Here is a 144179-nt window from a genome sequence, read left to right as displayed (position 1 = left end):
GCTGAAGTGAGGGCCTAGCAGGTAGTAGACATTCAGTAAGTATTTTTTAAATAAATAATTTAAAATATCAATAATGCCACTGTTGAGAGAAGGAATTTACTGGCAGGAACATGATAATGCAGATGTCTTCACAGCTGTGAGGCTGCCTAAGCAGTCTCCAAATTAACATCAGAGTAATACTGGGTATTGTGAGGATGGGGGGTCACTTTTCATACACGCTTAGCATCTGACAACTTGAAATGACACACTACAGTGTGTGGCAGTGGTGTTGTACCAAGCTTGGAGTTTGGGTTCTAAAAGTCAACACATAGGGCAAAAATCATATCAATAAAAAATTACCATTAAAAATCTCTTAAATCACCCATGTAGTACAGATTACTTGGTTTTATGTATTCTGTGCCATCTCACAGTAAGTTCAACACAACCAGTTTTCCCCCAGAGTTGGAACAGATGGCCATGGCTCTTTCTTTGGTTGAGCACCAGATGAAGTAGTTGGCTTGAACTGAAGGGCCATATTGTTGGGGGGGAAAATTGCATATATAGGTATCTATTCATCTGCATTATTTTCTTTTGTTGAATGTGTAGCTGACTACAAGCAACTTAAATACTTGTGTACGTAACTCCATTGTACTATTTGGTCCTCAGTGTTGTCAGATGCTCTTCACTGTTTATCAGGAAGACAGGGGTAAAGGAGGTGGAAAATAACCCGTTGGGGGCACCACAATAGCTGGCATAACCAATAGGAGAATGTTAACCATAATGATTTTCCAAATTAAAAAAAAAAGCCTTCTATCTAAATTGCATACATGCTCTAAATCCCTACAAAAAAATAATACAGAGCATGTGTGGGGTGCCTGCTATGTTCTGGGTACTAGGTTCTTTATGTATATTGTCTCATTGTACTGCCTCATAGTAACTCTTTGAAGAAGGTATTACAAGCCCTGAGACCCTGTTGTGATTCTTCACAAGAGCCAGGCAGGCACACAGGCTTGGCCCATTGCCTGAAAGAACACATTTAGCTGTAGCCAGTGATGGAGACACTCCCAGCCCAGGGCATGATATAAACATTCCTGTCCTTTTCTCTTGGGTTGTCTTTTCGTCCACACCAGGTCTGTCTTGCAGGGTTGCTTGGAAATCTCTTCCCCACTCCACAAATGTACCTGGGTATTATCTGCAAAAAAAAAGAGAGAGTCGGTCAACTTGTTTCAAGAGTTCTGCATTATGATGCTCAGTTTATTAGTAGCATTGGAAAATTTTAAATTCCACTTTGACGGGAACTTATGAGTTACGTAAAAACCAACTCATTTAAGGGGTGGAAGGAATCATATTCACTGCCTTTGTTTTTCTTTTGAACCTATTCTCTGCTTAGTGTCCTATTTTCTACGTTAGATAAATTCTTTGCTTCAACCCGCTCTCAGTGAAAAGACTACTAATACAGCACCATCACTTCAGACGAGCAGCATTGGAATATTCCACCTTGGTTATTTTTTACATCTCCTCATACGTTTTTTCCTGAGCTCCTTTAGGCATCACAGTTTCTTCCACATCTTCCCAAAACATATTTAATATTGATCATAAGCATGGGCTGTGTTGTCAATATGCCTAAACTTTCTATCATTTTCCCTTCCTTTCTTTTCTATTCCCTTTTCTTCAGGAACCTGGCTTCATCCTACCACCAGCCATTGTGTTCAAACTGGGGAAAAAGAACTCTACTTGGCCACACTGGTGAAGATGGAAAAGGTGCTGGGGAAGGAGGCAGAGATGTGGTGATCCTACATCTCACATTTACAGATTGTGACAGTGGTTCTTGGGGACTTTAAGTAGATTTTCCCATGTTACCCACCTAGAAAGTAGCAGTGTTGGGAGTTGAACCTAGGTCAGCAAGGCTCCAAAACCCCTAGTTTCCATTACACCACACTGCTTACCACAAGCAGCAAAATCCCATTAAATGCAGGTTTGGGGCAACAATGATGAGAAGATTTGCATGAACAAACAGAATCATACATGATTAATAGTTCTGGTAATGTGACCTTGGAAAGAGGGGCCAGACTAAGTGAAGGACTTTCCTGAGATCACCAATAGCATGGATGACCAGTGTTTACTCTGTGCATGGGACCATGCTGGATATTTTGAAGAAGACACAGGGCATCTTATAAGAGACAGGCTAGTTGAAGGGAAAATCTATGACTTGTAATATCCAGGGTACCTCCTGGATACAGAGAGCACACTCAAACTGTACAATTAAGAAGAGTTTAAGGGAAAAGAAGCAGACTCACAGATACAGAGAGAAAACTACTGGTTACCAGTGGGGAGAGGGAAGGAGGGAGGGGCAATATAGGGGTAGGGGAGTAAGAGGTAAAACTATTATGAATAAAATAAGGTACAAGGATATATTATATAACACAGGGAATATAGCCAATATTTTACAATAACTATAAATGGAGTATAACCTTTAAAAATAGTGACTCACTCTACTGTACACCTGTAACATATAGCATTGTACATCAACTATACTTGAATAAAATTTTTTAATAAAAAAAGAGTTTAAGGGTCTAATCTACTTATAAAGTGTGGGTGAAGTTTAGGGAACTGGCACCAGCAATAGTGGGATTCTGTTACCCACCCCCACACATGCAGGGGCAAGGGGAAGGGGCAGAGCATAGCTGTGTGAGGAGGAAGGGACACTCGCCTCTCCCAGGAGCTGTGATCTTCAGTACAGAAAAGCAGCCAAGCTGTGGTGACCCATGAGGGAGGGAGCAACAGTCATAAATATCTCAACCTCACTCTTTCTACTCTTCAATCTTTTGGTGATGCTTCCCATTAGCTAATCCCAGCCAGAAGCTAGAGGGCCAGCATTGATTCCATCCGTAAAGCCAGGCAACTAAAATTGTCAGCAAAGAGATGTTACAGACCCATGTCGACATCTTCCACTCTGAAAATATGGAGCCCTATATCAGCATGAAGAAATTATAGAAGATGGACCTTCACCCCTAAACCCATAGAAGTGGAATGATGTCTGACAAATGGGGATTTGTAAGCATCTCTTTTGCCCCTTTCCTGTTGGTCTATTTCTGTTCCCCTTAAGCCTTAGTCATAAAAGTGAGATTACTAAGGAACATTTAACCTAACTCCTGATTTTTGCTTTACTGAATGTACACAACACCTTGCCTAAACTGTTGATTCTTTTCCCAGATTAAAAGGAGTATGAATGAAGAATTAAGCAGTTAAAGAATGACTGACTCTCTATCGCCAGATGCCCCGATAGCAAATTTGCAGGGAGACCATGTGGGTAAGAGAACATCCAATTGCAGGTAGCATCCAAGAGGAGACAGCATCCAAGAGGAGATCAGGAGAAGTCAGCAGGTCTGCACACAATGGAAAAATGACGAAGAATCTGACCTCCTACCTTAATGATTAACTGAGATTGTTTCCCCTTTTTCCCTTTAAAAATGTCATGGCTGAGCAGAACCTTCCCAGTTGGTCTCTGGACAAGAGTCCACCTTCTCCCCAGATTGCCAGCTTTTCTGAATCAAGTACCTTTCCTTTCTACAGACACTTGCCCCTCAGTTATTGGCTTTTGAGCTGCAAGCAACCAAACCCGAATTCAGCAACAGTTTCAAGTAAGAACAGTTCAAATTAAATACTGAAATAGACTGCCTTCCTGGTTCACCCAAAGCGAGGAGCAAGTTTAGCTTAAGCTTTCAATTGCATCGCATAAGCAATGTGTTTGCTCAATCCTCTGTCCACTGCATAACTTTATTTCACTCATTCAGAGTTTTTCTCCATTATTTTTTATATCTTCCTTCCATTTTTGCTCTTTCCTTTCCTCCAGTAAAAAGGGCTGCTTGGTTTGTGCCTTCATCGGCAGACACTTGGAAATAATGCACCATGGCAGCTTTGCAAGGATTTTTCTCTTTCCTCCATCCAGAAAGAAAAAAACAAAAGGGTAAGGATGGCTTGAGAGATTAGATCAGAATGTTGTTTTATTGCAGCTGTTTCTGGATTGCAGGAGTCACCAGAGGGAAACAATGTGCTCAGGGACTGAAGGAAATGGTTTGGCTCCAATCTGTCCTGAGTCATCTGGGGAGGAATTTCTCATTGTTTGAGACGTTAATACTCAACAAAGATTTTGCTTCTCTCTGCAGAGAGTGTGTGTCGGGGGAAAGGCATGGGAACTTGACATGTGATGGGAGCAAAAGGAGGCAAATGCAAAAAAATAACTGAACTTTGGTCAGGGCACAAACCATTTACTCTCTGGGCTCTGGTTTAGATGTGAAGCTCAAGAAAGATCCACCATCTATTTCTAAGAGCCGGAGGGCTGGTGAGTCAATGAGATCTCCATTTTCACCCAGCAGGCAAAATAAAGATGGAGTTAATTTAGGCAGGTGGATCTAGTTGATGAATGAATGAGTGATACAAGTCCAGGGGAAGATTTTCAAGTGATATTTATGTGGGAGGCTCATTTTGGCTTCTCATCAAGTATGAAAGGCTAAATTTATTTGCTTGAGTGTTGCTGGCTCTGTAGGTATGTAGGACAAATAAATCCATCTTCACCTTTGCCCTCATATATATGTGTTATTGGTACTATTTGAAGAAGGCTCTGTGTTTTCCTCCCTGGTACTATCCCTGCTATAGATCCTGTAATCTTTATGGAAGGAGCCTGTAAAACACTCTGCAGTTTGGCAAAGATAAGGCTAGGTGGGCTGTGGAGACCTATCCAACTCCTATTCCAGCTTCTCTTGGTAGATGTTTCAATTTACTTTTGGGCTCACATATTTTCCCCTTATTGATTTTTTTTTTTCAGGAAGTTAGCGCTATGCATTGAATTGTGTCCCCCTAATAAATATTGAAGTCCTAACCCCAGGTACCTATGAATGTGACCTTATTTGGAAATAGGATCATTGCAGACAATCAAGTTAAGATGAGGTCATTAGGGCGGGCCCTAATGTAATATGACTTGTGTCCTTAGAAAAAGGACAAATTTGGACACAGAGACAGACTTGCATAAAGTGAAGACAATGTGGAGATGCAGGGAGAAGGCAGCCATCTACAAGCCAAGGAACGCCTGAGGCTACAAGAAGCTAAGACAAAGAAAGGAATAGATTCTCCCTCACAGCCCCAACCCTGCCAATGCCTTGATTTCAGACTTGTGGCCTCCAAAACCGTGAGACAATAAATCTGTGTTGTTTAAGTCACCCAGTTTGTGGCTTTGTTTGGGCAGCCCCAGGAAACTAATACAGTTACATATGATGAAATCTTCTGGTTCAGTCCTTCAATTTCTTCAGTGAAGACTGAAGTGTAAAATGTAAAATGGCTTAGACAGTCACAAAGTCAGTTGGGGATAGAGCTCTAAATTCCCAGATCATCCTTCTAACCATTGATATAACTGGTCTGATTTGGATAAATCACAGCAACTGGCTTCTATTGTTAGCTCAAGAGGATGGAGAAATGACATCCCTATCTTCCGTTTTTTCTTTTAATTTCTTTTATTTTTGGCTGTGTTGGGTCTTCGTTGCTGCACGTGGGCTTTCTCTAATTGCAGCGAGCAGGGGCTACTCTTCGTTGTGGTGTACAGGCTTCTTATTGCAGTGGCTTCTCTTGTTGTAGAGCATGGGCTCTAGGTGCGTGGGCTTCAGTAGTTGTGGCGCATGGGCTCAGTAGTTGTGGCTCGTGGGCTCTAGAGCACAGGCTCAGTAGTTGTGGCACCTGGGCTTAGTTGCTCCATGGCATGTGGGATCTTCCTGGACCAGGGCTCAAACCCATGTCCCCTGCATTGGCAGGCAGATTCTTAATCACTGCGCCACCAGGGAAGTCCCCATCTTCTAATATATATGCTACTAGACTTTAACAGTTTGAAACAAGACTTTGACATTATTAACGTGGAGTTGGAATGCTTATTCTGTGTCAGTGTCAATGAATTTGTCTCAATGTCAATGAAGTCCACTTAATGCTCACTGGTTTATCTTTTGAAAACCTACAGAAACTTGAAGAAGATTGCTAGTGGGTTATGTATCTAAATTACACTTTATACATGAAAAGAGGTAACTACCTGGGGCACCTCTTGGGAAGGTCAAGGGCACTTTCTCCTACATCTGGTGGCTTCTCTTATAAGAATCTAAAGTTCTGGTGAAGTTGCTGGAGCTCCTGAGCCAGGGAAAGTTGTGAATGGTGAGGAACAGAATTAGGAAGGAACTCAGCCTTCCTGGCTCAGTTCTCTTCAGCTTCTCCTAGGACCCAACATCCTTCCTGGTGCTGCCCTTCTAGGATGGTGGGGGATGGGAGGGTCCACTAATCTCTCCACACCTGATTCCTTTTCGGTCCTTATGCAGAGCTCTCAGCAGCCAGTCCCAAGATCCCATCTGACAAGGAGGGAGTCAACACTTTTGATTTCTTGCTCTATGGATGCTAGCACAGCCCATGTCTCACACATCTTCCCTAGGCTTCTCTGCATACTCCTCCCAAGTATCTGCTCCACGTCAGAGAGGTGGTTAGTAACTGGATTGGAATTGGGAGAGAAAGGTATCACCCTTCATGCCATCATCATCTGGATTTGGTGAATCAGATGTAGAGATTTGGTGTAGAACCCCTACATACTCAAATATTCAATTTAAGTATAAGACTTTGGGCCCAGGGCTTCGCTGGTGGTGCAGTGGTTAAGAATCCACCTGCCAGGGCTTCCCTGGTGGCACAGTGGTTGAGAGTCCGCCTGCCGATGCAGAGGACACGGGTTCATGCCCCGGTCCGGGAAGATCCCACGTGCTGCGGAGCAACTAAGTCCATGCGCCACAACTACTGAGCCTGAGCTCTAGAGCCTGTGAGCCACAACTACTGAGCCCATGAGCCACAAGTACTGAAGCCTGTGTGCCTAGAGCTGGTGCTCTGCAACAGGAGAAGCCACTGCAATGAGAAGTCCGCGCACCGCAATGAAGAGTAGCCCCTGCTCGCCGAAACTAGAGAAAGCCCACACGCAGCAACGAAGACCCAACACAGCCAAAAATAAATAAATTAATTAATTTAAAAAATAAATAAATTTAAAAAAAAAGACTTTGGGCCCAAAGGACATGGACTCACAACATAATAACTGAAAAAAACAACTTCTTAGAGAATATTGGCATTTGTTTGCCTGCAGGAAAGTTTTGATTTGTAGCTTGAGAAATGGAGAGGAATTTTGGTGAAGGGGGAGCCAGAAAAGAAGGAAAGAGCTGTCTCATCACTATCTGATCCAGTTTGAATCCCTACAGTTAAGAGGAGAAGGGCAAAATGTGGACCCAGCTGCCTAAGAGAGACTGTGTGAGCTTCTGGCAACACACGTATCTTCTCCAGGAAGGGCTGCATTACCACTTCCAAGGGCCGTTAGGTACTTGTGCTTTCCTGGGCCCCTTCCTCAATGAAAAACATTAGAAATTATATTTTATAACTGTATTGATATACACATGAATATTAAATATTAAAACATTTTTTTGGACCCCAAAGTTTAGTTTTTTCTTCTGGTTTTAAAAGAATTTATTTCATAGGGCCCTAAAAGTATTGTGGGCCCTAGGTACTGTGCTTGTTGTGCCTAACAGATGAAGCCAAGGCTTTAGAGCCCTGGAACAAAGTGTGGCACAGAGTTAGGAAGGAGGCCCTTCTTCCAGCTTCTGCATGAAATTCTCATCCACTCTGATATCATCATAATAAGAGGCATTGGGAAGACCCCAAGATAGCATCCACAGCACTGATTTGGCTTTCTCATGATGCGTGGTGGCATAGACAAGGCTACTTCAAGTGGTTCTGAGGTCAACGTACATGAATAAGTGGGAGCTAAAGCAGGAGAGGACAATCAGGATGGACAAGTCATGATGACTCTGGTGACAATTTTTATACTTTGAGACATTAATCAGGGCATTTTTGTCTTGCAAGTCCTTACACCTTTTATTCCTCCCTGATGTTAACTAGCATTTATTGCCAAAGAGGACAAATGATAGTAGAGGGTTTCATAAACCAATACTTTCCCATTATTATTATTATCTTTTGGCTGCACCACATGGCATGCAGGATCTTAGTTCCCCGATCAGGGATCAAACCCGTGCCCGCAGCAGTGGAAGCTCGGAGTCCTAACCACTGGACTGCCAGGGAATTCCCTCCCCCCAGTATATTTAAGAAGATTTAAAATTTACTTACAGTAAAATTTATCCTATACTGTGTGGTTCTGTGAATTTTGACCAAAGTATATCGTCATGTAAGTAACCACCATCACAGTCAAGTTCCATCACCCCCCAAATTCCTCCGTACCTCTTTATAGTCAGCTGTTTCCTCCACTCCAGCCCCAGGCAACTGCTGATCGGGTACCTGTCCTTATAGGTACCTTTGCAAGAATGTCATATCAATGGAATCATATTGTACGTAGCCTTTTGACTCTTCTTTCACTTAGCATAAAGCATCTGAGTTTCACCCACATTGTTGTATGTATCAGTAGTTTGTTCCTACAATTTTGGTACCAATTCCAATGTGTATATTTTTTTAACACACCACTGAGCAATTTTCTGCCACCAGCTGGGTGTCCTACAGATCAGCTCAATTCTGTCACTATCCACCCAGGCATACGATCAGATCCCACAGGTTAAGGGCTCAGTCTCACAAGACTGCCCCCCACTTCAGATACCAGTTGCAAGTCCAGGTTTTTACCTATGCTTCTGACTGACTGGCTAAAAATCAGAGGTTCTCACACCCCCCCTCTGTGGGTTCAATGAGTTTGCAAGAGTGGCGCATAGAACTCAGGGAAACATTTTACTCACTAGATTATCAGTTTGTTATAAAAGGGTATAATTCAGGAACAACCAGATGGAAGAGATGCATAGAGCAAGGTATGTGAGAAGGGGCAAGGAGCTTCTATGCTCTCTGAGCAAGACACTCTCCTCTGATCTGCACATGTTCATCAACACAGAAGCTCTCTGCACCCTGTTTTTTGGGGGGTTTATGGAAGCTTCATTACATAAGCGTGCTTGATTAATTTTTTTTTTTTTTTTTTGGTCTGCACTGGGTTTTCACTTCACTGCGGTACGTGGTCTTCTCTGTTGTGGTGTGTGGCCTTAGTTGTCCCTCAAACCTGCGTCCCCTGCATTGGAAGGCAGATTCTTAACCACTGGACCCCAAGGGACTTCCCCTTGATTGATTAAATTTTTGGCCATTGGTGATAGAATTCAATCTCTAGCCCTTCTCTCCTCCCTGGAGGAGAGGGTGGGCTGGGGAGGTCTGAAAGTTCCAACTGTCTAATCACATGGTTGACTCCACTGGTAACCAGCTCCCAACCTTTGGTGAGTCCAAAAGTCACCTCACTAACATAACAGAAGATAACTTTATCACTCTCATTATAGGAAATTCCAAGGGTTTTAGGAGCTCTGTGTCAGGAACTGGACAAGGCCTAATACATACTTCTTATTGCAAATCACAATACCACAGTTCCTTTTTTTATTCCTGAGGAATATTGCGTTGTAGAGATGTACCAGTTTATTTATCTATTGTGAAAATTAATAAAGGGAAACCTCGCAAAAATGTTGTCAGGAGGCCAGAAAGGGAAGTGCTCATGTACTTACCACTTGAGGTTGGTGCACATCCCAACAGTAAGAGATGTACTTTACATCTCCAGCAGGAAGTGACACTGCTTTACTGCTGCCAGCAGGAAGAAGAAAGATTTCCTCCTTGCCTGGAAACAGCTCAGCCAATGAGAGACTGTCACAACTCAACCAATGAAAAGTCACTATACTTCAACCTCCCAGTTTCCTCCAATGAACTTTTTGTTTAAAACAGCTCCTCCCAACTTCCCCTTCTCCTCTATAAAAGAGTTTCCTCTCTTTTGTTTTTCTGGGATTGCATTTCGTTCACCATAGTTGCATGTCCCAAATTGCAATTCTTTGCTATTCCCAAATAAAAGTGTTTTGCTAGTAAAATAACTGGCTGTTTTATTGTTTTAGGGTAGCATCATTTACCTGCTGAGGGACATTTTGGATTTTTTCAGTATTTGGTGAACGTGAATAAAGCCACTGTAAATATTTGTGTACAGCTTTGTATGTGTGAATGTAGATTCTTATTCCACAGGGTAAATACTTAGGAGTAGAATTGTGGGTCATGTGGTAAATATACGTTCAACTTTATAGGAAACTGATAAAACTGTTTTCCAAAGTGACGGTATTAATTTGCATTCCCACCAGCAAAATATGGGAGTTCTAGCTGCTCCACATGCTTGTTAACACTTGATTCTCTCCTAGTTCTGAGTACTTATTATTAAGCCACTCTAGTGTGTATATTACAGTTTTAGTTTGCATTTCCCCAATGACTAATCATGTTGAGCACCTTACTATGTGCTCAACATACCTTCTTTGGTGAAGTTTCTGTTCAGATCTCTTGCTCTATTTTTTAATTTGGTAAGCTGCTACATTTTATTCTTAAGAGTCTGGGCTTTTGAGCATCAAAAGCCTGAGTCCCATTCCAGCACAACACTTTGACAGCGATTGGAGAGGAATTCTTCTTCAGCCAGAGTCAGCACTACTTTTTACCACTACTCCTCAAATGACCAAGCAAATATTCATAGGCAAATTATTGTAGATAAAATAAATATTTTTTATTCCAAATGACAGAGAATCTGATAGCAAATCTATCAGACAAACCCAGAGATCCCATCCCACCCTAGAATGGTGGAAAGATCTGTACCTGCAGTGTAATTCTGACATTGACTACCTGGAATTAGGATAAATTTCATAGGTTGAAGTCACAGTCCTCCATAAAACTCCTCCCACTTCAGTTATCAGCCACAAACTCTGGGGATCCCAGGATACCTGCTGTTCTCACTAACTAGCTACAAATTTGGGAGATCCCACTACCTCCCTCAGATTTGATAATTCACTAGAACAACTCACAGAACTCAGGAAAGCACAATACTTATGAATACAATCTTGTTATAGAGCATAAAAGTCAGGATTAGCCAAGTGAAGAAACACGTAGAGTGGATCTGCGAGAGTCCCAAAGGAAAAGCTTCTATATCCTCAGGGTGCATCACCCTCTCGGCACGCTGGTGTGTATCACCAACCAGGAAGCTCACTGAGCTTCAGAGTTTTTTATTGAAGTTGATTACATAGGCACAATTGATGGAATTATTGGCCACACGATTGAGCTCAGTCTCCAGACCCCTCCCACCCTTTCCCAGTAGGTCAGGCTGATATCACACGGCTCAAAGCCCCAACCCTTTTATCACTGGGTTGGTCTTTCTCTTGTGAACAGTCCCCTTCCTGAGTCACTTGATTAGCATAAACTCAGGTGTGCTCCAAAGGCCCCTTATGAATAACAAGGACACTCTATCACTCAGGAAATTCAGAGGATTTAGAGTCTTCCTTCTAGGAATCAGGGACAAAGACCGGTCAAATTCTACATCATACACCACTACTTAACAGATGTGTTGTGAGACTAATGCATTTAAAACCATGTGGTATATAATAGGCACTTGATAAGTAGTAATTACTAGTTGTTATTATGTTATAGCTTATATTATAAACTATTAAGAAAATGTCTTTGTATAATTCCTGTAGAGTACCGCATGTAAGAGGACACCTGACAAAGCATCTTGATGATGATGGGATTACTCCCTTTTTACTAAAGTTGTTAGGTTCTTTTGGAATTGGCAACAGGTTCTATTTGCAAAATAAAGACCTGCTAGCAAATCTTTTAGTTGTGAGGGAGAGGTGATTAAATGGAAAGAAGACAATTTTATTGTTGATTATGCTGACATTAAGATACATTTTAATTTAAAAATTTTAATACACAGGATTCAAAGAGGGTTGAAATATAAGTGTTCTTTCTCACCAGTGGCCTTTTGTACTATCTTTTGAAGATGTCTCCAAAAGCTGTTGCCTCATTTGCTTGCAAAATCTCCTACCCGAGCATATCATAGTTTCAGTGAATTTATATCCCAGGCTGGATTCTTCATTGAGGAAGCCTATGATCACATTGTTAGAATTTTTAATGTTAGCTACATCACTAGCGATATTTAATGATGTGGGAACTATTATCTCTAATATAGTACTACACACCTAGATGATATAATTTTTCTTTTTGGACGACTTGAATTTTATATTTATTTATTTATTTATTTATTAATTTTATACAGCAGGTTCTTATTAGTCATCAATTTTATACACATCACTATATACATGTCAATCCCAATCGCCGAATTCATCACACCACCACCCCCACCACCCTGCCGCTTTCCCAGCTTGGTGTCCATACGTTTGTTCTCTACATCTCTGTCTCAATTTCTGTTCTGCAAACTGGTTCATCTGTACCATTTTTTCTAGGTTCCACATATATGCATTAACATACGATATTTGTTTTTCTCTTTCTGACTTACTTCACTCTGTATGACAGTCTCTAGATCCATCCACATCTCTACAAATGACCCAGTTTTGTCCCTTTTTATGGCTGAGTAATATTCCATTGTATATATGTACCACATCTTCTTTATCCATTCGTCTGTCAATGGGCATTTAGGTTGCTTCCATGACCTGGCTATTGTAAATAGTGCTGCAATGAACATTGGAGTGCATGTGTCTTTTTGAATTATGGTTTTCTCTGGGTATATGCACAGTAGTGGGATTGCTGGGTCATATGGTAATTCTATTTTTAGTTTTTTAAGGAACCTCCATACTGTTCTCCATAGTGGCTGTACCAATTTACATTCCCAACAACAGTGCAAGAGGGTTCCCTTTTCTCCACATCCTCTCCAGAATTTGTTTGTAGATTTTCTGATGATGCCCATTCTAACTGGTGTCAGGTGATACCTCATTGTAGTTTTGATTTGCATTCCTCTAATAATTAGTGATGTTGAGCAGCTTTTCATGTGCTTCATGGCCATCTGTATGTCTTCTTTGGAGAAATGTCTATTTAGGTCTTCTGCTCATTTTTGGATTGGGTTGTTTGTTTTTTTAATATTGAGCTGCATGAGCTGTTTATATATTTTGGAGATTAATCCTTTGTCCATTGATTCGTTTGCAAATATTTTCTTCCATTCTGAGGGTTGTCTTTTCGTCCTGTTTATGGTTTCCTTTGCTGTGCAAAAGCTTTGACGTTTCATTAGGTCCCATTTGTTTATTTTTGTTTTTATTTCCATTACTCTAGGAGGTGGATCAAAAAAGATCTTGCTGTGATTTATGTCAAAGAGTGTTCTTCCTATGTCTTCCTCTAAGAGTTTTATAGTGTCCGGTCTTTTACATTTAGTTCTCTAATCCATTTTGACTTTATTTTTGTGTATGGTGTTAGGGAGTGTTTTAATTTCATTCTTTTACGTGTAGCAGTCCAATTTTCCCAGGACCACTTATTGAAGAGACTGTCTTTTCTCCATTGTATATCCTTGCCTCCTTTGTCATAAATTAGTTGACCATAGGTGCATGGGTTTATCTCTGGGCTTTCTATCTTGTTCCATTGATCTATGTTTCTGTTTTTGTGACAGTACCATATTGTCTCAATTATTGTAGTATAGTCTGAAGTCAGGGAGTCTGATTCCTCCAACTCTGGTTTTTCCCTCAAGACTGCTTTGGCTATTCGGGGTCTTTTGTGTCTCCATACAAATTTTAAGATTTTTTGTTCTAGTTCTGTAAAAGCTGCCATTGGTAATTTGACAGGGATTGCATTGAATCTATAGATTGCTTTGGGTAGTATAGTCATTTTCACAATATTGATTCCTCCAATCCAAGAACATGGTAGGTATATCTCAGCATCGGTTTGTATCATCTTTAATTTCTTTCATCAGTGTCTTATACTTTTCTCCATACAGGTCTTTTGTCTCCCTAGGTATGTTTATTCCTAGGTATTTTATTCTTTTTGTTGCAATGGTAAATGGGAGTGTTCCCTTAATTTCTCTTTCAGATTTTTCTTCATTAGTGTATAGGAATGGAAGAGATTTCTGTGCATTAATTTTGCACCCTGCAACTTTACCAAATTCATTGATTAGCTCTGGTAGTTTTCTGGTGGCTTCTTTAGGATTCTCTATGTATAGTATCATGTCATCTGCAAACAGTAACAGTTTTACTTCTTCTTTTCCAATTTGTATTCCTTTTATTTCTTTTTCTTCTCTGATTGCTGTGGCTAGGACTTCCAAAACTATGTTGAATAATAGTGGCGAGAGTGGACATCCTTGTCTTTTTCCTGATCTTAGAGGAAATGCTCTCAGTTTTTCACCATTGAGAATGATGTTTGCTGTGGGTTTGTCATATACGGCCTTTATTATGTTGAGGTAGGTTACCTCTGTGCCCACATTCTGGAGAGTTTTTATCATAAATGGGTGTTGAATTTTGTCAAAAGCTTTTTCTGCATCTATTGAGATGATCATATAGTTTTTATTCTTCAATTTGTTAATATGGTGTATCATATTGATTAATTTGCATATACTGAAGAATCCTTGCATCCCTGGGATAAATCCCACTTGATCATGGTGTATGATCCTTTTAATGTGTTGTTGGATTCTGTTCGCTAGTATTTTGTTGAGGATTTTTGCATCTATATTCATCAGTGATATTGGTCTGTAATTTTCTTCTTTTGTAGTATCTTTGTCTGGTTTTGGTATCAGGGTTATGGTGACCTCATAGAATGAGTTTGGGAGTGTTCCTTCTGCCGCAATTTTTTGGAATAGTTTGAGAAGGATGGGTGTTAGATCTTCTCTAAACGTTTCATAGAATTCACCTGTGAAGCCATCTGGTCCTGGACTTCTGTTTGTTGGAAGATTTTTAATCACAGTATCAATTTCATTACTTGTGGTGGGTCTGTTCATATTATCTGTTTCTTCCTGGTTCAGTCTTGGGAGGTTATACCTTCCTAAGAATTTGTCCATTTCTTCCAGGTTATCCATTTTTATTGGCATACAGTTGCTTGTAGTAATCTCTTAAGATGCTTTGTATTTCTGCGATGTCTGTTGTAACCTCTCCTTTTTCATTTCTAATATTATTGATTTGAGTCCTCTCCCTCTTTTTCTTGATGAGTCTGGCTAATGGCTTATCAATTTTGTTTATCTTCTCAAAGAATCAGCTTTTAGTTTTATTGATCTTTGCTATTGTTTTCTTTGTTTCTATTTCATTTATTTCTGCTCTGATCTTTATGATTTCTTTCCTTCTGCTAACTTTGGGTTTGGTTTGTCCTTCTTTCTCTAGTTCCTTTAGGTGCAAAGTTAGGTTGTTTATTTGAGATTTTTCTTGTTTCTTGAGATAGGCTTGTATAGCTATAAACTTCCCTCATAGAACTGCTTTTGCTGCATCCCATAGGTTTTGGATCATTGTGTTTTCATTGTCATTTGTCTCTAGGTATTTTTTGATTTCCTCTTTGATTTCTTCAGTGATGTCTTGTTTATTTAGTACCGTATTGTTTAGCTTCCATCTGTTTGTGTTTTTTACATTTTTTTCCCTGCATTCATGTCTAATCTCACAGCATTGTGGTCAGAAAAGATGCTTGATATGCTTTCAATTTTCTTCAATTTACTGAGGCTTGATTTGTGACCCAAGATGTGATCTATCCTGGAGAAAGTTCTGTGCACACTTGAGAAGACAGTGTAATCTGCTGTTTATGGATGGAATGTCCTATAAATATCAATTAAATCTATCTGGTCTATTATGTCATTTAAAGCTTCTGTTTCCTTATTTATTTTCATTTTGGATGATCTGTCCATTGGTGTAAGTGAGGTGTTAAAATCCTCCACTATTATTGTTTTTCTGTCTATTTCCTCTTTTATAGCTGTTAGCACTTGCCTTATGTATTGAGGTGCTCCTATGTTGGGTGCATATATATTTATAATTGTTATATCTTCTTCATGGATTGATCACCTGATCATTATGTAGTGTCCTTCCTTGTCTCTTGTAACATTCTTTATTTTAAAGTCTATTTTATCTGATACGAGTATTGCTACTCCAGCTTTCTTTTGATTTCCAGTTGCATGGAATATCTTTTTCCATCTCCTCGCTTTCAGTCTGAATGTGTCCCTAAGACTGAAGTGGGTCTCTTGTAGACAGCATATATATGGGTCTTATTTTTGTATCCATTCAGCAAGCCTGTGTCTTTTGGATGGGACATTTAATCCATTCACGTTTAGGGTAATTATCGATGTGTGTGTTCCTATGACCATTTTGTTAATTGTTTTGGGTTTGCTTTTGTAGGTCCTTTTCTTCTCTTGTGTTTCCCACTTAGAGAAGTTCCTTTAGCATTTGTTGTAGAGCTGGTTTGGTGGTGCTGAATTCTCTTAGCTTTTGTTTGTGTGTAAAGCTTTTGATTTCTCCATTGAATCTGGATGAGATCCTTGCTGGGTAGAGTAATCTTGGTTGTAGTTTCTTCCCTTTCAACTCTTTAAGTATATCATGCCACTCCCTTCAGGCTTGTAGAGTTTCTGCTGAGAAATCAGCTGTTAACCTTATGGGAGTTCCCTTGTACGTTATTTGTTGTTTTTCCCTTGCTGCTTTTAATAATTTTTCTTTGTCTTTAATTTTTGCCAATTTGATTACTACGTGTCTCGGCGTGTTTCTCTTTGGGTTTATCCTGTATGGGACTCGCTACACTTCCTGGACTTGGGTGGCTATTTCCTTTCCCATGTTAGGGTAGTTTTTGACTATAATCTCTTCAAGTATTTTCTCTGGTCCTTTCTCTCTCTCCTCCTTCTGGGACCCCTATAATGCAAATGTTGTTGTATTTAATGTTGTCCAAGAGGTCTCTTAGGCTGTCTTCATTTTTTTTCATCCTTTTTTCTTTATTCTGTTCTGCAGCAGTGAATTCCACCATTCTGTCTTCCAGGTCACTTATCCGTTCTTCTGCCTCAGTTATTCTGCTATTGATTCATTCTAGTGTAGTTTTCATTTCAGTTATTTTATTGTTCATCTCTGTTTGTTCTTTAATTCTTCTAGGTCTTTGTTAAACATTTCTTACATCTTCTTGGTCTTTGCCTCCATTCTTTTTCTGAGGTCCTGGATCATCTTCACTATCCTTATTCTGAATTCTTTTTCTGGAAGGTTGCCTATCTCCACTTCATTTAATTGTTTTTCTGGGGGTTTTTCTTGTTCCTTCATCTGGTACATAACCCTCTGCCTTTTCATCTTGTCTCTCTCTCTGTGAATGTGGTTTTTGTTCCACAGGCTGCAGGATTGTAGCTCTTCTTGCTTCTGCTGTCTGCCCTCTGGTGGATGAGGCTATCTAAGAGGCTTGTGCAAGTTTCCTGATGGGAGGGACTGGTGGTGGGTAGAGCTGACTGTTGCTCTGGTGGGCAGATCTCAGTAAAACTTTCATCTGCTTGACTGCTGATGGGTGGGGCTGGGTTCCCTTCCTCTTGGTTGTTTGGCGTGAGGCAATCCAACACTGGGGCCTACCTGGGCTCTTTGGTGGGGCTAATGGCGGACTCTGGGAGGGCTCATGCCAAGGAGTACTTCTCACAACTTCTGCTGCCAGTGTCCTTGTCCCCAAGGTGAGCCACAGCCACCACCCACCTCTGCAGGAGACCCTCCAACACTACCAGGTAGGTCTGGTTCAGTCTTTCCTGGGGTCACTGTTCCTTCCCCTGGGTCCCGATGCACACTCTACTTTGTGTGTGTCCTCCAAAAGTGGAGTCTCTGTTTCCCCCAGTTCTGTCAAAGTCTTGCAATCAAATCCCAGTAGGCTTCAAAGTCTAATTCTCTAGGAATTCCTCCTCCCATTGCCGGTCCCCTAGGTTGAGAAGCCTGACGTGGGGCTCAGAACCTTCACTCCCGTGGGTGAACTTCTGTGGCATAAGTGTTCTCCAGTCTGTGAGTCACCCACCCAGCAGTTATGGGACTTGATTTTACTGTGATTGTGCCCCTCCTACCATCTCACTGTGGCTTCTCCTTTGTCCTTGGACGTGGGGTATCCTTTCTTGTGAGTTCCAGTGTCCTCTTGTCAATGATTGTCCAGCAGCTAGTTGTGATCCTGGTGCTCTCGCAAAAGCGAGTGAGAGCATGTCCTACTTTGCCATCTTGGTTCCAATCTGAGATGATGTAATTTTACCAGAGTTATTCCAATACAGGATAAAAATAATTAGAAGGAAGTGTTCCAAAATGCTGTGGGTGATTGTATTAGTTAGGATGGTGGAATTAAGGATCATTTATTATCTTTTCCTGAGCTCCTGGCTTGAAGAAAGTCCTAATTCAAGAGGAGTTGGTCTATAAGGGAAGGGGTGAGGTAAACCTCAGCCTGTGCCAACTACATGGAGCCAAAGGAATACAGATATGGCCACAGATGGGCAGACCTATGGATGGGGGCCAAGAAGGAAGATTCCTCTAAAAGGTGAAGAAATAAGGACTCCCAGAGTGAAGATTTTTGTATAATTATGACATTCACCAGACAAAAATAAAGAAGGACAGAATGAGGAGAAAGATTGAAGATAATAAGAGAATGCCAATGAGCAGCTCATCAGAACATGGAGAGGACATGTTCAGATCAAGAATTGGTCTGCTTAGGACAATAAAGACGCAGATGTAGAGAATGGATTTGAGGACATGGGGTGGGGGAAGGGTAAGCTGGGACGAAGTGAAAGAGTAGCATTGACATATATACACTACCAAATGTAAAATAGATAGCTAGTGAGAAGCAGCCACATAGCACAGGGAGATCAGCTCGGTGCTTTGTGACCACCTAGAGGGGTGGGATTGGGAGGGTGGGAGGGAGGCGCAAGAGGGAGGGGATATGGGGATATATGTATACACATAGCTGATTCACTTTGTTATATAGCAGAAGCTAACACAACATTGTAAAGCAATTGTACGCCAATAGAGATGTTAAAAAAAAAAGAATTGGTCTGATTAATGCAAAAGTTATTTTCACTTTACTTAATGGGCTTGCTAGACAAGCTGACTCTTACATTTGCTATTTTCCTAATCTTTTTAAAGAGCATTTCCATTTTCTTTCAGACTCTGATGGAAAATCAGCTTCAGTTGCATTCTGTCACATGAACTAGCTTCAGTGAGCTCTATTAAGTTGGCTTCATAAATCAGCTTCTCCGATCCTTCATCATTTATTCTGCTCTCTCCTGGGTTCTCTCCCACTTGTCTCTTTCTGGCAAGGAGTTATCCATGGTGAGCACAGTGTCCTTGATCACAGCACCAAGTGTATGATACTTTCTCACTCCTATCATCCCTCGGTCCTTTCTTTTCATTCCTCCTCTCCTAGGTCTTCGCTTTAGTGGATGTGTTTTAGATACTACTTTGTTCTCAACTCTACTTCCAGACAGGACTCTGGGCCAAATCTTATCTAGATACTTCTTGTGGGTGTCTCTGTCTTTGCCTACAAACTTGGCAAGCTTCTTCAGGCAGGAGTGACATATGGTGCATTCCTAAAATAAATTCCTACAGAAAGTGTCATGAAATTGGGGCTCTCAAAGCATCCGGGGGCTGGAATTAAGTGTCAATGGTGAGAAAACTGTTAGGCAGGGCTCAAGACCAAACTTAGACAAAATTGTGAAGCTGGCAGAACTTATCTTCAGACCTACCGCCCCCTCTCCGTTCAGCCCTGACCACCCTCCTCCAAGTTTTCAAAGCCCACACACTATTCCTGCATGTTCTGGTCCCCATTCCCAGGCTTGCCCAAACTGGACAGCCAGTAAGATTCTGGGTCTAATTTTCTATGCCTATGCTTATTCAAATTTACATTTAATTAGCTCTCAATCAATAATAAAAGAGCAAAAATATTGGAACAGATACTTCACTAAAGAAGATATAGGAGGGCTTCCCTGGTGGCACAGTGGTTGAGAGTCCGCCTGCCGATGCAGGGGACACGGGTTCGTTCCCCGGTCCAGGAAGATCCCACATGCCGTGGAGCGGCTGGGCCCGTGAGCCATGGCCGCTGAGCCTGCGCGTCTGGAGCCTGTGCTCCGCAACAGGAGAGGCCACAACAGTGAGAGGCCCGCGTACCGCAAAAAAAAAAAAAAAAAAAAAAAAAAAAAAGGAAGATACAGGAACGACAAGTACATGGAAAGATGATAAACATCATTAGCCATTAGGGAGATGCAAATTAAACCCACAATGAGATACCACCATATATTCACTAGGATGGTGAATAATAAATTGCTATCCAAAATTAAATTGTTTTAAAATTAAAAATTTTTTAATTAAAATGACTGATCATACCAAGTATTGGTAAGAATGTAAAGCAGCTGGTAATTCCATACACTGCTGGTGGGATGCAAAATGGTACAGCCAGTTTGGAAAATAGTGTGGACAGTTTTTTAAAAAGGTCAATATACACGGACTATATGACCCAGCCATTTCACTTCTATTTAGTTACCCAAGAGAAACAAAAGCATGTGTCCACACAAGCACTTGGACACAAGTGTTCATAGCAGCTTAATTTGGAATTGCCTCAAATTGTAAATGATCTGTATTGGTCTACTCAGGCTGCTGTATCAAAATGCCACAGACTGCATGACTTAAACAACAGAAGTTCATTTTCTCACAATTCTGGAGGCCAGAAAGTCCACAGTCAAGATTCCAGCAGGGTTCCGGTTCTGTTGAGGGCTCTCTTCCCTGTTTGCAGATGGCTGCTTTGTCCTTTCCTCTGATTATGCGTGGAGAGAGAGAGAGAGCTTTCTGGTGTTTCTTCTTCTAAGAACACTAATTGAATGGCATCAGAGCCCCACCCTTATGACTTAGTTTACCTTAATTACCTCTTCAAGACCCTATTTCCAAATACAGTAACATTGGAGGTTAGTGCTTCAATTTTGGCGGGACATACTTCAGTACACAGCACAGCCCAAATGTCCATCAACAGGGGAATAAACAAATAATTATGGTGTAGCCATATAATGGTATACTACCCATCAATGAAAAGAAATAAACTATTGTTTTACTCAATACTGTGGATAAAACTTAAAATAATCATGCAGAGTGAAAGAAGCCAGGCAAAAAAAGAATGTATACTAGGTCTTCCTATTTGCATTTAGAAATGCAAAGTCATCATTAGCAACAGAAAGTGGATTACTGATGGCCTGGGGATGGGTAAAGCGGAGAGGGACAGGAGGAAGGGATGATAAAGCGGCATGAGAAAATTTATGGGCTTGGTGAGTATGTTCATTATCTTGATTGTGTCCATGGTTTCCTAGGTAATGGTTTCATTACCATATTGTCTACTTTAAATATATGCAGTTTACTGTATCAATTATATCTCAATGAAGGCTGTAAAACTTTTAGATTTCATTAGCCCTCACTTGGACAAGTTTAATCCATTTGTAGCAAGGTTGGCCTCTCTTAGGTATCTTGTACAGAGCCGTTTCTGGCTCCTTCCTCACTCTTTCATCTCCTTGCCTGAGCCAGGAATTTCTTGTGTTCTGCCAAATACTGAGAGGCCTGCCTATGAAGAAAAACAATAATCAGATCTAGCAAAGTATTTTCTTCTAAAACATATTGTGAAATCTGAAGACAATTAGTTTGCTCTGTATTAACTTGTCTTTGAAGAAGCGATGGGCCATGTCTGGGGATGCGAGGCTATCACCTGAGAAATCATGTGATGATGTGATTATGAATGTATGATGTCTGCTCTGTGTACCTGGGTGTTGACGGCAGCAATAACCACTAACGTGTCTACTCAATGATTGCTGGTCTGCAACTTCATTTATAGTTTCAGCATATATCTGTGATGATATCCCAGGAGTTCAGGCATCATCCAGGGGCTAAAGCTAAGTCCCCAAGTTCTCAAGCTCCAACGTAGAAGATGTTTCTTGCAACCATCCCCATAGGTAGCAGGGCCTTGTGGATGCTGGTTGGGTCCCAGCTGTGACAATAAGAGCCAATGCGTGTAGCCTGGTAAAAATGAGGCCTAGCTACCTCTCATTGTGAAAAGCGTGGCCATAATACTTTGCAGCTCCTGTCCTCAGAAGGTGGAGTCTATTTCCCCACTTCTCGAATTTGGACTGGTCTTGTGACTTGCTTCTTGACCAAGGAGATGTTGGAAAAGTGACACTGTACAAGTTCCAGAACCTAGGCCTAAGGGCTCTTACAGTTCCACCTTAGCCCTCTTGGCATGCTTTAGCCTGCAGCAGACAATTGAATGACATCAACTGGAGAGGAGCAGCTACCATCAAGACCCTGGTCCTGTAAGTGAGGTCATCTGAGATCATCCTGCTTTAGTCAACCCACCAGATGACTGCAAACTCATGAGAGACCCCAGGCACGACTGGGAGAACTGCCCTCGTAAGCCCAGTCCCAATGCAGAATCATGAGCAAAAGATGGTTATTGCTGTAAGTGGCTCAGTTTGGGGGTGATAGGTTATTTGTTGTGCAGTCACGGGTAACTGCGATGCTTATCTAAGGACCCTTTGTGAAATCTAAGGCAGTTCCCAGGAAGCTCCTTAGAACCAGTTTCTAGGGTTTTCACTGCCTTGCCTCACAATAGCAGGCAAGTCACTTACCATCTGCACTTCAATTATTTTGCTATTCAGATGGGAACAGCGGCGTGTATTGCAGAGGGTGTGTTGTAAAAAGTTATTCTTGTGAGATGTTTCTATATGCAGTTGTGGGAGAGTGAAAAGTTTAGCTACATATTTAGAAAGTGGGTCTATTTTGATGGTGTTGGCTAATAAGTTTTCTTTGTTGAGGCTGTTCTTAAATAGACTTAATGTCAGCCTGTTCTGGTTTTACTAGCAGACAGTCTTCAGATTACTGATTACTGTCTCTTCCCTCTCGTTTAGCACTGCTCCCCTCCCCACGCCCTTCCTGTCACCTTTGGGGCAGGAGACCTGGGGATGTTGCAGCCTTGTACAGCTTTTGTCCTTTACCTTTAGGAAAGCTTTTTATCTTATTTCTATCTTTTGCTCCTAGCACTGTGCCCTGCATATAATAGGTGCTCAATATATGTTGAACGATGACACTATTAAACTGCCAATGCTTGGATAGAAGGGCCTAAGGAAGGTAAAAGTTTAGTTATTTCATTAGAGAGAGAAGCTGCCTATTCAAAGAGGCACATGCTAAAGTCTAGGATGGGTACTACAAAGGACCTTGGGGCAAATCCTATTTTGCAAGAATTGTCTGAGTTGTCCCTTTAATTATGCAAAGATAGAGCCAGTGGTGGCCCATTGTCCTGGAGGAAGGAAGCAAATATGGCAAGCTTTGTGGCTAGGGTTTGGTCTGATGCCTTGTGTGTGGTTGACTGTTGGGAAGAGGTTGGAGAAATGTGCATCAGGGGCCAAGGAGTCTACCTGAATGAAAGGGATTTAATACTCAGACTACATCTCTTTACAGTTTAATATTATTCAACACTTCCGATGCCTGAGATGGTCCCAGCTAAGGTCAGCAGGCAGGATGTGACACCAAGGCTCCCCAAAGGGTAAATTAAATCAATGGCAAGGGTGAGCCTAGAATGGCCATTTGGGCTCAACACTAGTACTGAGATTATCAGATTAGAAAGGCTGTTGTGGGCAGAATGTGTCTAAGGCTGGAAACCCTTCCTGACCTAGTCACCTAGTACTTTGAGTGAGCTTTGGAATCAGTAACTGTGTGCATGTGTGAAACACACAGATGAAACTTCAGGAGCCCAGGTTTTTAGAGGTGAGGAAAGACCGTTATAACAACCAGGGGCTAAAACTCTGACCTAGTGTAACAGTGTGAGGAAGGACAAGTTCTTTCTCTATTCCTTACACTGACAACAATTTTATCTCTGATTAAGAGTGTGGGGTGTACATAAAACTCCTAGAAGAGAACATAGGCAAAAAATTCTCTGACATGGATCATACCAACGTTTTCTCAGGTCAGTCTCCCAAGGCAACAGAAATAAAAGCAAAAATAAACAAATGGGACCTAATCAAATTTACAAGCTTTTGCACAGCAAACCATAAACAAAACGAAAAGACAACCTATGGAAAGGGAGAAAATATTTGCAAACAATGAGATCAACAAGGGCTTAAATTCCTAAATATACAAATAGCTCATACAACTCAACAACAAAAAACCAAACAACCCAATAGAAAAATAGGCAGAAGAACTAAATAGATGTTTCTCCAAAGAAGACATACAGACTGCCAACAGGCACATGAAAAGATGCTCAACATTGCTAATTACTAGAGAAATGCAGATCAAAACTACAGAGATACCACATCACCCCTGTCATCATTAACAAGTCTACGAATAACAAATGCTGGTGAGGGTGTGGAGAAAAGGGAATCCTCTTATACTGTTGATGGGAATGTACATTGGTATAGCCACTATGGAAAACAGTGTGGCAAAAGATACATGCACCCTTATGTTCATAGCAGCACTATTCACAATAGCCAAGACATGAAAGCAACCTAAATGGCCATCAACAGGTGAGTGGATAAAGAAGATGTGGTATCTATCTATCTATCTATATCTAGATATATTACTCAGTCATAAAAAAAGAATGAAATAATGCCATTTGCAGCAACATGGATGGAGCTAGAAATTATCATACTAAGTGAAGTAAGTCAGAAAGAGAAAGGCAAATACCATATGATATCACTTATATGTGGAATCTAAAATATGACACAAATGAACTTATCTATGAAACAGAAACAGACTTGTGCACATAGAGAACAGACTTGTGGTTTCAGGGGTTGGGGGAGGATGGAGTGGGAGTTTGGGATTAGCAGATGCAAACTAGTATAAATAGAATGGATAAACAACAAAGTCCTACTGTATAGCACAGGGAACTATATTCAATATCCTATAATAAACTATAATGGAAAAGAATATGAAAAAGAATGTATATATATGTATAACTGAATCACTTTGCTGTATAGCAGAAATTAGCACAACATTATAATCAACTATACTTCAATGAAAAAAACGAGTGTGGTTGGTAGAACTGAAGCACCTGGGTGCAAATCTCAATTCTACCAATTACTACCTTACAGTGTTGTTAAAAGGATTAAATAAGAGCTACGTGTTACTTGCTAATAGCAATACTTCATATGGAGTGAAAGATCAGTAAATGTTGGCTGTGTCCTTTCACAGGTGTAGGCAAGGATCACAGGGCTGAGCAAAATGTCCTTTTTTTCAACTGTGGTTCCATGGGCAGCAATGGCAGATTCTCTGGCTCTCCCTCTGAGAGGCACTCGGAACAAGTAAGGACTGGTGCTTCGTCATGACCATCAACAGTGTGTTCCAGTGCCCGTGGTACTGATTTCAGAGGATTGTCATGTCCTGGTGCAAGCTATAACACTGTGTCTCTGGCCGCCTATCCTACACTACGAGCAACTTTAGGTGTCTGTCAGCCTCAAGGAGGCTCTCTTTGTCCCAGCTTCAAGGTGAGCACAGAGGTATGTGCAGGATTTCGACTATCACCAAAGGTAGCCCCAGGCAAGAAAGAAGCCCAGTTTCATGTGGCAACACTGAATCCAAGCTGTCTGATAAGACATTGAATAGAAATGTGACCTAGCTTTGTATACCTTAGCTGGAGTGAAATGTCTCATCCTAAGCACCGCAGTGGTTCTTAAAGTGTGGTCCTGGGCCAGCAGCATCCCATGACCTGGGCACTGGTTAGAAATGCACGGCTTCAAGCCCCATCCCAGACTCCCTGAGTCAGAAACTCAGGGGGTAGGTCCCAGCAATCTCTGTTTAACAAGCTCTTGGGATGATTCTGGTGCTTATGAAAGAGTTGGAGAACCAGTGCTCTCTAACATCCCTGAAAAATGATTGCTTGTCTGACCTCTGCTTGACCTCTTGTGATGGAGAACTCACCGCCTCTGAGCATCCGCTTAAACACGTCTTGCCCAAATCAAATTCCTTGTCATTTTTCTTTCATTGGTTCTAATTCTACCATTCACTTTGGGGAGTGAAAAAAAATAATAACCGAGTACCAGGTAACTTTGTTTACATTGTATTTAGTTAAGAGTTGAGTGTACATTAAATTGTGCAATTGAATTCTATATCCGTACTGACAATTTGCATAAAGTATGGTCTTGAATACTAGTGGAGGCACATACTTCAGGGTTTTTGTATACAGATCCTCTGTCAGGTATTTATCGCCCAATAGAATATTTATATATATACAGATTAAGGAAATTCTTATATTTAAAGAAAGTGAGTTGTAGTGTGAGAGGAGGCATGAAATAGTGGAAAAACTCCGACCTAGTGGCGAAAGGACATGAATTCTGGTCCTGGATCTGCTGTTGGTTAGCTCCATGTTATCGAGTGTGCAAACTACCTGCTCTGCACCTTAGTTTCCTCATTTGTAAAATGAGGGGCTTGGATTTGTGGTTTATTTGGGGGGATTCTATGAGTCTTACTTTGGGAGGCAACCTTTGTGAGATAAGAAATGCATTTTCATGAGGCATATGTGTTGACTGGAAAGATTATATTAAGACAATTTATGACAAAAATCACACACCTGTTTCTCTAAGCATCACTTACATCCTGCTTTGGAATCTGGATCCTGGTTCTTTTTGCTCTGGAAATTAGCGATAGGTGGCTTGACAGAAGAGAGAACAGGTGCGGGAGGAGCTAACAGGGGCTTTGGAGAAATGAAAGACTTGCTTTCCTGAAATAAGCTTCAGCCTTCAGCCAAATTACTTGTGTAGATTTCCAACAATAATAATAAAAAAACCTCATGATAAATACAGGCTCAGTAAAGGGTCTTAAAAATAGGATCGGGGCTTGGGCTGTAGGCTTGGGTAGGGAACCTGAAGCAACTTTCCTCTTTCTTCTACTTTCCTTCTCTTTTCTTCATTCATCCATGAGCACTGATCTGAAAAGGAGACAGTTCAGGACTCTTAGATTATAAGTAACTGATTGGCCGATTTAGTTCAGAAGATATTTATTTTTTGAGTGACGGATACTGGAGTGGCTACAGCTTTAAAGGAACAACTGAGTCCAGGGAGTGGGCTGCCCTGCTCTCAGCAGGGCACCGGGGGAATCTGTTTTATGGGGTGCTGCTATGAGATGACTCTCTGTATTTGTCTCAACTCAAAATCCAGATTCCCCAGGAAGAGATTCTGATTGCCCACTTAGGTCCTGTGTCCACACCGTGATCAGGGGAGGAGTCCTGTGATGAACAGCTTCACCAAAAGACCATGGAATGGGGTAGGGCAGCTCCCCAAAAGTATGTGTGTATGTTGTGGGGGGGGGGTAAGAGTAGGGTCTAGTGGCTGCTACCAGAAGGGGAGGGGTGATGCGCAGACAAATGTCATGGTGTCCAAGGCTCCAGAGCCTCTCAGGAATAACTGCAAGTGACGGCACCATCAGGTGCCACCAAAGGGCTCCCAGGGCACAACTGGGGAATTTCAGGAGCTCTGAGAGCTGGCTGGCCTGAAGGCTGACACCCAGTGCCTGGTTTATATCATAGAAGATACAGCCAACTTCTCTTCTACTTCTTATGAATCTTGTAAAGAGCTGGCATTCAATAATATTCATTGACTAATTGACTGACTGAATGAGTGAATGGCACAGCTCTTACATGGGCTAGGGAGGGACTTCTGTCCTACATTAGCCTGAATTGAATTTGTTTAGAAACTGCTTAATGACACATCTTTTAGTCGCAAGGGATTGAAGGCCATCAGAGCTGTTTAGCAAAAGACGGTCCTTACTGGGATGCCATTTCTGGCAGCCAGGGACAGACCTGAACTAAGGCCTGAATGCCAGGTAGACTCTGCCCCTTGTCTTGTCTCTTCTCTAAATCTGCTTCACTCTTCCATTCAGATGTGGCAGTTTGGCATTCTTTAATTTTTCAGTCCTCCTTGTCAGAAAATAGCTGTCTGTGCCTCCAGGATTTGTATCTTCTCTAATCAAGAGGCCAGGGTGACTGAATCTGAGTTACCTTCATTCCCACTCCAAACCTAGAGCAGGGAGGCTATGTGGCCCAGCTTGCGCCAGGGGTCTGCGTCTGGCTCAATCAACCAAAATGGCCAAAGTGGCGCTTGGAGGGGGGGGCGTCACCATTATGATGTGGATTTGGGTATAGGAGCAGTTCTTAGAAAAGGAGAGATCTGAGCACACAACGCATCTGGTGTCTCCTACAGAAGACAAATAACATATTTGCTTACATTCGCAGTGCTTTAAGAATACTTGAGGGCTTCCCTGGTGGCACAGTGGTTGAGAGTCCGCCTGCCGACACAGGGGATACGGGTTCGTGACCCAGTCTGGGAGGATCCCACATGCCGCGGAGCGGCTGGGACCATGAGCCATGGCCACTGAGCCTGCACGTCCGGAGCCTGTGCTCTGCAACGGGAGAGGCCACAATAGTGAGAGGCCCGCATACCGCAAAAAAAAAAAAAAAAAAAAGAATACTTGACTCCTACATGACAGGAGGCTTTCAGGGACACCTACAAGCTGGGGTTGATGGTCCCCAAACTGGGTGAGATCTTCCAGTTCTACTATTTACCAAATGACCTGGGCAAGTCATGTCACCAGGGCTGTGTGAAGGCTAAATGAGAAAATGTAGGGAAAGTCTTCATGACGGTAGATCATTATATAACCACTCTTACCTCTCTCCATTCAAAGTAGGACAACCAGGAATGTGCCAGGCAAAGATGAAGGCCAAGTCTCTTTCCTCAAAGATCTGATGGTCAAGGGAGGGGAGGAGATGGCAATGCAAAGTGGCGAGGGCTCTGAGTGCGGGTCAGTCCTGTGTGACCCAGAGAGCAAACCTCCTGTGTGTCTTCAGGATGGTCAGGGAAGTGTTCCCAGAGTGTGGAGCTTTGGAGCTAGGTCTTCAAGGGTAGGTAGGAGTCCACTAGGCAGAGGAAGTTATGTTTGCAGGAAGTAGAGAAGGATGATTTTGAAGAGATGGAATTACAAAAGGGCCTGAGGCTGATATCACTACTGTCAGCGTCATAGTATTTATGCTGTATAGGCCACACTTGGCCATCTGATTTCAGGGGTCCCAACCAGAAGGCTCTTTGAAATCACAGGCTCTTAAGATTCCTTTTCCCCAGCTTGCTGGTGGCGTCCGTTCCTCTGTTCATCTCCGTTTCTTCAGAGCTAGGAGAGATCTTGAGGGCGATCTGGTGCCATCCTCTGCTCCAAGGTAGGAATGGGTTGGTGTTATGGACGATGCGAATGTGCATGAGAGATGCTCCAGTCAGTAACTGGGGACGTAGAACCCAGAGCCGACTCTCCTAGAGCTTTTGTTCTCTATTGAGATGCTTCTCTTCTTGGGTCCCTTTTAAGTTTCAAATCTTCATTTCAGGTAATAGTTGAGGTATTATTTATTTATACTTCAAATTTCAAGTCCTTCCTTGGTAGCAGTTTATAAAAAAGGAGAGAAGCTGAGTCAGGGAAGAAACAAACAGAATGGGAGGGCTGAAGGCTTCACCAACAAGAAGATAAATGTCCTCGGCTGTTAGTGGGTTCAGCATCTGTAGCAAGCCTACCCAGTGGAAAGGCTCCTTATCCAAACCACAGGCCTTGGGAACTCTGAGACCCAGGAGCGCTATTTTCATCGTCAATGAGTGGAAGGAACCCGGGTGTAGAATGTTAAGGGTTGGAGGGTTTATCAGAATCAGTTGTTATTATTTTATTTCCTTCTTTCCTTTCCTTCTCACTTCCCGTATTAGTGACCTGGTGTCACAGCCCCAGAAGAGAGCAACACAGGGATGGAGGATGAGGCACGTGAGAGAGGGGAATGTGGAGCAGATGGCATCTGTAGACCCAGCTGTAGCTCACGAGGGAGGAGGGCAGGGCAGAGAGTGGGTCACTGTTGGAGCAGCTGGAGTGACAGGGGACAAGTGGGCTGCCTGCGGTTATTAATAGGCACTCGGACATATAGTTACGATCAGTGGCTTTACTTAGGGGGAGAACAGTCACACCCGGCCACATCCGCGCCCCGCACCAAAGACACCTGAAGTGTGCAAAGTGCCTGTTCTGAACCCAGCTCGCCCAGGATAGGAAGCAGGCTGCCTCTGGTGGGAGTAGGGAGATCGGAGCTCGCTCAAGCTGTATGTTGTGGTTCTGCCTCTCTCTGTAAAAAGAAGGAAGGATGGAAAGAAGGAAAGAGTGGGGGGAAGAAGAAAGGAAGGAAGGAAGGGAGGGAGGGGAAGGAAGGATCAAGAGAGAGAAACACCAGGTTGCTCAGATTAAAACCCAAGCTCAGGCCAAGCCCCCATAGGTTTCTATTCTCCCACACCTAGCCTCACGTCTGAGTGGGGAAATTGTCCCATTTACCCATGAGAAATTCTACTTATGACATGCTGGAGGCCCAGAAGAGGAGCAAGGGAATCTAAATGCCAGGAGGCAAGGAATAAGCGCAGACTGCCAGCCCTGACCCGGGAGGGTGGGTGAGGCCTGCGATGGGGATGGTGACGGGGCGTGGGATGGAGTCCAAATCTCAGACTTCCTCTGCGCTCTCCTTGGCCCCAAACAGACACCTTCAGTCCATCCTCCACGCCTGGAGACACCCTCTGGACCAGGGATTCTCTGCGTCTCAAGTGGAGGGGTTTGGCCCGGCACTGGGCTGGGAGGGCTGAGAGCCTGCATAGCCTTTGAGTTTGAAGGGTGGGTGGGGCTGCCCCAGGTGTCACTGCTTGGCTGTCACAGCTTGGCTTGGGGACCGGTTAGCATAAGGGGGCGGGAGTCAATCTGCCTCGCCCAGTCTGGATCTAAAAGCCTTCCCATATCGGAACCTGAAAGTCTTCCTGTGCATAAAAGGGTGGATCTTGGATTCTGCCCCAACTCACACCACTGCTGTAACTTAATGGCTCTGGGCCCCAGTTTATATACAAAGGGGTTATTTAAAAGTACCCAGCACATAGTTTTTTGGTGAAGATGAAATGTGAAAGGCATGAGAAGTGCTGGACACCAGCCTGACACACTGAGGTGTCCGAGAAAGGTTACTTTTGCTGTTACTCTCCTCCAATCTCAGTGTGTTCTTTCACAAAGCCAGCGGACACCAGAAGACTTGGTGAGAAAGTTAACACAAAAACCAACCCTCTGGAGGAAATGGATTCCAACTAGGAAAAGTTTGGGGATCGAAGGCTGTTACCCGTGACTGGGTCTAGGGCTTCTGCTACTTATTACTGAGTTATCACATTAAATAGCTTCCCTGAGCCTCAGTTTCCTTATTAGCAAAGTTGGTTAAAAGGAATGCCTGCTTTATAGGAATTTTTTTGGGGGGGCCCAAAGAGGTAATATAATCCCATCTGCCTTTATTGAGGGTTCACTAGACTGCAGGCACAGTTCTTAGAGCTGCCCATGCATTACCTCAATCCTTAAAACCACTTCAGATTGTGGGCGTTTACATACATCCAAACTTATCAAATTTAAAAGATTAAGTATGTGCAGTTCTTTGTATATCAATTATACTGCAGTAAAGCTATAGAAAAGCACTTTAGGCGGTAGGTACGATTTTTTAAATCCCCATTGTGCAGATGAAGAAACAGGTTTAACAGACACGTTAAGTAAATTGTCCTAGAACACACAGCCAGTCATAACAGAACTGGGATTCAAACACAGACAGTCTGGTTCTAGAAGCTATACTCCTAGTCAGTGCACCTATATGTAAAAGTGTTTTGGGAACTGAAAATGCTGTTTCCATGTTGGTTGTTGTTACAAGCGGTGGCCTCGTTGGTAGGTCAGCGGCATTGTCCTTGGACGCCAAATGAGGGCATGTGAATCGACTCCTAACCTATTGCCTGGTACTCAATAAGCTCTCAGTCACTCTGCCATCCCTTGCTGTTGTCCCCAAGAGACGACAAGACGCAAAAGAAAGAATGTCAATTCCATCGCGTATAAAGCTATGGGAGGGTGGAGTAGGGGGTGGGTTAAGGGCAAGTAATAAAATAATAAAGAGACAGATCACACTGCTGCAAGCAATGGCACCTTACCTGGGCATCAACACAATCCAAAGAAACAAAGAAGGGAAGTCTTCAAATCGGCATCGAGCCACCTTTAGTTCAACAGGAAGCACAAGATCATTTCCCTGACGTTCCACTGGCCTGACAGGCCGCCCTCTGGGGCTCCCACTGGCCCACGCGGGGCTCCATTCTGTAACCCAGAAAACATGCAAACGTCATCCCACAGACCTGACCAGTGTCGCGAGACTCATGTCACGTCTGTGAGCAAAAGGTGAACAGCCTTCAACTCTGCAAGGCAGAGCCGTTTAAAAAGTTTCTTTGGATAAGTCAGACATAGAAAGACACATACTGTATGATATCACTTATATGTGTAATCTAAAAAACACAACAAATGGGACTTTCCTGGTGGTGCAGTGGTTAAGAATCCGCCTGCCAGTGCAGGGGGCATGGGTTCGAGCCCTGGTCCGGGAAGATCCCACATGCCGCGGAGCAACTAAACCCGTGCGCCACACTACTGAGCCTGCGCTCTAGAGCCCGTGCTCACCGCAGCTAACGAGACTGTGTGCTGCAACTACTGAAGCCCGGGCGCCTAGAGCCCGTGCTCCACAGCAAGAGAAGCCACCGCAATGAGAAGCCTGTGCACCGCAACGAAGAGTAGCCCCCACTCGCCGCAACCAGGGAAAGCCCTCACGCAGCAACGAAGACCCAACGCAGCCCCCACAAAAATAAAAACAAAGAGTAAATAAAAAATACAACAAACTAGTGAATAAAACAAAAAAGAAGCAGACTCACAGATATAGAGAACAAACTAGTGGTTACCAGTGGCGGTAGGAGGGGGAATCTAGGGGTGGGGGAAAAAGGGGTTATTATGAGATTATATGAAATCATGTGTGTGAAACTTTTGAAAAGTGTAAAGCACTATAGAATTTAAAGAACCTTTCATTCAGTGAAAATAAAAAACAAATTTTGGGGGGTAGAAATCTGGAAAACTCCATGCTAAAATAGGAAGTATTTTACCATTTGGGCTTGAATGTTTTCTATGGTGCCCTTAGTCACTTTATGGAGTTCATGCTTTCTGGACTGGACTCTTACTACTTAACAGCTCTTGGCTGAACTCCAGACCTACATAATCAGCTGCCCACCCGACGTCTCCACTTGGGGGTGGGGCGGTGATCTCACACTGAGCATGCCTAGCAGTGAGCTGCTGAGATGCTCTCTGTTTTCCATTAATGGCAAGGCTACGCTTTCAGTTGCTCAGGCCATAAACCTTGGTGTCATCCTTGACCCCTCTTTCTTCCCCATCTCTTCCAATCCACCAGCAAAGCTAGCTGCTCTACCCTCAAAATATAGTTTACAATTCTGACCACCCTTCACCACACTCCTGGTCACCCCCGTCGCCTAACCTGCTGTTATCTGTTGCCAGGATTATTGAAGAGCCTCCCCATCTCATGCCCCTGCCCTTGTTTCTACAGCCTATTGTGAACCTAGTGGCCTGAGTGTTCCTGTTAAAGTTGGACCACGCAACTCCCCTGCTGAACACTCTTCAATGGCTCCCATCTCATTCAAAGTGTCAACTTAAAAACACACAACATAAGAGTTGTTGAGTTTCAGTTTTATTCAGGGACTTACTAAGGACTGTAGCCCAGGAGACAGCCACTGAGCTCTGAGGAACTGCTCCAAATTAGGGAGTCAGTTTACATACAAATTTTGGGGGCTAGGGAACACATGCAGTCAAGCATGCATCTTGGTAGAAGAGTGTTACTGGTCACAAAGAACAGACATCTCAAGTTAATGACTTTAGTGCTTTTCTATGTATGGAAGATGCAAGAATCTGGGGTCATTGAAATTCTTCCTGAGACATGTGTCTACTATCTAGCGGCCCATTTATCCTGAGCACAGAGTGCCTCATCTTGTTTCGCCTTCTGAATTCCTCTCAGGGCACACTGTGAGTGGGAGACCCCAGTGGGTTGCGACTTCACCCTGGTAGAACTGGGTGATGAGTAATGCTTTTTGTTCTTCTTTGTTCACAAAAGTAAAAGCCAAAGTCCTCCTTTGACTGGAAAGTACCCCATGATCTGGCACCCCGTTACCTCTCCTACTTCTTGCTACCCTGGAACTCTCATACCCATTAGGTTGGTCTCCTTGCTCTTTTCTTCAATACACAGGTACGATCCTGCCTCAGGGCCTTTGCACTGTTGTTTCCTCTGCCTAAATGCTCTTCCCCCATATCTGTATGGTTGGCTTCCTCAATTTCTTCAGATCTTTATTTCAAAAGTCACCTTGCTAAGGACTTCTCTGGCCACTCTGAAATATAACCTCTTCTAACATTACATCTTCCACTCTCTCCCTCCACTGCCTTTTTTCCCTTCTTAACACTGATCCCTCTGTAATATTATATTGTGTATTTTACTTGCTTATTCTATTTGTCTGTCTCTCCTATTAGAAGATGTGATTTATGAAGGGCCTTTTGTCTATTTTTGTTCACTATTGTATCTCTAGTGCCTTGAATAGTGCCTGTCACATAGTAGACACATGCGTAAATGTTTGGTGAGTAAATGAATGAATGGAATAAAAAACAAGGGACACAGAATTAGCTGTGGACCCTTTAGCAAGTAATTTGTCCTCTCTAGACTTGGGCTTCCTTGGATGTAAAATTGAGTTATTGCATTAGATGGTGCTAAGTTTCTCCGCAAATGACATGCAGCTAGTCTCTGAGCGAACTCGAAGAACTAGAAGTAATTGTGTGGCAAGAAAGGGCCAGAAGAGGGTCTGAAGATTTGGGTTCAAGCCCCAGTGATATCCATGGTCTAGGTTTTGGTTTCCACAACAATTGAAGAGGCTCCACCCAGTGATCACGAAGGTTACTTTCAGCACTTAAAGTGTAAAACTAGGGACTTCCCTGGTGGCACAGTGGTTAAGAATCCGCCTGCCAATGCAGGAGACACAGGTTCAAGCCCTGGTCTGGGAAGATCCCACATACCATGGAGCAACTAAGCCCGAGCGCCACAACTACTGAGCCTGCGCTCTAGAGCCCTCAAGCCACAACTACTGAGCCCGCGTGCCACAACTACTGAGCCCGTGTGCCACAACTACTGAAGCCCGTGTGCCTGGAGCCCATGCTCTGCAACAAGAGAAGCCACCACAATGAGAAGCCTGTGCACCGCAGCGAAGAGTAGCCCCGGCTCGCTGCAACTAGAGAAAGCCCATGCGCAGCAACAAAGACGCAACGCAGCCAAAAATTAAAAATAAATAAAGTTACTTAAAAAAGAAGTGTAAAACTAGAAAAAAATGTCATTAAAAAAGAGAGAAATATGGCCGCCATACTCCTCAATACCACACGGTGGCGAGGTTGTCCACCATGGTCTCTAAGAGGGCATTGCTGTGCCACATCTGTAACTACACAGCTCCTGCTCTCATAAAATCTATTTTTCACGAACAACTGTGAGAGTTGCTCATTCATCAGATCTTACTGGTTTATTTAAATAAGAAATAACAAAAATCTTTAAATTGATTTATTTTTTCTGATAAGGAGGCATTAATCTCAAAAGCGAGACAGTGAGCTGAAGTTTCAGTTAAGTCTTGGTCACCAACATGATTTAAAGACGGAGATTTGAAAAGCTGAAGAATAAAAGAAGTCTATGCCTGTGTTAGGTGAGTAAGACCACAGCTAAGCTAAATTACTGAATAGTTCTAAAAGTACCTAGCCACATGTCTGTCTGCATATAACTAAGAATGTTCCCTCCAGGAGGTGGAAAAGATAGGCAAGCAATGGACTGTTTATATTCCAGGAATTTTTGTTTGCTTGGAAGAGTCATTAAAGACTCTGAAAAATAAAAATGATTGTAAACAGTGATGGCATTCGCAGTGTGCCCTCAATTCATAGGAGTCATTATCAATATTGTTATTAATATTATTATTATTGTAATCCTCGGGGTCTATCTTTTTTACCTCCTCTACCATCTCTCTAACTCGCAATAATGCTTTCAGCTTGAAATCTATTTCATTATTACCAAAAAAAAAAAAAAAAGATTTTGTGGTTCTTTATTCTAATAGTATTGCATGGTTATTTTAGCTATATGGAAAATAAAAGTAAAACGAAGGCAATGCAAATTACCCATACTCCGCCACTCAGCTCAGAAATAACTAATAATGAGATTTTGGGTACTACACTTGATGCACACAGACGCACGCATGCACCCACACACATTTGTCATCGTATTGTATGAAGGATTTTTTCACTACTTTTTCATTTGTTATACTATGCACATTTCCACATCCTTAAAATTTTTCATAATGATCATTAATAATAACATACTTTTCTGATTAGAAAATCTGTACATTTTAATGGTAGAAAATACTGAATAGTACAGGACAAAGAAAAAATATCACTCCTAGACTGGAGATAATCATCTAGACTGGAGATAATTATTCACATTGTTAAAAAAAATAAATTTATTTATTAATTTATTTATTTTTGGCTGAGTTGGGTCTTTGTTGCTGCGCGCAGGTTTTGTCTAGTTGCGGCAAGCGGGGGCTACTCTTCTTTGCAGTGCACGGGCTTCTCATTGCTGTGGCTTCTCTTGTTGTGGAGCACGGGCTCTAGGTGCGTGGGGTTTAGTAGTTGTGGCGTGTGGGCTCAGCAGCTGTGGCTCACGGGCTCTAGAGCACAGGCTCAGTAGTTGTGGAGCACAGGCTTAGTGGCTATGCGGTATGTGGGGATCTTCTCTTGTGGAGCACGGGTTCTAGGCATGCGGGCTTCAGTAGTTGTGGCTCACGGGCTCTAGAGCGCAGGCTCGGTAGTTGTGGTGCATGGGCTTAGTTGCTCCGTGGCATGTGGGATCTTCCTGGACCAGGGCTTGAACCCGTGTCCCCTGCATTGGCAGGTGTATTCTTAACCACTGCACCACCAGGGAAGCCCAGTTTACATTTTGATATATTTCTTTCAATAATATTAATGTAAATATACATTCCATAAAATAAGAAATATATTACATATACAGTTTTTTCTTGATTTATCCAATTTACTTTAAATTTTTTTTAAGATTACAACAGATAGTTTTCTATCTTTCTTTCCTTTCCACTTTATGTGATCATTTTCCCAGTCATTTCATGTTCTTCAAAAACCCCAATTGTACAGATAATCTTCCCTTTAATTCTCTTTTGATTGGACCTATTTGGGGTCCCTGATTAAAAGGCTTAAATGAAATTCTTGCAGACCCAGCATGGTCGTAAGAGGTGTAATTTCATAGAGAGCCATCCCACGGGGCTAGCTCTGCAACCAGGCTGAAAGAAGCAGAAATTACATTTGATCTTTATTCCTTGATTAAAAGACTCTGATCATTGTTAAAATGCAACTTGGTCTCCAGAGACGAGACATTCTAAACAGTTGCCATCGGACTTTCCTGGCGGTCTGGTGGTTAAGACTTCGCCTTCCAATGCAGGGGGTGTGGGTTCGAGGCCTGGTTGGGGAGCTAAGATCCCACATGCCTCGTGACCAAAAAACCAAAACACAAAACTGAAGCAATATTGTAACAAATTCAATAAAGACTTTAAAAATGGTCCGTATCAAAAAAAAATCTTAAAAAGAGAAATAAACAAAGAGCTGCCATGGTACAGTTGTTTTCTGAACTGAGGTTTTTGTAGGAGATGCAAGGGAGAAGAAAGGAGGGAAGATTTCTTACCATTTTGTTGTTTCAAGCCCCATTAACTCTCAGAAGACAGGAATTAAAATACTATCGATTGTGATAAGAACATTTACAATTTATTGAGCACCTATTATGTATTAGGTACTGCAGGGAGTCCTCCTGACTTCATCTAATCCTCAAAACAGTCTCATTCTAGGGCTTCCCGGGTGGCGCAGTGGTTGAGAGTCCGCCTGCCGATGCAGGGCACACGGGTTCGTGCCCCGGTCCGGGAAGATCCCACATGCTGCGGAGCGGCTAGGCCTGTGAGCCATGGCTGCTGAGCCTGCGCGTTCGGAGCCTGTGCTCCGCAACGGGAGAGGCCACAACAGTGAGAGGCTCGCGTACCGCAAAAAACCCCCCCAAAAAAACCCAAACCAAACAGCCTCAGTCTATAACAAATGAAATGGAGACTCAGAGGAATGAAGTGCCTTGTCCACAGTGACAATGACAGTGACATTGACAATGATTTGGTCCCGAATGTTTGGCTCCAACTTCTGTCCTATCAGCCCTACCACACATTGTCCCCAAACATTTACTGAATGTCATATTACTGCAAATGGGGTTTATGAATCAGGAACTAGGGCTCCTCTCCTGAAATGGTGTACTGTGAGAGGTGAGAGGGGTGGGCTGACTCTTGGAAAAGCTGAACATCTGCCTGAGGGATTTTAGCACCAAAGTACTTATTTAAAATACTTCCCAGAAGACCTGAGGAGAGAGTGATATTCATTTACCAAATCATGCTTTAGGCTCAAATAATAACAATAACTGCTACTACTTGACAGACTCTGTGCTAAGCACATAATATACATCCTGTCATTTAATCATTCTAGGAGCCCAGTGAGATAGTTATTATCCCCAATTTCCAGATGAGGGAGCTAGGGGGACCAGGGGATTAACTTGCGTAATTGCAAACAGTGAGTATGGATTCCGATTCAGTTAAAAGCCAAGGCCCCAAACTTTAATCATCAGTCTATGATGCCTGTTGGTTTTTTCTCCCTCCCTCTCCCTCCTTCTTTCTCCCTTTTCTTTCTTTCTTTTTTTTTTTTTAAGGGAAAAATCCTGGTTTAACTCTCAGTCAAGAAGCCTCTGCAGGGCTTCCCTGGTGGCGCAGTGGTTGAGAGTCCGCCTGCCGATGCAGGGGACACAGGTTCGTGCCCCGGTCCCGGAAGATTCCACATGCCGCAGAGTGGCTGGGCCCGTGAGCCATGGCCGCTGAGCCTGCGCGTCTGGAGCCTGTGCTCCGCAACCGGAGAGGCCCGCGTACCGCAAAAAAAAAGAAAAAAGAAAAAAGAAGCCTCTGCAGTTTCCTGGGGTGCAATTAACTAATTACTTCCCTTAAGTGCTTCTGAGTGTGATGGGTAGAAGAAAGAAGAAAATAAATACGTTTAATATCTAGTGGGTGCTCGGCAGCATGCTAAGAGCTCTTGTAGGACTTGTCTCATTTAATCCTACAAACCTCTATAAAAATAAGGTTCTATTTTTACATCTCTTTAAAAATAAGGAAACTGAGGTTCAAACAGGTACCCTGCCCCAAGTCACATGGATTTCAAAGGACAGAGCCAGGAGAAAGCATGATCTTCTGACATAAGTCCATTGGCAAGCCACATCACCAATTGCTATTATTTTCTCCCTGCCTTATGCTATACCTTTCAGTGTGGTAGAGAAAATGATTCTTTTTGGGGTGACATTTGTCACCTCTTGCTTAATAGTTGTGAAATCTTGGTAATTCTACTTGCCTTTCAAAGTCTTTTGCAATCTGCCCTTTTTTTATTTAGTAAAGTTTATTTTCCATCACTCCCTTTTTGCTCTCTTACCTCTTCTCAAGCTGATATTTCTGTGATTTCTATCCACTGCATTAATTTCCATTTCCACGCTTCCTATTCTCCACTAATCAAGCTGTATACACCTTTGGATGCCCGACTTAAGCACCTCCTCATCCATTCCTCATCTATTCTTATCCTCAGAGATGGTAACATTTGATCACCTCCCAGCCCTACTCAAAAGCTTTCAGGGCTAAACTTTTATCTGCTAAACCAAACACAGACTTTTTTTTCTCAGCCTGGTATTCAAGTCAGTCATTCAGTCACAAATATGTACTGAGAAACAATTATGTGCCAGGAGCCCTCTAGGTGCTGGGATAACTGTGGAGAACCAGAGGGTTTCTGCCCTCATGGTGAACAAGCTAGACATTAAATAATTACAAATAGTCAATTAAATATTTACTTGTCTGAAACAAGTAATTACAAGGCCCTCGACAAATCTGGTCTCAACTTATCTTTTCAGAGTTCTTTCTCATCCTTTTACTGTAATCCCTGGGCTTACTCAGGCTTCCCCACCTCTGTGGTGGGTCCATGTTCACCCTCCAATCCTGAATGCAGGTTCCTCCCTGTTCCCCTACATCCACCTCCAGGACTGGCTTTAGTTCTGCCTCTTCCATGAAACCTGGCTAGACAACTTCTGCTAGACAGCTTTAGCCTGAAGGATATTCCCTCATTTGAATTCCTAGCACTTATCCATTCAACAAATATTTACTGAATGACTTCTTGAAATGTTTGATGAATGACACTTCATGAAAGATTTAACTTATGTGGGTAATTAGACTTTTCCTACTGAGAGGGATCAAGGATTTTTTTTTCTTCTTTTCTGGGTGGGGAAGAAGTAGAGATCAAAACTGTATAGTAAAACATACAAAATTATCAATAAGCAAAGTGACAATAAAAATTGCCCAATTACTCATAATCCTACCACTTGAAAGAGATCACCACTGACAATTTTTCTCTATATCTTTTTAGTGTTTTTTTTTTTTTTTTTCTGTTTGTTTCTCTCCATGTGTCTACATCATTCTGGAAAATTCCTCCAAATTAAATTTTTATCAAGAAAACCTTTCTTCTTATGGTCTTTTGTAAAACATGAAATACCTCTACCCCCTCCTTACTTGATCTCTTCTGCTTGGGAGTGCCATAGTTTTATTCTGAACAAAATTTAGGGAGTTTACTCAAAGACTCATCCATATCTTTTCCAGTTCACTGATCCTATGCACAATAAGAATCTGAACACTCTTTTAGGGCATTTACTCAGAAATTCTTTCTCAAGACCTACTGCAGTTGACCTTTGGTATGGCACTCTACCCTAACTTCTTCAAGGCCTGAAATGGGTGGGACACATGAGTGTAGCCATACTCATGTACAAACCACAGAATGTCAGGCCTACAACATCATAGGAGATCTTCCAGTCCACCCCCTCACTTTGAGGTTGAGCAGTCGGTTGAGTACTTGCCCAAGATCTTGCAGCTGGTGGCAGCAAAGCTGGAGATGCCAGCCCTGGCTTTCTTTCCAAATTGTCCCACTGTCTTCAGTGTGTCTAACAATTACCCCCAAGCTATAATTAGACAAAAAACACTCAGTGGATGCCAAATAAATCGGATCTATTCCTACCATGGAAGGGGAAAAGTTTAGTAGAGATCAGGCTAGATCTCTCAGCATGGGCTTGTTTTGAAATGTCAGAGAACCATCTCACTGGAAATCTATATTGCCGTGAAACGATTAAAGCACAGAAGAAATATTAGGGGCCATCTCTTTCTTCTTTCCTTTCTTTCTTTCTTTCATGTTTGAGAAGTGGAGGACAACGAAAGGATGTAGAAAAGTCAGCCTTGCTCATGAACTGCAGTATCGTTTTGATATATATTCAGCTTTGGTTCTTAATCTGATTTCTGTTAAGGTCACTGTGATCCAAAGTGCAATTCCCCCCAGGTAAAAAAATTCCATGATTTGTAGAGAAACTGAGCCTCTTCAGAGAGACCAAGCCCACATCACCGACAGCTTTCCCACCCTCAGTTTGCGCTCCAGTAAAGTGGTCTTTCGTCTGAATTCTAAAAATCAACGGTATTGGAATATCTTCTTACAGGAACCTAGGAAAGGGCGAGCTGTATGCAGTCTTCACAGAGGCGAGAACTGTAGTTTTAAGAGTTCTAAAGAACATTCCAGTGGGCCTGAAGGTCTTACTAGATGAAAGGTTACGTAAGGAGTCGGGGTGCAATTCAGTCGGACTGGAGTGGAAGCTGATCCACCTGGTAGGACTAGGGCAGAGGCAGCTCCGAGAGAAGGGAAAATCCAAAGGTAAGAAGGCGCTGGAGAAGAAAGAGCTCTCCCGGGGCCCGCAACCCAGCTCGCTTCTCCTCTGCTCACTCTCAAAATCTCACTTTAGGATGAAGAACACAGATGCTGCCCAGTGGAATTCCTACCTCTTAGCGGCAAACAAAGGGAACGGTCTCCTTCACCCTTTTTGGTCTGAATGAGGGCTCGGCTTTACCTTTGAGTATCCACCCATCCTTCCTCAGGCACCCAATGAGGCCGCAGCCTCTTCCTGACGGGCGGTGTTGAACTCTCCCAGGAAACGGACAGGTACCTCGGACCAATGGTTGGAGATGCGGGGGTCCAATGGGAGAGAGAAATGGGTCAACCTGGGGTTTGAGAATGAGAGAGCCCGCACGTTGGGGCGGGAGGAGGGGGGGAGGGCGACGTAGGCGCAGGGGGTGGAGAGGGGCGGGGCGGGCGGCTGGCGGGGCAGCCCCAACCGCGGCTGGAGGAACCTGCGGACCGGTCAGCGGCGGCCAATGGGAAGGCAGGATGGTGCGGGGGCGGGCCCGGGCGCCGTGAAGCCCCGCCTCCTAGGGTCCGCAGGGCTGGGGCGGAGCCAGGTCCGCGTCAGGTGGTCCCGGGCGTGCGGACGGCGCAGGGGGCGGGGCGCGGCGCCGAGCGGTGAGCGGCGGCCGGCTGGCGGCACCGGGCACCAGCTGCGCGAGCAGGTACCCGCGGCGGAGGTGGCCAGGCCGCCCCAGGGGGCGAGCGCGAAGGCGGGGGCTCCGGCCCGCCGCGCCCCCATGCTGCGGTGAGCACTACGCGCTCCGCGCACTTGTAGCCGCGCTGAGCCAGCCCCAGCCCCAGCCCTAGCGAGCCGACTCTCCCCGCCCCGCCAGCCCGGCCCCTACCTGCGGCCGCCGTCGGGGGAGGGGGGTCCCCCCAGCTCTGCGGAGCCGCATGAACAATAGGCGGCGGCGGCTCCTGCGGGCGGCAGCAGCCCCGCACCCTATGGATCGGCCGCTCCATGGAGCCCTCCAGAGCGCTTCTCGGCTGCCTGGCGAGCGCCGCCGCTGCAGCCCCGCCGGGGGAGGATGGAGCGGGGGCCGGGGCCGAGGAGGAGGAGGAAGAGGAGGAGGAGGCGGCGGCGGCAGTCCCCAGGGAGCTGGGCTCCGACGCGCCGCTGCCCTACTGGACGGCCGTGTTCGAGTACGAGGCGGCGGGCGAGGACGAGCTGACCCTGCGGCTGGGCGACGTGGTAGAGGTGCTGTCCAAGGACTCGCAGGTGTCCGGCGACGAGGGCTGGTGGACCGGGCAGCTGAACCAGCGGGTGGGCATCTTCCCCAGCAACTACGTGACCCCGCGCAGCGCCTTCTCCAGCCGCTGCCAGCCCAGAGGCGAAGACCCCAGTTGCTACCCGCCCATTCAGTGTAAGGCGAAGGCGGGGCCCGGGAGCCCGGCGGGGAGCGGGGTGGGGGGTATGATGGATGCCTTGGGGTGGTCGCAGGGGGAGGGGAGCCCTCCTCGAGGGTTAAGCTTGGGTGGGCAATGATTGACCTGGGGGTGTGTGTGTGTGCGCGGGCTCGGGCTGCAGGGGCTTTGGCGGGTGCAATCAGTAAGATAGACATGCCGCAGGCCTCGCCTGGAACCTCGGGCGCTTGGGCTTCTTCACCTTCACGCGACCGCCTCAGCAGCAGCTCCTGATCCCACATCTTGAAGCCCCAGCAGGAGAATCTTCCTGTCTCCAACCTCCCCACCCCCCCAGTCTGGAAGGATTTTAGGCAAGCTGGTGGTTTCTGTCATAACATTAGTTCCCAAATCAGGGACCTTCCCGACCTCTTCTACCGCCTGTCCCCGCCCCTGAAAGGCATTTGCTTTAAAGGAGACGGGGGTGTCTCCCGCAGGGCTGGGCTGGCTCACAAGTCCCGGAAGCCTATGTGAACTCAAGGCTGAAGTATCTTTGAAATACGGTGTTGACTTCTTGGATCCTAATCTTGTATTTAAAAAGTGGTCCCTTAAGGAGTCTCAGCAAATAATGTGCTATAAGGGGGTGTGTGTGTGTGTGTGTGTGTGTGTGTGTGTGTCTGTCTGTCTGTCTGTAGGGGCAGGTGATGAGTGGAGAAATGATTAGCAAGGGAAAAGTATGTCATTCCCCCATGAGAGATCAGGAGCACAAGATATAGTGGCTAAGTCCCAGGGCCTTGACACCCAGACAATATATCTTCTCCTTTCTTCTCACCCTAGATCCTCGCCTATATTTGGTATTTGCCAAATCTCAGGGGAACCGTGCCCAGGGGTCCCTCCCAGGGCCTTTCTTCTAGGGTCCTGTTTTCACCAGTTTCCCAGGAGCTCCCCTTTTCCACACCCTGAAATGAAATTTTCTTTGTTTTTCAAAGGAGTTAAATTGCCATTAGAATCCTTTAATCAGTGATGCTAGGTGGTTTTAGAAGAAAGATGTAAGTATCTTCCGGTGCAGTTTACACTATTTTGTATTTGAGGGTTTCCGTAATTTCTTTCCTGTTAAAAAAAGTATTGTTAATTCACTTATATCATTGTTTATTCCATATTTTGTATACTTTGTCTCTTAGCTCATTTAAAAAAGTCATTACCAAGGGCCAACTTTAAACATTTAATTTTAAAATTTTATTTGTAACAGTTATTTTTCTGGTCCTGTAACTTATTTTCACCTGAACAATTATATCTTAAGATGTTTATTAAATACCATTTATTAATATCAAAATCATAACCTCTTGTTTTTCTCCTGTCCTTTTTTTATTGGTGCTTTGACTATCAAATTGATGTTCAAATGTTTAATTTCCTTTGTTTCTCTCTCCCTCTTATTCAGTTTAAAACTTCCTCCTTCTACAGTTAATCTTTATAATACCTGCAGGTGACAAATTACTTTAAGTTGTTCCTAGGTGTTACACCTTTTTGCCTTAGTGCTGGAAAGATCAAGGCTAAGGGTCCTAGCAGATAATGTCTCAAATAGTGTTGAAGATGAACTTGATCACATACCGGAAGAGATGTAGGCCTGGCATGTTACAAAACAATGTAGTTTTAAACGTGTCAGATTTTGAGGGTCTTTGTGGGTGAGGTTTGGTGATTTTTTTTTTTTTTTTTTCAGAGACAGCTAATATCAGAGTAGAAGAGCTCTGTGAGGTTCATGAACGGGAGCTGAGTTTCTTTAATATCTTGTGCTCGCTGCTGTGAGAGCAGTCAGGAGCGAATGTGACTTAGGTGGGAAGAACCCATGCACAGAAAGCCAGGCAGGTCTACACTGTGCCACTTTAGAAGCTTCTTCTCCATTGGGTGCCCAGGACTTCACCCAGACTGTAACAAAAGTTACCTTGGAGAGAGTAGATTCTGATATCTAAAACTCAGATGATGAGAAAGTAGGAAGTACCTTGTACTTATTGAAAGAATTGACTTGAACAACAGCATTTGAAGGTCTTGGTAAGTTATTTTATTTAGCCACACTAAATTCTGATCTTGACTGGAATTAATTTTTGATAATTCAGAAAATTTAATTCTAGTCAAAAACCAATTAGAGTGCCTAGTGAAAGAGAGATACTGTGTTAAATACCAGGGGATAAGGAAATGAGAAGATGAGGAGGTACTTAGAAGTCACACGTGAGGGAAATTGGTGATGTAAATATATAATTTCAGTGCAGTGCTTTGCTCAAGGAAATCTTGAGCAAATCTTGGTGATCTGATAAAGGGCCTCTGGTCTGTATGCTGTGTCCACTGGTTCATTTCGTGTCACTCAGAAAATAAAGGTGATTGTTGACCTGGTCTCCAGAGACTTAGAATGAAATTGAGCCTCTGACAACTTTTCCCCAGTTACTTTTTTCCAACTTCCTCTCTGGGACATGAATTTTGATATTAGATTGTGAACAGAAGGCACAAAGTGAAGTAATAATGTTCAGTTTTACTTTCAAATACTGCTTTTCAAAGTGAAACTTCTGTTTCAAACTTTAATCAAAACGGAAGAGGGGGAAATTACTAAATCTTGTGACAAAGAAAGCATATAAGAGTGATATTATAAATCATCTAACGTTTATAGAGCGCTTTTATCCTCTCCAATGTAGGTATTAGAGTTTAGCTCTCCACGGGGCTGACAAATATAAATAACCCAGGAGCTTGCTCATCTTCTTTATTTTAGTGAAAGATGGAAAATGTAAAGTTCCAAATGTATCATCTTCAGAGATATATAACCCTAGGTATTACAAAAAAGCTTCTCTTACAGGAGAGTTGTGTCAGTTTTCAAGCAGGGCATAAATTAAGGATATTACTAATTTACATTTCTTTTTCTTGCCTTCACTAGCAATATAAGGATGTATTTTCAGACATACTTAAGATTTTTAAATGAGTGAGGTATGTACCATTCACTTGCCCCAAACTCACCAGAATGTGCCTGTATATTTAGTTTCCAGGGATATAATTGAGAGGGAATAACATCTTGACTCCAAGACTGAAAGAGATAAGGTTTTGTTCCTGATATTCCTGGAAATATTCTTCCACAGAAACTGAAAAATGTGCTGTGTGAGAGTTGACCTGATTCTTACTTACAACCAGGTCTTGACTGGGGCAGGGAAAGGGAGGAGAGTCCCACATCCTCGCAGCTGCAGTGAAGGTCTAGTTTCTATCCAAAGGGACTTCTTAGCAGGGAAGGGAAAAGAAAGGACCCTCCCCACATCCCCCACTGTTTTGTCTTTCTTCTTGTAAGCTCTGTTCTGTACTTTTTCTGAAGGCTGGTCATAATATTTCCTCGACGAAATAGCAAGAACCTGAGAGTTTATGTTCTACCCAGAGAGAGATCATTGCTTCTTCGCCTTCCCCACAGAGGTTTTCTACCTTCTGTGAAATACCATTGGAGGAGCTGTCCTTTCAGCACCCTGGTTCAGAATCACATCTTTTAAATCCCCATATGTTTAAATAAATATCTAACACGTCCTGTGTGTTCACAGCTATGCTTCAGACCAGAGGAAAGAAGAGGGTGGGTACAAGAGAAAATACAACAGTTAATTCCCTTAAGGAGAGTTCAGATATTCAGTTGAGGACATAAGGTATGTAAATGCACATTTATTAGAAAGGCACATAACTTTTCATCAGTGAAAAATCTGGCAGAAAAAACAAGTGTTTCTTCCGTCTATGACCATGGGGACTCCTAGGAAAACTTACAGTTTTCTCCAAGAGGGTTTCTAATCTCTCTTTGACATTGGCATATTTTTCTCATTCATATAGATGAGATAAGGCAAGAATTAGTAATCAGTCAGGATTCATTTTAGGACCCAGAAACACTCAAGCTATTTTAAGCAGAAAATGATTTAGCACAAGAAGTTAGTTGCTTATAGATTTTTTTGGAAGGCTGGGGAGAAGGGGCTGTCGGCTGGACCTAGAGGACCAACTCCCAGAACATTGCAGACCTGGCCCACCAGGCAAGCTGCTGCTTCTCTAACTGAGATGGTACAGAATCAGGAGTTGCCATTGAAGCTGCTGACTTCTCAAACACCCTGTCGTAGTTGCTGTCCGATTAGGTGACTGCTTGGCCTTGCAACATTCCTTTCCACATCCACAGAGCTAATTGGACATCGACATGCTATTGCAGGAAAAACCCCACTTCTCCACAGCCATGCTTGCCAGAAGAAGCAGCAAGGAGATGGTCTCCGTCTCACTTCTGCCTTCTGAATCTTGTGCATCTCATTGGCTAACCAGCACTCTGTCAAGGAGTCTGGAAAATGTAGTGTTTTAGCTTTATGACCTCTGTAGTACTGAAAGGTGTGCTGGAGGATTGTAGAATGGATGCTGACTGCTAGTCTGCAGGACCTGCCACACCATTTATTCTTCAAAAAGAGTGCTAGATGAGGTGATAATCTTTTGTATACCTAAAGGCAGTCCAACTAAGTTTTCCTAAGAGTTTCCTTTGTGCAGACTGCTGGGTGCATTACAAAATACAAATGATCAGCCCTAGATAGGATAGAAGTGCTATAGCTAAGCAAAAACAGAGTTTTGAGCCCCACCAGCATCTGAATGGATAATGAAGGCTTCATGGAGTTGGCTGAGAATGGAAGAGAACAGTCAGCGGTGGGCAGTTCCTCTTTTGGTCTTGCCAAGAGTTCAGAAATATATCTTTGTGTTCTTATTTTTTTTAGCAAAGTGTGACTATTCTCTGTATTTGTTTCAGGAGGTCCAATTCAGTTTCTTCCCCCCAGATCTGAGTTTGGTTTATTTCATACTGAGATAGATTTTTTCCCTCATTTTACTTCTCTGTCTTTTGGTCACCAGCTGAATATTTGGCACGATAAGGACAGTGGTGAGTAAGGCAGACAGGATCCACCCTTGTGCATCTCACAGTCTAGCAGGACGATAGGCGATGAACAAGTAATTATAACCTTGTTGAGTCTTGCCAAATAGAGACTGCTGTGGAAGTGCTTGACTCGGGCCTGACCTCATTTAGTCGGGGGGTCAGGAAAAGTTCCTCTATTAGATTGATGGTTAAGCTGAGACCTGAGGGATGCCTATGAGTCAGCTAGGTAAAGACAAAGAAAGAGACTTAGAAGACAGAGAATAGGGTTTTGATGAGAGAAACATGAAATAGCACTTGGCTCGTATAGCAGCACCGTATCTAGCCCAAGATTTATAATCACTGGTGGTTATTATTAACTATCCACGGAAGCCTTTCTAAGCAGAGCTAAAGATAGAATCGTAGTACCGTAGATTCAAGCTCTGGATTTGGGACGGGGAATGAGTGGTTGGGTGTTATACTGGAAATCTCAGGGGTGGACCTGTGGCCCAGGTTACTGCTGGGGTAAGATGTTGCCTAGGAGACTCCTTCCTCAAGCATCTTAGTCACCAGGTCTTGGTAGAACCAAGTTTTGAAGATCTCCCAATTTCCTCCTTACTTTTTCCTCCTGTCATCATGGCTGCTGAGGTTCAGACCCTTGTGCTTGTGCTCCGGGGTTACTGCAGTGGCCTCCGTTTGCTGTTATATTCCACATGGCTGCCGGAGTTGGTTTCCTTTCTAAGTCACAAGACTGACAACACTCTCCTTCTTAAAGATACATGACTCCTACCGTTTACAGTGTGAAGTTTAAGCCCCTCAGAATGGCTTTAACAACATTTCATGACCTGGCTGACCCCAGCAAGGCTTTGAGCCTCATCTACCCTAGTGCTTATAATCCAGCTGCCCTGGACTCCCTGAAGTTCCTGATAGGCCATATACTCTCATGGCCTATGTTCTTTTTTTCTTTTTTCCTTTTATTGAAGTACAGTTGATTTACAATGTTGTGTTTAATGTCTGCTGTACAACACAGTGACTCAGATATACATATATATTCTTTTTCATATTCTTTTCCATTATGGTTTATCACAGGATATTGAATATAGTTCCCTGTGCTACACAGTAGGACCTTGTTGTTTATCCATTCTATATATACTAGCTTGCATCTGCTAATCCCAAACTCCCAATCCTTCCCTCCCCCACCCTCTGCTTGGCAACCACAAGTCTGTTCTCTGTATCTGTGTTTTTGTTTCATAGATAAGTTCATTTCTGTCGTATTTTAGATTCCACATATAAGTGACATCATATGGTATTTGTCTTTCTCTGTCTGACTTACTTCACATACGGTGATAATCTCTAGGTCCATCCATGTTGCTGTAAATGGCATTATTTCATTTTTTATGGCTGAGTAGTATTCCATTGTATATATATATCACATCTTTTTTTTTTTCAACTAAATGCTATTTGTTCTTTTTTTTAATTTTTTTGGAGTATGGTTGAGTTACAATGTTGTGTTGTTTCTGCTGTACAGCAGAGTGAATCAGTTACACGTATACATATATCCACTCTATTTTAGATTCTTTTCCCATGTAGGTCATTACAGAGTATTGAGAAGAGTTCCCTGTGCTATACAGTAGGTCCTAATTAGTTATCTATTTTATATACAGTAGTGTGTATATGTATCACATCTTCTTTCTGCATTCATCTGTCGATGGACATTTAGGTTGTTTCCACGTCTTGGCTGTTGTGAATGTTCTCCATGCCCCACGGTTCTTGCTCATGACCTTCCCTCTACCTGGATTGTCCTTCTCCACCCTGATCGTCATTGCCTGATGAGATCCCTCCCACTCATTCTCTAGGGCCCATTTCAAATGTTTCCTTCCTTGAGAATCCCTTCCCCACTCGCCCTTAATCCCTGTCCTGCGGTGGGAATCAGTGATTTTCCTCATCTTTGGATCATACCGCTACTAAAGTGGTCTGGTTGTTGTGTGTCTGCCGCGGCACTGGATTTTATGCTTCTCACTACCCAGTATGTACACAGTGAAATGTGAATAAGTCTCATGAACATGATCTCCCCCAATTTTCCTTTTAGTTAGAATGGTTGCCCTCGGTACAGGATTCTGCGTGAATTCCCAAGTGGAACTTATTTCATGAATACGCATTGAATGCCTGCTCTGTGCTAGTCGCTAAGGATAACGTAACAGAAAAAAAGTGAATCACATTTCCTGTCTTTAGGGAGTTTATAGTGAGAAGACAGAAAATCTAAGTGCACAGACAACTTGCTGTGTTTACCCACCCAGGTAAATGGGTGATAAAATGGTGTTTTTCACATTTTTTTGACTTGCTTCTTTTTTTCTTTTCTTTCTCAGTGTTAGAGATTGATTTTGCGGAGCTAACCCTGGAAGAGATTATTGGCATCGGGGGCTTTGGGAAGGTCTACCGTGCTTTCTGGATAGGGGATGAGGTCGCCGTGAAAGCAGCTCGCCACGACCCGGACGAGGACATCAGCCAGACCATAGAGAATGTTCGCCAGGAGGCCAAGCTCTTCGCCATGCTGAAGCATCCCAACATCATTGCCCTTAGGGGGGTGTGTCTGAAGGAGCCCAACCTCTGCTTGGTCATGGAGTTTGCTCGTGGAGGGCCTTTGAATAGAGTGTTATCTGGGAAAAGGATTCCCCCAGACATCCTGGTGAACTGGGCCGTGCAGATTGCCAGAGGGATGAACTACTTACATGATGAGGCAATTGTCCCCATCATCCACCGCGACCTTAAATCCAGCAACAGTGAGTACGGAGAGATGAGGCTGGAGGGCTTACAAGCGCTTTCAGACTCAGTCCATGGCTTCGGTTGGAGTGGATTCCTCAGGAATCTTAGGGGGCAGTGAAACGCTTTGCTTAAAACCAGTCCCTCCTTGACTTGAGATGTAGGGGGTGGGATGAATGCCAGGAAAAATTGGTTTAGGAGAAGAAGAATGAGGCACCGGAGGGGGTTGGGATAATTCTGAGCTTTCATGAGCAGGCGTGGTTGGCAGTATGTAATTCTGATGTACTGTGCAAACAAAACATATAGATTTATTTTTCCACTTGAGGAAGGGGTGCCTGTGATCACAAAGGGGGTTTTCCTCTTCGGTGGAGCAACAGGTAAAGCAAACCAATACCACCTGTTTGCGTTTCCAACCTGAGGTCCCCACCAGAGAAGGGGTATAAGCCAGAAGGGGCATGTTGTTCAAGCTGGGAGGCCCATTCAGGTGGCCATTTCAACTTGGAGAGTGCGACCTGGCTGGTAGAACTACAGCCCTCCTGGTAGCCTTGGGGTGGTATTAATTAATTGTCATAACTGCCCAGTGTTTAATAGCAGGGAACTGAGAGGTAACTTTATTAAACATCTAGGACCCATAAATTGGACTGTAAAGCGAGTGTTACACATAATTACATGGCAAGTTGGTAGAAACTTCAGTCTCTTTCCTTGGGTGAATCAGCAGGCGCTGGGAGGATGCCGCTTTTGTGTGGTAATTTCGACTTTCCCTCGCCTAAACTGCATGGTAGAGAGGATACAGTTTGCTAAATGGCATATGCTTAAAATCACATTGAGCATCCTGTCCAGAGAGGAGGGCGTTAGGACTTTGGGGCCCCAGGAACTTCACTGTCTGCATCCTTCAGCTTTGAGCCCAGAAATCCTTCAGGCTTTGTTCTGTCCAGAGCTGTTCCAGATGTGGCTTATTTTTCTGTTGATGCTATCGTGACTCTGTTAACTTTAAAAAATACGTTTTAAATTACATACGTTTTAAATTACATAGGTAATTTAACACTTACATAAGTAAGTGTTTTTGTTGTACAAAAATTAGAAAGTGTAGATAAACAAAAAGAAGAGAAAGATCACCCGTCATGTTTTCCTCCCAGTGGTTACATTTGGCAAATTTTTCCAGACATTTAAAAAGCATATGTGGAGACTTCCCTGGCGGTCTAGTTGTTAGGACTCCGTGCTTCCTTCCACTGCAGGGGGCACGGGTTCGAGCCCTGGTCAGGGAACTAAGGTACCATATGCCTTGTGGTGCGGCCAGAAGATAAAATAAAATAAAATAAAAATAAAAAGCATATATGGCCTATATATACACAAGTATACTTTCTGGTTTACTTTAAAATAGCATTTATTACCCTTACCTCTCGTGCCTGCACCATCTTCCCCCTTAATAAAAGCAAGATTCATCCTTCTGAGAGTATGGAGCATTAGATATGTATTTTAGACGTAATGCATGTGAAGGATTTAAGTTGCATAAAATAAAACCTGGTCTCTCTTTTCCTTCTGCCATATTCTATCTCTTTACTGTATGATTATTCTCATCCCTCCTGCAAAATTCTGTTCTATAAATGTATTAAATAAGTTAAAATTTTTGGTGACCCGCTTCTCAAAATAATTTCTACCTAGAGATTGCTTTGGATGATGGGGTAAGCACAAGCGGATGTGTTGGTAGAAAATGTGATATAGAAGCTGAATTTTAAAATGTTTTCTTACATCCTTATCTGGGAGATAAGGCTAAGTGCACTAACCTTATGTAATTGAGCCCATTTAAAAACTTGAGCTAGGATGATAGTAAAAGTTAATAATTTCCTCTGCGAAGTTTTAAATCTGGGTGTCATTTCAAGATGTAAGTACAAGGTTTTACCTTTTGTGACTTGCGTTTAGAAGTCTAGGCTCTTGTGAAGGAAAAGCTAACTTGCCGAGGTTATGCTGTTTGCAGGAGACAACAAGGGACCTGAATGTCGTTCTGTCACCCTGGAGACAAAGCCCTGGTCCTTCTTTGTCCTTACGTGGGTTTTAGGATTGCTGAGGGGGACCTTCAGGTATAGTGTATGGTGGTAGGAGTTGGACTTACACATAGGGCAGTATTTTAAAGGACCTCATCAAGACAGTTGAGGCCCTGAAATGTCCATAGCGCCCTGGGCTGCATGGGTGGTGCTGATGTTAATGCCTGCTATAAATCTCACATGTGAGTTGGGGTGGCTCCTTGACATTTGTCTGTGGGCGGGTGTTTGCCTGGGATTGAATTTATCCAACATGAGCCCTGATGACACCATTGCTCTTGCTCCATTGCTGTGTGTGCATGACTTGAAAATCATTTTAGAAATGTTATGCTGCTTGTTTGCCTCCAGTCTGAGTGTCATAACTTCTTTGTGTTTTGCAGACCTGGGGATACTGGCCAGGTTCTCTTGGTTTTTATTAGGGGCTCCAGAGAGTTGGATTTTGATCACAGTCACGTGACGGCAGAATTCTGTGAATTATATGTATTAGTTGACTTTGAACCACTAGAGAAAAGAGTGAAGTATATGGGGGGCTGTCTTTGTGTAAAAAGAAAGTAGTTGGTGATAAACATCTAGCTGTTACAAAAGGTTCAGTAAAAAAGTGATTTATTAAAATGCTTCATTATCCTGATGACCCACTTAAAAAAGTCATGTGCTGTCTGCCAGATGTGTATAGCATATAATAGCCTACGTTCATATATCACCTGTAGTAAGTTGTCTTTGAAAAGAAGGCCGGGATGGGGTTTTAGAGCACCTCCACATGTCATCAGGGACCCAGGCTCCTGTTTTTCTCTCCGTCATCCCATGGCTTGCATCTTGGGGCTGTCGTATGGTCCAAGATGGCTGGTGAAAGGCCAGTTATTTGGTCCAAGTCACAAGCCTGAAGGAGCAGGAAAAGCAGAAGCACAGAAGAAGCTGCTCCGGTGGCTGAGTCGACTCCCATTAACTTCCCAGAAGTCCAGCACAACGCATCTGCATGTATTCAGTGGCCAGAATGGAGTCCCACAGCCATGGCTAGCGCAGGGGCTGCTGGGAGATGGAGGATTTTATTCTGGATGGCGTGGAGCCTAGCTAATAATCAGGGTCTGTTACCAAGGAAGAGAGAGAACACGGCTGGTGGGGAAGCAGCTGGCAGTCTTACCACGGAATCTGGGGACGTGCATTGGGAGGATGTGTTATCCTAGATGTGGAGCATCTTAGAGCCAAACGAGCAGGCTTAGCCAGGCCCTGGGGCGTGTGGCTCAGACCCCTGATTTAACCGATGGTTTCTACTGCTTTATTACAGTGCATCGTTAACTTAAACATCTCTTCCTGAAACTACTCACTAAAGCCCTGGCTATAAAAGTGGATTTATGTGTCTCTGCTCCTCACGTTGGGGAAAACCAGCTACTTGATTGTTAGCAAAGGTGTAAGTGAAAGATGGTCTTTTCGTGGAAAGATTGTCCTTTTGGGGGTAGATAAGTGGATTTCAGGATTCTGGTTTAAGGGCATTTGGCAGAATAGCAGTTTAATAGGGACCATTAAAAATAAAATTAGTATAAAATTGAGACACGTGAAAAAGCTTTGGAAAATGAAAAGCCTTACTCCAAGTGAGGGTAGTGTTATTACTTTTATTTTATTATTAAATAACTTCTTTCCTCCCCTTAGAAAGCACAGAAGAACATAGAGCTAAACACAATGTATGTTTTTCCATTTTTTTGGCATTTATCCATATTTGTTTTCACCCCTAAATCTTACCCAGGAGACCCTAAGAAGTCCATTGCTTGTAGTGTGCTTTCTCCCCTCCCCACTGCCCCCGACTGCTTGGTGTACTGTGACCACTTTCTTATTAAATAAATGGTCTTCTACCACAAGATATTTATAGGTTTTACATTATTCCACTATTTAGATACAGTATATTAACTAAACCAAACCCCTGTCTAATCATCATCATAACCAAAGCCCTAAATAATAATAATAGTAATAATAACAACAACCACCAAACCCCTGTATAATAATAACCACAAGAAGCAACTAATGCTTATTGAGTGCTCTCTTTAGGTCAGGCACTGTCTTAGGCATTTTATGTGGCTTCTCATCTAATTCTCACAGCAGCCCTGCAGGGTAAAGACTGTGAATGTCTTTATTTTACAAATGAGGAAGTGGAGGGTCCGAGTGGGCAGCCAGTTCTCTAGGCTGTCACTGCCAGTCCTAAGACCAGATGTTGGGCCCAGGTCTGACTCCTCATGGCTGCACTGCTGCCGGCACTCTGCAGTGGGGCAGCCAGGGTGTTTCACTGCCCCCCCTGTTTATTTTGTGTGACCCTGTAGTGCTTTAGTTTTATATAATTAGGAATAATATTCCTCTGCGCACAGGGAGCATCCACATTTCATTGACGTGTGATGAACTCATTCTTAATTTCATAGCCGGAAGAGCAGAGGTGAGCGGTGAACCGTGTTTGGTTTGGGACTAGCCATCCCTGCCTTCCTCTTTTCAAATGTCAACGTAAACTTCTCCTGGGTCTTTGCTGCCTTATCGCCCTCTTCTTCCTCTGAAGGCATTTCCCCCTTAAGCCAAGCCGGTTTCCTCCTTCCCCTGGAATACACTGTGTACTACTTCCCAACCACTGGGCCCTCATCACACTTACTGTTGCTATGGGAATAACCTTGCTTTCAGGAGTACCCTCGCCTCGTCTCTCTGCCTATCCAAACCCTACTCACTTTCCTGTGCTCGACTCAAACCCGGCCACTTCTCCTTCCCACTGGCCTGTCACTGGAGTCAATGCTAAGTAGTCATTTGGTGCTAAATCTAGATGACCTGATAGTATGCAGAAGAATACTAGGGGGACAAGGGACCAGAGCCGCTAGTCCAGTGGCTGCAAGCTCAGATGCCTTGCATTCAGGGCCCATAGTCTGGGAAGCACCGGTGTAACGCTGTCGGGCGTGGTGGGCATGATGGTGAAGTGAGTGCAGGCTCTACCCAGCACAGGCCATTGAAGGACAGATCGAAACCGTGCTGGCCTGCAGCCCGCTGCCCTGTCGCATCCCCTGGCCTCCTCTCGTTGTTGGCTGTGCTGTCAGGAGCATCTGCTACATCTCCAAATGGATTTTGTATCTTTAGCTTCCAGGCACATGAATGAATGAACGAGTGAAGAAAGCATCGCTTGAATTAGTCTACTTGCAGGATCTCGGAGGGTAAAGCTTCCCCTCGTCTTGTTGGAGGACATCCCTCGTGCCTCACTCGCGTGGAAGTTGCTCTTCCTCCTCATAATCTCCAGGCCCTTGATCCTTCCTAATGTCAACCTGTTTCAGGCGCCAAGTGTGGCATTTTTTACAGGGCATTCGTTTCCAACCTCTAACGCCCCTGCCCTCTTCTTTCCCCACACCCTTCCCGGATGCCAGGCCCGAATAACTGTCACTGGCCGATGTCTCTCCTGTGGCCAGGTGCAGGCTGCCAGGTGCTGCAGGAACAGGCCACTCCCCCCGTCACCTGGGTCCACTGCCTGTCTGTCGCCTCCAGCCTCAGCTCTCCTGTTGTTCCCAGCTGTGAATTCCCTGCGGTTCTCCTCGCCACATCTGTTCCAGTTTTGTTGAATTGTTCAGTTGGCTGATCCTCTGGCAACTGGATGCCTGGGAGCACCCCCCTGCCCCCCAGGTCTGTGCTCACATGTGCTTTGTGCCTTTCTCCAGCCTTCTCTCAAAGTTCCCAAGGTAAGGAAGCGGAAGACCTGCTTTCTTAAAGTGTGAGGAGGACAGAGCGTCCATCCCGCCCTTGGCGTCAGGCTGGCTATCACGTTCTAAGCCCTGGAGTGCCCCCTGACCGGATACTGGCCACAGCCCCTGACTGCGTCTCCTGTGCAGAATTTCTCCAGGCTGAGGGTTTGCCTGCTGTGAGGCTTGTGGAGCTCTGTGACCCACTGAATCCACGCCCTAGCGTCCTCTCTCCTGTACACTGAGGTGGAACCCCTTCTTGCCTGAGGGATGCAGCCGCTAAGGCACAGGCATCCCGGCCAGGAGCCATGCGGCAGAAAGGACTTAGACAAGAATGAGGAGTAGCTGTTATTTTCCTGTAGGAGAATGAGATAAACTATACGACGTTCCCAGGGTAGATCTAGCAGGCAGCAGAGTATCAGGCAGAGCACCCAGTTCCCAGTTCTTTTCGAGAGGTGCCTCCTGAACGCATCCCCAAGTGAGATACTTCCAGCAGCACCTGGCTCAGGCACTGCCAAGTCTCTCTCCCCATTTCTGCTCTTTGTGGTTCTTTGCTACAAGTTCCCTTGCACGGAGAGTTGGAGGATGTCAGACATGTTTTGAGAGTTTTTCCTGGCAGAAGTGTACAAGCACTCACTCAATGAGTTAGACTTCTCCTTTGGTTACAGGAGGCTATACCTAAGGTTGGCCAACAGGTACCAGGCATGTCCCAAAGTATTGTGTTCAGTTGATGGGTAGCATTTTCCATGAGTACAGAGACACGTTCTGCACGTCAAGATAAATACATAAGTGAATAAAGCTGAAGTGAGGCAAATAACCAGTCAGGTGACTCAGCAGGAGAAGCTGGCGAGGCCAGGAGGTCTGACCTGCAGGCTTCATTGCACCTCTCACTTCTTTAACTTTGCCTGGGAGCCTTGCTTTCCCCCTTTCGCTTGGCCGTGCTGTCTCCTGTGCTGAGATGGTTCTCATTTGTGTGTCATTTTGAGCGCTTGGTGTTGGGACTATAACAGAAAGCAAAACCAGACACAGTCCCTGCCCTTGAGGAGTTCCCTGTGGGGTCACAGAGAAGGACCTAAAACCAGCACACACATGCCCAGTGCGAGCGTGGCTCTCCAGGAGGCGATGGTGCCCTGGACAATCCCCCTGGATTCTCTTGCCTCAGCCCTTTCCCAAAGTTTGTGGGGCTGAGGGACCCCTTCTAAGGATTCATGAGGGTAACTGCCCTCTTCATGGAACATTTGCCCTCATTCCCCCCAGCTTGCTTGGGGAAGCTGCCTACCTTTCCTTCCTCTGGTGACTCTGGGGACTTCTCTGCAGCTTACTCAGGCGCAGGGAGAAGCTTGGGGCCCTGGGCAGCATTTAGACACCTAGAAAGCCTGGGTTGGAGTTGGAGCAGAGGACTGTGTTGTGTGGAGGATCTTGGTAGGTATTTCTGGACTGTGATTGAGCCTTGAGCTTGGGAGAAACAGCCACAGTGAGGGGTTGGGTTCAGGGCAAGAAGGGCTTTGCAAGGTGTACGGGCTCTGATGTCCACATGATTCTTTAGTCTCTTCCCCGTCACCTCTGTTTCCTCTGATTTGAGCCACGATTGAAAGTCAGGTAAATTATTATGTCTTCCCTTCCCCACAATCCTCCCCAAGCAAATTTGGTAACAGCTAAGTAGCGATCTCCCCTTTTCGCAGGTGGCCTTTGGCACTGTCATCGCTCAGGGTCAAGATTTGTGCTTCGGGATCTCAAAGGAGACAAGAGCCTGCCTGTGTCTCCTTTCGTCCACAACTCTTGGAAAATTTTCCATTCCTGACTTGGTGCTTTCCCTCATTCCCGTGAGGTAGCTCAGGGTCACTTATGGATGGGGAAACTGGGACACAGAGTGGTGACAGCGGTCTGGTTGAGGCAAGAGAAAAATGTAACTTCTTCCCCAAATCACCCATCTCTTTACCTTGGAGTCCCTGTCAGGACCCCCATCGGCTTCCTGTTGAACCACACATACTCCTCTTATTAAGCAAGGATCTGTACAAAATGTGTGTAGGCTCATTTTGGGGGAAGAGGGTTACAGTTTTTATTAATCTAAGACTCAGAGAAGGTTATGAAGAAAGGATAACTTTCTTTTTTTTTTTTTGGCGGTACGCGGGCATCTCACTGTTGTGGCCTCTCCCGTTGCGGAGCACAGGCTCCGGACGTGCAGGCTCAGCGGCCATGGCTCACGGGCCCAGCCGCTCCACGGCATGTGGGATCTTCCCAGACCGGGGCATGAACCCGTGTCCCCTGCATCGGCAGGCGGACTCTCAACCACTGTGCCACCAGGGATGCCCAGGAGAACTTTTTAATTGGACATCTGGGTAAGAAGAGGATGGGGGCAGAGCACCGGCTAGGCGCTCCCAGGCACATCTGGTGATCTCGCTGGGCCTCAGATTCCTCATCTATGAAATGAGAGGTTTGGACAAGATGGTCCCTGAAGTCCTTCCCTCCCAGGACTGACATGATGTGACCTGAAGTGTGAATGTATGTGTTTGGGAGTGCATGATGACCACACGGTCTATCTGAGTCTGTGTGTCAGGCTACAGCACACCCAGGCTGCCCACTTCCTGGCTTCAGTGCAGGGGCCAAAGCTTCTGATGGGGAGTCTTCGCCAAGCGGTTCAGCAGGGAAGCAGCTGACAGGAGCCCACAGGTGCTCCTTTCCCCCTTTGCTCCCCGGGGCGTGACAGATGGCCTTGCCGAGACAAGATACTCTGGTCACATGAATCACGACGGGGACTCGCAGTACACCAAGGGCAGCCTTCATCCTGGAAGCAGGGCGCAGTCAGTCAAATGCCACTTCTGTCCTTGGAGCTAAGCGAGGGGCGTCCTGGTGTCTCAGAGCCCTGCTGCTGCTTTCCCACTCAGTTCTCTGAATCAACATAAGGCTTTTTCAGATGGTTTTAATCGTGTGCCTCTGTGCCCACTCCCCCACAGGATAGCGGGAGGCTGTGCCTGAGCAGTGCACTAGACGTGGCCGTGAGACACAGAAACGAGGCATTAAAGCTGTGGGTCACGCGTCCCCTTCTCTTCTAACTTCCTTGGGATTTTTGCTCTCAGTGGGAAACTTGGAGGTTTTGATTTGAGAAGGAAGCATTTCCCCCTTAAGCTTGGCATCGGGAGCCACTGTGGCCTGATGGAAGGAACACCGGCTTGGGAGTCAGAGACTGGGATTTAAACTACTTCTTGAGTCCCTGACATGGGGCACGCCTCTTGGAGCGCCAGGATTCTCATCTGTAAAATGTGGAGAAGACAGAAGAGAGCAGTGCTGTCTTAAGATGGCATGAAATGATGTCTAGCAGGTATCACCCAGGAACCACATTCAGTGAAGGGGCCACCCCTTTTCCCCCTCTTTCTATCCCTTGTTATTTTAGGCGTACACAGGGTACAGTTGGGTTTCCCTTTTTAAAGTCGTATGGGGATTTTAGGCAGCCCTGAGCTGCCTTCTCCTGAGTCAGCCAGGGGTAGTTTTATGGGTGGGCAGATTTGTTTCAGTGGAAGCCACAGAAAGGCATCGATCCCCTGCACCTCCTTCCTACTGTGCGTGGGCCTCTTGTGGGAAAGGCCTGTGCCTCTTGCTCTCTCTGGACCCAGCCTTAACTCGCAGTGCTCGGCCCCCTGAGAAATGCTGCCTCGTCTTGTTATGGCCTTTGGCCTGATTGCATGGGACAGCTGGCCAGTTTTATGGCTCTGCTGGCCTCTCAGCTGATAATTAAAATGCTTTTGCCCCAGGAGGAAGGCAGTATATTCCTGTCGCTCCCTTGTCTGCTGCCAGGGTCAAAGAGAATGCCCTTTCTCATATCCCCCTCCTGGGTTCCCCAAATCAACTTAGCATTCTTGTGGCACAGTCTCTTTTAAGACTCTGGAATATTCAGAGATTTTATTTTGAGCATTATTGTCTTTTTTTGGAAGGAGAATGGAGTGTGATTGTCTCCTTTCCTTCTCTGTATTGCAGCTTTATTTCCAAATCTGGGTTTGCCCAGCCCTTAAAAGATTCTCAAGAAAGGTTTGCGGTTTTGATCATCACAGATTCCAGCCCTGTGCCTTTTCCCATGCATGAACCCCCTTGCCTCCCAGTGTCCCCCAGCGCTCCAAACAATGCCAAAACTCTCCTCCTTTAGAGCCCGCACTTGAGATGTAAACCCCATTTTCTGCTGGAGATGAACCCACGTGAGCTCTGGGTGACACTGGGTTTGAGTCCTGGCTCTGTTGCTAGCTGGGACCTTCAGAAAAGGATGTACTTGCTTAGTTTCTGTAAAAGTAAAATGGGAATAATCATAATCCCACCTCTCTCATTTTACAGGGTAGAAGTAAGGATTAAATAAAATCACCTAGGTGCAGCTCTTAGCAGTGCCTGGCACAAAGTAAGTTGTCCATATATCTAGCGATCAGTAGTATTGTAATTCCAGCAGCTATATTTATTCCCTCAGTATTTAGATCCACCATTTGTGATCTTGTACTTTTGAGTATAATTTGTCTTACACTTGCATTTTCAATATTTTAATCATATTTTCTCCAATTGCACTACAGATTTTTTTTTTCCAGTAAGCTTTTTTTTTTTTTTGGCCACGCTGCGCGGCTTGTGGGATCTTAGTTCCTCGGCAGTGAAAGTGCAGAGTCCTGACCACTGGACTGCCAGGGAATTCCCCTGCACTATAGATTTTTACAATACAAAATGCATTGCATACACATGGTCAAAATAGTACAACTGAAATATAAAGAAAAGTCAGTCTCCTTCCTACCCTAAATTTATTTTTTAGAAGCAAAGGAAATTAAGGGGTTTTTTGGTCTCCTTTAACAATTTTTTTTTCGTGAAAACAAGAATCCCAATAGAATTCTTTTTTTTTTGGTGTTTGTTTCTTTCTTAGTGTTTTAATTTTTTATTTATTAAATAAATTTATTGAATTTATTAAAGCATAACATTTACATATAGTAAAGTATATATATCTTAAGCCTTGAGCTTGAAGAATTTATTTTTTTTCCTTTTTAAAAAAAATTTTATTGAAGTATAGTTGATTTACAATGTCGTGGTTAGTTACAGGTATATAGAATATACATATATATATTCTTTTGCAGATTCTTTTCGCTTATAGGTTATTACAAAATATTTAGTATAGTTCCCTGTGCTATACAGTAGGTCCTTGTTGATTATCTGTTTTTTTTTTTTTTTTTTTTTTTCCTGTACGTGGGCCTCTCACTGTTGTGGCCTCTCCCATTGCGGAGCACAGGCTCCGGACGCGCAGGCTCAGTGGCCATGGCTCACGGGCCCAGCCGCTCCGCGGCATGTGGGATCTTCCCGGACCGGGGCACCTACCCGTGTTCCCTGCATCGGCAGGCGGACTCTCAATCACTGTGCCACCAGGGAAGCCCCTATCTGTTTTATATATAGTAGTGCATATATGTTAATCCCAACCTCCTAATTTACCCCTCCTCCCCCCACTAGGATTCTTGACAGCAGAGGTGTTGTTTTTCCGTCTTCCACCTTTCCCTGCTCCCTACCTCCCCCATCCCTCGAATCCTGCCTAATACAGGACTTGCATATGGCACTCCCTATGTTTGGCAGAAATTCCAATTTTGCTGTGAAATCCTGCCTTTTCTGTCCCTAGTTCCTTTCTGGATGGACTCAAACTCCTTTACTGAGTGAGCTGCCTTTGCTCTTGTCCAGCCCTGGCTTTTATCTATTCATTTCATAAACTTTTCAGGATCTTGGGACCCTAAGGAAGGGGTTCCTTGGAGTTGCTGGGAAGGTCAGAAGCCTACTGTTTGCCTCTGGAATCGCCCACCTCTGAAGGCTGCGTCTGTCTACCCATCCCTGGGAGCACGGTTGTGGGTGAGGCAGGGGCGAGGCCTGTCGCCCCACCAGTGGGGCTGCAGGGCCCTGGCAGTGATGGGTCTTGTAGCTCAGACCTCTCCCTGCAAATCCTTGAGACTTTTGCAACCTGATTTGTCTGATAAGGCAGTGTAACAGGAAGAAGGATGATTGAAAAAAGACAAGAAGTTATCCCAGATTCCGCTGTGCGAATCTGGCTTTTTTAATGGTCATATATGGTTTGCTCAGTATACCTCATCTTCTCCTGCCATTTTAGCCGTAGTGCACATTGCTGTCTGGACACTTCCTGTATGTTTTTGTTTCTGCATTCTGTTAACCTTCAGAACCCCAGAGGAAGGGGAAAGCGGCATGGCTGGGGAAAATAGTGATAGTCTTCGGTTTCCAGTGATTCTAATTTTCTCTTGTGTTTACTGGTAAGGTTAGAGCTTAAAGGAGCCTTCGGTTGTGACCTGGAGAAATTGAGTGACTTGCCTAAAGCCACGCCCTCGGGGTTGCTGAGTCTCCTGACTGTGTTCTTTCTCTCAGCCACCCCCAGACCCTGACAGTGGCCGGTTACTCTGTCTGGCTTTCCAGCCAGTCCACAGTATGGTAGACAGTGGTGGCACGAGGCTCTAGACACCATCTGAGGAATCAGGCATGACTGACTTACAGGGCCCAGAGGTCAAAGCTGAGGGGTGAAGTCTGTGTCTTTCCTGCTTGCCAACATGAACTTGGTCATTTTCTTCACTGTGTTATGTAGAAGGATAACAGTATTCACTGCTCTTCTAGGTAGTTGAATTTTCAGGAAAAAAAACCAGTAGAAACATTTTGCTTCTTTTTTTCCCTCAGCTTTACTGAGATATAATTGACATATAACATTGTGTACGTTTAAGGTGCACAATGTGATGTCACACATGTATACTGTGAAATGATCACCCCAGTAGCGGTAGTTAACACATCCATCACCTCTCATAACTACCATGTTCTTGTATGGTGAGAACGTTTAAGATTTATTCTCCTAGCAACTTTCAAGTGTATAGTACAGTGCTGTTAACTAGAGTCACCGTACTGTACATTACATCCCCAGAACTTATTCGTCTGGTAACTGGAAGTTTGTACCCTTCTCCTCATTTCTCCCATGTCTCAGCCCCTGGCAACCACCTTTCTACTCTCTGTTTCTATGGCTTTGGCTTTTTAAGATTCCACATGTAAGTGAGATCGTACAGTATTTGTCTTTCTCTGATTTATTTCATTTAGTGTAATGCCCTCAAGGTTTATCCATGGTGTCACACATGGCAGGATTTCCTTTTTTTATGGCTGAATAATAGTCCATTGTGTGTGTGTGTGTGTGTGTATGTATACATACACACCTCATCTTCTTTGTGCATTCATCCGCAGATGGACATTTAGTTTTTTATGTATCTTGCCTATTGTGAATAACACTATAATGAACATGGGAGTGGAGACATCTCTTCTAGATAGTGATTTCATCTCCTTTGGATATATATCCAGAACTGGGATTGCTGGATCCTATGGTAGTTCTATTTTTTAATTTTTTGGAGCCTCCATACTGTTCTCCATAGTGGCTGCCCTGATTTACATTCCCACCAACAGTGCCCAAGGGTTCCCTTTTCTCCACGTCCTCTCCAGCATTTGTTTCTTGTCTTTGATAATAGCCATTCTAACACGTGTGAGGTCATATCTCATTGTGGTTGTTAATTTGCAATTCCCTGGTATTAGTGATGTTGAACACCTTTTCACGTGCCTGTTGGCCATCTGTATATCTTCTTAGGAAAAATTTCTATTCAGGTCCTCTACCCATTTTTTAATCAGATTGAAAAATATTTTTATATCTTAAGCAGTCAACTCCTGGCTACCTGAGCTTAGGGACAGGAGTCCCGGGGGTGGATCAGTAACAATCTCCCTGCGACTGGAGGTTCTTCTCTCCCCGCTCCCCCACCCCCCATAGGAGACCTACCCTTTCTAATATTTGGATTAAATTATTTGTCTGTCCCATGTGCATAGCAGCTAGTGACAAGGAAGGATGCCCCATCGAGTCCCATGGGTGGTAATGGAAAATCAATGTAAATTTTTCCCATAAAACTTCTCTCAGTTGATTTAAGATTATTAGTGTAATGTGGCATTATCTGATTTTTTCCCCCTAGCTTATTATTCATGGTGAAGCAGTAAATGGCACTCCCCAGTATTCTTAGAGATAGGATGAAGAATAATCCCATTTTGTATTTGGTGCTATAGAATTTTGTTTGGAACAGTATCTAAGGTACTCCGGGCAGAGGTGGTGATAACCCCCATTTTACAGTAGAGGAAAATGGGGTTCAGAGAGGTTTACTGCCTTGCGCAAGAATAGAGCTAGAGAATGGTGGTGCCTGAACTTGAATCCTGGGCATTTGTCGGGCAGATCATCCCCGCATCTAGAATTGCAGGGAGGGGATCCTTCACTGTTCCAGCTCAGGGGCCTCTGACACCTGTAGACCTGAGGTCCTAAAATACACAGGAGCTGGGAACTAGTTTCTCATTTCTCCTTTCCCCCTCCAGAAGCACAACATGCGCCTCAGCTGTCATTCTGTAGCCTGCCTCAGCTTTGCTTCTTGTTAGTGTTGGCCCTGAACCAAAATTATGCTTACGTACAGCTGTGCAAAAGTTGGGTCATAACAGAAGTTTCTGCTTCATTGACTCTTGTTTTTGCCTGTGTTTGTGTTGTGGTTTTGTTTTTGGTTAAACAAGGGACGTATGTATAGATTTCAGATAAATTCACAGTTGCTGGTTTATGGAATTTAAAAATTTCTAACCAGAAGAGTAATGTAAACATTCAGAAAGGGTTTGGACACATTTGTTAATGGCAGAGCCCTTCGTGGTTTTTCAGGTGCCCTGACTCTTAGCTCCGTGTCATCTGGGAGGTGAGCAGGCCTTCCTGGGGCGTTGCTTTTGCAGCTGAGTTTGTAACCAGATGGACCGTGTTGGACCAGTGTGGCAATTCCATGCCCCAAGGAGGACAGACTGCTAGGCATGTTTTGTGGTGCCCACTTATATTTTTAGATTAACGCTATGAAAAAGAAATTTGACTTTTCACCATTCATTCCTTAGTTCTCTTGGATTGATTGCTGGGGGAACAGCCCCCGGACTCTTATGCGCAAAGCTTCTCAGCTGCTCCCTTTTCCTGCCTGCCTCGCAAAGAGAATTTTGACTCTGTTACTACTACTACTTTCGAGCTTTTGTGATGGGAGGAAAGGAGAGGGGACAAGGCCTAGAATCCGACACATTCAGCCCGACAGAAACACTTTTTAAAAAGGAATTCTAAGCAGGAAATTTGCGAGCTTCTTTGTGGAAGGGCCATGAGTGGGAGAAAAAAGAAGGATTTAAGAAGTGTTGCTGTGAGCCCTCTGGTGCCCGACAAAATAAGTCACATCCACCTAAGTTAGATTTCCTTTAGGATCCTCCCTGCAATGAACACATCTCTGCCCTGTGATTCTAACATGTGAGTCTGGCTTTATATGCATGGCTCTAGGTTGGATGGACCATGAATCTGGTCAGTTTTAGGCCCCTCATAAACTTTCTGGTGCTCGATTTGGTATGTAGTATATAGGAGGAGCGGCTGAGATGGGAAAGTCAACCATAATGACCTTCTAGGAAGAGTAAGAATGTCCCCGCTCAGGAAAAAGGAAAGACATCCCTTAAGTACAGCAAATAAGGCACTTGAGCTTATTCCCAGCAGTTTCTGGCTGTGCCCGATATGCGCACCTTCCCAGGTGCATAGCAGGGATGGAAAGAACAGACCGGCTTTCCCCTGGAAACTTGACCTGTACCACCTTGAGAATCTGTGTGGTCTTGAGTTTTCCCAGCCATAGTAAGATCCTCAACTCCATCCCACAGGGAGTGGGATTTGTAGAGTACTCTTTGGAGGTAGGCTGGAGAGGTGCAGGCACATACCTTGTCTCACCCAGCCCAGTGCGCACGGAGGAGGAAGGAAGGTACTAGGAAGGACATCCATAGCATAGAGAGGAAGACAGTCAGAACAAAGATAGTGTGACCTGCGGAGGCCTGGAGGTTGGTCACTCCTACTCTTAGGCAGAGAGGTTGAGGGATGACTCACAGGAAACTTTAATCTGTGTTTCTTAGCTTTCCAGGACTGTTAAGGACTGGTGGTTCAAAGTGGCAACTTCCACTGTGTTGAGACTTTGTGCTTGGGGATTCCTTGCTTGCAAGGTGATGGTGATGGGTGTCTGCAGTGGGCGTGCTGCTTCCTCCTCTGCCCTCAAATCCTTTCTCCCGGGCTTCCCTGGTGGCGCAGTGGTTGAGAGTCCGCCTGCCGATGCAGGGGATGTGGGTTCGTGCCCCGGTCCGGGAAGATCCCACGTGCCGCGGAGTGGCTGGGCCCGTGAGCCATGGCCGCTGAGCCTGCGCGTCCGGAGCCTGTGCTCCGCAACGGGAGAGGCCACAACAGTGAGAGGCCCACGTACCGCAAAAAAAAAAAAAAATCCTTTCTCCCCTTTGATGCCCTGGGTGAAGTGCAGGTCACAGAGCCTGGAGTGTTCGCCTTGTGCCTGGGTGATGATTCTCAACCCAGTAGATCCTTGTGAGAAATGGATGTGTCTGCCATTATAAAGATGCTGTAGGCAATATGACAGGTCACTTTATCATAGGCCTACATAGATGTCTCTGCCACCATGTTCTTCCCACCCTCGGGAGCCATACTGTGTAAACACACCCAACAACCAGGACAGTATGAAGCAGTGTGGAATGGTGTGCCAAGGGAATCTGAGATGGTGTCTGAAGCAGTCAGAATCCTCTGGAAGGCCTTGATGGAGGAGTTGGGAGAAGAAGGAGTAGGATTCAGGGGGAACTGGTAGTAGGGTGGTGGGCCACAGCAATGACTTTCCAGGGAAGGGGCCTGTCCCAGCTCAGACAAGGCCAAGTGTTTGTCGACACTGTGTCCCTGTCACCCGGGTTCTTTAGGGAATTCCCAGACCTGGGCTACTGAACAGGAAAGCCAGGTTCCCAAGTAGTTGAGGCTTCCCTGTGGATACAGCTCCTGTCTCTATGTGGCTGGAGAGCAGAATGTGGTACAGTGTTAGGGCCTCTGAGTCAGGCAGATCTGGCTTTGGGCAAGGTCCTCAGCCTCTGAGCCCATTTCTTCTTCTGTCAAATGGGAATAATCCTAGCTTTAACTCACAGCACTGTAATGAGCGTTAAGTGAACTTATGCATGTAAGCCCTTAGCATAATGCCTGGCACAAAGTAAATGCTCAATAAAAGGGAGCTTTTCCTTTTCTTAAAATTCTGTTTCCAAGAGCAGCTGCTTCTTTGGTGGCAGCAGATATGAGAATAGACTCACAAGTATGTCACCAACTGTTTCCATTCCTATTGCCTCGGAACAAACCACCCCAAACAAGAGCCATTTCTTTATGCTCGTGGGGTTTGGCGTCAGGAATTTGGAAAAGATTCAGTAGGAATGGCTTGTTCCTGCTTCTCAGCGTCTGGAGCCTCAGCTGGGAAGATGTGAAGGCTCTGGGTGAGGCCACAGATGGAGACAGGAATCCTCTGAAAGCCTTGTTTTTGTACATGTCTGGTGCCTGGGCTGGGAGGACTTGAAGGCTAGGATGGCTGGTGGGGTTGCCTGTGTGTCGCTCCTCCCTAAGCGTGGCTGTCTCAGGGCTCTCGGACTACTTATGTGGGGGCTCAAGGCTTCAAGCACAGGTGATCTGGTGAACAAGCTGCATCATCTTTTCTCGCCTGGCTTGGAAGTCCCACAGTGTCACTTCCTCTGCATCCTGGCAGTGAAAGTGAGTCTCAGGCCCACCCAGATTCACCCAGAGGCGAAGTAGACCCACCTTTCAGTGGGAGGGGTGTCAGGGTCCCACTGGAGGAAGCATATAAGATGGGAGATGTTGTTGTGCCATTTTGAAAGTCAACCTCCTGTGCCTGCCCGGGAACTCTGGTGGCAGAGCTGGGGATACAAGGTTCTGGGGAGCCGGTGATGGAGCAGCACCCCACACCCACATGCCAAGAAAGAAGAATGACTCTTTGTTGACAAAATCATCAACGGTCTGAGATGCTGACTCTTTTGTGATTATTTTTATCTAGTTTGTAGCTGGGTGCGTCTGAGGCCTGACAGAGATCTGGCATCTGTCCTCAGTCACTTTGAGCCAGGATGGTGGGAGTGTTCAGGGCAGGCGGGTGTTGGAGGTGTTTTTTTTTCATAAGGAAAGTGGCTGCAGGGGGGCTCTGCCTTTGGCTTTCTATCTCCTGCTGGTGCCGTGTCTGGACGAGCTCAGGGCTGGAGTCCCAGCTGTGTTATCTGGGCTTAATTTGCACAAGATGGCAATGGCTATAGGTGCCCAAGTGGACGGACGTGTTTTGAAATAGTCATATTTTAGGATTCTGCCAACAGCAAGGTGTCCGGCAAACACACGCTGGGGACTCTGGCCAGCAAGGTGGCACCGGCTTTTCTGTTTTAATCACAGGAAGCTTGGCTGTAAGAAGACTTTTCCTCAGCGGCATGAGTGAGGTGGGAAGGGGGTAGAGCATCCAAAGAAGAGATGAAAAGGAAGTTCCTGTGGAAAGCTGGGGCTGGTCAAGGGGTCACTGAAAAATAGCTTGAAACAGCCTGATGAATTGCTGTGCCTGCCTGAGACCAGCCATTGTTAGTCTCTAAATAGAGTAGTTCCCTACCATGTCCCCTTCTATCCTTCAGCTCAAAAAGGCAGCAGAAATCCACCTCTCTTGCTGTTGAATTGCGTGCCAAGCACACATGCGGGCACCTTCTGAAGAAGGCTGGTGCTCTGAGCTGTTTCTCAAGCGCTGGTCCGCACAGGTGCCCATGATTTTCCCTTATTCCCCGTGGCGCATAGTCACAACACAGCCAGCCAGAGTCAGGCGTGGCCCAGAAGCCTGGACACTCCTGGGGTACTGCGATACTGCCCCCGTATCGCAGTCGTGGTAACTACCCAGCCTGTCGGAATTGTGCTTAAGGCCCATGTGCCTGTCTGAGGACTGGTTCTCCAGAGTAACACCCTGGCCGGCCCTGGAAAGCTCATCTATCAAATCCATCCCCTCTGGCCTGATTCTTAGCCCGGGCCGTTCCCCGAGCTCTCAGCTGCACACCTTTGGCCGACGCTGTGAAGCACGGGGCCCTGGCATCGGGGGCTGGCCCATCGTGCCAGATCAGTGCAGGACAGAGCCGCTCTGGCAAATAACGTCTGGTCTCGGCATGCCAGGACCGTGGAGCTGCATGTGGTCCAGACGGTGGCAGTCAGTGATGTGTGTGTCGGTGGCTACAACTGGAAGCGAAGGAGCCATGTTCCTCCGTGGCTGTGGAGAGGCTGGGGGGGGATGGGCAGCTTTGGTCCCTGTTGGAAGGGAAGGGTGGGTGGGAGGATGTTGGTGCAGACGTAGGGGAATAGGGCCCCTAAAAGCCCCTGTACTCACTGGATGCTCATACCTTCCCGTGGGCCGTGCAAAGCCAGAGGGTCCTCCTGTGACTAGCCAGCCGTTCCTTCTCCCCGTACGTGTAATTAATGACTCTGCCTCTTCTCCCATCATCCCCATCTCCATCCCCAGTAGTATCTAGTTCACTCTTCACCACGTGCCCTGGACAGTTGTAATATGTTACTTATTGTGTCCTTGCTGCCAGCCTCTTGCTTTTTCAGTTCCATTTGTCTCACTGCAACCGTGTTTTGCTAAAACACAAATCTGATCACACCACTTCCCTGCTTAAAAACTGCCTGTGACTCCAGGGTAGATCCCAGCTCCTCCGTGCGGCCTGCGTCTTTCGCTCCTGCCCCAGCCCAGTGCACTCCAGCTCCATCTTTTCCTTTTCCCCCTCATGAAGGTTCTGCTCCAGCTACAAGGGACTCTTTCCTATTTCTCCAAGGCGTCAAGGTTTTTTCTCTCTTTGGATTGGAATCACATTATTCCGCCTACCGAGAGTGGCCTTCTGATGCTCTCCCTTGGACTAAGCCCTGACCCTTCTTTACGGCTTCAAGAGCACATGTGTATTTTGTGACCATCTTCGGAGGAAGTCCCTTTGTTATTTCCAGAGTCCTCAACAGTAGGTGCTCAAATAAGATGGGGCAGAATCAGATCATCGGTGAGCGCGTGGCAGCTGAAGCCAGTCATCTCAGCTCTGCCACTTCCTGGCTGTGTGACTTTGAGGCAGATCCTCACTTGCTTCAGCCACAGCTTGTTTCTTCATCTGTAAATAGAGATGAAAACACTACCCATCTCCTGAGTGTTTCAAATGAGATAGTGCACGTAAAATGCTTAGCACAGTGCCCGGCATGCTCCGTAAATACCAGCAATGATGATGGTAGTGGTTACAGATGTAGCCTTGTGGCCAGAATGAATGGGCGTAGAGACGTGAGAATGAGGGACGTGCCTTCCTGTTTTCCTCTATAAGATCATCTCTTCATCCCTCTGTGTTCCTCCCCCTTTTGCCTATCTGGGTGTCTGCTGACTTTTTCCAGGAACCAAAGCAGTTGGTATCTTCTACTGGCCAAAGTCAGTGGATTCTCACGCAGGAATGTTAGTGGGGATGAGTGTCGATCCCTAGGAGTAACAACCTGGATACTCTCCCAGTTCTAGGTGTGATCCTGGACGTCGGTTGTATTTTAGAGGCTTTAGTTAACCTCAGATCCCTTTCCACCCATGGTGGTGGTGCCTCCTTCCCAGAAAGGAGGTGGACGCTCCAGTTCCTCAGGGTGGGGCCCTGAGGTCTGTGGACAAAGCCCAGCATCTCAAGAGCTGACTTGCTGGGGCATGTGACCCTCTGGTGAGGGGCTGCTCCTTGCGCCTCAGAATTCCATCCAGTGCACCTTGGCCATTTTTAATAGCTCCAGGCTGGACTTATAGGGGGGACTTTCTGACCCCTGGACTGTGATGGAGCAAGGAGAATCTTCCTCTCTGAAATAACCTCTTCCCCTGTTTTTGAATAAGAAGAATGGTCCTTTCTGGGATGAATGAGCAATGAGTAACGTTTGCCTGTTAGTGGCAGTGGAACCCAGGTCCAGAGTTTCAGAGCTGATGCTTATTCTTTGCCTTTCTGATATATGAGACTCAGTCTTTCTTACCACTCTGTGGAGGGCCTTTCTGCTGTTCGGGAGGTGAATCACTGGGTAGGGCACACGTTTTAGAAAAGGAAGAAGAGATGCTGATGGTGGCTTGGTATGGGTGGGGGCAGGAACTGAAGATTGCCCTGTGAAAGGGACAGTTAGATACGCACTGGGCCAAGCACCAGGGGTCCTAGAGGTGGGTGGAAAGTTAGAGATGGGTCAGTGTTGGGTGTTTCATGGTCGTTACAGCCTAGTGGCTGAAGGGCTGATGGGAGAGGATTCTGTAAATTGAAGTGGAGATTCTGGATTGAGAACCTTTTGTTTTGGGCTTCACTGAACAACTGTGTTGGGCCCACCTGCTACTGCTTAGCACCAGATACACACCTGTCTCGAGGATGAAGTGTTGGTAGCGGAACTTCAGGATCCTGGGATTTCTCTGCTTTATGAGTTCTTATCCTCACACTTTTGAACATTTAAGTCTTCTCTCCCCAGCTCTCCCACTGACCTTACTGATGGTTTGCCTAGCTATACCATCTAGAGGGCTGTGACTTAAAGATGGTCAGTGGTATTGAGTTTGCAGGGTCAGCCTGTATCACCCAAAGCAAAACTCAAAACGTCTAAAATGGTGGCGCAGGAGGGTGACTTGTCCTGCCCGCCGTCCATAGCTTTCGCCCAACCCTCAAGCTAATGTACTGTCTCAGCCGTAGTGCTTTTAGCACACCTGTGCCTTGAATTAAGGCTGGTGAGAGGCTGCCCCCCAGCAAGCTTTTGCCACTGCACCTTGCCAAAGCTGTCCCACTTTGCGTGTCTTCTAGCTCCTCAAGTATTTACAGCCTTTACTTCTAAAGCACTCCCATTTAAATGTAAAGGGACCGGTTCCCTCCCTTAGAAGGATCTAGAGCAATACTCAAATGGTTTGGTTTTAGAGACCCTCAGGGTTCTAGTGGAAAGGACAGTGGACTCAAGTAGAATTAGGTTTGACTCCTAGCTTCCGGGGCTTCTCTGCCAGTTTTCTTCAGCTCTGGACACAGTTATCCCTCCTTGTCCCTCCCAGTGAGAATTAGCCATAAACTTGACAGAGAAAACCACTCTTAGCAGTGGCTCTGTCCATACAGGACATAGGATTAGGTGAGCAGCCTGCCCAATTAATTTATGATCTGAGCCCACCCCAAGACACATCAGATGCAGATGTGGTTCATACACCGTGGCATAGGAGAGACCAGCACTGTGGAGATGCAAGGTATTGTAGAGATGAAACTATTAAACACTGGGACCCCCGAGGGGAGGGGGCAGCAAGGTATAGGGGAAGGAGCACGGGCAGGAGTCACCTCCTGCCTCTCTCTCTGCCTAGATGTGGAAAGGTTACTTAACCTTTGAGCCCAGCTTTCCCATTTATAAAATGAGGATGTTACCCCCCTTGCAGAGTTGCGATGAAGACTGGATGAGGTGACGTATGTGAAGTTCCTAGTATTATACCTGGGACATAGCAGGCATGCAAGAAATGGTAGCTATTGTTATTATTAAATGACATAATTTTAACAAAAAAATACATGTTTATTTTAGCGATTTCAACAATATAGATGAACATAAAAGAAAAAAATAACTTGTTACCCCAAATCCCAGTACCCAGAGATAACTACTGATAGCATTTAGGTATATATCCTTCAGGTGTTTTTCTATGTGATAGATAGCATATTCTTAACAAAAAGTAGTATGATCAAATTATGTATTTTGGTATACTAATACTTTATTATAATATAGTCACATATATTATTAAATTGCCTACTGCATCTCTTTTACACGTATTTTTAAAGTAATGCATGTACATTATCTAGTTTAACAAGCCAAATTATATCCCAAGGCTCATAATAAAAAATAAAGACCTCCTGCTCTAGCTTTTCTTACTCCCTGAATCTCCCTCTTGGTTAGTGATCTTCTTGAGGGAAGGTACTGGTTTAATTTATATTTGAACACTCAGTACTTAACACAATACATATGGGCCCTCTATACACGTGGGCTTCTGGGGGGGAGGGATTTAAGTAAACACTTAATATAGAACATGACATTCTACTTAAAAAAAATATGCAGCTGAAACACGTTTCAAGTTGAATCATTTTATAGCAGCTTGGAGAGGCCGTCCAAATCTTTGGCTATATCTTACGGAGATTTTATTGCCTGGAATATTGCTTTTGGTTTAGATTTTCAATTTTAATATGTCTACTTCTGTTCTGCTATAAAGAGATTTTGTAGTAGTGGAATTGAACTTTGTATTAGTTAGATTAGGTGAGCTCTGAGAAACAGACACCCAAAGTAACAGTGGCTGAAATAAGAAGTTCTTCTCTTGTATGTAAAAGTTGGACGGGATACAGTCCATGGTTGGCATGGCATCTCTGTTCCACGAGCCCTACACTCCTTCCCATCCATAGCTCTGCCAACTTTTGGGCACGATCTTCTCCTCCTGGTCCAAGATGGTAGCTCCAGCTATCACGTTCATGTTCTGGGCAGCACAGTGTAGGAAGGGGTGAAAAGAAGGGCCAAAGGCCCTGAGCTGATGTCTTTCAAGACAGGTTACAGAAAGCAGCCACATGATACTTTTTAGTCACTTGGCTGTACCTTGGAACAAGGAGCCTGGGAAATGTTAATGTTATCCGTGGCCAGGTGCCCATCTTGAAATGGAGGGTTCTGTTACTATGGGAGGAGGGGAGAGTAACCACTGCAGGGCGACTAGCAGTCTAGGTCACAGATTTTAGGCTCTTTTCCTACCATTAATCCCTTGTTAGTCCTTTCATGATACGTTGCCAGGATTGCTAAAGTAGCAGTTCGTTTCTGCTGTGTTTTCACTTTGTTTTCTCTTTATCACAAATGCTGCTGACTCTGTCCTTCTCTTTTAACCCTTCCTTGGAGATGCCCTCCCATCCACTCCTCTGGAAGCACAGGCTTTGGGACACCTGCTTGGATGCGAGATGATGGCAGACAGGTGGATCCTTTCCTCAGGGACAGTTACTGGCTGTTGTTTTGCAGAACGGTCTTCCAGTGGCAGCACTGTGGTCAGCAGTTCCCAGTGGTGGGCTGCAGACCCCTGGGGAGGGGGCTACTGCTAGGTGCCTTTGAATCTAAATGCATTGTAGAAAGTGTAACTATTCCTATTTCTGTTTTTCAAAGGTGTGTAGGTGCTGTTGTGTTGATAAAATACAAATTCATTTAAAAGCACTTTTCATCGGGGTGTTTAATACAGCATGGTGGTCCTGGGCTCTCATTGTGATTTCCTCCAGACCTGGCTTGTGTCCTGACCCTGCCTCTTGCACCTGTGGACCACCCTCTCTGAATTTCACTCTCCACGTCTGAAGTGGCTTCCCGAATGGTTGAGAGAATTAAATAAGATTATGCACGTAGGACTTCCCTGGTGGCGCAGTGGTTAAGAATCCGCCTGCCAGTACAGGGGACACGGGTTCAAGTTTTGGTCCGGGAAGATCCCACATGCCGCGGAGCAAATAGGCCCGTGCCCCACAACTACTGAGCTCGCGTGCCACAACTACTGAAGCCCGTACACCTGGAGCCCGTGCTCTGCAACAAAGAGAAGCCACCGCAATGAGAAGCCCGCGCACCGCAACAAAGAGTAGCCCCCGCTCGCCCCAACTAGAGAAAGCTCGTGCACAGCAACGAAGACCCAATGCAGCCAATAAATAAATAAATAAATAAATTTATTTAAAAAAAGAAAAAAAAGATTATGCATTTAAATAACTTAGCTCAGCTGCAGCGCACACGAAGGCCCCCCCGAACATGAGCTCTGGTTATTGTTTTTTTCTTAATCAACACACACTAAAAGTACATCTGCCATCATAATAACATTTTGTAAGCTGAACGGACATATTTTAAAAGATTAGGAATCATTGCCGTAGCTTCTTTGGTGAAGCCAGTGTAGTCAACCCTCAAACAGGTATTTGGGGGCCTCTCCTTAACTGACTTAATTAGAAACCTTTGCGGGTGGTTTGTATTCATTCATTCAGGACAAGTATTTATTGAGCGCCTATTATGCCTCTTCAGGTTACAGGCCCAGAAAGGGAGGTCATTACAGTTCAGCTTTGCCCTGGCTCTGGGTCATAGGACAAGGTCACTCATTGTACTGACTGTTCTCTGGCTTTGCCAGGAGTTCATCGCACACATCCGTTAACTTTGGTTTCCTCTTCTTTACCAAGAGGGGGTGGAACCTAAATCCCCAAGCACCCGGTTCTCCCCACCTTTCTGTAGTTCTTCCGACAGGGATTTCTGGCTGCCTGTGCCCAAATGTTTGTTGGGAAGCACGGTTTTCTATGCTGGCTTAGCGCGGCTCTGCTGACAGTGCTGAACGCGGCTGGGTCCTCAGCGGCTGCCGGCATGGCAGCACCACACCTCTGCTGAGACGCAGAGTCAAGAAGTCTAGGTGGTGAATCATTTGCCTGGGCGAGCAAGTCTGTCTGGCCTCTCTTGGTCTTGCCTGGAGGGACAGTGGGCTGAGGGCCAGGGCGCAGGAGAGGCTGGGGCTTGGATGTTGGCCGTGCTCTCACTGCATGCTGGTGCCCCATGAGTGAGGCTCTTCTATGTGGCTCTGGCTGATTCAGCACCACAGAGGGCCTGCTGTGTGCTTACTGCTGGCCTGTTGGTACCCTGGGCTGCTGGGTGGGGCTGGAGCCCAAGGTCTTCTTCCCACCTCCACTGCAGGCAATGGGCTGCAGGAAGCTAGCGTCTCCAGTGCTGACTCAGGCCTGGCTGTGTCTGGTGAGTGGAGCTTTTCTCTGGGGTAGAATCATTTGGCCTAACTCCTCTTCGCCCTTGAGTGTAGCTGTGCTTCAGCTCAGGTGGGTGGTGGAGCTTGGCTGACCCCAGGAGAGACCAACACAGCTTTCAGGGAATTATAGACTCTGAGAATGTCAGAGATGGGGGCACAGGGGCCTGGTGAAGATCGCACAATGCTGAAGCCAGAACCCAGGCGTTCTGGGTCTTCATCTGTTGCTTTTTCCTTTCTGCCTTGTGGAAGCTCAGAGATAGTTCTGGTTAAGGTGGGAGAGGATGCTGTGACGTACATCTGGTGGTTGAACTCTGAGCTCTGACGGGAGCGAGCAAGAGGACAGATTTCTCCAACTGGGAGAGATAGAAGACCCAAGCCAAGGAAAGCTGGAAGCCCCTGCAGGATACCTCTGGATACAGACTACGTCAGTTTCCTTCTCCCTACCCCAGCAAACTAACGAAAGCAAAGGCAGGATCTGGGCTGGGATGGCAGGCTGAACACATACAAATACTACCTCAGCTTGTGCTCTCTCTTAAAACCCAGCTAGAACTACAGGAACTCACAAGACCAACAGCAGAGTAGACAACAGTAGCGAAGTTTTAGAAGCTGGAAAACAGATGAGCCGTAACTAACTTAGGAGGTTTGAGAAAGATAATTTTAACCTGACAGTGAGGAAAGCAAAGAACGAATTTATATCACAGAATCCCTAAAAGTCTAGGAACTGGCAGCACCTGGTACCTCCAGAACTGGAGTGAAGCGGGTGCTAAAATAAAACGGGTCAGGTAGCGATGATATGAAATGCATTCCTCCTCCACTCCGTGCCGCCAGCTGCCTACCTTTCCTTTTGGAAGAGGAAACTGGTTTCTGGACTGGGGGACGCAGGCACAGGGTATGGGTATGGAGACTTTAATTTAAAAATGGAGTGATGAGATAACTGTTTACATACGGAAGCCTGCGACCACCTTGGCCCTCCCCCAACTTGATTCCCAGCACACTGGCAGCCAGACCTTTATTTTCCCACAGTTGGAAGAGTGCTTGACCAGCTCAACAGAATGACCACAGGTGTTCTTGTCTAGGCTTCCCTGGCTCTCCCTACAGAGAAGCTGGAAGTTGACAGATTCCTTCTGTGTGCTTAGAGGTTCTAGTTAGCTTTTGATCCCTCACTCCTTGCCCCCAACCCCCGCCCAAACTTATTATTATGGAAAACACACACACAAGGAAGGAGAAACAGCATGATGAACCCCCATGTACTCAGGCAGTTTCCGTAATGACCAACTCATGGGTAATCTTGTCTCTTCAGTCACCCCACTCATTTCCACCCTTGATTATTTTGAAGTACATCTGCGACATTATGTTTTTTTGGGTAAATATTTCAGTATGTACCTTTGAAACATAAGGATTTCCTTTTTAAAGCATAAGCCCAATTTGGTTCTTGATCATGAACAGACAATCAAGGAGTACAGCAACTCTGAGCAAAAGTGTATTAGAGACCAAAGCACAAATAGAAAAAGCAGCTGAGACAGACTGCACTGGGAGAAACAAAGAAATAAAAAAAGAACCATTAGTAATATGCTCAGGTAAAAGAAAGGATATTGTGCCCGTATTACAGAAACAGGCATTACACGGCTACATGTGCTCTTGCCACTCAATTGAAAAAAAAATTCAGAGAACAAAACAGAGGTCCATTAGAAATTACAATCATGATAGGGGAAATGAGAAGAAACCCAATAGAAGGGTTAGAAGACAAAGTGATGACATCTCAGAAAGAAGATCAAAAAGCAAAAAAGATGAAAAATAGAGGAGAAAAGATAAGAAAACTGGAGGACCAGTAAAGAAAGACTAATACCTAAATAATAGAGGTTCTAGAGAGAGAGAAAACAGAGAAATATAGGGGAGGAAAATAACAGTAAGATACTTCAAGAAAATTCCCTGTAACTGAAGAGCATGAGAGTTCAGATTTGGAAGTACTCACGAAGTCCCCACCCAAGATGTATTCCTATTCCTTTGATATTTCAGAACACTGGGGATTAAGAAGAGACTAAAAATTTCCCAAAAGAAAAAGACATGTCACATACAGAGCATCAGAAAGCAAAATGGCTCGGGGCTCCTTAACTGGAGTGTTGGAAGCAAGAAATTGATGCACGATGCCTTCAAAACGATGAAGGAAAATCTCCAATCATTTTTATGCCAAGTATGGGGATGGAATGTAGACATTTTCTAACAAAAAAAAATGTACCTTCCATGCGTTCTTTCTAAAGAGCTGTTGGAGAATGTATATCACCAAAGTAAGAGGAAAGCAGCAGAAAGAGAAAGTGGGGCACAGGACGTGGGAGATAGATGAAGGGAAACCCAAGGACTGTGAAAGGAGATCCCAGGCGAGCAGCTGTGCATCGGACATAGAGGGGGGCAGTTTAGATCCGGTAGTGTGACTCAGGACGCTCATCACCAACTCACCTATTGCTGGTGTTCCGTCAATTTAACCTGAAGAATGACTACCTGGGGAGCCTGGTCAGGATTCTTCTCTGTATTTGGCTGTCTTGCTCATGTGCTGATGAAGCTCTTTGTCCTGTTGGCTGGACAGACGGAAGTGTTTTCTTTGCCCAACCCCAAGAACCCGAGTGAATTTAGAAACAGAAAATACAGGGAGCCCACTCCCCAACCAAATTTCTGATGGATGTCCAGTATCTGCATCTCTCCCCGCAGTTCCCTGCTGCCACATGTCCCCACTGTGGTCATCTATGCAGTTTTTCTACTACTCATATATGATCGTGCTTACTGACTTTCCCAGAAAGGGCTCTAGTCAGCTCTCTGGGACCATGGCCAGACGCTGTATTTAGCTTATTTCCTTGAGAGCCTTCATCTAACAAAAGGCAGTATTTTTACTGTATTGTGGGTAGAATTGTGTCCCCCTGAAAAAGACATGATGAAGTTCTAACCTGTGGATGTGACCTTATTTGGAAATAGGATCTTTGTAATCAAGTGAAGATGAGGTCCTACTGGATAGGGACTGGACCTCGTCCAATGCCTGATGTTTTTATAAGAAGAGGGAAATTTGGATACAGACACATGGCGATGGGAATGCCATGTGAAGAACAGAGATAGATGCAGAGGGCAGATGGCCAGTGAAGAGGTTGGAGTTATGCTGCCCTAAGCTGGGGAACACCAAGAATTGCCGGCAGACACCAGGAGCTGGAAGAGGCAAGGGAGGATTCTCCCTGTAGCCTTTGGAGGTAGCATGGCCATGGCCGACACCTTGATTTTAGACTACAATTCTTGCCGTCAGATCTGAGAGACAGTAGATTTCGGTTGTTTTAAGCCACCACATTTGTGTTAATTTGTTAGGCAGCCCTAGGAAACTAGTATACACAGCTACATTTGTGCTTGTCACTCACTTTTACAAAACTAAGCAATATCTTAATTTATGGATGTATACATAGGTGGTAAGATGACAAAGTGAGGTAAACGGATAAATAACAGAAGTCAAGATTGTGAGACGTCTGGGGAGAGGGAAGGGATGTGATGGAGAGGAACGTGTGGAGCTTCTGAGGGACTGGATGGAGTCATATGGGTTTTCATCTTATTTTCTTTAAATCTTTTTTTTTTTTTTTTTTTTTTTTTGCGGTACGTGGGCCTCTCACTGTCATGGCCTCTCCCGTCGCGGAGCACAGGCTCCGGACGCACAGGCGCAGCGGCCATGGCTCACGGGCCCAGCCGCTCCGCGGCATGTGGGATCTTCCCGGACCGGGGCACGAACCCGTGTCCCCTGCATCGGCAGGCGGACTCTCAACCACTGCGCCACCAGGGAAGCCCCAAATCGTGTTTTTAATACACTCTTTTATGTGTATATACCTTTGACAGTAAACTTTAAAAGAAAGGAAGACTAAACCAAGGGCTTCCCCAGGGAAGCCCCAAATCGTGTTTTTAATACACTCTTTTATGTGTATATACCTTTGACAGTAAACTTTAAAAGAAAGGAAGACTAAACCAAGGGCTTCCCTGGTGGCGCAGTGGTTGAGAGTCCGCCTGCCGATGCAGGGGACACGGGTTCGTGCCCCGGTCCGGGAAGATCCCACATGCCGCGGAGCGGCTGGGCCCGTGAGCCATGGCCGCTGCGCCTGTGCGTCCGGAGCCTGTGCTCCGCGACGGGAGAGGCCACAAAAAAAAAAAAAAACTTTATTGCTAAAAAAAGGTTAACCATCATCTGAACCTTCAGTGAGTCATATCTTTTTGCTGGTGGAGGGTCCTGCCTCAGTGTCGAGGGCTGCTGGCTGATGAGGGTGGCCATTTCTTAAAATAAGACAGTGAAGTCTACTGCATTGATTGACTCTTATTTCTCATCTATAGACAAATGATTTCTCTATAGCATACAATGCTTTTTTGATAGCCTTTTACCCACAGTAGAGCTTCTTTTGATATTGGAGTCAGTTCTCTCAAACCCTGCAGCTGCTTTATCAACTAAGTTTTATGTAATATTCTACCTTTGTCATTTCAATGATCTTCACCAGGAGTAGATTCCGTCTCGAGAAATCACTTTCTTTGCTCATCCATTAAGAAGCAACTCCTCATTTGTTAAAGTTTTATCATGAGATTGCAGCAATTCAGTCCCATCTTCAGGCTCCACTTCTAATTCTAGTTGCTGTTTCCATCACATCTGCAGTTACTTCTTCCATCCGAGTCTTGAACCCCTCAAAGTCATCCATGAGGGTTGGAACCAACTTCTTCCAAATTCCTGTTAATGTTGATATTTTGAACATCATGAATGTTCTTAATGGCATCTAGAATGTTGAATCCTTTCCAGAAGGTTTTTAGTTGACTTTGCTCAGATCCATCAGAGAAATCACTATGGCAGCTCTAGCCTTAAGAAATGTATTTCTTAAATAGTTTTAAGTCTTCAAAGGCGAAGTTGCACCTTGATCCACGGGGTGCAGAATGGATGTTGTGTTAGCAGGCATGAAAACAACAAGAATCTCATTGTACATCTCCATCAGAGCTCTTGGGTGGCCACATGTATTGTCAGTGAGCAGTAATATTTTGAAAGGAGTCTTTTTCTGAGCAGTAGGTCTCAACAGTGAGCTTAAAGTAATCAGTAAACCATGTTATAAACAGATGTGCTGTCATCCAGGCTTCGTTGTTCATTTAGAGAACACAGGCAGAGTAAATTTAGCATAATTCTTAAGGGACCTAGGATTTTTGGAATGGTAAATGAGCATTGGGTTCAGCTTAAAGTCACCAGCTGCATTAGCCCCTAAAAAGAGAATCAGCCTGTCCTTTGAAGCTTTGAAGTCAGGTATTGACTTCTCCTCTCTAGCTATGAAAGTCCTAGGTAGCATCTTCTTCCAACAGAATGCTGTCTCATCTACACTGAAAATCTGTTGTTTAGTGGAGCCCCCTTCATTAACGATCTTAGCTAGATCTCTGGATAACTTGCAGCAGCTTCTACATGAGCACTTGCTGCTCCACCTTGCGCTTCTATGTTATGGAGACGGCTTCTTTCCTTAAACCTCTTGAACCAACCTCTGCCAGCTCCAGACTTTTCTTCTGCAGCTTCCTAACTTCTCTCAGCCTTCATAGAGAGTCAGGGTCTTGTTCTGGTTTAGGCTTTGGCTTAAGGGAATGTTGTGGCTGGTTTGATATTCTATCCAGAGCACTAAAACTTTCTCCACATTGGCACTAAGGCTGTTTTGCTTTCTTATCATCGGTGTGTTCACTGGAGTAGCACTTTTAATTTCCTTCAAGAGCTTTCCCTTTACATTCAGAACTTGACTCACTGAGACAAGAGGCCTAGCTTTTGGCCTTTTTTGGCTTTTGACATGCCTTCCTCACCAAGCTTAATCATTTCGAGTTTTTGATTTAAAGTGAGAGAGTTTCACCTGAACACTTAGAAACCATAGTAGGGTTCTTACATGGCCTAATTTCAGTATTGTTGTGTCTCAGGGAATAAGGAGGCCCGAGGAGAGGAAGAGAGATGGGGGAACAGCCAGTTGGTGGAGCAATCAGAACACACACAGCACTTACCGATTAAGTTTGCCATCTTATGTGGGCATGGTTTGTGGTTCCCCAAAACAATTACAACGGTAAGATCAAAGATCACTGATCACCACAACAGACGTAATAATGATGAAAAAGTTTGAAATATCGTGAGAATTGCCACGTGTGACACAGAGACAGGAAGTGAGCAAATGCTGTTGGAAAAATGGCGCCAATAAACTTGCTCAGTGCAGGGTTCTCACAAACCTTCAATCTGTAAAAAAATGCAATATCTGTGAAACACAATAAAACGAGGTATGCCTGTACATAGTAAATGAGCAATAATGGGTAGCTATCATTATTATTTAATCAACCATTCCATTTATTTATACAGTAAAAATTTATTACATGGTTATTATGTGTCAGGGCCTGCCAGGCTTCCTACCAGGGTTCTCAATACCTTGAACTTGGAGCCCCATGGTTTCCACTTATATATGAGACACTTAGTCGTAATCGTAGTAATGATAGCTGTAATGTCCTGAGCTCCTAATTATGTGTCAGGCATTCTGCTAGGTGCTTTATTACTGTATTGCCTTTAATCTTTATCCTCATTTTATAGAAGCAGGAATAGAGATGTAGAGTCTGTGAAACTTACCCAGGGTTACATAGAAAATGTCAAGCCTGGGATTTAGATTGTCTGCTCTTTTTTTTTTTTTTTCTTTTCTTTTTTCTGTTCTGCACTGACTGTTGTTACTGTCACCCTAAATCCATTATGTCCCAGACTGAACTTGGTTTCCTCAAATGGGCTTTGTCTTTCAACTTCTCAGTCAGGGGCGCGACCATTCTACTTGTCACCCATGTCTGAAAGGCGGGAGATGTCTCCTTTCTCCATCAAGCCCCCATATCTGGTTAATCACTAGGATTTTAGTTCAAATGCATCTTTTTCTCCCTCTTTCTCTTATCCTGGCTGGTCCCCTCTTGACTTGGATTTGTTAGTTTTCAGCATTTGTTCCACTGCCCCCCATGAAAGGGGAGGTTTACACAATACACTTTCATGGACTTCACCAGATTTTGATAAAACACCCTTACGTTTTCCAAGAAGTAAAGCACAGTAGTTTGTTACTGCTGCAGCTGCTTGTCAGCGGTAGAAGCTTGGAATGGGCTCACAGCAGTGGTACAGATAAGTAAGCTGCTGTGAATATAACCTTTCTCTCCTACCCAGGAAAACGTGTTTGGAGAGAACTATGCTCCACTCTGTTTTAAAAAGTAAAGCTTTCCCCTTTAACAAACAGTACTGGGAAAAGTGGATATCCACATGCAAAAGGATGGCGTTGGACCCCTTTCTCATATGATATACAAAAATTAAAGAAGAATGGATCAACAACCTAAATATAAGAGCTGAAACTGTAATACTCTTAGAAGAAAACATAGGGGCAAATCTTCATGAACTTGAATTTGACAGCTCTTTGGTATTACATCAAAAGTACTGTATGAGCAACAAAAGGAAAAATAGATAAAGTGGACTTCATCTAAATTAAAAACTTTTGTACATCAAAGGACATTATCAAGTAAGTAAAAAGATAGCCTACAGAGAGGGAAAAATATTTGCAAATCACATATTTGATAAGGGTCTAGTATCCAGCATATATAAAGAACTCATAACTCAACAACAAAACAACAGACATTTCTTCAGAGAAGACATACAAATGGCCAGAAAGCACATGAAAAGATGCTCAACGTCGTTAGTTATTAGGGAAATGCAAATCAAAACCACAGTGAGATACCACTTCACATCCACTAGAATGGCTATAATAAGAAAAAGGAAAATGACAGGTATGGTGAGGATGTGGAGAAATTGGAACCTTCATACATTGCTAATGGGAACGTAAAATGGTTCAGCTGCTGTGGAAAATAGTTTGGTGATTCTTCAAAAAGTTCAACATAGAATTACCATATAAACTAGTAATTCCACTCCTAAAGAATTGAAAACAGGTACTCAAACAAGTATACGTGTACACGTGTTCATAGTAGATTCACAGTAACCAACAGATGGAAACAACCCAAATGTCTGTCAATGGACAGAAGGAGAAACAAATAGTGGTATATACATATGATTGAATATTATGCAGTCAGAAGAAGGAGTAAAGTGCTGGTATGAGCAACAATGTGGATGAACCTTGGAAGCATGCTAAGTGAAATAACCAGATGTGTCACATATTGTATGATTCCATTTATATGAAATATGCAGAATAGGTAAATCGATAGAGATAGGAAGCAGGTTGGTGGTTGCCAGAGGCTGGGAAGAGGGGAGAATGGGGAACAATGCTTAATGGGTGTGGAATTTCCTTTTTGGGGGTGATGAAAACGTTTTGGCACTAGGTAGAGGGGATGGTTGTACCACGTTGTGAATGTACTAAATGCTACTGAATTGTTCACTTTAAAATGGTTAATTTCACGTTATGTGAATTTCATCTCAATTTTTAAAATCTCCAAAAAAAAAAAAAGTAAAGCTTTCACAAACTTTGTTGCTTTAATTGTTAATAGTAATGCGTACTTGGTAGATATCAGTATTTCAGGACACTGTTCTTGAGAATCATTGCCGGAATTATTAGCTGCCAGGATTATAGCCCGCTCTCCTTTGCTGGGGGCAGAATCCCTAGGCCAGGGCTTTCTAACTCAGATGCCTTCAGGGGCATTTATCCTGTTGGGATAAATGTTTGAGGTCAGCTGGATGTAAGGCATCAGGGAGTCATGGAGATTAGGTGCAACTGGGCTGGACGTGCACTGTCTAAATGCATTCCAGTTTAGACAGACTGCCCCTGGGCTGGTTCTTGCCCCGTCTTCATCTTTCGGCCATCCCTCTTAAGCCATCTGACAGACTGATGTATTTTAAAAATCATCTTCAGCATGCCATCCCATTTGTAAAAACCAATTTCCTGTCGCAGAATCTAAACCTCTCTGCCTTCCCCTTTCCTGCAGAGGCTCTGAGAAAGCTCAGCTGGACCCATACAGCATCGTGAAACTGTTACCCAGCTCCTACCTCACCCTGTCCCAGCCACCTGGTGGCCTCGGGTGACAGGACTGAGCCCCATTAGATCTGTAAGGGGAAAGGCTCTCTCTGAATCCTCCGTTTAAGGGCGACTCGGAAATGCTCAGCAGCTGGTTGCCGCCACTGCAGAGGGCATGGTGGGTTTCTGTGGTGCCACTTCCCCAGCAGTCTGCATGCATGTCAGTCCGTTATCTGTCTACCCGCAGAGAAGGGGAGAGAGGCACAGAAGAATCTGGAAAGAGTTTTGTGATTAGATGCGATGTAGGAAGTTGTTTTTTGTTTGTTCGTTTTCATCTGCCCAAGCTTTTAGAGGCTTGGACCCATCAGGATGCTGGAAGCTTGGAGCGGGTGGGGTGTGTCAGGGGAGCAGGGGGGAGGGTGTGGAGGAAGGAGGCTTAGTCCATTAGATCTAGGGAGTGGCTGGCACTGACTTCTCTTATGCTTCCAGCCCTATAGCTGCTTGTAATCCCTCTTTACTGCTGATGTTCTGGGAAGCATGTAGGACGTAGAGATCTTTGGCCCACGTCCTTTCATTATGTAACACTTCAGTAGACGTGTGCCGGGGCGGGGTTTGGGGGAGCAGGAAGAGAAAAGAACCGTCGTGTGACTTGAGGGACTCCCTGCGGCTCTTGCCCCCAAATCCAGCCCCCTTACCCCACTCTCCCCATTTAGACTTGAACAGCAGAGAGAATCTTCCTTCCTTCCCTGCAATCCCGTGTACAGAGCTCTGAACTCCCGGTGGCTCAGCGTCTGGCCCACAGAGGTGGTGCTGACCCAGGGCCCTTGGAACCGTCCCACCTGTGGAGATGGAGGTTCAGCCTCCTCGTATCCCAGGAGCTCGCTCGCTGCCGACTCAGGCAGGGTTTCTGGCCTTTGCTTACAGCACTTTAGTCGATGGGCGTTTTTGCTCTTTTGGGGGAGATTGGCTCCCACGAGGGCATGCTTCTCGCTGGAGCCGTCATGTTGGGTGAGCCTCAGCGTGTGTGCCCTCTGACCTCCAGCCTGTCAGCCACTCCCCAGTGGGTGCTGCTGAGTTCCTGGATTAAGGGAAAATCTCTGCCCAAATGACCTGCTTTTTTTTTTCTTTAGTTTTTATTTTATATTGGAGGATAGTTGGTTAACAATGTTGGCCACCTGAAACTAAGACATGCTTTCTTAAGACTTTAAATAAAGTCACGTGGAGAGGTTCATGGAAACTGTTGAGACACTGTCGGAAACCTTAGAAGCCCAGCAGGCAACCTCCACTCCTGGTGCTGTGAGAGTGCTCAAAGCCCAGCGGTGGCCTGGAGGTCAGGAAGGCCGGGTAGCCGCTCCTCAGAAGGGTAGGCTGTGAGTGGGCCGTATGGTGGCATGGCAGCAGGGAAGGCTCTCCAGCCAGGCTGCCAGGGTTTCAGTCCTGGCTTATTAGTTGAGTGGCCTTGGAAGATTTATTTAGTGGTGCTGTATCTCAGCTTCCTCACCTGTTTGTAGAGCAGCGACGGCAATCGTACGTACCTCATGAGGTTGTTGCGAGGGTTGAAGATAATGCCTGTAAAGTACTTGGCGCCAAAATGGGTGCGTCCTAGGTGTTTAAAGATGGCGGCTCCCACCACCCACCCATGGGAGCCACATGATGGAGCCTGCAGGAGAGGACAAGAGGATGGCGGGAGGGCTCTGTGTTGTGTGGTTTCCCCGTGATTCACGCAGACTCTGGTTTCTTCTGTATTCCTTTCCTTGCCCAGTACTGATCCTTCAGAAGGTGGAGAACGGAGACCTGAGCAAAAAGGTTCTGAAGATCACCGATTTTGGCCTGGCTCGGGAATGGCACCGAACCACCAAGATGAGCGCAGCAGGGACGTATGCCTGGATGGCACCTGAAGTCATTCGTGCCTCCATGTTTTCCAAAGGCAGCGACGTGTGGAGGTAAGGTCCAGAGGTGCAGGGTCAGCGCTCCCCAGATCTATTTTGGCTGCACAGATGCTTCGGGACTTGGAGAATTGGGGTTGCATAGAACCCCAGGCACCCCAGGTAGGTCTAGGTGACCCCTTCAGAGCAATCTACACTAAATCCCACGTTGCCAAAGGACAGTTTCTAACACCTTCATCTGCCAGAAATCCCCCCAGTGCTAGGGGGCAAGTACCACCTCTGTGTAGCCCCCTTTGTGTTGGTGATTGCTCCCTAGGAAGGACCAGGAGATTCTAGGGGCAGTGCGTACTGACCTCTAGGGTGGTGAGGGTACCCAGACAGTCCTGGAGACCCTCCCCACGGTCACCCTGGCTTGCTCAGCAACAGTGGCTGTTACTGTTGGACTTGTTCTCACTATAAGCCCTTCAGCTGATGAGTATTGTTTGTGCTGTCTCTTTTTTCTGGGTGGGCTGGAAATTATCCTTTCCAGTTATCCAGTTAAGCTTTTAGTCAAGGCTCTGTCTTGCCTGTCGAGCATTGATATAGAAATGGGAAGAGATAGGTCTCAAGCATGCGCCCAGAACTGCAGAGTCAAAGATTAGACCAACCGTTCCCCTTAGTTAATGTCAGCCCAAGAGGTCGCAAGGACATGTTGGATCTAAAAATCTTTCTCCCACTGATGGGAGGATGAGCATCTACAGAGTAAGCATCCTCATGACTGTGAGACAGTAGCATCACCTTGGTAGGCAAAAGAAAGGACTGTAGATTATCATCGTATTTCATCTATGAAGTTGTTGCTTCTTGTTGTAAAGTGAGCTTGTTGTGTGTGTATATTTTACTTGTTGTAAAGTGAGCTTGTGTGTGTGTATATTTTAAATAACAGCTTTATTGAGGTATTACTCACATACTGTAAAGTGCACTTTTTAAAATGTATAAGCCGGTGGTTTTTAGTAAATTTACAATGTTTTACATTGATCATCATTGTTATTAGTTTCCTAAGGCTGCTGTAACAAATTACCACAAACCTGGTGGCCTAAAGCAATACAAATTTATAGTCTAGAGGCCAAAAGTCTGAAATCGGTATCAGCAGGGCCATACTCTCTCCAGAGACTCTGGGGCAGATTCTGTTGCAAATAAGGATTCTGGGTATTAGGACATGGACATATCTTTTCAGGGCTACCATTCAACCCATGACAACCACTGACTATTTCCAGAATATTTTTTATCACTCAAAAAAACCCTCAATACCTATTAGTAGTCATTCCCTCATACCCCCTACCCTACCCCTACCCCTACCCCCTGGCAACCACTAATTTACTTTCTGTCACTATGGGTTTGTCTCTTCTGGACATTTCATATAAATGGAATCATACAGTATGTGCTCTTCTGTGACTGGCTTTTTTCATTTGCATAATGTTTCCAGGGTTCATATATGTTTTTCAGAACTTCATCCTTTTAATAGCTGAATCATATTCCATCATATGGGTGCACCACAATTTGTCTGTTCTTTAGTTGATGGACATTTGGGTTGTTTCACTTTTTGTCTAATGTAAATAATGCTGCTGTGGACATTTGTTTGCATGCTTTTGTGTAAACATATGTTTTCAGTTCTCTTGGATGGTATACACCTAGGAGTGAAATTTTCTGATTCATATGGTAATTCTATATTTAACTTCTTCAGGAACTGCCAGACAGTTTTTTACCACAGCCATTACCATTAGCAACGCATGAGGGTTCCAATTTCTCCACATCCTCTCAACACTTGTTATTTTTTATTATAACCATCCTAGTGGATGTGAAGTGGTATATCTCACTGTGGTTTTGATTTGTGTTTCCCTAATGACATCGAGCATCTTTCCATGTGCTTATTGGCCATTTGTATATCTTCTCTGAATAACTATCTGTTCAAATCCTTTGCCAATTTAAAAATTGGGTTATATGTCCTTCCATTTTTATGTTGAAAGCGTTCTTTATATAGTCCAGATACAAGTCCCTTATCAGATACATGATGTGCAAATAATTTCTCCCATTCTGTGGGTTTTCTTTTCACTTTCTTGATGGTATCCTTTGAAACACAAGCATTTTTAATTTTGACGACGTTCGGTTTATCAGTTTTTTCTTTGATTGCTTGTGCTTTTGGTGTCATATCTAAGAAACGAAGTCATGAAGTTTTATACGTATGTTTTCTTCTAAGAGTTTTGTAATTTTAGCTCTTACATATAGGTCCATTTTGTTCCGTTTTGTTCCATTTTGACCTAATTTTTGTATGTGGTGTGAGGTAGGAGCCCGGCTTCATTCTTTTACATGTGGCTATCTAGTTGTCCTAGCACCATTTGTTTAAAAGACTGTTTCTTTCCTCATTGAATTGTCTTGGCATCCCTGTCAAGAAGCAGTTCACCACAAATGAAAGAGTTTATTTTTGGACTCTCAATTCTACTCCATTGATCTATGTGTCTCCCATTTTGCCAGTGCCACCTGTTTTAAGAACTGTAGCTTTGTACTAAGTTTTGAAATTAGGAAGTGTGAGTCTTCCAACTTTCTTCTTTTTCAAGATTATTTTTGCTATTCCAAATCTCTTCAATTTCCATACAAATTTTAGGATCATTTTGTCAGTTTCTGAGAATTAGGCAGCTAGAATTTTGATGGGGATTATGTTAAGTCTGTAGATCACTTTGGGGAGTATTGCCATCTAAATAATATTGTCTTTCAATCCATGAACATGGGGTATCTTCCTGTTTATTTAGACCTTCTTTAATTTCTTTCAATGATGTTTTATAGCTTCTGTATATTGAATCTTATTTCACTACACATTAATTATGGGTGAAGTACCTATTGTGAAGAAAAGAGTTTTCCTTTCCTTAAAATATCTGACTAGATCTCATTAGGTTGAGCTGTATCCTGATATTCAACTGTTTTTCACCCACAAAAGCAGCAATTTCATATGCTTCAACCTACACTTTCATTGCTTGACTGTAGGCTAATGAGATTAGTTAATGTATTAATTAAGCTAATCTGCTATCGCAAAGAGACCTACTGATGGTAGAAATGTACTTCTTTTTCAAGAGTAGTCCAGCCTGTCTAGGCTGGTGGGGCAACTTTGCACCTTGAGATCATTCAGGAACTCAGGTCCTTTCAGCATCCCTCGGCGTGTTATTCTTTTCTGAATGGTTACATCTGAGTGAAAGTGACTTCAGAATAATTACATCCCACAGAAAAGGGGAAAGAGAGCTTATCCATGGCAAGAAGCTTGTCTTTAATTTGGAGATGACTCCAAAAGTAGCTATTATTATTTCCATTTTACAGATGAGGTAACCAAGGCTTAGATGATTGAAATCAGTTGCCTAGGTTCACCCAGGTGGTAGAGGTAAAGCTGTGATTTGAACTAGACATGTGTCTCTTGAAACTCTGTGCTTTTAGCCACGTCACCATCTATATACTCTTACTCCTGCGCTTTGGGCACCCTCTTCCAGGGTGATTGGCCCACCATGCCTGGGACCCAGAAGCCTGTCCCAAGAGGGCCAAAGCATGTCTAGGAACTCGGGGCAGAGCTGGTTCCCAGACTGACTTCTAATGCATTTATTCCTCCAAGAAATGTTTGTTGAATACATACTTACTCTGTTATGACCAAGCAAGTGGACTTGCTTCCCGCTGTACGATGGAAAGACCAAACACCGAGGCAACGGTCTTTTGCAGAGAGAAAAAGGATTTATTGCAGGGTGGCCAAGCAAGGAGGCAGGAGGCAATGCTCAGATATGTCTCCCCAGTTGATCAGCTGTTGAGCAGGATGTTTATCATGGAAGTAGGGAATAAGAGGCAGGGGCGGTCGGTGCTGGGAAACGGTCGGTGGAAAGTAATTTGTACGTTTCTGGAGTTCTCTGCCCAGGCTCAGCTGTTCTTCATGCCTCTTCATGGGTTGCATGTGCAAATTCAGGGGGGTTTCCTATGTTACATGGGGTGGATTTTCAGCCTGTGATGTCTAAAGTTCACTATCAAAGTTCACCATTGGTTGTCCTAGTCCCTCAGCGTGCCTGAAGGGGCTGTCAGCAGGTTGTCTGCATATCTGTGGTTTCCCTGGTATTCTGCAAAACAGGCTTGGTGTCTTCCACGTATCATTTTATTTCTATCTTGTTTCTACCTTATGGGCCTTGAGTGTGTAAGGTAAGGGTATGGCTTCATTGTCAGGTACAGGGCTGAGCCTGAATTCAACCCCCTTCCCTCCCACTCCCCTCCTGGAGCTCATGCGGGGCCTTGGGCCTCTGCAGTTGGTGGGTGCCCAGGGCCAGCTGAGTTTGTCTCACTGTTCTTTGAGTATAGTTCTCTAGGCCTCCTCTGTGCTGTGGTGGAGCGTAAGCTAAGAATGGCCCAGACCCCCTCAAGAAAAGCAGTGCCTGCCCTTTGGTTGTGTTGTGCAGGGAGGACACTGGTGACAGCCAGAGGCCATCGTGCCACGGTGACTCTCTGCCTGTCGTGTGTAGGATGAGGTGGAGGCATTTTGTTAATTAATCATTTTACGTTTTTTAAATTACGGAAGGAAAACATGTTCACTATAGAAAAAAATAGAAAATATGAATAAACAAAAAAAGAAAAGGAAAGAAAAGAAAAAATCACCCACAACGCACTTCTAAAGATAATCTATGTTGACATTTTGGTGTGTTTATTCCTGTTCCTGTGATCACCCACCCATCCCTTAAAATGGCATCATTCTATTTTGTAAGCTGCTTTTTGAATGTAACAGAGCATGAACATATTGCCATGTTAATAAGTATTTATTATGTCAATAAATATATTAACATACACATTTATACATAGGTTAGTAAATATGTTGTCATTTTGAATGTGGGTCTGGTTAACAGCAAGAATAGTAAATTGTGTGTTACCTAACAGTTTACAAAGTACCTTCACATATGGTAGTTCAGTTGTCTTTGCCAAAGATTATTAAACAGTCAGCTTGGTTCCTGGGATGTGGGCTCACAAGCTGATGACCAAGTGCAGGAGCCCATTCAAGGGACACCCTCTCCTTTTGGAGGGTGGGTCCCTGAGTTGACAGTCTGAAAGTCCATGCAGGTTAATAAGAAAAACAGCCCTGGCCCAGCACAGGTACAGAATTGCTGCACCTTCGGTTGGGAAGGGTTGCTATTCACTCTAGGGCTCTTCTTCATTTTGAAAAAAATAAAACATCCCTCCCCCCCCTGTGATATTATCAAACAGTGGAAAAGATGACTGCACCTCTGGGAGCATTTCTGAGGGTTGGGTTCAGGCTTTGACTCTTGGGAAATCATTGGCAGCACTGTGGGCTCTGGTACTTCTCTGGGGCGGAGGGACTCCGAGGAAGAGCTCTAGCTGAGCTGGTACTTCAAGGCTGCTTGTAAGCAGTCTTGAACAGACCTCTTGACCTTCTCTTAACCCTGGGAGGGCGAGAAAGTAGGCTAAACCTGAGGTGAATCATGTGGACTTCTCCTGTCCACCTCTCCCTGAGGCTCAGATCCATCTAATGTGTGTTTCTCCAGCCCCCTTTTTGGACTCTGTTCCTGACAGAGGAGCAGCAAGCCTTCATTTACATCACCCACCTTCTGTTATAAAAATACAGAGGAACGCTGGCAGAGGAACACTTCGACTGGTTTAGTCATCCCCAGAAAGCCTTCTTCCCTGAATGCTGGTACCCCTCGGCACGGCTCTCCCCAGCCACATTCTCATTTCAGGCCTTTCCGAGAGGGAAGCACACGGTGTTTACGAGCCATAGATGGCGGTTTCAGGATGCAGGGTAGTTATTGTTATTCTTACCTTGCAGCTCTTCTATGAGGTAGGGATTGCTGTCTCTGTTACACAGATGAGGAAACAGGTTTGGAGAGGTGAACTTGGCTTTCTTAAGGTCCCACGGCTGTAAGTGGTAAAGCAGGCATTCGACTCAAGTCTGTCTAAGTCTTTCTTGAGTAGCACTTCTCCCACTTTTCCTAGTTGTAGAGCCCTTCAAATGGAACGGAATGCCCATTAACAAAGGACCAAGCCAGGTGAGAGCAGAGCTGCCCTTGTGGAAGCTGGGAGGGGAGGGTCCCTGGCTTCTTTCCCTTCCAGGTGGCCTGAGACATCTCCACGGAGTAGAGCTCAGTGTAAACACCATCACAGAGGAAACGCCAGGACACAAACAGGACGCGTGTTTGGATCTTCGAAAACACCCTGTCTTTCCAGGTGGTTAGGCTTGGGACATCGATTGTCTTTGCCTGGATGGAAGAAAGGGGTTTCGGGAACCTTGAGTTTTTGTTCCTCAGGGTGGAAGTGGGCAGTAATGCTGAGAGCAGGCAACTGAAGATGGGAGTCTCTGTAACCGGGAATCTAGTTAGCAACGCTGAGAGCTCGTAGAGGTCACTGGGTGGACACTGCCCAGCATGACTGCTGTCTGGATAAGTCACATGAAAGGTTTGGCAGGAAGTGTCCTAGTATAGTTCTTGATGATATTTGGGGCTTACTCTGGGGCACCCAGGGCAGCCTGAAGGACCATCTGACTACACACTCACTCTTACACCCACCCACCAATCATTCATTATGTGAGGGCCTAGGCATCCCAGAGCCTGGGCAAGACCCTGAGAATGCAAAGATTAGGAACTACTGTCCCTGCCCTTTAGGAGCCCACAGGCTGGTAAACAAACGACTAGAATACCTGACAGCGCAAACAAGGGCTGAGTAACATGCTGTGGTGTCAGGAGGCTTCCTAAAGTGTCCAGTTGTTCCCATCAGCCTCAGACTAAGATCCGCCTTCTTGTCAGGACAAGACAAGACCTGCAACTACCAGTCTACTAGGCTTTTTTTTTTTTTTTTCTGTCAAAATACATAAAGAAAATTACAGTATTTGGGGGGCTCACTCGGGGAAAGCCATTGTCCAAGGACACTGGCCAGTCCACTCCGAGGGTCCCTCTGTAGAGACCCCCGGGATGTCCTGGCACATTGGTGGGCACATTGCTCTCCTTTGGAGCCATGCCAGGCCATGCCATGGGATCCCTTGAGGGCAAGCCCATGCTGTTGTGCTCTCTGATCCCTGTCTCTGGAGCCCTGGCTCCTCCCTCAATTAGCAAAGTTTCACTCAGGGTTCAGCTACCTCCTGCCTCCGTCCTGGTCTGGTGTAGGTGACCCTCCTTTGTGCTGTCATAGTATCTCTGTTGTGACTCCTCTTTCCATATTCTAATTGATGCTTTTTCTATTCCTCTTGGTAGTCTCTTTGTGGATAAGATCTGTGTTTTTTTTATCCTGTATCCCAGTTCTTGGCATTGAGTTTGATGCATAGTAGATATTTAGTAGATGTTTAAAATGAGTGAATAAATGATGGTACATTTGAATCATATCTTGAAAGATGATTAGTAGAGTTTACCAAGCAGAGAACTGGTCGAAGGGCATTCTAGGGAGAAAGAATTGAGAATTGGTCCAGGTCCACCGTGACTTACTCCACATATGCCCTTAATATATGCTGCTAACCCTATCTAGAACTTGCTTTCCTCATCTGCAAAATGATGATAATACTTATCTTGCAGGTTTGTTGTAGGGATTGAGGATCATGTTTGTAAATGTCTTAGCATGCTGCACATACAAGGTACCATGATCGAATAGTTGCTGGGTTTATTTTTTTTTTTAAATAAATATGTCTTCTTGTTGGTTGTAAACTACTGATGAGTATTACCAAAAAATTGAGCTTTGTGTTGAAAATATAAGGAGAGGCCCTCTTCCAACTGTTCATGGCCTTATGGTTTCTGGTCCTGACTTATTCCTGGAAGGATTAAACACTACATGAGTTTGCCTGGTTCTGCTTGTGAATTCATAGAATAATTATTCCGTAAGCGTTGTGCTCCCCATTCCCTAACTCACAGAACGTGTGAAAAGAAATTCTTCATGTGGACTTGAAAGGTAGGGAAAGAACTTGAAGCCCTCACAGCTGATGCGCTGCTCTGCTCTACCGATGCAGTCCACCCTTGTGAAACTTCCCCCTTTGAATCAGACAGAGGTCACCGTTAAGGATGCACTCACGCTGACGGGGGCAGGAATCTATTCAACCTAGTGGGCACTGAAAGAAATCTTTCACAGGAGCAAAATATGTTTGTTTTGAGTGGTCATCTCTCTGCTTTTATAAAGCTAAAAAAAAATGTATCTGTTGCTATATGATCCAGCAATCCCACTTCTGGGCATATATCCATACAAAATTATAACTCGAAAAGATACATGTACCCCTGTGTTCATAGCAGCACTGTTTACAATAGCCAAGACATGGAAACAACCCATGTGCCCATCAACAGACGATTGGTTTAAGAAGATGTGGTATATATACGCAATGGAATGTTACTCAGCCATTAAAATAATGAAATAATGCCATTTGCAGCAACATGGATGGACCTAGAGATTATCATACTAAGTGAAGTAAGTCAGAAAGAGAAAGACAAATACCGTATGATATCACTTATATGTAGAAACTAAAATACAACATAAATGAACATATCAACGAAACAAAAACAGACTCATAGACATAGAGAACAGACTTGTGGTTGCCAAGGGGGAGGGGGGGAGGGAGGGAAGGATTGGGAATTTGGGATTAGCAGATGCAAACTATTGTATACAGGATGGATAAACAACAAAGTCCTACTGTATAGCACAGGGAACTATATTCAATATCCTGTGATAAACCATAATGGAAAAGAATATGAAAAAGAATATATATATGTATAAGTGAATCATTTTGCTATACAGCAGAAATTAAACACAGCATTATAAGTCAACTATACTTCAATAAAATTAAAAAAAATAAAAAATAATGTATCTGTGACTTAAGCTGAAGTTTTCTTAAAGCAGGAAAAAATGTATTCCCAGAAGCCTGCCTCTTCTCCCAGTTTATTACATTCACAATAGCAACCACAAAATAGACGTGGCCCTTGAGCACTGATTAAAACACTAGAGCAGTGCATTTCATTTCAGGACAGCCTTGTCAGACTGCTTGTGTTATTTGCACTTCACACATAAGGAATTTGAGGAAAAAGACCAAGTGTGCTCGACTCCAGAGTGTTCGCTTATAGCCGGTAGGCTTTATGGTCTCCCTTTTATATTATAGCAGTACTTCTGTTTTGTTAGTCTCCCTACATGTCAGAGAGGATGTGGGATGCTCGTCAAAGCCTCGCGAGATATTTGCATGAAGTTGCACCTATGGTTCATGGTGCGGCTTCTGTCTTCTTCCTCTCCTTAGCTATGGGGTGCTGCTTTGGGAGCTCCTGACCGGTGAGGTGCCCTTCCGAGGAATCGATGGCTTAGCAGTCGCTTATGGAGTGGCCATGAACAAGCTTGCCCTTCCCATTCCTTCTACATGCCCGGAACCTTTTGCCAAACTCATGGAAGGTGAGTGCCCCCTGGCTGGAACAAAACTGGAGACCGTTTATTTTTCTATCGGCACTCGATAGATTGTGACCAGTTCTGCAGGGTCAGTAACTGAAAGAGGAGGTGAAGTATGAGTCAGTCAGGGAGGAATCCTGAAGATGGTTGGAAGAGCTACTACAAGATGATGTCAGCACCCTGCTACACTGGTGTCACCGATGTCCCTTCTGTCCATCTAGTGACTGCAGAACGTAGCTTAGAAACTGAAGGCTGCTATCCAGTGCTTCAGAATACTATTATTTAATCCAAAGTAAGAAGGTATAGCAGCTTTTATCTCAAGACCTCTGAGTGTCTTACATATAGAAATGAAGATCTATGAAGAAAGGAATTCTAAAATTCATCTCGGCAAGCCCTGTGATTTTGTCAGTGAGAAATCCTAAGCTGAGAGAGGTTAAATTGATAGGTGGTCACTCCATTGGTTAGTGGCTCAGCTGAGAGTAGATAGAATTCACTTTTCCTGACTCCCATGCTTTTCATCCTTGCCTTCTCATCAGCTCATTGAGTTGGGGTAGGGTAGCTCATTTATTTATGGGAAATTGGGGCCCAAGGTGTAGTTACCCATTGTCAGGACTGGAATCGTGTAGTAACTTGATAAACTGTGGTAGCTGTAGTTCATGCAAGAAAACGCTTTGGACTTGCCTTACCTGTGTGAAATCAATAGTGAGAATGGAATGGGTGCAGAGCTGCTGCACTGGGTTTCCAGCTTCACTGTTGGTGATTGTGATGTTGGGCAGATTGCTTTACTTCCTGAGCCCTGTTTGGGGTTCCCTAAGTCCCAGTCTCTATTTCTGGAAGGAGAAATGAGAAGTGGTTTTCTGTCAAATGAGGTCACATCATACCCTAAATCTTACATTTGCCTCTGTCCGCTGATGTTTCCTGCTGACTCCTGTGCCCCATGCAGATTGCTGGAATCCTGACCCCCATTCACGACCATCTTTCACGAATATCCTGGACCAGCTAACTACCATAGAGGAGTCTGGTTTCTTTGAAATGCCCAAGGACTCCTTCCACTGCCTGCAAGATGACTGGAAACATGAGATTCAGGAGATGTTTGACCAACTCAGGGCCAAAGAAAAGGTAAGAAAGAGAAGCAAAAGGCATGCATTGAATTAGTGGATCTTCTCCACTGGGGCCTCTGGACCGGTTCTGACACGACCACGTTCCTGCTTGGTTTGTGGCAACAGAGCAGCTTTTTCCTTTCTGGCTTTAACATGGAGAGTTCTCCAGGCCTCAGGTGTGACCTGAAACGATGGAGAAGTTTTCTTTCTTTTTGGGATGTGGCAGGAATAAGTGGGGGGAGTCATGAATCCAAAGCTGTCCTTGCAGAGTATCTACTTTATTGTCCAAACTGGAGGAGGAGCACGGCTGGGCAAGTACCAGCAGGGTGTCTCGCCCCGCCGGCTGGAAATACGAGAGCGTTCTAGAAAGCTTTCTTTGTTCTGCAGTGGACTTGTAGAAGGGGTTTAACTGGATGTAGGGATACTTCAATACTGAGAGCAATTATCAGAACATCCTGCCAGTGTCTTTGGGGATCAGAATCAGAAACACCATATGGGCTAAAAATACCATGAGTCTGAAGTTGTTTGGCATTTTTCACGTTTTTATGAAAAGGGCTCAAAGGCTGAACCAACTGAGGAGTTCAGAGACCCATAGCCCATTTGCCTTTTTGTTTTGGAGACCATTCCTTAAATGGCCCCTCTCTATGCCCGTAGTGTCTGGCTAGCAGTCAGCATCACACAGAGGAAGCTAATCAAAGTAGTTATGTTGTTTATCCTGCGGGGCCTGTGGCTAGGGGCCCAAGGGATGTCCATGGATAGACTTGGTTAATTTCTTCTTTCCCTTCTCACTCCCCTCTGTGGAAATTTGGGAAGCAGTATAATAATAGTAGAATGTAAAATTATCTTTATGGCTTCCCAGTTCTTTCACTTGAAAGGTCTGATGAGACCTCTTCACCCATTTCATCCAGGAGTCTTATGGCCCCTGCTGCCAGCATGTAGGGCAGGTGTTATTAACTTTTTCATCTCAGAGCTGAGGGTCAGTGTCTGTCTAAAGTCACACAGCTAGTAAGTGAGGAGGCAGAATCTTGAACTGGGGTCTTCTGATTCCAAAACCATTTTCTTTCCAATATCATCGTTTCCCTAAACAAAGGACTTAAAAATCATTTCTGGAGCTGATTTGAAGATATAACTCTTTTGATGCAACATAGCAATCCTTGTGCTGTTTGGCAAGTCAAGGAGCATTCTGCAGGGGGATGCAGTGAGCTTATGACAATTCTTTAAGGACCCGGGGGAGAGAGGGGTGGATCTGTACTGACCATTGAGCAGAATGATTAAAAGAGACTGTTCCAATTACTAGTTCTATTCCAACCAGAAGAACCCCAGAGTTCCTGGCCTTTTTTGAGATTGCTAAATCACTGACTCCTGCTTATTCCTTGTTCTTTTTTTAAATTTATTTTTTATTGAAGTATAGTTGAATTACAATGTTGTGTTAATTACTGCTATACAGCAAAGTGACTCAGTTATATATTATATATATATATATATATGCATTCTTTTTCATATTCTTTTCCATTATGGTTTATCACAGGATATTGAATATAGTTCCATGGTTATTTCTTTTGATTGATGGAATTATAAGGGTACCAGCCAATAAGAAAAATGAAAGTTGGATTTTGTCAGGAGGTAGTTACTAGAAAAAGTCAAACCAATTCTCGTAATAGCTAACATTTGTAGAGCATGTGCTATTTGCCATGCTCTGTTATGAGTGATTTATATGAATTCTTACATAATCTTGCATAATAAGGTAATAATTGCCTGATGTATTACAGTCCTGTGATATTGGTGCTGTTAACTCCATATAACATGTGATGCCCATTTTAATTGCTCAAGGCCACAAATCAGCTACTTTGTTCCAGAGTCCTTGCTTTTAACACCCATGCTGTGATACCTCTCCATTATAAGGCTTGGAGTTGGGCAAGAAAGCTCATTAGCTTTCTCTCTGGAGAGATTCCTCTTAAATCATTGTATGTGGAAGATGTGATTGGCATACTATGGAGTTGATACCCAAATAGGTGTTTCGCAAGAAGGGGATTTACCACGCTGGAGGGTTTCCAGGTATATGGTACCATAGTTGAGGGCTCCATAAATGTCCTGTTTTCCTGTATGATTCACTCTTCAGGTTGTCTCAACCTACTGCTGCTTCTGTGTATGTGAGGATGGATTGGTCTCTGGGCTGGGGTTCAAGTTCCCTTAAAGGAAGGAGCTTAAACCCAAGTCATCCCTTAGACAAAAGCATGCAGGAGAGAGAACTTAGGAAGGCTGAGATTAGCTCGAACTAATTTTCAGCTTTCCCATTTAGCAGCAAAATAACCAACCAGGAATAATTTTTCTGAATCTTCGATGTGTTTTTGTTCTGATGGTGAAAACAAAGCAGTGGGACCGGGAAGCCAAGGAGGTGGAGGATGCACAACAGTTAATCTTTGGGGCTTATTTGGGGCTTATTTCATCAAAGAAGGAGAAGTTCAAAAGTTCAAGCTCATTTCTCAGGCACTGTGATGAATCCATGTTCCCATAACGAAGGACCTGCATTTATAAAATTGTCTTCTCTCTCCTCCTCCTTCTTTCTCTCATTCATTCATCGACTCAGCAGTTAATCAGCAACTACTGAGGACCTACCACGTACCAGACAACTTTCAAGGTGCTCATCCTCTTCTCATTTTTCTCCTTTCTATCATTTTTATGGTCATTTTCATATACTCTTGAGAATAGAAGGCAAGTTGAACGGAAAACTCCTTTCATCAGAATACTTTATTCCCATTTTGTTTGTTTTCTCTTCTGCTCTCTGCCCGCTGCTCTGCTTCCCCGATATGTGTTCACATACTATTTTCTAGCCCTGGGTTCCATTTCTATAGTTTGTTCTAGTCCAGAATGACTTCTTATAGGGGAGCATTTCATTGAGAATTTTGAATTTCAACCACAGAAGTGTTGCTCTGGCTACTTTTTTGAAGAAAACTTCTCCCTTTTTAGACATGGTTCTCTCAGGTTGTTGACATGAAAGCTTCTTAAGTTTTAGTCCTCTGCCTCCACCCGACTTCGATCCTAGGCCTGCGGTAACCAGTGTTAACAGTTTAGAGTCCACATGTTTAAATTTTATACGCATGCTTTGTTCTCTTTCCTGGGCTCTCTCCTATTTCCTGATGCCATAGGCCCCCACCTCTTTCCAGGAATTCCATGGTGAGTTCCTTTGTGAATTCATGCAGGAGGAAAAAGGGGAGGGAGGGAAGAGGTTCTGCCCACCTTCTAGAGAAAGTGCCTGGCAAAGACTTCAGGAAATGTTCCCTCTTCTCTTTGCTGTGCTGTCCCCATCCTTCCAGAGCAAATGGTTGTCCTTTTAGATAAGGTGCCAGTTTAAACCACACGCTCAGTGGATTCACTCACCAAGTGAACAAAGATTTAGATGACGCGCCTCACGAACCTTTTGAACAGCCACCCTGGAAATATATTTATTTTCATTTGAATGTTAGGCGATGCCTGGAGGGTGATTCATTCACAGCACGCACATTTTAAGCTAGATCACAGTAAGTTGGCTCTGGTTTTAAAAAACTTTCCTTTATGTAACAGAAAGAAAAAATCAAAATAGAACCAAATCTGTAAAATTTGAGTATATGATTATATTTTCCACCCAAACGCCATCGTTTGTCCTGGTCACAGGTAATTTTAATCAGTCAATCAAGGGGCACAGGGAACTATCAGCCCCCGTCTCCAGGGCTTGGCCTGTGGCTCCTCGAGCTGTATCCTCAGGATGGCTCTTCGGAGCCTGCCTGGCCTCCGTTTGCAGTGGTCAGGTGTTCCTTTTCCAGCCAGCTGTTGAGCCCCCACCTCCGCTGGGGACTGAAACGTGGGGTGTCCGAGGAGAGCTGTCCAGGCTGCTGTGAGCACTGGCGCCCCAGGGGCGAGCCCCCTCTGCACGGACCACTTGCCACACACACCCCCGCCATGGTTCTACCTGCCTGGCAGGAGCTGCACACCTGGGAGGAGGAGCTGACGCGGGCCGCACTCCAGCAGAAGAACCAGGAGGAGCTGCTGCGGCGCCGGGAGCGGGAGCTGGCCGAGCGGGAGATCGACATCCTGCAGCGGGAGCTCCACATCATCATCCACCAGCTGTGCCAGGAGAAGCCCCGGGTCAAGAAACGCAAGGGCAAGTTCAGGAAGAACCGACTGAAGCTCAAGGATGGAAACCGCATCAGCCTCCCTTCCGGTTGGTGTCCGGGGACCTGGGGGAGGTGGGAGTGGACCGAGGGGCTGGTGTGGCAGGGGTTCTGTGGGAACCAGGGACTGAGCTCAGAAACGTGAGACCCCAGGGCTCATCACGGAGCTGGTTTAGGAAGGTCCATTCTATTCCGTGGAAAGCGTGGCCTGATGGAAAGCTTCCGCCTTCCAGGGGGATTCTGTAGTTTGACTACACACAGAATATGAGGGGAAGGCCGTGAGTGTGACAGGCCTGGCTGCAGGCTGCGAGTAGCACGGCCGCGCACACAGGCACATCTCACTATAGGCAAACCTGGAGAAGGAATATGTCACGGGGGGAAAAGAACCCCAGGGTATGTGTGTACGTGCGTGTGAGTCTGCAAAATAACTCATCTCAGGGTTTCTGTAAATAATTAGCTCTCTGTGTGCGGTTGAGATTAGGATGAACGTTTAAGGATTTGATTTACACATAACCTTTCAGAAACACATTAGCTGAACAAAGGTACATTTGCAGCAGGTACAGCCTTGGGAAAATGCAAAGAAATATGAAACTATGAATTAGAATCTCTGTGGGGCGTAACGTACCCACGGAGGGAGGTAAGTACTCAAGTGTGTGTTATGTAAATAAAGTTCATTGTATTCTGAGTCTGTAAGGCCCCAGGAAGCAAGCTTATTAGAAGTACAAGGAGCCAAGGGGAAATGGCATAATAGGAGCAGTAGTGGATGACTTTAAGCACTGGGATGGTGGCTTAGGTACAGACAAGAGAATCCACCTCGTGAAATTCAGTGAATGTGTCGTTGCACATTTTTTTCTTTTCAGGCAACACAGAGTCTTTAAGCACCTCTGGAGCATCTGGCACGTGCCAGCATCTTGCTGTGTGCTAAGGCAGCAGATAGAAAAGCCATGGAGCTCCCCTACAGGGAGATCACAGTCTAGAGGGGAGACCTAGGCGCAAACATGCAGATCTTTTTTATAGCCTTTTGATAGATGGGGAGAACGAAGCTCAGAAACTCAGAGAATGTACATTTTACATTCCTCATGTACGCTGTAAATGCCTTTGGAATACATCAGAATTTGGACCATTAACCGCATCTCCCTCACTTCCCCAGGTTCTGTGGGTTAGTCCTGGTACCCCGCACTTATCGAGGAGCATCAGTCTCCCTGCTTTGGTCCCTGAGAAAAGGAGGCGTGTACGGATAGACTGTATGAGATGGAGAATTTTAAGTTAGATTTCCTAGAATAATCGACAAGGTCTCATGATATTTTGAAAAACTATTCTAAGCACATACTAGCTACACCTACATACATCCTATAGACGTATGTACATCATATAGACGGCTTTATGGAAACGACATGATGAAGTTCACTTGGGTAATGAAGTTTCCTTCTCTTCATACGTCCATCTTGCCATGTCCCTATGGGAAAAAGAAATGATTCTGAAACAGAACATTTCCCAGGTGAAAAGGAGCTTCTCAGGAAATAGGGCCTGTCCCTCAAGTCTGCCAGGAAGTGTCAGTTCTCTCATAGGAATTTTTTTTTAACTGAGGTATAGCTGATGTACAATATTACACAAGTTTCAGGTGTACAACATAGTGACTCACACTTTTTAAAGGTTATACTCCATTTAGAGTTATTATAAAATATCGGCTGTATTCCCTGTGTTGCAGTATATATCCTTGTAGCTCATAGGAATTTGAGAATGGGAAAATCCTAATGTACACGCATCTGTTTGTCTTTCCCCAAGCAGATTTCCAGCACAAGTTCACGGTACAGGCCTCGCCCACCATGGATAAAAGGAAGAGTCTCATCAACAGCCGCTCTAGCCCTCCTGCGAGCCCCACCATCATTCCTCGCCTGCGAGCCATCCAGTGTGAGGCTGTTTCCCACATTAGTTGGGGCCAGAACACACCAGGGGCACCTGTCCCCTGCTCTGTCCAGCCACCAGCTGGTCCAGGCTGGCTCCGTCCATAACTCTGCCACCTCTCCTCCACAATATGTATATACACGCACATGTGTACGCAGACCCTTACCCCCCGCCTCGTCTCTCCATGACCTTGACCCTTTCACTCTTAGTGAGACACCAGCAAAGGGGTTTGTGGGTACCAGCGGGCTCTTTAGTGGATTACAAAGCAATCTGGGATGCGATGAAGGTACCCTGGCCTGGGGACCTTGTGCCCTCGCTGCCACGTTTGGGGCATCGTGGTTTTTCTTTTCCATGCTTCCCAGGAAAGGGCTTTGTCAAAGTGTAGGTTCCAAGGTAAACTTGCCAGCTACTTTGTGATAGGCCGAATCCGAACCAATTTTATTTTATGACGGTGTTTATTAAAAAGAACTTATACAGACACACATATATGCATATATGTAAAGTGTGTTGTATGCCCTAATTTAAAGAGAGAGAGATTTCATCAAACCCCCCCCAAGACCTGGATTTCTGGCTTTCCTTGAAAAATCAAATCAAACCAGTGGATTCTTTTTCCCGTACGCTCTGTATTTTGCCTCAGTCCCCTCAACTCCCTGTTTTCTGGGACCTGGGCCACTCCGTCCATTTATGATATAAGGCCAGTCTCTGAAGCATTTGGCTTTCAACCCTTGCTCTAAGGCATCAGGGTCAGAAGAAGGCACCTCCTCTCCTGTCTGTTACATTTCTCCAGGCCTGTTCCTTCCCCCTCTCCTACCCCTGACTTCCTTCTCCACAGTGTTGAATTCCTCACTTTCTTCCTTTCCAGCACTTTCTTACCAAAATGTCTTCACTTCTGCATCTTCCTTACCCCTTATCTCTCACCTACTTCCTCACCCGCCACCTCGCCCCCCCCCCGCCAAGCCAGTCCCCAGCAACAAAACATGTTCCCGAAGTCAGGTCTGCTTGGAGCTCTGGTGACTGGCCGGCCTGAGTGCCCACTTTATGCTGGACTCGGGAGAATCTGGGAGGTTTTCTCACGTTTGGTACTTGGAAAGCACTGAGTGAGTGCTGGCTGGGAACTCCTTTACTTACCTGGCAGGCTCCACTCGGGCACAAAGTTTCTGACAAGGTCTGACTATCCCCCGCAGCTCCAATTATGTGAGTGTGCGTGTCCGGTCGGGGAGAGGCTAGTTTGGGGGGACCTCTCTGCTTTCCAGCTCCCATTCGACCTTTGTTATTCACAGTGACACCAGGCGAAAGCAGCAAAACCTGGGGACGGAGCTGTGTCGTCCCCAAGGAGGAGGGGGAAGAGGAGGAGAAGAGGGCCCCCAAGAAGAAGGGACGGACGTGGGGGCCGGGCACACTTGGTCAGAAGGAGTTTGCCTCAGGAGACGAAGGGTAAGAGCCAGAGGATGGGAAATCCTTTAAAACTATGATGTGGAATACCTTTTTCTCTGTTGCGTGTTTCGCCGCGTTCAGAGAAATGACAAGCTTCTTGATCTTGACAATAGGGTTTTTCAATCTCCTTGTTCCCTGGAAGCCCCTAGGACAGGAGTTGGCATACTTTTTCCATAAAGGGCCGGATAGTAAGTATTTTAGGCTTTGTGGGCCACGTGGTCTCTGTAGTAACTGCTCAGCCCCACTGTGGTAGTACAGAAGCAGCCACGGACCATGGACAATATGTAAATGAACGAGCATGGCTGTGTTCCAGTAAAACTGTACAAAAACAAGGGATGGGCAGGATTTAGCCCATGAGTTACAGTTGGCCCAGCCCTGGAGGCCTCCTGTTCAGAGGAGCAAGTAGCCCAAGCATTCACTGCGTGTGAGGAGTTCAGCCTGAGTGTTCTGTTTACACCTGGCTCTTCCCCTTAAAACCTCTGCCCAGAGGAGAGAGGAGGAGGGACAGAGGTGACACGCCCCTTGCGTGGAGGCTCATCCTAGAGCAGGGGCAGGCAGAATAACCCAGCCCTGGAGGTGCAGGTGGAGGTGCCTCCGGGGCCACTGGTACTTCCTTATGACCCCACCCACCAGCCACGCCTACCATGTATGAGTGGCCCCTCTAGGCAAAGCACATGGCACGCCCTGGTGCCTTGGATGTGCTTGTGTTCTCACTGTGGTCCTAGTGCTTCACAGACCAGTTGCTTGTAGTGCAGTCGTGAAGAGCATGGCTGCTGAGCCCAGGCTGCCGGGGTGTGAATCCCGGCTCCTCCATGCCCAGCTGTGGGACCTTATGTTTTCTCATCTATCAAATGGGGATTCTCTCCATACCCATCTCATGGAGTTGATCATGAATAAGCTCATATTTGGGAAGTCCCTAGAAGATGGGGTGGCTCGTAGTAAGCATATGTAAATACTTGCTCTCATGATTCGTCCGTGCTTCTCATGCAGTTCTCCTTCATACTCGAAGAACGCATGTCATGGGATATACTTCTTATTCTTGTGTTAGAATCTAGAGCCCTATTTCTTGACTTTTCCAAGTGGGAGGATAAGCAGTAGCCCCCTTCATCCTTTTTAGTGGCTTTTCAAAGAGCTTCTAAGGTTGACTGTTAGACTTAGAGGTGCCCTGAACCTGTAACGAGCCTGGGTATTTCTCTGAATACTACGATTTCATGTCCAAAATCTACTTCCCCATGTCAGATCTGTGCCGAAGGTGAAAATAACAGGTTGGTTCGTGAAGTTGAAGCCAGGCTTTGGAAATCACTAGCTACCTTAGAACAGAATATTTAGATATGTAGGGCAGACTGCCTCAGCTGTATAAGAATTCAGTGATTGAGTCCTCTGGGGATTGCAGGTTGCTCTGCTCTACTAAGTTCTGTAGGTACAAGCACTCCTCAGTTTGTCCTTTGAGCCTTGGCTGGAAGTAGGGTTGAGCCGGGCCTGAGGAACTCCGTCACCCTGAGTCCCTTGGTGTTTCTGACACTAGTGTGTTTCCAGATAGACTTTACCAGGCTGGCTATGGATGCCAATAGTTTCTCTGGTTCTGCTTCATTTAAAGGTATTTTTTGTCTTGCTAGTAAATTAACTGCATTTCACATCACACAAAACATTAACTTCGGAATTTTCTTACATTACATTAACTTACATAGATCTGCCCTCAAAACTTTTGAAGCAGTTCAAAATATGTGACTTAATTTTTCATGATTCTCAGTTCCTATTGAAGAAATAAGGAAAATCCACCGAGTCTCAAGAAAAGACCTCTTCCATGTCAGAGAATGTTGAGAGCCTCTATAGGATACTATTTCTAATGTTAGTCCCTGTTGACTAAAGAAAATATGTAATGACAAAAAGCTGTATTGAATTCAGTAACGTTAAGTGAATTTGCATCTCCATCCTTGAAAACAATAGTACATATCTGTAGGAAACGTATGCACTGTCTGTAGACAGCGGGGATCTGAGGATTCACAAGCCCCCTGTAATTAAGCTGTGGCTGCCCAGCGATGTTTGTCCCACAGATTGGGAGGTCCTGGGCCCGTGGTAGTTCCGGCCTGGTCATCTTGTTAAGATTCCTTCATGGTGTGGGGCTTTGCTGACCAGACAAGGGGAGGGCAGCTGGCGACATGGCTGGGGCCCAGCCTTGAGGGTTCTCACGTGGGAGAGGCTGAGCTGCATGTACCCACTGTTGCCTGCTACTGATTCTCTTTATTCATTGAAGATCCCCTCAGAGACGTGAGAAAGCTAATGGTTTAAGTACCCCATCAGAATCTCCACATTTCCACTTGGGGTGAGTCCAATCTTCACCCTCTCATCACATGTACTGGTAATAACCCTCCCTCCATTTCCTTCTCCTCACAGCGCACCCCGCAGAATCAAGCCTCATTATTGCCAGGGCCATGCTGACTTCCTTTTTTTTTTTTGGAAGCGGTACCATCGTGCACCTTGGGAAAATTCCTGTGTTGGTCTGACTTGACGTTTCCTTTGCTCCCCTGACCACTCCTGTTGGGATTCTCCCAGCATCCTTAGTTATAGGGAGACAGTCCATGGCTGTTTATCCTTTGGTCGTCAGCACTGGCTTTGACTCTGCTGATCTGGATTCCTTGGACCCAGAGCTGGAGGTGATGTTATAAGACTTCCAGTGAGAAGTCTCAGGCTGTGGGTTGGGCAGCACGCTTCTCTCTGGCTGTGTATTTTGGTTGAAACCACTGGTGGCTGGGAGGTACTTTAATTCAGTGGTATTTCTGATAGCACTTGAAGCAGAGGTCTGCAGTCAGGGAAAAAGTTGGTCCTTCTCCCTCCCTCAAGATGGGCTGGGAAGAGTGGGTTTTAGTTGAATGGCTCTCTCTAGCCCTAAAATGAGAGCCACCCTGGTTATATACTGGTATCTCCAGGGCAGTCATAGCCCACAGATTCCTCAGTCTTCCTTCTTTACTGTCCTTTAGGGGAAAGACCAGTGCTTCTGGGCCTTTGATGCCCCTATCCTATAAGAGAGTTGGCGGGGTACCCAGTCAGTGACCTTGGAGTTACTGGCTTGCCACTGTGAGCTGATTACAGGGTTTTGAAAGCAAGCGCCTGTCATTTTCCTCTCCATTCCCAGACAAACCGAGGGTTCGAGTCCAGCCTTATGTACTGCCCACATAGGTCTGTCCCAAAGTGCACTGGGTTGGTGCAGCCTTGTTGGTTGATTTTTGTTTTTGAAACATGGATGGCTTTGAAAGTTGCCTGAGCATGCCGTAAGCTTGGAAGGAGAAATTGAGAAAGGGTGTGAGTGGAGTGGCCTGGCCTGGCCCATCTCTGCTAGCTCATTGCCCGGTGCTTGCCTTGCATTGCAGATCTCAGCACTGCAGTTTTTCTAATGTCACCAGTGTGTTATAGTCAGCGCCTGTGGAGTGATTGCCTCTCCCTTAAGTTGGGCTTCGGCAAGACCCTGGCCAGTGCCCGGCAGTCCTTATTCTCGCTGTCCTCTTGCCAGCCTGCCCAGCAGGTCTTCCCGCAGCTCCATAGCCGCATGTGAGGGGTGGGTTATGTCTCTGCTTTTCATTCCCTAGAGCATGTGCACTTTTGCTAATGAAGCGGGTGGGCTCAGTAAGGCTTGTTGCCTATACCCCGAGGCTCTTGGGCTTTGCTGTAATCAAGCAGACAGGGAGAGGCATTTCCATAGGCCCAGGGAGCTGAGGGTAAAGGAAGTAACCAGTTCTCACAGTTTCCTCACTTCCTCTCATTCAGCCTCAAGTCCCTGGTAGATGGATACAAACAGTGGTCGTCCAGTGCCCCCAACCTGGGGAAGGGGCCGAGGAATAGTCCAGCCCTGCCAGGGTTCACCAGCCTTATGGAGATGGGTAAGTACTGCCTTTGTCTTGACTCTCCTCCTGTTCCCTCAGGGAATTCTTGGCCAAGCTTCTCGGAATCTTTAAGGGCCCCTAGTACTGACTGCTTCATGGGGGTGTTTCCTCTTTTCCTCAACTCCTGGTCCCCCCCACCCTCCACCCCGCTTGTTCCTTCTCCGTTTGCTCTACTCTCATTCCATTGAGTCTTCTCAAATCACTACTGCTGCCATGGAACCTGCCTTTGGCCTCCTATCCCAAGGGGCCAGTTATAGTCTTCTTAGGGCAGTGAAGAAGGGGGAGGCCTAGAATCAGGCAGTTTCCTTTCCTGGGTCTATTTCTGTGTATTTTAATGTGGGGAGTCCACAGAATGGGAGATGGTGATAGAAGACACCTCAGTGTTCCTCCAAGGAAGCCTTTCCAGTGTTGCCCTGTGATTACTGAATGGGTAAGGCCTTCTCCAGGCTCTCTCAGAAAGTACTCTTCTCTCTAGAATTCCAAGATCATAATAAGTCAGTCCACAGAGTAGATGGGCCTTCACCCACGCAGGGGGTTCTAATCCTTTGCAGGAGACTAGTCTTTTTCTTTTTTAAAAATTTTGGTTGCACCAGCTCTTAGTTGCGGCAGGCGTGCTCCTTAGTTGCAGCTTGCCGGCTCCTTAGTTGTGGCCGGTGGGCTCCTTAGTTGTGGCTCGTGGACTCTTTAGTTGGGGCATGCGAACTCTCAGTTGCAGCATGCGTGTGGGATCTAGTTCCCTGACTAGGGATCGAACCTGGGTCCCCTGCCTTGGGAGTGCGGAGTCGTAACCACTGGGCCACCAGGGACGTCCTGCAGGACGCTAGTCTTAAGACAGGTCTGTAGGCCATTATTCTAAAAATCCAAGGTCCCTTCCAGTTTCAAGTTGTAAAATAATTAGGGATCTGTCTCTTCTAGGAAACTCATACCGCACTTCTTGTGTTGAGGGTCCCCACGACAGAAGGAGCAAATTAGCAGATCGTCTTTTCTGCACATAGGAAAACAGGCTGTGGAGTGGAGAGTGATTTCCCCACATTGGTCACAGTTGAGTGTGGAGGCATGAAGCCCTGTTGGTTCTTTGTCCTGCACCTCAGACTGTTCAACGTCTGCATCCCTGGCACTAGGCCAGGGGCCTGGGGTCGGGGAGAAGGACCAGGTTCTTACTCTTGCCGCTTCGTTCCCATTTTCTGTTCCCCCTCCACTCCTCTCATCTTCGCAGAGGACGAGGACAGCGAAGGTCCACGGAGTGGGGAGAGTCGTCCACAGCCGTCACCCAACCAGTCCTACCTCTGTATCCCATTCCCTCGTGGAGAGGATGGGGACGGCCCCCCCGGCGACGGCGTCCACGAGGAGCCCACCCCAGTCAACTCGGCCACCAGTACCCCCCAGCTGACGCCAACCAACAGCCTCAAGCGGGGCGGCCCCCACCACCGCCGCTGTGAGGTGGCTCTGCTCGGCTGTGGGGCCGTCCTGGCAGCCACGGGCCTCGGCTGTGACCTGCTGGAAGCTGGCAAGTGCCAGCTGCTCCCCCCGGAGGAGCCCGAGCCGCCAGCCCGGGAGGAGAAGAAGAGGCGCGAGGGCCTTTTCCAGAGAGCCAGCCGTCCCCGTCGGAGCACCAGCCCCCCATCCCGGAAGCTCTTCAAGAAGGAGGAGCCCGTGCTGTTGCTAGGAGACCCCTCTGCCTCCCTCACACTGCTCTCGCTCTCCTCCATCTCCGAGTGCAACTCCACGCGCTCCCTGCTGCGTTCCGACAGTGATGAGATTGTGGTGTACGAGATGCCCGTCAGCCCCGGGGAGGCCCCACCCCTGAGCCCCTGCACCCGCAATCCCCTGGTCAATGTCCGAGTGGAGCGCTTCAAGCGAGACCCGAGGCAGTCCCTGACCCCCACCCACGTCACCCTCACGGCCCCCCGCGCCGAGCCCAGCGCTCACCGGCGGACTCCTTCCGATGGGGCCCTCAAGCCGGCGGCCCCTCGAGCCAGCAGGAGCCCCTCCAGCAACGGGCTGAGCCCCAGCCCTGGAGCAGGTGAGGCCTGCCTGCCCCCTCCTTCCTCTTGCCCGCCTTCGTGCTTCCCCCAGGAGTGGAGATATCGGGGTCAGCTCCGTTTCTCCTCTGGCTCAGCCAGTCGAGACAGGCCGCTCTGGGCCGCGGGAGGTGGCCGACTTCTCTCCGTCCTGTGCCTCAGGGGGTCTTCCCTGAGGAGGGAGAGCAGACAGGCAGGCTCTGGGAAGAATCCCATCAGGACTGCGGTGGGATGCTCAGGCCCTGGGTCTGGGAGCGTGCGGCGCGGTGCTTTCAGGACAAGGGCAGGAGTCCAGCTCTGTTCCCTGCAGAGGAGGCTGCAGTTACCGAGAGCAATCCTGCCCTGCACGCAGGAGGGTATTTTCGGCCACGCAGCTGGGCTCTTGTCTCTCGTTACAGTGTGAGTCCAGACACTCTCAGAAGGCGAGCTTCCGCCCGGGCATCACGCCCTCCATCACTCATCCCTTAGTCACTCATCCCATCGCTCAGATGCGGAGATGTGTCCAGGTGAACCGCTGTGCCGGTGCACGCGCTCGCCTTCTCCGTCTGACGTCCAGCACACCCTGACGTGCACTGTCACTCTGGGCCTTCCCCACCCTGTCCCTTGCGCCCTAGAAGACCGCAGTCTGACCTAGAAACCACCTCGGATCCCGTAGGAGAAGAGAACATGGCAATACCCTCTCAGTGAGATTTGAGTGTGAACGACAGTAGTACTGGACCATTCAGCTTGCCCTTCCCCTGCTTAGGTTTTTTGGTTACAATCAGATAGGTGGCCTCTTTGGGAAAAGAGACCCCTAGGTTACTCGTCTTTAGGTTTCTGACACCTAGCTTTGTTCTTGTCACACGTTTATTAAATGGATGAACTGCGAATGAACAGACATTTCCTCAAGTTTCACGACAGATACGAGCCCCGTGTGTCCCATTATTATCAGATCACAGGGGCCGTGGCCTTGTAGTTCACTATTACATCCCCGGTGCCTGCCAGCACACTGCATGAAAAATAGTAGGCGCTCGCAATTCACGTTACCCCGAGCGGACAGGGACGCGGCGAGGTGGGGAGGAAGCAGCGTGTGTGGCGCCGTGATCGAACGCCTCTCCCTTTGTCTCTTTGACCAGGAATGTTGAAAACCCCCAGCCCCAGCCGAGACCCAGGGGAATTCCCCCGTCTCCCTGACCCCAATGTGGTCTTTCCCCCGACCCCAAGGCGCTGGAACACACAGCAGGACTCTGCCTTGGAGAGACCCAAGACCCTGGAGTTTCTGCCTCGGCCGCGTCCTTCTGCCAACCGGCAGCGACTGGACCCTTGGTGGTTCGTGTCTCCCAGCCACGCCCGCAGCGCCTCCCCAGCCAACAGTTCCAGCACGGAGACGCCCAGCAACCTGGACTCCTGCTTGGCAAGCAGCAGCAGCACCGTGGAGGAGAGGCCTGGGCTGCCAGCCCTGCCCCCCTTCCAGGCGGGGCCGCTGCCGCCCGCCGAGCGGACGCTTCTGGACCTGGACGCGGAGGGCCAGAGTCAGGACGGCACCGTGCCGCTGTGCAGAGCCGCACTGAACACACACAGGCCTGCCCCTTACGAGATCCAGCAAGAGTTCTGGTCTTAGCGCGAAAAGGGTTGGGGGCGGGCAAGGGGGAAGCAGGAGATGGGGGGAGCCGGCTGGCGCAGCCCTGTCTCAGAATTGGACCCCCTGAGCTCCCGCCCTCCTTCTTGCACTGATAATGCACTTTGAAGATGGAAGGGATGGAAGCAGGGCCCCTTGAGAGGGCTTCGTGCCCTGCAGGGCCCTTCTCCCCAGGTCCACTGGAAGGGCCGTGGCTGTGTAGGGCAGGGAGGGGTGCGTGCATGTCCTCCACCCTCCACAGTCTTCCTTGCCTTCGAGGTGACCCTGCAGAGTCCCTCAGCCGAATCTGTCTGCTGCCCCCTCTCCTCAGCCCCCTGGGTGTGCCCTCCTGGGCTCCCTCTGTTAGCCCTGAGTTCAGCCTTTCCAAACACCAGTATTGGATGTTCTGTGATTGATTTTGCACCTCTTCCACATTCTTCCCTGATACTCATGAATCAGAATCTCGTTTGGTGTGAGCTGTGAGCTTCTCTGTGTCCTGAGCCCTTCGGTGCCGGCCAGAGGACTAAAGGCAAAGTGCCCCAGTGTCGGGCACAGGAGTCGATGCAGCTAGTACCGCCTACTGCACTTCCAGGCGCCCCACTTATTCATCTGAGCCTCCCAGTGGTAGGGACCTGCCTCTGTGAGACAGGGGTGGGGAGGGAGTTAGGAAATACAGTTGAGTTGCAGCAAAGAGGGTAACGGAGTCTGTCTGTCCTCACTCCTTTTGTAAACACTCAAAGAAGGGCAGAAACCAGCACCTGTTGACGGCACCCATCTCCTACCTGGGCTCCAGATGTGGTCAGACCAGGTTCTGATACAAACACACTCTCATCCCAGGAATAGTTTCCAGGGAGACTCACTGGTGACAGTTCTGAAACCAGAGACAAAGTTCTTGTGTTTGTCCGTTTGGTCATCTGATCTGTATGTGTTCTTCCCTTCCCTTGATCTTTCTTGCAGCCCCTGGAATTAGTGGACTTCAGGTTATGTGTTTGGTGGGGAGATATCTCTGCACTGCACCAGAATAGCATATGGGGGTGGGTCCTGGACCCTGGGAGTTGGAACTGTGGGGATTCCTTCTCATCCATCATTACTCTGTGATGCCCTTGAAGTAGAACGGAGCGCTTTTTAGTTCCTTGTGTGAATGGATGTGGTGAGTGATGATGTCTGTAAGGTGCTCAGTGAGCCCCTGATGTACAGTAACCTTCAAATTCCGAGCACTGGAGGCCAACCAAGGCCTCTTGTCTCTGTGCACAGATAGCCCTCCTGCTGGGCTCTGGACCATGAGCTGGGTAGGAAGGACAACAGAGGCCAACCCCGGCTTTTCTGGAATTTGTTTCCTTAACTTGAATGTTGAGCTTCTTCTGGAGCTTTCTGACGTGTATCTCCACATTTCCTCTTATCCTCAGGCTCCTGCAGCAAGTGTGAACAGTTGTCTTTGCGTGGGAATAACAGCTTGACAGGAGTAGAGTCCTTAGGTCACGCTCCTCCCCCCTCAAGACTCTACACATCACTGTCTTCTGTCCTGGACTATTTCTCTGCAGGTGTTGGAGGGCCACCTGCAGGTTCCTTGCGTTTGCTGCCTGGATGCCAGGACAGGAGAGCAGCCATCCGGGCACGAGGGATGGATTTGGTCATTGCTTGCTCTGTAACTACAACAGAAGTCCTGCCCTGGGGAGGACAAAAGGGGAAGACCTTGGCTTTCAAGTTGTTCGTTGTTTTACGAGCCCACTGGCAGACACTCTGGTTCAAGGGCCCCGTGTAGTCTTGGGCGGGGAGGCACTGTTGGTTTTGTTGTCCAGGGTTCTGTTATTGCGTCTCATCTCTCTCCGTCTCTTTGTTCAGCGAAGACAGTACGTAAGAGATTATTTTTGCCCCCATGCCCCACTCCTCGGCTAGGAGGGGGGAAGTGTGAATCCCGTCAGCAGTTCCAGCCAACCACGTGACTCCCCTTCATTCCCGATGGGGAGAGGGACACAGATGGCCTGTTCTGTGCCCTTTCCCAGGACTCTCCAGGGCCCCAGGCCCTAAGCCACTAACACATCTCTAAACCCTTAGCCCCACTAAATGGCCCCCCGGTGGGTGCAGCATACAGTGTCGTCCAGACCATGCTGGCTCTGGACAGTGCTCTGTGGAAGGAGGCAGGAAGCCTTCCTTTGCTCATTTTCTGCTTTCTGTCATTTTGTTGGATTGCAGCTGTCTGTCTTGGAAGTGTAGTGTAACTGGTGAGGAGTAGACTGATGGCTCGCTGCCGCCGAGTAAGAGGTTGAACCCGGTTCTTCCTCATGCATCCAGGGCAAGACAAGGGAAGGCTGGGTGTCTGCTAAGGGAGCGATTATACCCACAAGAAGCGGAAGCGAGGTTATTCTGAAGGTGCTTCTGTGGACTTCCACGAAGATGGAGGACTTACCATCTCGCAGCTCCTCCAAACCGGGTCTCCGAGGGACCCCTGCCTGCCACACTCTCTCTGTGGGGCAAGGCTCAGGTGGGATAAGGATCCTGTAATAGTAACAGGTTTGGGTTGCTTTCTGTCCACTCAGCTTCCCTTGTCTCCATGGTCATGGGCAGGGGCAGGCCTGGGAGCGGGGGATCAAACCCCTGCAGCAGCAGTAGCTGACCCCCTTTCCCTTTCCTCAGACACTTTCCCACCCCTCTTGGCAGGTGCTGCCACGTGGAAGATGGTGACGGGAAACAGATACTGCTCTCTGCCCCTTCTCCTTGACTCCTTCCGTTCCTTCCACTGATTTTGCACAGGACTGTCCTCTGTCCTTGGGGATCCAGGCCACTGCCAGGGGCTGAGTAGATGTCCCAGTTATTTTCATATGTTATGTCTAAGATGCTTTGACAGATGCTCTTATCTTCACATCTTTTAGTATCCGGAGGTCTGGTAGTGAAGATGATGGTGGTGGTACCTTGCATTTGACTCAGAATTGTGCTAACCTTTCCTCTTGACCTTTACAAAATTACATTATTTGCCTTCTACATTTGTTATGCTTACTGGTAGAGAAGGGGAAGTGCTTAAAGATGAAGATTCAAGTGAAGAGAGGTTAAAAAGCTGCTTGGACTGATTGCTGAGTCGGGCACCAGACTCCTGAGACCTGAACAGATTGGCTCTGTTCTCCGTTCTGCTTTTGCTGTCTGACCTTGGGCTTGTCTCTTAGTCCCTCTCAAATTTCCTTCCTGTAAAAGCAACCATCACCTGCTTCCCTCACAAGGGCAAGAGAGTGTGCATCAGAGCAGGTCCGTGAAGCCCGTGGCTCCCTGCCGGCGAATAGGACAAACGCTGAAGTTGACGATGCAGTTCTTACCGCCTTTGCCTCTAGGGGACTTGCCTGCTTCCTCTGGCTTCTGGAAGAGGAATGATTTGGAGTTGGCTTAGCATGACTGATGGGGACGGTGGTCAGGCACATGCTCTTCTACTGCATTATGTCGCCCCTGGTGTTCACAAGCATCCCTCCTAATTCCCCCACCTGATTTGTCAGGCTGATGGTCCTACCATTAGTGTCTTACAGAGGGGGCGATGGGAGGCGGGGAGCTGGAGGCAACATCCCGGTGATGATTCGGGGTCTCTTGTTTCTTGGAGTCATTCCCAAGTTCTGATGTGTTTAGAGGCTGGAAGCAGCCCGGTTCCAGAAGGAATCCTTGGGAAAGGGGGACATGGGTCATGGTGTGGGCTTCCTCACAAGGCCCCTTTCCCCTCAGACCACAGTTGCTCAGGGACTGCCATAAGACACCCCAAGGGCATCTAGGCCTAACGTGGTATCAACAGTCTTGCTTCACAGCCCCCCGTTGGAGGCTTCTTCCCTGCTCCCTCCCCCACAGGGAAAGAGCCCTCCCGAGCATTCCTAATTCTTCCAGCTCGATTTTCACAAAGCACAGAGCAGTGGGTGCCGAGGGCTGGGTGCTCTGAGTGGTACACCGCACGGTTGAAATGTCCGTGCGGCAGGCCCCTCTGTGAATGCAGGACCTTGACCTTTTCTGCGTGTGTTTCTTTTAGCCTGTGCCTTTGACTCAGGTGTGGGTCGGGCAGGTCAGAAACACCATTGTCTCCTGAAGAATTTCGGGGAAGGAGCAGGTGTTGCCGCTTCTGTAGCGGCAGGCTTCTCCTGAGGACTCTGCCAGAGACTGTAGACCGGGGTCGGGGGGAGAACAGCTCACAGTGCCTTGTAAGTGAACGTGGTGGCATGAGCAGCAGGAATCTGGTGATCGGAGCTACCCGCCTGCATGTTGTGTGATGTCGCAAACATCTCTCCCCTCTCTGGACCTCTGAGCCCAGCTGTGAACTGAGGATGATGAAGCACGAAGCCTTTCTAGCTTGAAAATCTGTGGTCCTGGGGCCCCTGGTCTAGCACTGGTAAGCCTCCCCTTGCTGGGTTGCTTCCTTTTGTGGAGAACAGTGTGTGTGCGTGCGCGTGCGTGTGCGTGCGGTTGGAAGTCAAAAACAGTCAAATATTGGCCATTTCATGTGGTTTGACCAACTAGACCACCTGCCTCTTCTCCTTGGCTTCAGGCCTGAGATGACTTCCTTTCAAGCTCCAGCTGTTGTGAGGAACACATTCCCAAATGTCTCTCTTTGTTCAGACAGATCATTGTTTTCTTAGATCAGGAATTCAAATGAATAAAAGTCCACATCAGAAGGGGAAACCCAGTGCTACTTCCAGGGAGCCCTCAGTCCCTGGCTTTGCCCTGGCCTTGCCTCCTGGGTGCCTGCCGCCCCAGGCACTGGCTTTGGAAGGGCAGGAGGCAGAAACTGGAGTCCTAGCTGATTAAGGCTAATTAACGGGGCTTAGGTGGCTAATTAGCCTGACCTGGCCCGGGCTTCTGGTTGGCTGTACGGGCCAGGTGAGCCTCTCATTCACTTAGATTATTTTCCATTTGTCCTGTTACACTACTGACAGGCCTCACCCCGTCCCTTGTCCACTTCAGGGAGCCCTGATTTGTCCTGCCGGAGGTTGGGCTGCTCCTTGCTCTGGAGCCAGTAGGACTGGTTCTTCCTGATTCTTACCGGTTGTGTGGTTCCCTGCATCCCCTGCCCATGGCCTTCCTTTGGGTCTTTCACTCATGACCACAGCTAGTTGCAAAGAGCCTCGGGGCCCAGCTGGTTAGCTGAGGCATGAGCTTTTCTACTCCTCTCTTTGTTTCTCTTGGAAACAGACTTGCCTTTTCCCTGACCCAATCTCCTTCCTGACTGGTCTGACCCCCCCTCCCTGCAAACACCCACAACCTAGTTTTACTAGCCTGATTGGCATGTGTGAACCTGGCAGCTAGATAGGTATCTCAGGACAGACACCAGAGTACAATTTCAGAGGTTCAGAGATAGGCCTTTCCTATTGGGATGTGTGAGCTAGACATTCAGGAAATCTGAACCCAGAGGTCAGATTGATTTATCAAGAGGGGTCCTGGTGAGTGATGGCCCCGTGGATGTGGTGGTCTTGCTCTACACTCCCTGTAGTCCAAGACCGTGACGTGTTGCCCACGTTCCTGAAATCCTTCACACCCAGGTACTTGCTTTGACAGATCCCGACTTCATTTAAAATTTTGATATTGTGTTCATCGTGCACTTTTCATTAACTTTAACTTTTAAAAGTATTGCGTTGAAATAATGATTCATCTGGATAACTGAGTTTTGTTTTGTTTTGTTTTTGGTGACCCCTTAAATTCTGTGTACAACGCGAGTGCCTCACCTTATCCTAGTCTCAGCCCTACCTGTTCCCCCCCTGAACAAGCTCAGGCAGAGCTGTGAGGTAGGGTTAGGTCTTTCCTGGTTGCCCTTCCCTTCAGTCCTGAGTCGGGTGGTAGCTCTCTGAAAGTGTTTGCGTTTGAATAGGAATGTGTTGACTTAACAGCAGTGAAACACCTAGGGCAGTTTTCAGCCTCGGACCTGTGACTGAGGTGACTCTTCCTGGATGTCCCCCAGCTTCCTTTCAGCCTCTCTGAAACCCTGAGGCCACTTAGAGGTGTGTATGTGTTTTAAGGGAAAGGGAAGGGATTACAGTGGAGAGGATTCTTCAGAGTACATTTGAAACCTCTTTGGGCCATCTTTGAACTTGCAGAGAAGTGAATAAATCATTCTCTCTCCCAGTTCCAGAAAGGACAGAAGTTAGAGGTGTTTTTACTCCCGTGCCTGCCTAGCACTGTGCCTGGCCTACAGTGACCTTCAGCCGTCATATCACCTCCCTTGGGATCTTTTTCGCTACCATTATTATTCTCTGTCATCTTTATTTTACTCTCATCATTTATCTTTCCCTCCAGTTCCAGAAGCCATGCTGGCTGTGGCTCTTTTCTTCATCACTGAATGAGGCATGGGTTTATCCTGGCCCGGGTATGGGGACTAACAATAAATTATATGAAACCATTATATTTCTTCTAGGTGAGAGGTGCTGTCCTAAAGGTTTATATTCTTTTCTTTCTTCTTTTTTTTTTTTTTTTTGGACTCACAATAATCCTGGGAGGGTGGGGTGGGGGATATTACCTCCATCTAAGGACGTGGAAACTGAGGCTCAGATGGTTGTGAAACATGCCCAAGGTCACATGGCTAGGAAGCAGTGTTGCTGACCTGTTTGGCTCCAAAGCCATGTCTTATTTTCCTCCGAACACATTTTAGGGCACTGTTTAGAAGTTCTGGGATAAAATCAGCCTAGCTTAGGTCCACTGAGGCTCTGAGGTAGCTCGTTGTCCGGGGAGGAGTTGTCCTGTGGCTAAGCCATCACCTCCCTTTGTGACTGGAGACACCCAGCAGGACGTGCAATCTCCCTGGAGCTCAGCCAACCTCCTCTCTGCTCCTGCTGCTTCCTCGTCCATCATTTCCTCTCCACGATTGTTCAGGGACCTGTTCCACGGGGGCGAGGGTTGAGCGTGTCCATCCTGTAGCTCTTCTCCCAGGACCACTGAAGGCCCATGGGCCTCTCGCCTCTGTTTCCAGCCCACAGTTGCCCCATTACTGCCCTTTAGCACAGCTTCAACCCACATCCCTCCCGGGCCTCTGGAGTTTGGAAGCCTTACTGTAGCTCCTCTTGGGAACTTGAAATCAGGCTTTTGTCTTTGTATTGTATTGAGCCACAGCTCTTAATACCTAGTTGTAGCAAAGAAGGGAGGTGGTGAACCTGTCGACTTTCTCCTCTAACTACCCATGATAAACACACACACACACTCACGCTCACACACTCACAATCTCACACACGCATGTTCACACACACGGAGATTTAGTCTGAGACTATCTGTATCTTCTAGAGGGTTAAGGAAAGGAGTTGGAGATGGGTTTTACTTAATTCACAGAAAACCTTTCTTTGGGATTTTCCTCCCCCTTAGAGCCTTCAAGTCTAGGTAAAGTGGAAGTTCACATACACGTTAGTTTTGTTCCTCAGTATGTAGCTCCTAGTTTTCATCTTAAGCCCTCTCTGCTCCAGTGTCTTGTCCATGTGTGATGACCCCGTGTCCTTGAATTCCCATTTTGCTTTGGGATTTAAGTTATTGTAATTTGTCAACAATATTTAAAAATAGAAAAGTCCTGAAGGAAACTTATCAGGTTCTTTTCTTCGGCTTTTTTTTTTTTTTTCAAGGTACTGTAAATTGTTAACTAGGGATGCCAAGCAGGCTTGGATCAATGGCTAAACCTCTTATCGTATTACAGTGTGATGCTGATCTCAGCCTGGTCTCACCACCAGAGCACACACAGACTTGAATAAAACGATTACAATAATGACTTCTGGTTTGCTGTGGTGCTTTGTAAACTTGTCCTTTCCCCTCTTTTCTTGGCGATTATACAAGATGTCCAAGTAACTGGCTGTTTCTTGAGAATTTCCATATGTAGGGGTGAAATAACTGGAGAGAGGGGCAGATACGGTACAGGAAAGAGGAGGTGGCTGAGGAGCCTCCCTGAAGGTCCTAGAGCCCCCAGCTGGACCCCAGGGGCCTTTCTGAAGCGTAGCACTGACCAATGCCTGCCCGGGCAGTTCAGTTTCTTCACATAACTTCCTTTCGCCCAGGTCGTGAATGTTGGCTTTCAGAGCTCCTAGCAAGTATGTGCTGTCTCTCACCCCCATCACTGTCCACACTGACATTCCTGGTGAAGCTGCAAATGTGGTTAAGACGACAAACACCAATGGACTTGTGGACAAGGTTTGCCAGCTGTGAGTCACGGGTTCCTCGCGGTCTTGATAACTCTTAATGGCACTTGCGAGCTCTGTGACCTTGGGCAAACCACTTAATCTCTCTGGGCCTCTTCTGGAGCAGAGGCTGATCACAAAGCAGGCTTTGTGCTCGCACTTTCCTTGATTGTGCTTTGGGTGGGGATGAGGGTGAAAACAGACAGAAGAATCTTGTTTGGGGGCATTCTTTGGCACTTTAGTCCACTGTTTCATTATTCAGCTGCATGTGGAAAAGTGGCTTCTGAATTTCTATATTGACCGTTCGTGCTTTAATACTGTGACCTTCACTCACTGCATCCCTCTTAGACCCTTCCTCTGCTACCCACGGACGGTGACTGTGGTGGGTGCTGGGCGCTAAGACTGTGGGGGGAAAGGTGACCTTGTGCTGGACTTCAAAGTAGGTGTGACCAGGGCCACATAACCTTTGTCAGGCTGATTGGGCAAAGATGAAAAATTGACCCAACTCCTTGCTTGAGAAGATGCCATGAGAGGAGTATGTATATAAATTGCTCCATGTTTCTGCAAAGCGGTTTGCCCATGTGGCATTAATTCTATAACGCGGACTCAGAAATTTCATTTAGTAATAACAACTAGCTACAATGCGCCAAGCCTTGTGCTAAGACTTGACCTGCATTATCTCATTTACAACATCTCAACATCCTAAGAGCAGATCCCATTATTCTCTCCATTGTATACTGAGAAAAATGAAGACTGGAGTCAAGTAACAGGCCCAAGGCCACAGAACTCTCCAACGGTGAAGCCGAGATTTGTCTGATTCTAGCCTCTGCACTCATATCAAAGAATGAGTCAGATGCAAAGACTTGTTTAACAAGTCGTCTCAACTTTATTTACAGGAGGGTTCTAGTGACTACAAATGACCCAAACAAGATTTGGGGGGTCTACTTCTACCCTCTTCCTCAGTCAACATGGGCTCTGAGAACATGAGAGCATGGTTTTTTTTTTAACTTTAATTATTTATTTATTTTTGGCTGCATTGGGTCTTCGTTGCTGGGCATTCTCTAGTTGCGGTGAGCGGGCGCTACTCTTCGTTGCAGTGTGGGGGCTTCTGGTTGCGGTGGCTTCTCTTGTTGCGGAGCATGGACTCTAGGCACACAGGCTTCAGTAGTTGTGGCACACGGGCTCAGTAGTTGTGGCTCGCGGGCTCTAGAGCGCAGGCTCAGTAGTTGAGGTGCATGGGCTTAGTTGCCCCATGGCATGTGGGATCTAGGCACACAGGCTTCAGTAGTTGTGGCACATGGGCTCAGTAGTTGTGGCTCGCGGGCTCTAGAGTGCAGGCTCAGTAATTGAGGTGCATGGGCTTAGTTGCTCCATGGCATGTGGGATCTTCCTGGACTAGGGATCGAACCCGTGTGCCCTGCACTGGCAGGCTGATTCCTTTTTTTTTTTTTTTTTTTTTTGCGGTACGTGGGCCTCTCACTGTTGTGGCCTCTCCTGTTGCAGAGCACAGGCTCCAGATACGCAGGCTCAGCGGCCACGGCTCACGGGCCCAGCCACTTCGCGGCATGTGGGATCTTCCCGGACCGGGGCACGAACCCGTGTCCCCTGTATTGGCAGGCGGACTCTCAACCACTGCGCCACCAGGGAAGTGCCTGAGCTGGGGCTTCACAGGCCTCAGGGAGGCGGTGACACCTGAGTTGAGTCTTAAGGGAAGGGGGAGCACAAAGGCTTGAGGTGGCTTCCTCTCAGAGCAAGCAGCACACGCCTGTCTCTTCTTTGTGTGAAAGTGGCCCCAGGCGATACCTCACCCTCGATTCCTATCTCTGATCTTATTATTCAACCGTATGTGAGGTTACATAGCCATTAAAATTAGATTGTTCAAGAATAGTTAAGGAAATAGGGAAGTGTTCAAAAGTTAAAAGGCAGGATACCAAAAACTTCGAAAATAACTTGATCCCAATTATATACAGAAAATATATTTCCTTTCCTTTCTATCTTTTAAAAAAAATATCCACTTGGTCGGCATGAGAAAAAGATGGAAACAGTCAGTTACTGATATCTTTATGGAGGGGTATCATGGATAATCTAAAAAGGTTCTTTACTTTCAGCACTTTGAAGACTTTTTTTTTTTCAATGAATATATGTTACTTTTACAGTCAGCAGAACCACGGTGAATACAGCAGTTTGAGGGCACCTCTTCATGATCTCAGGTTTCTCTGCAGATGTTCCAGAGGTCATTTGCTTCGAGGCTGCCCCCCTGCCCCAAGTAATATAGCAAGGTAACTACAGAAGCCCTGCTCTTGAAAAGTAGAATTGGGGCCAGGGCCAGGACCCGCTTCCTGGTCCTAATGGAATCTCTTCCTCACCCCCTTCCTCATCTCTTCCTCCCAACTGAGAGAGGGGAGCCACCTGCGCAATGCAAGCAGCACCTGGTGAGAATACATGAACAGAGAAAGTGCTAAGAGAGAAGGTGCATGCAGGCCTCCTAGAGGGCAGAGCTGGTTAGGAATGCCAGGTCCTGGACGGGCCTGCAGTGCGCTCTTAGGTTTGTGACACATGGACACACCCCTCCATGAAAGGAGCTGGGCTGGACCAAGGTACACCACACCCTGTTTACTTGACTATGGAATGTGCTTCATTCAAGGCTGGGATGTACTAATCCTCTGAGCCCTCGGGTCCCCACCCGATCTAGTCTAACCAGCTGGAGTTGGAGAACATGTTTTGGCGTAGGGGCATTGGGTGGTGGTGGTGAAGGGTGGGCGTCTGCCCTGCCCCTCCTCTCAGACGCTGGTCACACGGCAACCACCCAATCAGGAGGGCCTCTTGTGCAGTCTCAATGGCAGGCGCTGGAGACTTCCTTGTGATAAGAGGAAAAGGGGGAGGGTTGGGACAGAAGATCAGCCCTAGCGAATACGCTCACGGAATACAGGTCTGATCATGTTACACCCCAACGTCTGTAGAAGAGCCACATTCTTTAGCACGGCCTTCACGATCTGCTCCTAACCTACCTTCCCCAACTCCTACCACACTTTCCCTGCCCCCAGCCCTTCCCCACACATAAGACCATACCCCTTTCTCTTTTCTGTAAGACTCGATCTTCCAGGAACAGAGGCCTCCTGCTTGAAGAGAATTCTCTTCTTCATGAGCAGGAAACTGCACAACTCAGATGGGACTTGACCCCATGCGCTGGGACTTGAACCCAGCTGAAACCCAGATTGGGACTTGAACCCGTAGTCATCTGAGATCACACACCTGGTCTCAGGACTCAGTGAAGCTCAGGTTCTTTATGTCTCACCGCAGAAAGAATTCAGTGAGATAAAAAGTGATAGGTAAGAAGTGGATTTATTTAGAGAGAGACACATTCCATAGACAGAATGCGGTCTGTCTCAAAAGGCAAGAGCAGCCTCAAGGTATGGGGTCATCTTGGAAAGTGAGAGCAGTCAAGGGAGAAACACATTCCACAGACAGTGGGCCATCCCAGAAGGCGAGTGGCCCTGAAATATGGGGCGTTTAGTTTTTGTGGGTGGGTCATTTCATAGCCTAACGAGTGGGAGGATTATTCCAACTATTTTGGAGAAGGGGTGGGGATTTCCAGGAATTGGGCCACTGCCCACTTTTTGGCCTTTTATGGTTGGCCTCGGAGCTGTCATGGTGCCTGTGGGGGTGTCATTTAGCATACGCTGATGTGTTACAATGAGTGTATAATGAGGGCTCAAGGTCTACTGGAAGTCAAATCTTCCGCCATCTTGGACTTAGTTGGTTCTAGCCAGTTTTTGTCATGTCCTATGTCTATGTCATTCTTTTAAAAGTTGTACCCTGCCCCCTTCCCTCCTGTTTCAAGCAGACGCTCTGCTATCTACCCAGGTGTCGAAGCTGACTGTACCTTAAGTGGTTGACAAATTAAGTGGTCACATTTGGGTTGGGGAGGGGAGAGGCAATGGAGAATTGGGCCAGAGAAAGAGAGGCTGGATTCTGCCCCTCGAAGTTCATAGTCCCCCTCGTGAGACCAAATATGCCAGGATGCACTGAAGAAGTTTACAATGGGAGTGAAACCGAGTGGGGCCCTGTGGGGCTCCCAGGCGTGGAGGCCTTTTTGTCCCCTGTTTCTTGTAGGCAAGACTCCAGCCTCCATGATCTTTCCTGAGTTCCAAAGAGCACATTTGAACATTTGCTAAGCAAGGGAGGAGCATCAGGAAACCACCTGAGGCCAGATTACTGGGAGAGAGAAGCTCATCAAGATTAGGACGACCACCTGAGGCCCTGCACACACCCTAATCTTGTCAGCAACCCCACCCTTGAACTGTTGCTATAAAACTTCTCATCAAATCCTCCTGGGCTGGGACACAGTTTTTCGAGGCAGGATCCTGCTGTGTTCCCCTTTGCCTGGCAAAGCAGAAAAGCTATCCTTCTCTACTTCGCCCAAAACTCCGTCTCTTAGATTCAGTTTGGCACAGGTGTACAGAGAGGCTGAGCTTTTGGTATCAGGACTCCTGCAGGTCAAGACAGTCTTGAGGGCCATGGCTAGTGAGGGGCAGGGGTCGTTAAAGAAATACTGACTCGCATCTTGTTCTGTGCTTTATCCAACCTGAAGAGAAAAAAATCATCCCTCTGATAAATGCTTATGGAGGGCCTACTCTGGTCTGGGATGCAGGAGGTGGGGGGCTGGGGGGTCAGGCAGGTCAACGAATGATGCATTCTTATGACAAAAAGATGCAGTCGGGGGCGGGGCTGGGGGAACTCTGGCACATGAGAGGCAAAGCCCCATCTAAAGGCATCCACTAATAAAAAACGTGTTAAACGCGTCCCCTCTGTGTTTTAAGCCCCAAGAGTGAATGACTTCTCCCTTTTGGGAGTTTACCATCTAGTGGGGAAAATCGGGTAAGCTACGGACAAATGAGGCGCTATGAGAATATACTGCTTCTCTCTCTCTAAGTATGTATGTATATATACATAGAGAGAGAAGGAGAGGGACGGGGGAGGGAGAAATGGGGTGGGGGGAGGGAGAGGGAGACAGGGAGAGAGGAGAGGTGGGAAGTGATGTCTAAACTGAGACCTGAAAGTTGAGTAAGGCTGAAATAGGCACTGGGTGGTGAAGGTAACTGAGATTCCAAGATTGCGAGCAGCCCATGTAAAGGGGATTTTTAGCCTCTGCCAGACTGCTTATCTTGCATTCCTCACCTCATAGGGTACTTTGTTCTTGTCCTCTTTTCTTTATCATTGTGTTAGGTTAGGTGATAAACGGGGGTGTGGGGGTATGGGGGGGATGCTTCCACCTGGGTTCCCACCTGTGCTATTTAGGCTGCCCAGGAGTGAGGAAAAAATGTATCTCTAAGGAGACTTTCTATAGGGAATCTGAAAAGGCTGCGGACAATGGGAATAACATGGGATGTGGGGTTTAGGAGGTGGGTTCTGGGCATGGGGATCTTATTGCTGACGCCATCTCTGAGCAAACGATGTTAATGACAGAATATAACGGCCCCTCCCTCCTTCGTCCCACAGCCCATACAGCAATGGTTTTCAAAGTGTGGCCCACAGACGTCCCGGGGTATGCGAGATCAAAACCATTTTCCCAATAATATTAAAGAATTGTCTTTTTGCTGTGTTGATATCTGCACCGGGAGTACAAAAACAATGATAGGTAAAACTCCCGGCACCTTAGCACCTGCCGTGGCAGTGACACCAAACTGCACAGAACTCCCTGTATTCTCCACCACCACGTGCTTACAGTAACGGAGGAGGTGCCAATTCCACTTAAGAACATCCTGGATAAAACAGTAAATATTACCAATTTAATGACATCTTGACTCATGAGGTCATCTTTTGAAGGTTCTGTGTGATGAAATGTGAAGTTCCCATAAAACACACCTGCTGCCTGTAGAGGTCGTCTCGAGGGAAAGCACGTGTGATTGAGTTGCTGGCTGCACTGGCTGCTTTGTTTTGTCATAGGTCACCATTTTTACTCAAGAGAATGATTGTCAAGCCAACTATGGTTATTCGGGCTTGAGAATTTGGCGGATATATTCTCGAAAATGAATGAAGTGAGACTGTTACTTCAAGGAAAACAACTGACAGTATTTGTTACCCAATGATAAAATTTGAGCTTTCAGGTAAAAATTAGGATTTTGGAAAACTTGAGTCTGTCATGTGCTTTGACAGCCTGCTGATACTTAAAAGGTTTTTCTGATGAGGTCGGTGGCAATATTAATGACTGTGATTTTTTTTTATGTCATATAACGAAATGTGTCAACTTCTAGAAGTTCTGCATAACTCAGTGAACCAATATTTTCCATAATACAGTGAATGGAGCTACAAAATCAAGCATTCAAAAATCCACTCAGGGGCTTCCCTGGTGGCGCAGTGGTTGAGAGTCCGCCTGGCGATCCAGGGGACACGGGTTCGTGCCCGGTCTGGGAAGATCCCACATGCCGCGGAGCGGCTGGGCCCGTGAGCCATGGCCGCTGAGCCTGCGCGTCCGGAGCCTGTGCTCCGCAATGGGAGAGGCCACAACAGTGAGACGCCCGTGTACCGCAAAAAAAAACCAAAAAAAAAAAAAAAAAAAATCCACTCAGGGACTTCCCTGGTGGTCCAGTGGTTAAGACTCTGTGCTTTCACTGCAGGGGGCGTGGGTTCTTTCCCCGGTCAGGGAAGATCCCACGTGCTGCAGGGTGCTGGCAAAACAAACAAACAAGACAAAAATCCACTCCAAGCCCAGGATAGACCAATGGGTTCTAATGCAGCATAGTATAAAAAGATCATGGATACGGTTTCAGATTCTACATTCCAACTAATCTTGAAGAAACTACAACTTGTTGAGTTTTGGTATAGTATCAAAGAAGAATACCCACAATTATCTGAAAAGACTATTAAAATATGCCTCTCTTTTCCAACTACATATCTGTGTGAGGCCAGGTTTTCTTCATATGTTTCAACCAAAACAAGATGTTGAAACAGACTGAATGCTGAAGCAGATAGGAGAGTTCGGCTGCCTTTTATTAAGCCAGACATTAGAGGGATGTGCAAAAATGTAAAATAATGACTCTCTTTTCATAGAATTTTTTTAAAATATAGTTATTTTTCATTAAGATACCTTATGTTTAAAATTTAACAAGTTTCTTATTGTTATTTTTAAATGAATCAATAATTTTAAAAAAATTTCTTGGTTTCATTTTCAAATACGATAGATAGAAAGCACATATATACACTGGCACTCTTTGGGGGCTTCAATAATTTTTGAAAGTCCTAGAGGATTTGAGAGACCACCAGATGGCGCTGATGAAAATAAAGAGCAGATCTTGTGTGTGTGTGTGTGTGTGTGTGTGTGTGTGTGTGTGAATAAACGTGGGATTTGCAGTAGGGAGTTTTATGGTGTGAGACGTCCTAATAGCAATGATATTTGTAGACTCCGTAGGAAGAAAGTGACAGGCCCAGGATTTAATCAGTGGGTTTTCACAATATAAATTAAATAGGCAGATTTATGCCAAATAATATGTTAGATTTTTCTTTTTTTTTTTTTTTTTTTAACTTCCTCTAACAAAAGCCAAGTGCATTCCCCGGAGAAGCTCTGTGCAGCCTTGGAAACTAAGCAGATTAAACTGAAAGAGCTCCGTCTTTTCCATTTTGTGTTGTTAATAAGATAACATTAATCTCTGGGGTTTAAGAGGGAAATGTAGGCAGATTCATTCCAGTAAGGAGCACAGTGTAGTAACCTCTGAGCTGGCAGCTCCTTCCCACAGGTCCTTGGTGGCCCTGAGTGGGCGGAGAGGTGACTGGGTTGGGAGTCGTTGCGGTGGAGGTGGAGAGAAGGTCATCTTTGAGAGAGTTAGCTGGCCTCTGGAGGACAAAATAGTGTAAATGGCTGGGCTTTGTGTGAGGAATTATAAATGGGCGTTGGGAAAACTTGAAGCCAATTTATTTTTCCTTCAAGGGCAGCCTGAGATAGCTGACAAAGGACAGAATGCTCTTCCGAAGGTGAAGTGCTTATCGGCAACGCTCTTTTAAGGGCCACAAAGAAAAGGAACTAGAGCCTGAACTGGGGGCTGGCCCTCTGAATGGGTTTACCAGCTGCTAGAGAAATGGATGCAGTGTGGTATCGCCCATCCCTCCCCTCTAGGCTGGGGGTTTACATGTGCCTTCCACTCATATTGGGTTGGCCAAAAAGTTCATTCGGGTTTTCAGTAACATCTTATGGAAACCAGGTCAATACTGAAGAAATCTAGATATCTTCATGCCACCACCCAGTACAGACTTTTTTAAACACTTCGAAGGTCAGGAAGCTTATTCTCTAGTAAAACCATCAGTGCAGTTGGCCAAGTTGAGCGGAAGATTTCCCACATAAAGATGAAGGTGGGCGTGACACTGCAAGAGGCTCATAAATGATAGGAAGGGATGCCGTTCAATCTTAGCTGCCCTTTCTCTTTTCCTTCTTCCCTTCCTTCCTGTTCTTCTTCCCACAAATATTTACTGAGCATCTACTAAGTGATAGGTGCTGAGGCAAAAGAGCTGAACAAGATGTACTTGGTCTCTAACCTAGTGGAGCATACAAGTATGTAAACAACAATACAAGTAGGTAAACAACACCAAAAACATACTGACAGGTTGTGGTTAGTGATGTGAAGGACAACGGGGTGGAAACCAGCTTGAGATAAAGATGGTCGGGGAAGGCCTCTGAGAGAAAATGAATTTAAGCCAAGATTTCTCAACTTCAGCACCATTGACATTTCAGGCCAGACATTTCTTTGTTTTGGTGACTATCCTGCACATTGTAGAATGTTTGGCAGCATCCCTGGCCTCTGCCCACGAGATGCCAGTAGGAGGACCCTCCACCCCCATTTTTAAGAACCAAAAAAAAAAAAAAAAAAAAGACTCCAGACATTGCCAAACATCCCTTGGGACCAAAATTTTTCCTGATTGAGAAGCACTGGTTTAAGCTGAGACCCGAAAGATAAGGAGTCTCTCAAGAGAGGATTGCATTGGGGAGTCTTTGAGGCCATAGTAGAGTTTGGATTTTACTCTAAGTAGAAAGAAATCATTGTTTTTAGTCATGGGTGACATCATCTACTTTGAATTTTGAAAAGCTCCTCCAGGCTGTGGAGTGGAGGGTGGATTAACTAGAGTAACAGAAAGTCACAGCTGTCAACGGAGGCTGTTACAGTTGTCTGCCCAACACCCAGGAAGGCCTGGACTGGGGCTGTGGCACCGGAGGTGAAGAAAAGGAGAACACCCAGGTCTTGCTGATGGATTTGATGTAGAGATTCCATCCCTAAGCGTACCCCATGGGGCCTCCTTTGCTCCCTGGTGAAGTGTCAGTATTTGCTGGGGCAGGAAGGGGTGGGAGGTTGGGGAGATGTTAAACTTCACGCCCGACCCAATAGCTTCTGGTTCCTAGCTCTCGCGAGAATATGTATGTGGCATTAACATTTGGTTGGGATGATCCCTGGAAGTGTGCGTGCTGGGCTCAGGGCTCTCTGTCCCCTGTGATTCTGGCTGATGGAGAGCATCTCTTGGGCACTCAAGATTTCTGTTCAAAAACCTGGAAAGGCAGAAAAAGCAGAGCTGATTAATGAATGGAGGCTAACTGAGGCTGGATGCTCAATTCTCACTTTCAAAGCCAGTGATGATGCAAAATCCACTCGGCATCCTCAACTCAGTCCAGGAATCTTGTTCCTTAATGGGGAAAAATGGAAGCACAGTGACCTGGCAGCTGGGGCTGGGAGTAAGCAAAGCTATTGTTTACGGCAATAAATCATAGCTGACCATGGGCCCCTTGTGTGAAGTCAGAGAATGATGGGCAGGCATTAGGGGAACAGGGGAGTGAGGATGTTTGGTGAAAAGCATTGTGTTACCAGGGATGTGGGAGAACAGCAGGAGCAAACTAACAAAATCCTGGGGCGCAAGGAAGGCCTGTTGGTTTGTTTTTAATTGCCTAGAACACGGTTGCCAGAATTTTAAATTGTAGCGCTCTCGGCATGTAATTAGGCGAGCGGGCTTAGTTGGCACCAACTGGGATACCAGGCTGTTGATACAGCGTATGATCTTCTGATATTAAAATTTCAGGGGCTGAGTGTGTGTGTGTCCCTCTCCTATTGGTACAATTTTCCTCTGGGCCTCCAAGCTCCACGTAAAAATGACCAGCTCCCTTCATGTGGTTTGTTTTGGCGCCCGGATGAAAGCCCCATCTAGGTCTCAGTCTGTCCTGCGTCAGTAACATTCAGTTGAAGGGGTTTGTGGATCGGAAACAAAGATGGATCATCTCAGCCCAACCATGGCATCCCAGTCATTACAAATGCTCCCGTGCAATTTCTTCTTTGGATTATCGTCACAGCATTTTAGAGCTGAATATGAACTTGGCAATTACCTTCTCACTTTATATATGAGAAATCTGAGGCCAGAGTTGTGGACTTCCTGAAGGTGACTCAGGTGATGGGTGGTATCAGGAAATGCCCGGGACCGGAACCTGGGCCCAGGGTCCTCTCTGGTATAACCCTGAGGCCCCTCCCATAGCTCTAGGCTGTCTCTTCTCCATCCTGCTCCCTGCCCAACCTCCTTCCACATGAACTCCCACCCTCTTGAAATACTGCTGTTCTCCCAGTCTTTTGACCAGAAGTATGGCAGCCCTGCTGCAGATGTTTCAAGGAGAGAGAAGAGGAAGGTCACAGCCCAGGTAACTTAAATGCTTTATGAAATGGTAGACGATAGTTCACTTTTCAAGTCACGAGGGAACCATTTCACCTTGGCAAAGGCAACTTACTTAGTGGACCGTAATGGCCTGGAAGAGTTCCTGCCCCTCCCCAAAGTGAGCAATTTCCTCTGTTCAGCTCTGCCTGCACAGGCCCATTACATTATAAATACACTGTGTGTTTACCTGGCAATAATCTGGAGTGGGAACCTTTCAAGAGGTTCTCTTCGATCCTTCCTAGCAATGCGCTCAGAAATGTGGGTGGGTGGGTGGGGGCAGGTGGAGGGCCTCTTCCTAGAGGATGAAAAGGAAGGCACACAGAAGGTCCCGAGAGTGACCAGAGGTCAGGACGGGGTCTCTGAGCCTCCCAGCCACCCCTCCTTCATGCTGCCTATTTGGACCTTGTTGCTACCGCAGCAGGTAGAGGATTTGAACGAGACCCAGTTTCCCCTTCCCCGGGCCAGTGAAGGAGGAGTTTCTCATATGCTCTTTATTAGGGGTGGATAAAGGAGAAATAGCTGAGGATCTTTGGGATTGAAAAGCATTTTTGTTTGTTTACGGTGACCGTGTCCTGGATGTCTTGGATGCCCTGATTTCAAATATTCTGTCTTTATAAGTTCATGTACTTAACCGAAATTTACATTCCCGTTTTTGGTTCTAAAGATAGAGACATTACATTTATTTGGAAGTGGAATTCTTCACCCCCTTCCTGGTATCTGACTTTGAACCACACAAAGAACAGAATCAACACCCCGCCCTCACAATCACACCAGCTAATTATCTAGGGAGCCTGGGACGGGGCCCAGCAAGGCAGAGTGTGTTTGTGAGCCTGGGTTTGGGAATCCGTTCTGGGTTCAAACCCCAGCTTCCAGCATCATAATGGACAACGCTTTTCTAAGGCTGTTTCAGCGCATTAGCCTCCAGGTTACCCCTCTAATCCTTGGTGCCTGACTCAGGGCCTTTGCACGTGTGCTTTCCTTTCTCTGGAATGCTCTTCCCCCAGAGATCCACACGCCTACACCCCTGCCTCCTTCAAGCCTTTGCCCAATGTGATCGGGTGGGGGCCTTTCACGGCCGCTCTCTAAAATTGCAGTCGCCACGCCCTCACCCCATCTTCTTCCTTGCTTTGTTTCTCCACAGAACTTATCGCCCTCTGGCATACTGTACAATTCACCTATATTTCTTATTTATTGTCTGTCTTCCCCAGCTACAATGTAAGCTCCACGAGGGCAGGGATTTTCGTCGACTTTGTTCAGGGCTCCAACCCCAGTGTCTGGAACAGTGCCTGACTATTGGTAGGAACTTAACAAATACAAATGGATACATCAATTTGAGCAAAAGTCACTTACCTTTCTGAGCCTATGTCCTCCCTCTCTTAAAGGATGGTGTGAGAATTAAGAAAGACAACTGCTGGAGATAAAAATAACAGCCCACATGTATTTCGTACTTGCTTATTCAGTGCCAGTTTTCAAATGCGCTAAATGCTTAATGGGGATTATTTTGTTTCATCCTCCCCCAAATCCTATGAGGTATTCGTTTTATCTTCACTTTACACAAGAGGAACCTGAGGCTTAGAGAAGTTGAGTCATCTATCCAGGGTCACACACAATGCAGGTCCATATTTGTTTGAGCCCAGAGCCAGCACTCTTAACCCTGACAGCATCGTGCACAGGGCCTGCTGTGTAGCTGTGGCTTGGCCAGGGCTAATTCCCTTCTCCAAGTCACAGAGCGTAAGAAGCTTGTGGCCCGTCTGCCCGCTCTTCTGTTGCGAACCTGTCCTTCCCACTGAAACTTGACATCTTGGAAGCCTCGCCTGTCCTCGGGAGGCATCGTGGTAAATGTAGCAGAGGAGACAGTAGGTTTGTTCTTACTGTGTGATCTTGGGTAATCACGTCCGCTCCCTGGGCCCCAGGTTCTACTGGTTTGATGAGCACTGAGGTCTCTCCCAGCTCGAAACAGCCCTCAGGACCGTGGAGGACACCACCGGGTTGTGTGGTGTATGAATCATGACGGAAGATCCTGCCCCCAGGCTGTGGCCTTAACCCCACTCTCCTCAATAATACAGTCTATCCTGTTCTGACAGTTGCTGGCCTTTCCCCTCCCACACCTCTAGAGCTTGAATTTCTGGCTGCTGGATTTGAGGGGGAGGATGGAGGAAGCAACATATCTAGTGATTTTCTAAGCACTTCTCTAGGGGTGAGACCAAGAGAAATAAAAGGAAGGCTTGAGAGCCCTTCCCACCCATAGTCACTGCCTGGGACAGCATCACTGCAGGAAATGGACTTCCTTTGTGGGCTCACGGGGGAGATATGCCCAGCCCTCCGGAAGCTCTGCAGAAGGGCTTGGGCACTGCTTGTAAAAGCTCATCTGCCCAACAGCCCCTTTCCGATTTCCCACCACACGTCCCGCCAAAAGAGCCCCCGGGATCCCCTTATTTGCCAACCCTAGAACTGTCTCACTTTAGTTCCAAGTTCTGAACTGGGATTTCTTCCCCTCCTTGTGAAATGGAGGTGACATGGAGGTTGATCAAGCCGCGCTAGCCGAGGTCTTGGGTTGTTCTCACTGAGTCATTCACTTACTCATCATTCATTCATTCAACTTTTATGTCCTAGATTATTTGCAAGGGATTCAGAGAGGAAACTAGTCAAATCCTGGCAAACTTAAATTGGGTAATTAGTCATTTGAGGAGAGTTACTAAAGGGACTTTTCAAAGGTGGATAGAGTGTAGAAAAACAAGGCGTAGTGTAGTACCCTGGAGCTAGTAATATAAGGATGATGTTATCAACCCTGGGCTGAAGGGGTAAAAGGAGAGAACATTCCCAGAATCCAAAAAGAGAGAGCCAGGTGGAGAGGGCCACCTGGCAGGAGCTGTGTGTGGCCTTAGGTTGAAGGACTTATCTTGCTGGTGGGGTGAAAACCTTGACCTCCTTCACTTCCCTCCATTGGCTGAACTCTGTTGATATAGTTGGTATGAGTCAGCCTCTTGGGGTTCACAGCAGGGTAGAGAAGAGCAGAGTGGGGATCTGGAAGGACAGACAGATTTCTAGCTCAGAAATCAGGCACAGCCTCCGTCCTCAAGGAGCTTGCATACCAGAATGGGAGACAGGAGTGCAAATTACAGTGTGATAAATGCTTTAACAAAGACATGAGCAAAGGACAGGAGGAGCTCAGGGTCAGGAAATGAAATCTGCGGGGGAGGGTGTTAATGTGTGTGAAGGTAGGGGGAGGTGGTTGGTTCCTGGGAAGGGGTTTGCAGACAAACTCTTTCTCAAATGATGATCAGGCTTCTTGGAGGAAGTAGTATCTTGAACTGAGACCTGAAATATCAATAAGAATTGACCAGGAGAAGAAAAAACAGAAAAGGAGTCCAGGCAGAGTGAAAAACGTGTGTAAAAGCTGGAGGCTGAAGGAGAGTATAGACCTCTTTGAGAAATTGTAAGTAATGTAATATGGTAATGTAATGTGATAAAGTAATGTAACATAATAGTGTCAGGGGGGATGGGTGAGAGATGAAGCTGAATTGAAAAGGGCTCACAGCATGAAGAATTCTTTTGCCAGACTAACAAATTTGGAATTTTGTCTAAGGCCAGTGGTAAGTTCCTAAAAGGTCTTAATCAGGGGAGTGATATCATTGTATTTATGTTTCCGAAAAATCGCTTTGGTTGAAGAGGAGAGAGTGGATTAAAGGCAGGGAGATTGGAAAGAAGGCTGCTTTCAGTAATCTAAGTGAGAGGTGACAGTGGCCTAAAATGAAAAGGAGTATTAAGAAGGTAAAACTTGAGGGAGAGTTTAGTCCTGGGGAGATGGTGATACAGTTCACTGAGATAAGGATCTTTAGAGAAGGAAGAATGTGTGTGTGTGTGTGTGTGTGTGTGTGTGTGTGTGTGTGTGTGTGTGTTGGGGAAGATAGTGTGTCATGATGGAGAAGATAGAAGGAATTAATAAATAATCCAGCTTTGGCACCAGCAGGATGGCCAAACAGAGCTTGCTGCTGAGACTGGAAGGAAGGGGGCAAGGCACAACCATTAAAAGAATGACAGGGCTTCCCTGGTGGCGCAGTGGTTGAGAGTCCGCCTGCCGATGCAGGGGACACGGGCTCGTGCCCCGGTCCGGGAAGATCCCTCATGCTGCAGAGCGGCTGGGCCCGTGAGCCATGGCCGCTGAGCCTGCGCGTCCGGAGCCTGTGCTCCGCAACGGGAGAGGCCACAACAGTGAGAGACCCGCGTACTGCAAAAAAAAATAAAATAAAATAATGACACAACCATTAAGTACAGGATACGACAAAAACAGGTTAGAACCTACTAAGCCCAAGATGGCAGAAGACTCTACTTCTAGTAGACCTTGAGCCTCATTATATGCACGTTATAATACATTAGCGAGCTAAATGACGTATCCACCAGCGCCATGACAGTTCCAGGGCCAACCATAAAAGGCCAAAAGGTGGGTGGTGCCCCAATTCCTGGAAATCCCCGCCCCTTCTCCAAGATAGTTAGAATATCCCTCCCACTCATTAGCCTATGAAATTACTAAACCCATAAAAACTAACCACCCCACACCTCCACTGCTCTCACATTCCCAGATGACCCCATTCCCTGGGGCTGTGGCTCCAGCCTTCTGCTCCCACCTTCTGCAATGGCCCACACCCTGTCTATGGAGTGTGTATCTCACTAAATAAACCTGCTTTCACTTTACTATGACTCGTTCTTGAATTCTTTCCTGCTGGAAGCCAAGGACCCTCACTTAGCAGCCCATCCCAGGGACTCACTCGAGACCTGGGACACAACCATCCCCTCGTGCCCCATTTTTTTCCTGCAACAGTGCTTTGAATGAGTTGTTCAGAAGAGGTCTTGGTGGAAGCTATGGATCTGAGAACCATCTGGATGCAGAAGATGACTGCAGCAATGGAGTACATGAGATCACCACGGAAAGAGCTTAGGGTTAGGAGAAAAGAACAGCAGCAAACACTGACGTTTTAGAGGATGATAGAGGTAGAAGAATTCACAAAGGAGATGAAGAAGGAGTGGTCTGAGAAGAAGGAGACCTAGGAGAGAGTGCAGTCATAGAAGCCAAAGAATATTGAGTTCTAAGAGGAGGCAAGAGAAGTAACCACGCTGAACATTACTGAGAGGTCCTGGACACAGGAGTTAGTTAACAGCATGATTATTCTTTCTCCTTCTGTGTCTTTTAATCAGATAGATAAGAAATATTTCCTGAGCATCTACAGTATGGTTGTTATGGGCTGAATTGTGTCCCCCCAAAACGATATGTTAGAGCCCTAAACCCTAGTACCAGAATATGACTGTAGTTGGAGATAGGGACTTTATGGGGGTAACTAAGGTAAAACGAGGTCGTATATGTGAGTTCTAACCCAACAGGACTGATTTCCTTATAAGAAGAGGAGATTAAGACTTAGACAGGCACAGAGAGAAGACCATGTGTAGACAAGGAGAAGATGGCCATCTACAAGCCAAAGAGAGAGGCCTCCAGAAGAAACCAACCCTGCCTACGCCTTCACCTCCAACATCTAACCTCCAGAACTGTAAGAAAATAGATTTCTGTTGTTCAAGCCACCCAGTCTGTAGCAGCTCTAGCAAATTAATACAGTGCTGTACATCGGGACTTGAAAAAGCGAACATCACGGGCTAAGTCTCTCAGAGAACTTAGAAGTCTTTTAGGAAGGGAAGAAGCACAGAGATTGGCAACTGGCCCTTCTAGCCAGTATGACTCAGATTTGGGTAATCAGGCTGGCAATAAACCCTTTTGGAGGTTAGAGAAGCAAGCCCTTGCTCTGGGTGGGGGACGTTTAAAGGAGGAGGTGGGGGACTTCCCTGGTGGTCCAGTGGTTAAGGCTGCACACTCCCAACGCAGGGGGCATGGGATGGATCCCTGGTCAGGGAAACTAAGATCCCACATGCCACACGGCACGGCCAAAAAAAAAGAAATAATAAAGGAGTAGGTGCGATTGAGCTCAGCCTCGAAGCATGTACAGGATTGGGGTTGGCAGGGCAAAAGGGAAGGCAAGCCCCCCTCGGGGGACAAGGCTAGCAAAGGGGTGGAGAGGAGAAAGTGGGAGGTGTTGAGGGAGATAGTCTGTCGTGCAGGCTGGCCGAAGATGCGGCCCCTCCGGTAGAACTGTGGAGGATGGGGCTATCCACAGACGCTGACAGCCACAGGTCCTCCCGAGATCTCCTCTCATCCACGCTAATAGAAGCTTTAGCTGAGCACCTGGCTCTCTGGCCAGACATGTCCTTTGCTGTTAGGTGTGGTCATGTGACTCGGTTCTGGCCAATAAAATGTGAGCGGAAGAAGTGATGCGGCCAACCTCCCAATTGTAAAATTGTCTAAAATAAGAAGTGCACCCTCCCCTTTCACCCTTCTTTCCTCATCCCTGGTTGGAAGTGGACATGTGCTGGTGGGCACTGGAACAGCTGTCTTAAACCATGAGATGTTGAAGATGGCAGGAACGAGATAGACAGAGCCTGGACGTAGACAACACGTGGCTGCTGTGTCAGGCCTGGACGGATCTCGCTTAGACTGTAACTGGAGAGAGAAGCTCCTATGTTGTTTAATCTACTGTTGTTTGTACCTTATAATAACAGACAGATGGCTAACTGATACATACAGGATGGGGCTAAATGTTGGTGGGACCTCTGGTTTGGACTGTATACAATGATAACTGCTTTTGGATGAGAGAATGGAGATTAGGGAAAGAAACAAATATTTGCTGAGTGCTTATCGTGTACTAGGCATTGTGTTAGGTTTAAGTATGTGTTACGTGTTAGAAGTATTTAATTCTCACGATGGCTCAGTAAGGTAGCTATTATCAGCCCTGTGTTAATGTCAGGGAAACTAAAGGTTCAAATAAGTTACGTCTCTTCATATGCTTCTCCATCCATCACATCACCAAGGGAATCTAGTTAGTAGGTAACAGAGTCAGGATTTGGATCTAGGTCAGTGTTTCTTAACTGGGGGCAGTTCTGTCCCCCAGAAGACACTTGGCAATGGCTGGAGAAACTTTTGGTTGTAGCAAGTTGGAGGTGGGGAGATAGGGGTGTGCTACTGGGTAATAGGAATGCACTAAATGTTCAACAGTGCACAAGACAGCCCCCCACAATAAAGAATGATCGGGTCCCAAACGTCAATGGCGCTGAGACTGACAGCCCCCGAGGTCTGTTCTACAAAAATCCCATGTTCTTTCCATTACACCAAATTGGGTGGTGAAAGTTGAAGAGGGGGTTATGAAAAAAATGATATGGTAGGGTAAGAAAGTCGTGAAAAAATTAGTTTAGGAAGGTAAGCCTAGAGGGGTGGAAAGATGAGCTGGAGATGGGAGAAACTGAAACTAAGAGACTAATGGAAACCACTGACAAGGTCCAGGTGAGAGGCAGGAAGGACCTGGAGGGTTGGGCAGTGGGGCCGATAAAGTGAAGAGAATTTAAGTGTCCACGGCAAGAACTTGCTGACTGAGAGCATGTAGCAGATGGGAGAGGCAGCGAGCAGTAAAGACAGGCTAGTCAATGAGGATTCCATCCCTCCTCTCCCCTCTCCCCGCCCCACCCCGTCCCCTCCCCCCCGCCTCCCTCCCCTTCCTCCTCTGCCCATCTTTCCTTTCCCATCCTTCCCTTTTCCCTCTTTTCCCTGCAGCCCCTCCCCCATCTGCCTCTGGTACTCTCTTTCTTTCCTGCTAACCCCTTTCTGTAAAGGTCTGCTCTGTTTCCCCCAGACCCCCAGTTCTAGGCTGTGGGTCTCAGCTTCCACCTCCATCAAGTACAACTCGGAAAAATCTGTTTCCTCAGCTTTATCCCCCGTGACAGGAACCAGCAACAGTGACAGACTCTGACGTGTCTTTTCCATCTTGCTTCCTTCTCCATTTCCTGTTTGCAGGGTGGATTGAAACATTTGACCAGTGTCTAGGATTGTTATAAAGACAGACCCGTGGCTCCCGGAATAGCCCTAAGGGAATTTCTGACAGGTCAGAGGAGGAAGGAAATCCTCTGTCTCACTTTTGCTGTTTTTTCTGGACTGTTTTCCAAAGGACGCTAGCCCGTTGACAAGGTATCCCAAGGGCATTGGAGGGTGGCCTTCCTCCCTTTCCTAGGCCCCGGCCTGGCTTGGCAGCCTGCAGCCTGCTTCAGGGCCAGGGAACCAGCATTGCCAGGCGGGCCCTGAGCCCTGCTGGCAGAAATGTTAGTGTTTGGTCTCCATTTCTGCATCCCTGGCCCTCCTTTCCCCAAGACCCATTTTGAGGTCACTGGTGTCTCATGCCTTTGGAAACATTTGGTCAATAAGAGGGCTGTGGTGATAAACTGATTGCTTTCATGGCTTACAGCTAAAGTCAGCGACTGCCTGGCTCTGCCCGGGATCAACGACCTCGACAGAAGGGTCACCACTGGTTCCCCAGCCCCTCTTCCCATCATGCTTCCCGGATGTGCCGTATCCATCTCACCGCTTGTCTCAGGCAAGCCTGCCTGCGTTTCTCGCCTCTAGGCCCCCTCTGCTCATTTACTCTCTTTCCAGGTCCTTAATTTCCTCTTCTCCTCACTCCCACCCCACAGCTTGCCATCTGCCATGGGAGCCAGGTCTTGGGGAACAGGAAAGCAAATCCCAAATCTTTGGCCTTTGGCTCCAATCCCCTTTCTGCGCTCTTTCCTCTCCCTCTTTCAGGTATCTGCCTCCTCGTATGCTTCTCCATCCACCGCATCGCCACCTGTTTTGAGGAAAGAATTGGGTACCAGTCCTCTGTACCTTCGGTGGCCTTATTGCATGATGTTTCGGAAAATGCCTGCACTCTGGAGTTTAATAGCTTGGGTTGGAATCCAGGCTCTCTTCCTTACATGCCGCTCTGGGTATATTAGCAAACGGTTAGACACCAGTTTCCTTAGTCCATAAATCGGGGCTTACAACAGTATAGAACTTGCGGAGCTGAAGGATTAAATGAATAATACATACAAACACTTTGGGTAGTGCCTGGCACTTGAGAAGTTCTAGAAAAATTAGGTGTTGTTATCTGTATAAATATGAATCGAAGTACCATAGCTCAACAAGAGTTCTTCTGTGTGTAGGAAAGGCCGCCTTCCAGCCATGACGAGCTGAATCACGAGACACGATGGGGTGACCAGGCTATGGCGGCGGGGGGGGGGCTGATCAGTGTCTGCTGCCATCAGAGTGGCCAAGCCAACATTGGTGATGCCCAGGAAAGGCTGAGCCAAATGCCCTAATCAGCACCGTCGTCTTGAGACGTGGGGACTGCCGTAGAGAAGGGGAGCTGAGCTAGGGAATGGAAGGTGGGTTCTGCACGGGCAGGGATGACGTCATTCCAGCACCCACTGGAGCATCAGGCCAGCAGTGGGCTGGGGAACAGAGAGTGTGTGCCACTGCAGGGGGAGGGATGGCCAAAATGGAAAACACATATGCTTCCCTAGGAAGCTGCTGGAGACAGGCAGGCAGGAGGCACTGCGTAAGCAGGACTGATGTGCCAAAAAAGACCTTTTTTTCCTGTTATTTCTTTAAAATTTGTTTTTAATTTCTATACAATTTTTAAAGGTTACTTTCCATTTACAGTTATTACAAAATATTGGCTATATTCCCTGTGCTGCACAATACATCCCTGAGCCTATCCTACACCTAATAGTTTGTACCTCCCATAGCCCCACCCCTATATTGCAGTCCCCCGCCAACCCCTAGTTTGTTCTCTATATTTGTGAGTCTGCTTCTTTTTTGTTATATTCACTAGTTTGTTGTATCTTTTAGACTCCACATATAAGTGATATCATACAGTATTTGTCTTTCTCTGTTTAAATTATTTCATTTAGCATAATGTTCTCTAAGTCCATCCATGTTGCTGCAAATGGCAAAATTTCATTCTTTTCTATGGCTGAGTAGTATTCCATTGTGTATGTGCACCACATCTGTTTATTCATTCATCTGCTGGTGGACACTTAGGTTGCTTCCATACCTTGGCAAGTGTAGATAATGCTGCTATGCAATTGCAGTGCATGTATCTTTTCAAATAGTGTTTCTCGTTTTTTTTTTTTTTTTTTAAGATATACCCAGGAGTGGAATTGCTGGGTCATATGGTAGTTCTATTTTTAGGTTTTTGAGGAGCTTCCATACTGTAATAAAGACCATTTTAATTGTCACAACTGCCTCCCCTCCATTTCCTGTGCCCTTTCTCCCTTGTTCAGGTCCTCAATGCCATTCATGGGCTCTCCTTTCCCCTCCCAGGGGAGACCCCTTGGAAAAGCCCTGAGAGCAGCCGTAGCTGAGGGTGAATGATAAGGTCTTCTATGTGTCTTCTAAGTTTTCTCTATGGGAGGACTGGAAGGCCTTGACTTTTATTAAAGAAAGAATATCGTCACCCAGCAGGAGGGCAGATGTTGGAGGTCTAGGCTTCTTCCTACTGCTTCCCAAGCGAGGAGCAGCATGTGGCATGCACGGCCCCCGGAAGGCAGGGCTTGGGGGCACCGTCCATCCTGGAGCACCACTCACATCTGACCTCCGGCATCACCCCTCGGACCCTGGCCAGTCAGGGACTCTGGCTCAGGATCCCTTCCTCCCTGTTCTTGGTTCTCTTTTTGTGAAGGACTGGGGGTTGGCGGGAGGTGATTGTGGGAAGTCGGAGGAATCAGATTGACACGCAGGACTGAGAGAGGCCGCTGCTCGGGACAGGAGGAGGAAGTTAGAGCAGAGGTGAGAGCAGGGCCTTAAGCTTTCACCTCCCCTCCCTTTCTGTCCTGCCTGACAGATGATGAACCGGGAGCCGGGCAAGGAGCTGTGATGCGTGGACAGATCCGGCTTTCCACTGGTTCATTAGGGAGAGAAATGATGGCGGCAGAGCTGCCAAGAACAAACTCTTCTGGACTGTTGCTTTCTGACACCTTCCACAGCATTTCCAAGCTAATGGAGGGGTCAGGGGTATCTGATGCTGGGAGCATCAGGAAAACCAGGTGCCCGCAAGGTGAACAGTCAGGGTGTGTGCCCAGCGGGGTGGCGACGCCTCATGTCCTGATATGGTCCTCGTGATCATCCTGGGCTCAGGAAGGAACCATCTCAGGGTCTGTACCTCCAGACGCCTAAAGAGCACAGTGGCATGGCTGGGTGGGGTTACCGCCCTGGTGACTCAGCAGGAAGAGAGTTCCAGGCAGTGCTTACTCGCTTTTGCAGGGATCCCGCCTCAGGAAAATCCGAGGCCAGAGTATAGTGTTTGGGTCTGTTTGCTTTTTCCACTCCCTTCAGCAGCAGCCCTGCCCACCTCCCCCATTCATCAATATAATGGTTGTGTTTTTCCATCTTAAGAAAAATGCAGCGCAAAAGCGTCTTTGAGCCAAGTCCCCTAGCCCCAGGGGTGATTTTCAAAATAGTGCCAGACACGAATCCTTTTATAGCAGGATGTCAGGGAGGTCCAGGGGAAGGAGGCGCAGGGCAGTGCCACTTACCGTCTAAAAGGGAAACACTATTTTGAGGGAGGTGGTATTCACGTTTTTTTCCTTTATTGTCAAAAACACATAATATTAAATGTACCATCTTAGCCATTTTTAAAGTACAGTCCAGTAGTGTTAAGTATCTTTACATTGTTGTGCAACACATCTCTGGAACATTTTCATCTTGTGAAACTGAAACTCTTTACCCACTAAACACGAATTCCCCCCTCCTGCCTCTCCCCAGCCCCTGGTAGCACCTTTCTAGTTTCTACGTCTATGATTTGGATGCCTTTAGATCCTCCACAGGAGTGGGATCATACAGCATGTGTCCTCTTGTGACTGGCTCATTTCACTTGGCATCATGTCCTCGAGGTTCAAAGCACATTGATCTTTTAAGGACCCATATTTAGGCACGTGTGTTGGCTGCATGTCAGCCCTGCCCAGCCTCCACCTCAAACTTAAGCCCTGTTGTACAGGAGTCCTGGAAGTTACTCTTGCCCGAATATCAAAGAAATCCCATTCCTCCTTCCCAAATCCCCACTATGGTTCCTTCCCCAGTATGAGTTCCAGGAGACTCTTGGAATGTGCGAATCTCTCTGCTTTGGCCAATTTTTTGTTCAAGCCTCATTTATTTAATGAGGCCACTGGTGTGGTAGTGTGTGTGTGTGTGTGTGTGTGTGTGTGCGTGCGCGCGCGTGTGTTTTCCTTTCTAGCTCATTCCCAACTATTTCCTTGCATATACCACATACTATCTAAAGGGAACTTCTTGCTATTTTTTTTTTTCAGACACTCATTGCGTCCATCTCTTATCCATATGCTAAGTCCTACTCAAACGGCACCTCCTCCCTCAAAGTCCCCAACTATTTCCTTGTCCGGAGATGATCTCTCTTTCCTCTGACACCCTAAAACACATTCTTTTAAAACTTTAGTGTGGCACTTATAATTATATCATCATCATCATCACTTGGTAGTATTTATTGAGAATCTATTTGTGTCATGACAATATTCTGTGCCTTACAGTTTCATCTGCTTTTCTATCTTGTTGAATAGTTATTTATGCACATCTTTGTCCTTTCTAGGTTATAATAATTAAGCAAATGGGATTTGGCATCAAACTTGGATCCTAGTTCTGTTATTGGCTGTAGGACTTTGGGCAAATTAGTCTCTCTAATCTTCAGTTTTCTTGTTGGTAAAACCCAGATAATAGTAGTTCATATCAGGTAGTTGTATGGCATGAAATAATAATAATAGCTAGCATTTACTGAGTGCTTATTATGCGCTCGGCTGTTCTCTAAGCACCTTTTCTGTATTATCTTACTTAATAATTTAAATCCTTTATAACAACCCAATTTAGTAAGTTTACAGAAGAAGAATCTAAGATAAAGAAGGTTTAAGCCAGTAAGTGGAAGAGCCAGAATAAAAAGTTTGACTTTAGAATCCTTAGTCTTTTCTTTATTACTTTTATTTTTTATTGAAGTAGAGTTGATTTACAACATTGTGTTAGTTTCAGATATATAGAAAAGTGATTCAAAGATATATAAATATATATGTGTGTTATATATATATATATATATATATATATATACACACACATTCTTTTTCAGATTCTTTTCCATTATAGGCTATTATAAGATTAGAATCCGTACTCTTTTTTCTCTCACTGCTGTGGCCTCTCCCGTTGCGGAGCACAGGCTCCGGATGCGCAGGCTCAGTGGCCATGG

The 144179-nt window shown here is 46.0% G+C and overlaps 1 protein-coding gene across 1 annotated transcript; it reads left to right on the top strand.

The window, feature by feature from the left end:
- Positions 1–42196: 42196 nt before the first annotated feature.
- Positions 42197–119816, top strand: MAP3K9 (mitogen-activated protein kinase kinase kinase 9). The gene is made up of 12 exons (XM_030831546.2): positions 42197–42925; positions 50145–50558; positions 86659–86839; positions 96036–96184; positions 97122–97297; positions 101236–101476; positions 103215–103337; positions 104612–104765; positions 107020–107088; positions 108528–108640; positions 109860–110666; positions 111780–119816. Exons 1-12 carry the CDS (start codon positions 42523–42525, stop codon positions 112262–112264), a joined length of 3315 nt encoding a protein of 1104 aa, XP_030687406.1. The 5' UTR covers positions 42197–42522; the 3' UTR covers positions 112265–119816.
- Positions 119817–144179: the final 24363 nt, after the last annotated feature.

Source organism: Globicephala melas, chromosome 2, assembly GCF_963455315.2.
Source record: "Globicephala melas chromosome 2, mGloMel1.2, whole genome shotgun sequence".
Lineage (NCBI taxonomy): Eukaryota > Metazoa > Chordata > Mammalia > Artiodactyla > Delphinidae > Globicephala > Globicephala melas.
The sequence above is the reverse complement of the archived record's forward strand: the minus strand, read 5'-3'. Positions and strand labels throughout refer to the sequence as shown.

Coding starts and splice junctions, on each gene's coding strand:
- MAP3K9 (XM_030831546.2), top strand. CDS start 42,523: ATGGAGCCCTCCAGAGCGCTTCTCGGCTGCCTGGCGAGCGCCGCCGCT. Junction 50,559..86,658: donor CGACCTTAAATCCAGCAACA/GTGAGTACGGAG, acceptor TTCCTTGCCCAG/TACTGATCCTTCAGAAGGTG. Junction 103,338..104,611: donor TCGCCTGCGAGCCATCCAGT/GTGAGGCTGTTT, acceptor TGTTATTCACAG/TGACACCAGGCGAAAGCAGC.